Source organism: Cupressus sempervirens, chromosome 7 (genome assembly GCF_028749045.1).
Source record: "Cupressus sempervirens isolate cs-2001-9-10 chromosome 7, ASM2874904v1, whole genome shotgun sequence".
Taxonomy (NCBI): domain Eukaryota; kingdom Viridiplantae; phylum Streptophyta; class Pinopsida; order Cupressales; family Cupressaceae; genus Cupressus; species Cupressus sempervirens.
In genome coordinates this window covers 268,985,609-269,129,787 of record NC_143124.1, presented here as the reverse complement: position 1 = coordinate 269,129,787, position 144,179 = coordinate 268,985,609, and the positions used below count along the sequence as shown (strand labels likewise).

At 33.6% G+C, this 144,179-nt stretch overlaps 3 pseudogenes; 1 reads left to right on the top strand and 2 right to left on the bottom strand.

The window, feature by feature from the left end:
• Positions 1-25,218: 25,218 nt before the first annotated feature.
• On the bottom strand, positions 25,219-78,145 carry LOC149546470 (polyadenylate-binding protein 2-like; annotated as a pseudogene).
• Positions 78,146-78,515: 370 nt separating this feature from the next.
• Positions 78,516-134,820, bottom strand: LOC149546469 (F-box/LRR-repeat protein 10-like; annotated as a pseudogene).
• A 5,251-nt stretch (positions 134,821-140,071) lies between these two features.
• LOC149546468 (isoeugenol synthase 1-like) lies at positions 140,072-141,656 on the top strand (annotated as a pseudogene).
• The last annotated feature ends 2,523 nt before the right edge of the window (positions 141,657-144,179 follow it).

Sequence of the window (144,179 nt, the reverse complement as noted above, 5' to 3'; positions counted from 1 at the left end):
GAGTAATGCTTCGAGAGTTATGGCCTTGCGAAAATGGCCTACCAAAAAATTCAAAAATAAATGTCAAAGTTGTATTTGACTACCTCTATATTGTTAGGAATAAGGTGTCTCAAACGTGGATAACTCTTATTCTTATTATTTGTTTTGTAAATGTATTTTTTGCAAATAATGTATTTAAGTGTGAGTGTACATGTCTAGGTTGCATGTTGGTGTCTCACTCCACTTGCATGTCTCGACATCTTGAATAATGTGTAAGGAGATCATGACCAAAATAGTTATGATAGATTCCTATGATGTGTAAGAGCTATATTTGGTAGATATGATGATGGGTGAAGACATGAAGACATGATACAATAGATCATTGAGTAGTGTACACTAAAGTGGCCATCAATTGCATGGGGTAAAACCCTAAAATGGTTCTTCTTTGAAAGTTTCCCTAGAATAGAAAGCACATGATATAAGAAACTTTAGGTTTGTGGATAGGAAAGACTGAAAAGTGTATAGTTGAGTTGCTAGTGGATTTGTCTTTTGTGTCCTAAAAGAATTTGCATTGCAGGTGTGTTGTAACCTTTGCATTAGAGATAATACATTGTGCAGGTTTTGGAGGGGTGGGGTTGTTTTACCAAAAGGTTTTTCCCCATCGACATATCTTTATGTTTGTTTTTTTTTCTCTATATATTTTCTATATTAATGGTTTATTGCAATCTGAAATTGTAAGTATTTAAATAGAATTTAAACAATACTTTCCTAAAGGGATTAGTGTAGGAAGTTGTTTTTGCACCTAAGTTTTCTTATAAGTGGTATCAGAGCTTGATCAACTTTTGATACTAGTTTTTGGGTAGGGTTTTCTGAGCTAATCTCAAGTTGAGTGGGTATTTGTGTAGAGAATTCTAAATCTTATTTGTAAATTGAGATGGCCAGTTCATCATACGGAAAGATGGAGGTGGAGAAATTTAATAGCAATTATTTTGAGTTGTGGAATCTCAAGATTGAAGACTTTCTTAAAGATCATGATCTATGGGAGGTGGCTTCACTTGATGTGAGACCCACATCAATATCTCAAGAAGATTGGGATCTCAAGGACTGGAAAACTAAGAGTCTCATTAGACTCTATCTAGTTGATTCAGTTCTCATGAATGTTCTTGATGAGAAGACCACAAACAGTTTGTGGACACAACTTGGGTCTATGTATCAAGACAAATCTTTGGTGAACACATTTTTTCTAAGGAAGAAGTTGTATTCTCTAAGAATGGAGGAAGGAGGATCTATTATAGATCATCTAAATACTTTTAATTTACTGATTGCATAGTTGACATCATCTGGTGTCAAGATAGAGGAGGAGGATAAATGTATGATCCTGTTATGTTCCTTTCTGGATTCATGGGACCATCTTGTGATGGCTCTTGGAAATACTTTAGTAACTTTCAAAATGGATGATGTGATGTCTTCATTATTATCTGAGGAGATGTAGAGAAAGTCTTTAGATTTAGCTAAGGAATTTCTTTTTGTTCACAATAGATCCAATGATAGAGGGAAGAAAAATGACAAGTCTAGAAAGGGTAGATCCAAATCCCATGGAAAATCAAAGACTCCTAGAAAGTCCAAGGCAAAATGCTAGAATTGTGATAAGACTTGGCACCTTCATAAAGGTTGTAAAGAGACAAAGAAGAAGAAGAAAGCCTAAGATTCAAGTTTAGAAAAATCTCAAGAAGATGGTGATGTTTTCATTGTAGCCTTGGTAGCACATGCTTTTGATGATGTGTGGTTGATAGACTCGAGTTCTTCTTTCTACATAACCTCTCATTGAAGCTGGTTCTCAAAGTATGAAGTTTTTGATGGTGGAAAGGTGTACTTGGGTGATGACTCTCACCTAAAGATAGTTGGACGAGGATGGGTTAGTATTAGATTCCCTGTTGGATGAGTAAAGGGGAGCAATGGGGTAATGCACATGCCTAGTTTGGCATGAAACCTATTATCTATAAGTATGTTGAATGATGTAGGTGTACAAGTTTTTTTTTCTAAAGATGGATGTAAGATGATGAGAGGAGCTATGGTGCTTGCTAAGGGTAGTAAGAGAGGTACTCTATTTAAGCTTGATGCATGCATTTCTCAATGCAATAGTTCTTCTGTTTCAAAGAAGAGAGTAGCTATCACTTCATCCCCACCATCTAAATCTAGAGTAAAAGAGACTGTGGTTATTGGTTTCAATGGAAGTGCAACATGTATATCTAAGTGTGAAAACATATTGGAAGGAAAGCTTCCTATAGAAAAGAAAATGTTGTGGCATATGAGATTTGGCCACATTGGTGAGAAGGGTCTTAGAACCCTGAAAAGCAAGAACCTCATTGAGGGGTTAAATGATTGTAATCTTGAGTTTGACTTTTTGCAAATATTGTGTCTATGGTAAACAAAATTGTGTTCAATTTTACTCTAGTTCTCACAAATCTTTTGATGTTTTGGATCTTATTCATTCTAATGTATTTGGTCCTATAAAAGTTCCTTCATTCTCGAAGTCTATATTTTTTGTATATTTTAGAGATGAATATAGTAGATGGACATGGATTTATTTCCTAAAAAGTAAGACATAAGTCTTTAGTCAGTTCAATAAATTTAAAGCTCTTGTAGAGAATTAGACTAGTAAGAAGATTAAGTGTGTGAGAACTAACAATGGTGGTGACTTTTGCTCAATAGAGTTTGAATAGTTCTATAAAGAATGAGGTATCGAGAGGCATAAGAAAACTCCTTTTACCCTACCAAAAAATGGAGTTGTAGAAAGAATGAATAGAACACTGATGGAGAAGGCTAGGAGTATTCTTAGTGGAGCTGGCCTTGAACAAAGGTTTTGGGCTGAAGATGTGGCCACTGCTTGCTGTTTGGTTAGCAGATCTCCTACATCATCCCTTGTTTGTAAGACACCCATATAGGTGTGGTTTGGTAAGAAGCATTCAATTAGACATCTTCATGTTTTTGTTTATGAAGCTTGTGCACATGTTCCAAAGGAGAAAAGGCCTAAGTTGGAAAACAAAGCTGTCAAATGTATTTTCATCAAATCTAGTGTAGGTGTGAAGGGATACAAGCTTTGGGATGTTTTAGGAGCCAAAAAGGTTTAGTTATTCTATGTTGGATTCTAGTTGTGCCTTTTCTTTGATTACTAACACTAATGAGCCTAGATTTGTGAAAGATGCCTTGGAAATGGAAGATGCAGGTTCTTAGATTGAGGCCACGGACAATGAGATGGCTTCATTGGATAAAAACAAAACTTGTGACCTTGTACCTTTTCCGAAAGGATGGAAACATGTTGGTAGCAAATGAGTGTTCAAGAAGAAATTATGTGTAGATGGTAGTGTTGAAAGGTACAAAGCTAGGTTGGTTGTGAAGGGGTACTCACAGGTAGATGGAATAGATTATGGTGAAATATTCTCTCCTTTTGCAAAGTTGACATCCATTAGATTTTTTTTTAATCTCTTGTTGCATCATATGATTTAGAGATAGAATAGATGGGTGTGAACACAACTTTCCTTCATGGTGATTTGGAGGAAGAGATTTATATGTCATGGCCTGAGCACTAAATTGTTAAAGGTAAAGAATCTTTCATTTGCATATTAAAGAAGTCTCTGTATGGTTTAAAACAATCTCCTAGGATATGGTACCTAAAGTTTGATGCCTTTGTGTTGTCAATTTGATTTGTAAGATTGAAATTAGATCATTTTTTTTATTTCAGAGTTGAAAATGGTTGCCTTCTTATTGTTGCATTATATGTTGATGATATGTTTTAGTTTGGAAAGGGTAAGTGTATGATATCTTATTTTAAATCTCAGTTGTCAACACAGTTTGAGATGAAAGATCTTGGGGCAGCAAGGTACATCTTGGGTATGAAAATTAGTAGAGACAGGTCTAACAGAAAACTTTGGTTGAGTCAGGGTAAGTATGTGAAGTTTGTGTTCGATAGGTTCAACATGGTAGATTGTAGACCATTGTGTGTTCCTATTTTTATGGGAACAAATTTATCTATAGATAATTGTCCAAAATCTCCTAGTGAGGTGGAGGACATGAGTAGAGTACCTTATACTAGTGTAGTTGGCAGTCTTATGTATGCTATGGTCTATACTAGACTAGACATTGCCCAAGCAGTGGGAGTTCTAAGTCAATTTGTGGCTAATCCTAGATGAGTACATTGGGATGTAGTTAGGCAAGTATTCAAATGTTTAAGGGGTACATTAGATAAATCCATTTGTTATCATGGTAACTCTTCTAGATCTCTGCATTTAGTTTGTATTCATGGATTTTTGGATTCAAATTTGGTGGTAGGTGATATTAAAAGTAGGAGATCTACCAGTTCTTATGTGTTCACTATTTTTGGTGGTGCCATCAGTTGGATGAGTAAGCGACAACCTGTTCTTGCTTTGTCCATTATATAAGTTGAGTACATGGCTACTACTCATACTTTTAAGGAATCCATTTGGCTTAGGAGATTGTGTTCTAATATTGGTTTTGATGTAAGACATATTACTATTTGGTGTGATAGTCAAAGTGCTATTTTCCTTGCAAAAAATCTAACTTTCCATGCCAAAATGAAGCATGTTGATGTGCAGTTTCACTTTGTGAGAGATATGGTGGAAGATCAAAAGGTAAATTTGGAGAAGGTAGATACTATAAAGAATGTTACAGATGCATTGACAAAACTAGTCAGCCTAGAGAAGTTTAGATGGTGTTTGGAGTCTATGGGCCTTTTAGCCTATAGTAGTTAGTTCCTATTATGTTCCTATTGCTCTTACAAGGTGTTTGACAAGTTAGAGAATTTTAGGAATAAAGTGTCTCAACCCTGGATAATTCCTATTCTTATTATTTATTCTATAAATGTATTTTTTTTTAAATAATGTATTTAAGTGTGAGTGTACAAGTTTAGTTGGCATGTTGATTTGTCACTCCACTTTCATGTGTTAGCATCTTGAATAGTGCGCAAGGAGATCATGAAAAAAATGGTTATGAAATACTCTTATTATGTGTAAGAGATATCTTTGGAAGATATGATGATGGGTGAAGATATGAAGACATGTGGCAATTGATCATTGAGTACTATACACTTGATTTTCCATCTAGTGCACGGGGTAAAACCCTAATACAGTTCTTCTTTTGAAGTTTCCCTAAAATAGAAAGTGCATGATATAAGAAACTTTAAGGTTGTAGATAGGAGAGAGTGAAAAGTGTATTATTGAGTTGCTGTTGGATTTGAGTTCTGTGTCTTGAAAGAACTTGCATTGCAACTATGTTGTAACCTTTGTGTTGAAGATAATACATTGTGTAGGTTTTGGAAGGGTGGGGTTGTTTTACCGAAAGGTTTTTCCTCACTAACATATCTTTGTGTTTTTGTTTTCTTTCTCTATCTATTTTTTTTATTCATGTTTGATTACAATATTGTTTTTTACATAATATCACATCTAAAATTGTAAAGATTTGAATAGAATTTGCACAATACTTTCCTTAAGGAATTAGTCAAGGAAGTTGTTTCCACACCTAAGTTTCCTTACATATATGTATTATTAGGGTCTATTAGCCCTAAGTATTAAGTTTGAGTGTCTAGAACCTTCACAAGAAGCATAAAATTGTCTATTTAAGAAAGGCTTGAGCATTGTCTACGATAGCTAGGTATAGTTCGCAACATTGTTTTGCAAAGTACTATAATGAAAGCATTTGTGTATGTTAGCATATTTTACTTGTAAATTGTATAATTCTACATGTGTGGCAACAATAAGCAATCCATATTCTATTCTCACATTTGCTATTATTTCTTTGTTTCTATTATGTGTTTATGGTATTAAGGATAGCACCCTTCATCAATGTCTATTATAAAAAGCCATATATTTGAAGGTATATCCTCCTCAATTTTGGCAGAGTTCACAGAGAAGAAGATTAGAACAGTCTTGTTAGTTGGTCATTTTTTATTTGTTTATTAGATAACCTACTATGGTTTCTTTTGGCTAACTCATAGGTTTTCCTTTGTATATCAAGAGTTAGTTTAAATCTTATCAAATCATGAGCCAACACGACCTAATAAGTTAGTCTTTCCATTCCTATCCTAAAAAGAAAAACTTAAGGTATGATCTATTTACTTAGGTTCTCCCATTCCCCTTGTTTGAATTATTTGAACTCCTTTTATATAGTGGAATAACATATCCTTGAAATAGACACATGATTTGCTAGATCCAAGGCCTATTCTTGGATGTCAAGGTAGTCTTGGAGATTATTTCACTTGACTAGTAGGGATGTAGTGTGTCCCTTCTACATCACAAATGCAATGTGTCACTAGTGGACCAATTAGAGATGTAGTGCATCCCTACTTGGTTACCATTTTGGCCCTTGCATTAGAGTTTTATCTAAGGCTTTGTTTCTTGCCTGGTCAACTAATGGGAGAAATTTAATTTAGAATCCTTTATAATAACCCTTAATTTATTCATTTGTAATACATGTGATGGTATAATGATATGTGAGCACAACTTTAAAAATCAAGAGCGCAAATACTTCATGTGGAAAATGTTAGAAAGTAAAGTACACAGAGATAACTTAGTGGGGGGAGGGTAAATCAATTATCGTATCAATATAACTTTTATCAACCTTATTAAATCTTAAACATGGAGATGGTACCCAAAAGATGATGTACAAATATAAAATTTTGTTGTAAGAGGAAAACCTTTGTTAGAAGCCAATGAAGGACATTAAGTACATACCAGTCTCTATTAGGAGACTTAGTCAGAGATTCCAACCTTGTTAGGAGCTGTGCTCAGCTTGTTAGAAGTTGTAGAACGTAGATGGACCAACATTCCTAATAGATTTAGGAGAAAGACAACCAACATCACTTTCCAACTAGCCTTTCTATTATTCCTAATAGATTAATATAAATTAAATTGAGCTTCATAACTTGAACTTTTTCTTTTCCTTCTGACTAAGGTAGTACTACACCAAATACCTTCATAGATTTCAATATGAGATCTTCAAATTCAAGTCACACTGATCCCTTTAATTGCTTACTCGTATTTACAAACTTCATATATCACTTCCATAATTCATAATTACACCCATTACATACTCCATGAAAAGAAAAATATCCTTACTTTATATGATGGTGTCAAAATAATTCACTTATCCACCTTGAGTTTTTCCCAATTAATTATAATATAACCTCATTAAGATAATATAATTTATTAAATATTTTCCTAATTACAAATTGGTGTCATCTCACAATAATTAAAAAATTTCACACCTGCAACCTCAGACATGATACACTCTCTTACAACATCATCAAGATATCTACTAACATTTTCTAACTTCACTCATCAGGGTTCTATACTTGTTTAGAAATACAATCCAAACATTAGAAACCACTTCTCAAGTACTTTTTCTTCATCGAAGCTTCTTTAAATCATCAATAAATCTCACAAGCCTTCAAATTTTGACATGAGCACTTACCTACATCATCAAGAGATACTATATAACATATCCTCAAATGTGTTTGATGTTAGCATTAGTAAAAAGTCTTCATGTCCTTATTCTCTATCTACTACTCTATCAGTCTTTACAAAAATAATACTATGTTGACATCAATGAAAAATATGGTCATGAATACAACATGTCAATCATGCTAACAATCTCACCATCTTAAAAATTCTTAGGACACTCCCCTAGATGAATACCATCAACATTCATGGTAACACAAAAGCCATTATGGACATCCCAATTTGTCTTAGTACATTGTAAGGTGAAAGAAAGAAGGCTTGGAAACATCCTTTAAAATATGAGAGTTATTCATTTGTCTGTTTCATTCTATCATTCAAGTATTCAAGGTTCAATCATAGAGTAGAATATACATATTATGTGTATGGCTTAGAGTACTTTATTCTTGGGGGCTTTCTATGCTTTCTAGGTTATCCTAAAATTTATGCATTATTAGTTCATCATCCTTAGAGTTTGACCTTCATACTAGGGTTCTGATCTAAGGACTTAGATTTTGGCATTTCATTATCAAAGCATATACATGATCCCCACACACATTACTATTGATTTAAGAACTATCTATTGAGGTGGAACCACCTAAAATGCTAGGGGTTAAATAAGGAAAACCCCTACATATCAATCTAAAATTCCCCCATAGTTTGATATTAGAAAATCTCACAAAAAGGAATAAATTACAAACCTGGATACCATTTTTGTGAAACTTTAGAGGTGTAGAATCATAATCAAGTTTAGACATCACTTTTTAGGGTCACATTTCTTCCCTGCTGAGAAATTCCACCTCTTCTTCGACAAGTCAACATTTCTAGATGACCAAAAGATTTATGGGTTTATTATATTTGACATTTTTAGGCATAGGTCTAGCTTTATTTGTCCATGGTAGTAGCACAACAAGAAGAAATTCAAATTCAATCTTTTGACTTCTTCTTCAAGATAGGTACTTCATTTTCTTTTGTCAATTCATAAATGTGTACTTTAATTTGCATTATTATTCAAAGATTTAGAAGTGATTAGATTGATCTAACAAACACATTACATTCTTTTACCTATCTTCATAATTGTTAAATCGTGATTTATGTTAGTGCTCCACTATCATTTGGATTGCATTCAACAACTAGGATTTGAAATCCTTGAGTATTGATTTGAAAGAATAGTTCTCCCTGATCACATACTCTTGAGGTGTTAGCCTATGTAATAAAATTAAGGTCTATTCCCTTCGTTCATATTTCTTTGTACATAACCATTAAGGTTAAGGTCAACCAAACTACCAAATTCAAAAAATTCCCTAGGTCTTCATACTTACTTTGAAGTCTTCCTAAGCTCCATAACTATTTGAAGGGTATAAAGGAAAGCTAATTCTTCACCTAACATCCATTCATCCTACTTATTACAAGAAATAAAATTCAACAAGTACTTCTAAAGAATCTTCCTTTATCCTCTAGCATTGGGAGAATATATATTAATCATTTACTAGGCATATCCTAAGAGAACATTTTTGATGTAGGAGCATCCTCCGTGTAAGTGCAATATTGCATCACCGAAAAATATTTTATTTTTAGTCTTTTCTATTTTAATAATAACTAGTAGATAGGGGGGTTAATATTTCTAGGAACTAGCTAATTTTAGTAAGTTTGTCATACAAGCTCGAAATGTTCTCATTTTTTACATGAAGGTTCATTTTAGAGTTATAAGCCTACCATAAAAATATCACTGCTCTAGCTTAAGTATCAAAGAAGTTATTGAAAATTTTTGGTGGAAAAATTTGAAGAAAAGTATTCAGGCTCACTATTAGAGACCTTATAGTGCCCAGACAAGGCACAAAAACTTGACAAAAGGGTGCTTGCACCATTCCAAGCCTATAGATCAGGAGTTGGCATTTCTGAAAAAGGGGTTATAATAGCTAATCAGAGCAATAGTTCAAGAGTTATGGCCTTCCAAAGTTGCGCTACCCAAAATTTCTAAAATAATTGTCAAAGATGTATTTGGCTAACTCTATATGTATTGTTAGGGTCTGTCTACCCTAGGTAATAAGTTTCAATGTCTAGAACCTTCTTGGGTAGCATAAAATTGCCTATTTAAGAAAGGCCCAAACATTGTCTAGGAAAACTCTAGGCGGTAGTGTGCACCTTACTCTTGTAGATTACTATAATGAATCTGCCCATGTGGGTTAGCATATTATACTTGAAAATTTTACAATCCCACATTTGCGGTGACAATAAGAAGTCCATATATTGTTCTCACATTTTTTGTTGTTTCTTTTTTTCTATTACGAGTTTAAGGTATTAAGGGGAGAACCCTTCGTCAAGTGGTATAAGAGCTAGAGTTCTTGAGTGTGTGTATAGATCAATGACTATGCATTTCACACTAGGACTGTGCTTTGGGCTGAGCATGTAGACAAATTGTTGATTGTGAGGTAGTTTACACTAGGGTTTTAGTCGAAGTGCAAAAATGCCTCCAAGAAGAGAGTATGGCAGAAGAGTTGTAGGTGTTACACCTAAGGGTTTTAGAGCCCTCCAAAGAAAAATGAAAGCATTGAAAGAACAAATTTAAAAAGGAATAAATCTTCACATAAAAGATGAATGCGAGAATGAGGATGAAGTAGAAGAACATGTTGAAGCATAGGTAGTTCTAAACACAAAGGAAGAGAGGTTTTCTAAGGCCATCTCCAAGATTGGAAAAAGACCTAAGTTTGAAGTTCTCACATTTTTAGAAAATCTTAATCTAGTAGAGCTAATTGATTGGATCAATGAACTAGAGGAGTACTTTGAGTATGAAGATATTGAGGATCCCAATAGGGCCAAGATTGTGAAGGTGAAACTAGAGGGACATGCAAAGATCTAGTGGTAGGAGGTTCAATTGGAGAGAAATAGAAAGGGAAAGGACAAAATCATGAGATGGGATTGTATGATAGATAAACTAAAGTGAGAATTCACTCTCATCCATAATGAGCTTGATATGTTGAAGAAAATGTAAGGGTTGAAGAATGTAGAAAAATCTATTCAAGAGTATACTGAAGAGTTCTACCAAGTTCTCATTAGAACTGACCATGCAAAAGCTGGTAAGGAGAAAGTCGACCATTATATTAATGGATTAAGGCCAAGTATTCAGGATGAGTTGAGCCAAGTTTGAATAAATACTATTGAGAAGGCATACCAGTTTTCCCTAATAGTTGAGGAGAAACTGACCAAGAAGTTTGACAAAAAGAATAGCGGAAGAGGTTATGGTCAAAGATCTAGTGGACAATCTTATGATTGTCATAATGATGATCAGAAGAATGAGGATGAGGTGGGAAGTAGTAGTCATAACCAAAGGGGAAAAAATTCAAATCATTTCCATAATCAAAACAATAGAGATCAGAGAGGAAGAGGAAAAGAAGAAGGATCTAAAAAAGGAGGCTTCTATGGGAAAAGTTTTCACTATGGAGAAGAAGGGCATAGAGCATTTGAATATCCCTAGCACTAAGGAGGGACAGATCAAAAATAGAAGGCCAGGCTAGAGTTTTGCATGTTGATGAAGATGCTAGATCATCACATTCTAAAGATGATGAAAGAGGAGATGTCCTAGTTAACAAAAGAGTCATGCTGAGTGGTGAGAATGAACTTGATCAAAGGAGGGTCTTGTTTTGCACAAGATGTAGGTGTGAAGATAAGTGTTGTGATGTGATCATTGATGGTGGAAGTAGTGACAATCTGGTGTCAGAAGTGATGGTCAAAAATTTGAAGTTGAAGAGACAAAAACACCCATGTTCATACCATATTGCTTGAGTGCAAGATGACCTCAAGGTTATGGTCAATGAGAAACTCTTAGTGAAGTTTAAGATTGGAAGCTACCAGGATGAGGTGCTTTGTGCTATCATACCTGTGGACATATGTCATATGTTACTAGGTAGGCTATGGAAATTTGATAGACATGTTGTACATGATGGACAAGAAAATACCTACACTCTGACCAAGGATGGAGTGAAGCATAAGTTGAAGTCATTAAAGAACAAATAAGGAAAGGTATGTATTGTTGCTAGAATATGTTTTGTTGATGGAAATGAGTTTCTCAAAGGTATTAAGCATAAGAATATATTTTTTTCTATAATTCCAAAAGATATTAAAGAAGTAGAGGAGGTGCCTATATAAGTTCCAGATATGTTGGGAGTTTTTTAGATATTGTATTAGATAATGTACCTGATGGATTGTCCCCAATGAGGAAGATTAGTCCCCATATGGATTTGGTTCTAGGAGTTAGTTTTCCAAACAATTGGATGCATAGAATGACGCTAGTAGAAAGTGAAGAGTTGAAAAAACAAGTTAATGAGTCATTGGAAAGGGGTTGATTAGAGAGAGTCTAAGTCCATGTGTTGTACCAATAGTATTAGCACCAAAGAAGAATGGAGAATGAACGATGTGCATAGATTCTCATGCTATCAACAAGATCACAATAATGTATAGATTTCCATTGGCAAGGATGGATGATATTATGGAGTTTTTGAGTGGGGATGAGTATTTCACAAAGATAAAATCTAAAGAGTTGGTTCGATCAAATTTGTATTAGAGAAAATGATGAGTGGAAGACTACTTTCAAGACAAAGGAATGACTCTACGAGTGGTTAGTCATGCCTTTTGGGCTAACCAATGAACCAAGAACTTTCATGTAGCTCATGAATAAGGTAATGAAGGAGTTTCTAGGTAAGTTTTTCAATGTTTACTTAGATGATGTTTTGATCTTTATAAAGATGTTGGAGGAGCATTCGATTCATATTCAAAAGGTGTTTGTTAAGTTGACAGAAGAAAAGTTGCTAATAAACATGAAGAAGTGCAATTTTTTAAAGAAGGCATTGGTGTGCCTAGGATTTTTAGTCTTAGGAGAAAGTCTAAAATGGGACCAAAGAAAGTGAAGGTTCCTTGAATGACCTACTCCAAAGAGTGTGATAGAGGTAAGATCTTTTCATGGATTGGCTAGTTTTTACAAAAAATTCATAAGAGGTTTTAGCATTATTTGTGGACTCTTGACTGAAACAAAAAGAGGGGATAGGAAAGAATTTAAGTGGACTACAGGAGTAGATAAAAGTTATAATCTGTCAAAATAGAAGGTTATTGAGTGGCCTATTTTAGGACTTGTTTATTTTAACAAGGTATTTCAAGTATACTATGATGCTAGTAGTACTACAATAGGAGCTGTTTTGAGCCAAAAAAGGTAGACCTGTTACTTATTTTAGTGAGAAATTGAATGATGCAAAAAGAAAATATTTGTTTTATGATCAGAAATTTTATGCTATTGTTCAATCATTGAAGAAGTGGAGACGCTATCTTCTTCCTGAGGAGTTTGTTTTGTATAGTGATCATCAAGCTTTGCAATATTTGAATAGTCAAGTATATGAATAGAGTTGTAGATGCACTTAGTAGAAGATCACTTTTGCTAATAGAAATGCAAATAGAGGTGGTTGGGTTCAAGGAACTTAGTACTTTTTATCCAGATGATCTCAATTTTGGTGAAGCATGGAAGGCTGATAGAGATACCAAAAGTTCAATGAGAGAGAATCTCATCAAGGAGAAAAGTAGTGGAGGATTGGCTAAAAATTTTGGTAGAGACAAAACCATAGCTTTGGTTACTGGGAATTATTACTAGCCATAGTTGCAACAAGATGCAAAGGAGTTTGTAAAGAGTTACAAAGTATGTTAGATGGTGAAAGGAGTGAAGCAAAATATAGGGTCGTATCAGCCATTACCTATACCAGAGAAGCTGTGGGAGGATGTATGCATGGATTTTGTTCTTGGATTACTGAGGACTCAATGAGGGCAAGCTTCTATTTTTGTAGTGATTGACAAGTTTTCAAATATGGAACATTTCATTACTTGCAAGAAGACTAGTGATGTTGTTCATGTGGCAGAGTTGTTTTTCTAAGAAGTGGTAAGACTACATGGTCTACCAAAAAGTATAGTTTTAGATCAAGATACCAATTTTTTTGGGTATTTCTGACATACATTGTAAAAGAAGTTGAAGACATATTTGAAGTTTAGTTCATCACATCATTTGTAGACTAATGGACAAAAAAAAGTTATGAATCGTAGTTTTAGAAATTTGCTAAGATATTTGTTTGGAGACAAGCCTAAAGGATGGGATATAATTTTACCATAGACAAAATTTGCATATAATAATTATGTCTATAAAAATACTGGTAAATCAACATTCTATATTGTATATGGTAGTAGTTCCATAAATGCTTCTAAATTGTGACAGTTGGATAAAGGAGAGATAAGTAGTGCTGAAGCAGAAGAATTTATTGAACGTTTGAGGAACATCCATGTGGAGGTGAGGAAGCACATCGTAAAGATGAATACATAGTACAAGGGAAAGGTAGATGTAAAAAGGAGCTTTCAAGAATTTCAAATTGGATTTAAGAAGTCATGGTTCATTTGAGAAAGGAGCATTTTCTAGTGGGTAGATATAATAAGCTGAAGATGAAGAAGTTTGTACTATGCAAGATAGTGAAAAGGTACTGATTCTAGAAATACCTATGAAGTAGAGTTGCCTACTGAGTTGAATATTTCTCTAGTATTTAATATTTTATATTTGACAGAGTATTATGAAGAGGTGATGGAGATGAAGTTACAAAAGCACATGGAGTATTCCGATAGCTACTTCGGCTACAAAGGAGATTACAAAAATATTGGACAATCGTATTTGAAAAAGTACAAGTTAAAAAACTTATGAGGAATACCTGGTCAAATGAAAAGGGAGGAAAGTAGAGGATTCATCATGGTTAGCAAGGGAGGACATTAACCATCTTAGTTTTCCTTTGAACACTTAAGACGTGACAGGGTCACTTCTTAAATTTCCCTAGGTGTCTAATGCATGAGCATCCTAGGTGTAAGAGTAATCTTGCATCACCCAAAAATATTTTATTTTCTATCATTTCTATTTTAATAAGGCATATGAATGCATCAAAAAATCAAAGACCCCCCAGAGAGTAGTAACATAGATATCAAGAGCAATCTTCTTAAATCCTTGAGTATTATATTTTGTTTCATGTATCATAACACATTTAAAATTTGAATTTCCTTAACATGTGACTTGAGAAAATGCTTGTTAGTATGGTTCTTAAGACCTCTCAAATTCCATTAATTCATTTCCTTCAATAAAAAGGGTAAGTAAAATTTAAGTCTAAATACAGATATGTCCTAAAGTGAAGACTTTACACCAACCAACCTAGAGGTCCATATTTTATATTTTTTTCTATTATTTGTAAATCTTTTGAATGTTGAATTTTTTGTATAATATACTTATAAATAATCCCCCATATCATTTTGGTCTTTACCATAAAACTAATCCTTTTTATTACCATTCAAAACATCTAGTTCTTTATAGCCTTTTTTCCCATCAATAATGCTCCCATAAAGCTCACTATAAGAATGGGTAGACAAATTATCCATAGTAGGAGAAGATATTTACACTTAGAGGTGATTTTTTAGGTCTTCAGGTCTTTCCAAGAGACAAGGGAGGTGGGAGACAAAGGGGCCAATAGTATTATTTTTCTAAAATAGAGTCCACCTTAGGGGGTGGTCCATGTGCCATGGGAGAAAAAGATAGGAAACCTTCCCAAAGAGAAAAATTATGCTTGTTAATATAAATATGGACAATATCCATATCCAATTCATCTTTGTGCATGAAGGAGACAACAACTTTAATAGGGGGCTCTCTTAAAATGGAACACCACCACTAAAAGGTTGAACCCCGTGAATAGAAGAGAGGGTAGCATTTTCTATAACGTCAGAGATAGTAGAGACAACCAAAGGGTACATAAACCAAACAAAAATTTTAAGGATAACATTTCATTCCTAAGAATCAAATCAAACAAATTGTTACTTTCATAATATAGGGCTTTGAGACATGCCCTATTTGGTGATTCTAATGTATTATAGGTTGGGAGTATAGTGTTGACCACAACACTAATACAAATCCAAGTAAAAAGGAGTTAAAAAATGAGCTTGATGATCCTATCCACCAAAATAAGGAAGACTAAAGAGTCTGTTGCACCTCTAAGAACATTGATATTCTAAATTCTAGTAATAGGCCTAGAAGGTATATCCATGTATGTTTCAAGATTTCTAGGTCAAAAAGAGGCCTAAAACCAAGGTTTTGCTTGCATAGAGAAATAATATTCATGTTTTTAGTGTCATCCATCTAGGGACCATTAGTAAGCACAAAAGGGGGTCCTCTATATATAGGAAAGAAAATAAGAACATTTCATATTATCAAAACATTAATTTTAACAGTACCCTTTATGGCCCCAGTTGTTTAAGTTAATTTAATTTTTATTCAATAATGGTATATAGGAAAATAAATTTTCCACCTAGGATAGCTCTTGAGAGACATCTATGTCAACCAAAATTTTATTGGGATCTACACCTTATAACACTTTGAACAAGTTGCACTAAAGCTTCACTTCTGCATAAGTGAAGTAGAGAAACCAAGCATGTTATCTAGAAATGAATGATTCAAAGAAGAGAGATTAATAGATATATTATCACCTTGAAGTAGAGTCAAGAAGAAGGCATCCCTAGAAGATTTTACAACCAATTAAGAGCCAAAAGGCTCAAATCCAAGGGATAGTGGAACATTATAAAGAGATAAAAACACAAGAGAAACTTGGGGGTTAGGAGCAACCACTGGCATAGGGTAATGCAAAAAAATAAATAGAAGAGAGACACAAGAGACATGTCTTTGCTTCCTAAGTCAAGGATCCATGAAGAAGTAGGAAAAGCAATGTAGGGAGTAGGAGGAGAATCAATTTTCTTTCTCACTAAAGGTATGTGTTACTTATGGCTTCTCCTATAGGGAAAAAATACTAACCCAAAAAAAAATATGATTTTGAATTTTTATGCTTTTGTTTACATTTTATGTTTTCGAGATTAGGAAATAACTTAAAATATTATTTTTAATTGTAAATTTTCTTAGAAGGTTTGGAAATATAGGGGAAAAAATTGTGTTTGTAATCACCATTTAGTAATTGTCTCATGAATGTTATTATGGAGTGGCCCCTCTTAGTTAGTGATTTATCAATTTTCTCATTTTTACCTACAACTCCAACTCTTTTTCTATAGAATCTATGGTGAGAGGGGAATAGGGAAAAAATTAGAAAGTAATTAATAAATTGAAACACTTCCTTATTGATGTTAGAGACATTGATTTGATAAATTATCACAATGGATCTTCCTTAGACGAGATAATCATCACAATATTATATTATATTTAAATTTATCCAAACACAACCCAAATTATCCATGAATGTTAGTAGTTGATCTAATTTATTTAAAATTATATTTCTTCACTTATTCAAAATAAATATATAATGACTTGTGTGGGAAGAATGATTCTTTAAATAATCCTTCTTTAGAATCCTCCTCAAATTTAGTAAGTCATATACGATTGTCAGAGAGGTCTAATAAAAAAGATAAATTTAAATGATGAAGTATGTAGGATAATGAGCTCAATCATTCTATTATATATTTTTTTCATATGTATTATGACAATAAGCTAAACATTGTACAAGATATATATTATCTCATTTATACACTCACCACATTTTATTAAATTAATATCTTTAAATATTTTTAAATTATCATATTGTGTACTTCAAGATTGAATGGTATAGTTTCCATGAATAAATTCTTTGGAAAAGTGACAAATGTGATTCTCAAAAAACTAACAATATAACATTAACTCTAATAAATAAATTTCTAAATATAATAAATGAATTTTTTCAACAGTGTGTATCCTATTATTTATAAGACTCCTAATATTAAGAGTTAGACACAAAGAAGTCTACCATCTTATATTTTGTTAAACACAATTTTGTAAAAGTTATGTTTTCTACTTTAAATATACCTTATAAAAATTTAAAAAAAAGATGTTTTGTCTATCTTCTATCTTCACATTGTATGGCTTTGTAAAAGTTATGTTTTCTACTTTAATATACTTTGCTTATAAAAAAAATAAAGAGATCTTTTGTCTATCTTTCATCTTCATCTTAGAAACTCATGGAGACAATGATTCCATGTGTACTTTCCATGAATAACTTCTTTGGACAAGCAACAAACATGGTTTTCACTATTATGTATTCTTGGACAACCAAAAAGAAAAAGATAGTTGGTGTAGGAGATCTTTTTCTTTCTCCTTACAAAGGAATTTACATGATCTTTCACTGAAATAGGAAGTCGACATCACGAAACAAATCCCTATACAATCACCTTACCAAAATACATACATCATGTTTAACAGTGTAGAGGGTTTTTTCACTCTGCTAGGGTTTCTTGTTTCATGCGAACTTCTTGTTTTTTGTGTATAACTTTTCATCTGAACTTTCCTTTTGTAAGCACCACTTGTCACACCGCATTTACTATGGGAGTTTTTTAGGCTAGGATATAATGGCTCTAGCTAGTGGTGAACCACTTGTTTCTAGTGTTCACACTATTGCTTCAGTCTGCCATGGTGCCACCTCAAAACAAATGCCTGGGCAAGTTTGTCCCAAATGTTTTTCATGAGGTAATCTTGATATTATCCTTCCTTTGTAAGAATTTGATGCTACATGTGACTAGATAGAAAAACACACCTTGATATGTTATTTTGTGGGTAGGACTCCTCCTAAAGCTATGCTTAGAGAATGCGTTAACAAGAGCTCGACTCCTCATGGAGTCTACTTTGACACTGTACAAAACCTTACCAAAAGTTTTTTTATTTTTCTTTCCTAACCTGTCGCAAGCAGACGCGATCTTTAGCAGTGGACCTTGGTCTGTGCATTCCTCTTTTCTTGTTTTTCAAAAATGGTCATGAGACTTTATAGTCTCAGATGATAAAAAGCTTAGGGTTCTTGTGTGGGTCAAGTTCCCAGGTCTACCCTTGCCATCCTAGCCTTTCATTGAGTCCATTGCCAAAGCCCTTGGCAAAGTTGTTACCAAGGAGCCTAAGAAATTTTTTAATGCTCCCCCACAATGATGTGTTTGTGTCAAGGTAGAAATTTCAAAGGATCTTAAGGATTCTGTGGAAATTCAAATTGTGACTCAGACCTTCTCCTAGAAGGTGCTCTACTTGAATCTCCTTAATACCTATTATAGGTGCCAGTCTGTGAAACACAAGATCAAGGACTTCCATCTAGCTATGCCTAGGGTCAAGATCATGCCTAAAGAAGTGTCTGCCGAACAAGCCAAAGGGAAAAAAGAAGAATGGGTTGTTGTTAGGTGTAAGGTCAAGGCTCTCTCAAATCCCTTACCCCCTAAGTAGTCCTATGCTATGGTCACTATAGTTCCTCCTATCCCTACAGGAGCGCCAATTCCTGCTAGCATTTCATAAGAGGTAGACAAAGGAACTACTCCCAGAGTTTTGTAGGTTTCACACCCTGCTGGCATGTAGGGGATTAAAGTATCCGCCAGTGCTTCTACCTTGGCTAGGTTGCATACTCCTCTTGCTACTTCTTCCATAGCACCACTAGCAACACAACATTCTCATAGTCCTCTTGGATGTGCAGAGATACCAGAGGTGAATCGTCAGGTTGTAAGTCCATAGGATTTTCCTTCTCACATCAACCATGTTTCTACCTTCTTGTAGAATAGCTACTCCTCTTTTGAGGATGAAGATGATATGGAAGAGTTCTCATGAACTTACTATCATGGAATGTTCGAGGTCTCACAGACCTCCCTAGAAAGTACTATGTTCGAGATGTCCATCATAGACTTGGTAATTTAGATTTTCTTTGTTTGCAAGAAGTTAAATTTTTTGGTTTCATTTTCTTCGGCATGCTGCTTAATTTGGCAAGATGGCATGATGTTTTCTTCCTAGCACAAAGCTGGCCAAGGTGGTGTAGTTACTCTCCTATCACCTTGCCTTCATTCTGCTATTATTTCACATGATTTTGACCCCACGCATAGAATTATTTGGCTTTTTCTTTCCATTAACAATAATTCTTTTGGAGTCATTAATTTGTATGCTTCCAATGATGCTGTGGAAAGATCCTCGATGTGGGCCTGGCTAGCTGACAACTTGCCTCCAGCTACTTGGGTTATGTGTGAGACTTTAATATGGTTGAAGTGGCCTTTGACAAAGATGACATTCTACCTTTTCACTAGATAGTTGGGGAAAGACAAGCCTGGTATTACATGTGTAATAAATTGAGCCTTTTTTATCCCAATACCAACCACCAATAGGATAGTGGGGTTTGGCACACTTGGTCCAACTTTTGAGCTGGATTTGACCACATATTAAAATGCCTTGATCATGCTATGATCACTACGCAATCTTTTTTCTCTTTTTCTGAGGATCAAGATTTTCCTATCATTCCCCTACTAGATGTGATGTTATCTAACCACTACCCCATTTATTTTGTCATTTCTTGGCAAACAGCTATCCCAAAGGTGGCCAAGTCTTAGTTCTTCCTCAACATGTCTATGTTGATGCATGCTTCCACCATTTTTCACATCCTACATGTCTAGAACTTAGAGCCATGTCTGCATGCTCAAAGGGGATGGATTCAATGGTGGAATGATGCCATTACCAGAACTGCTTTGTTCCTATGCATCTATGGGCAGCAATTGGCTATGTTCCATAAATGGTCATATGAAGCTAGTACACTTGCCATCAAAAAAGCCTCTGAGGCCCTCACCCTTAATACCTTTGATGTGGACTTACAAATTTAGCTTGCCAAGCTTCACCATGAAAAAAAAATTGCTGATAATTATGCTGCTTGGGGAGCCCAAATGAAAACCCATCTTCACTAGTTGAAGGTTGGTGACAAAGCCTCAAAGGATTTTTTTCAAGCTCTTCATGCATGTCATACCAATGTTGGGATTAAAAAATTAAAAAAAGGAAATTCTGGTCTATATAGTCTCCCCACCATCCTGAAAGCATTTGTTCATCACTATGAGAATGTATTTGGTTCGCAAGAAAATTTGATAGCTCAGGAGGAAGCTCTCAGAAAGTGTATTTATGTTACTCCAAACTATCTAGCAATTGAGCAACATGCTTTCTATGAGCAACTTATTTCCCTCTAAGACCTTAAAGAGGTGGTCTACTCCATTGTGGATGACAAGTCCCCTGGGTGTGATGGGTGTCCTTGTGAATTCTACAAACACCTTTGGGAGCATATAGGTCTTGATCTGCACAAAGTTTATCTTGAAGCCTACCACTCTAAAAGCTTAGGAGCCACTATAAACAAAGGAAATATTAAATTCATACCTAAATCTGGTGATCCAAAGGACATGTGTAATTGGAGACCCATTACCCTTCTGAATGTGTCATATAAGATCATTGCCAAGGCACTCTCTCTCAAAATTAGGCACATGTTGCCCTTAATTGTGTGACTAGAACAAACTGGATTCATCAAGTCCAGATATATTCTTGACAACATCATTACTATCTAGGAGGGAATGTAATGGGCTCACAAGTCCAATCAGAAGGCCATCTTTTTAAAGATAGATTTTGCTAAACCCCATGATCACATTGAATGGCCCTTCATCTTGGCTATGCTCCAAGCTCTAGGTTTTGGCCCCAACTTCCTCTTGTCCATGGAGATGCTCTTTGGGGATTCTAATGCTTGCATTACCATCAACAATTTGTAGTTTGAGGCTTTTGGACTTTTTCATTCCATTGGACAAGGTTGTCCGCTAGATCCTGCACTTTATGTCCTTGCTATGGAAGGTTTTGGATATTTACTTGTGCATTATGTGTCCTTAGGATTGGTTTGTGGCATTTCCTTCCCTGATTTATCCTCCCAATTAGTCAATGGACACTTTGTTGATGATTCTTTCCTCACTTTTTTAGAGGATGAAGAAAGCATCAATAATGCTTTAAGTTGCCTAGACACCTTTTGTCAAGCATCTGGTTCTACCATTCAATGGCATAAAATGCTCTACTTTTGCTAGTCAGTTTTGCCAGCTCCATGTTGGCTCAGCCAATTTGAGTGGAAATGGGTTGCTCATGGAGAAATCTTCCACTTTCTTGGCATTCCTTTTGCATTCCAGGTGTCGCTTGTGGAACTTTGGAATGCTGTCCTGGCCAAGATTAGAAAAAAGCTTGACTCCTAGATCACAAAGTCACTTTCATTCATTGGAAAATTTCAAATTTGTTCTAAGATTCTGGTAGCCACTCATGTGTATTACTCCTTCTACTGGGCTCCATCCAAAGCTTCTTACATGAAGCAAGAAAGATTGCTCAGGGATTTTCTCTAGGCCTCTGGTTCTAATCACCATGGCTTTCACAGAGTGGCCTAGGATTTCTACTGTCTCCCAAAAAAGTCTAGTGGTCTTGGCTTGCTTTCCACTTGGAAACAAGGCCTTACTCTTTGTGCAAAATTTATTATTAGGGCTATCTCAGGAGATGAAGCTTGGAAGATTCTTGTTCAGCACTGCATTTCTTCAGGCTTTCCCATCAACAGGCCTAATTGGAAGGGGATTGGTTTCCAAACCCTTCTCATTATGCGTGAGTCCATGGTCACTTAGGGCTCATTCATCATCAAGAGCATCTAGAAATCTTGGGAAACTATTAAGCCCTGGCTTTGATGGGTTGGAGATGAATTCTACAATAGCCTCTCCTTGAATCAACAGAACATTTGGTGGTCTCCCCTTTTTTCCATTCAGGGTACTCCCCTTGCCAAGACTCAAGGGGCTAGTGCTCTACATTTTTTTAAACATGGCATTAGGAATCCTAAGGACCTCTTTTTATGGGTCACCATGAGTTTTAGGACCTGGGAAGATATGCAAGTACAGTACTGCCTTGTCCATTCAGACTGGTAGACTTTTGACCTTTTGCTTTCTTCCTTCCCTATTCACTTAGTTTATAAAGTGGGGATTTAGTCTATTCACCCTTGGTGGCTTGATTGGAAGTGGTATCTTGTGACTCCTTTTTCCTATTACAAGCCAAGTTTGGGTTATCGACAAATTTTGCCTCATCTTCCCATGGTGGATACACTAAACCACAGATGACATTTGCAATCTTCTCTTTCTCAATGGAGAGAATGCTTTGATACCATATGGAATGCTATAACTAAACCCAAGATTTCATATTTCTCTTAGTGCCTTGCCTTCCAAGGTCTTCTCTTGGGGCCTCAGCTCAGACACATTGGGGCTTCTAATCCTTAATGCTCCTTTTGTGGACAACCAGAGTCTTTCTTGGATATTTTTTGGTTTTGCAAGCATGCTCAAAATTATTGGCACTAGATACATGATTTTTTCAAGCCATTCATACCTAAGCCTTTCTATTGGCACATGATTTTATTGGGTGACCCGTGACTCTCGCAGATTTCCTTGGAAGTTCACCTAGATCTGGCATACCTTCAAGCCGAAGATCCTATTTTCTCTATGGAAAGATAGGAATTTTGTTCTATTTACACATAGTTTTTTGGATATTAATATTTCTATGTATACTAAGGCATCCATTTTTAATAATGTAATTATGTTGATTCAAGTGCAAGCTAACAAGGTTGTGGTCAAAGTTGCTCACCTACAGGAGCTACTCAATCATTGGGGCAATGCTCCTTGTACTGTTGCCAAAGTTCCTCCTGATGCCTCAGTGAAGACCTTGACACCCCATGGTAGCCATCCTCGGCACCACTCCTCCAGCCACCACTCAAAGCTTCCCGTTGCTGCTCTCCCAATGGTGGTGATGGTGGATGGAGGTGCCACTCAACTTCCCCACCCTGTAGTGGTATTGGTTGGTCCTCAGTTCCTCCTCCTGGTTCTCATCATGTGCACTCAAGGAAGAGACCTCGCCGAGACTTGGTGATTACTCCTCTATGGTCAAAGGTTAAAGATGTGGAGGCTTCCACTATTGCTATTGTTTTTGATGATGGCTAGACTATTCCCAGCCTGTCCCCCAATCCTAAAGATGATTGGGGTTTTCAAGACAAACGTGATCCACCACCCTCAGTTGGCATTGCTTTGGCAGCCTGATTTTGCCTTATATATTTTTTTTAATGAATAGTTCATGTTTTTGGCTATGGCCGTACTTTTAGTCTAGCTTCAGTTGTGTGAACTTTTTCATGAACTGATACTGTATCCCTCAACCCCTTTTTTGTGAATTGTGAACTAAGTATATCTTATTAATATAAAAGGACATTATTCATCAAAAAAAAATTTAACAATGTACTGTGCTGAAATTCGACAAAATTCTCATATTGTTTATGTAGTGAATGTACATTAATCATTGGAGAGCTGTAAAATTGACACTAACCCGAAACTTGGATATTCTGAGATTACGAAGGTAAAGAAACGTTATCCATACACATCAAGATGTGATATAAGAAGTGGCAAGCAATATCCCTTAAACAAATTGTTCTAAATTATATGATATATCTTATTCCTTGCTGGAAAAATGAGTTTTGATATGGCATGCAATTTTAATGATTTCATTGTGGAGATTGTTTCCAAGGTTGAAACGCCCGAGGAAGCGAGGGATAGGAAAGAAGCATGCATTCTCACTATGATGATAGCCATTCTAGACCAAAGCACCAAGTTCTACCATCCCACCATGGTATCTTTGGGCACTTACCATAATTACTCTCCCTAGTATTATGGCAAGAAGGTAGACCAGTCACTCAGAGAAAAAGAAAAGGAGCGGCGCAAGGAGCTTGATGGAATGGAATTGGACAAGTTGTTAGCTGCAAGGAAATTCTGGAAGCTTTTTGATTATCCAAAGCACAGGGGAAAGCTTCAGGCTCTAATAGAGGTATGTGGATGGAAGAAAGTGATTGATAAATATGACAGATTTATCTCATATCCCTCTAAAGAAATTTGCTCAGATGTGCTTTGTAGATGTGGCTTTTTTGCTTGAATTTCTCAACATTTTCGTTATGGGTTTCAATAGACATGAAAATGGTATTGACATCAGTAGCACCCTTTTGCTAGTTTACAATGGATGGGATGATACCTCTGCTATGGTAAGTTCTAGCCATCCTATTTTCTATGAACGCAGTAAGAATCCTGTGCTCTTCGCCTTTTTAATGGATGTGATGAAACTTGAGAAGCAACTACCAATGGTGGTTCTTGAGAAAGCAATGGAAGTAACACAAAAGAAGACCATATTGGAGGACTTTCTCTACCATTGATGTTTTCATATTTCCCCTATGAAGTCCCAAACTCCATGGCCTAGTAATAGCACTCTCAATTTGGTTGGATGCAAACACCTCTTGGATTGCTTAAGGATTACGCTTGTCTCTAGAGATTCATGGTTTTCTTATAACAAGAACTTAGTAAGGCTGGCTTCATCCATTTCTGACTCATCTGGTTCCAAACTAAAGGACGACGTTTAAGGAGGGTGTCTGTGTTTAGTTTTCTATGTTTCTATAGCAAGAGGCTATTGTTAAGAAATGTTTTTCTTTTTATTTGGATTTTTCACATTAGAGAAAGGTTTACTATTTTTATTGCATATTTTCTATACAAAATAGAATTCTAATAGACTTGCATGTCAATTTTTTTGATGAATAGTCCTTTTCAATTAATAAAATTTACTAAGATTACAATTCACAAAAAGGGGCCGGGGTATACAAGATCACCCTGTGAATGAGTTCAAACGACCAAAGCTGGAATAAACAACATGGCCTCAACTAGAAACTATAAACTATTTAGAAAAAGAAAAACATTTTTAAGCTGCCAATGCAGTACCAACAGAGGGAGGAGGATCATCTTTATCAAGAAATCCCCACGCATCGGTGGGATTGTGAGGTGGACTGGGAACATTCTAGCTGTCAGTAGCATCAGCAGGGTCTGGGGTAGTCATAGTCTCTGCATCCTTCTTGTCTGGCCGCTGAGGAGAAATTTCCAAGGCCAGCCGAGGAAACTTGCCAGAGTGCACCCATCCAAGGGGAGGAGCCAGAGACTGGCCAGAAGCCTACCTAGGGGGGGAGCCGAGGACCAACCAGAACCACCATGTGGTGGGGAAGTGGAGTGGTACCTCCAACTATCATGACTACCACTAGGAGAGTCGTGGTGGGGACCCTGGAAGCACGGCGTGTGTGAATGGCGGCCAGAGGACTGGCGTCGAGAATGACAACTGCGAGACAAGGAGGCATCGACCGAGGCATCCGGAGGCACTCTGGCAATGGTGCAAGGAGCATTGCCCCAATAATTTAACAATTCCTATAAGTGTGCAACCTCTAGGGAAACTTTATTAGCTTGCACCTATATCTTCATAATGACATTGTTACAAATTCATGCCTTAGTGTACATAGCAATGTTAACATCCAAAAAACTGTGAGTGAATAAAACTGCATTCCTATCTTTCCATAGAGAAAACAAAATTTCCATCCTGAAAGTATGCCAAATCTGGGAGAACTTCTAAGGAAATCTGGGGGAATCACCTAGCAGGATCATGTGCCATGAAAAAGGTTTGGGCCTAAAAGGCTTGAAAAAATCATGAATCTAGTGCCAATAATTCTGAGCACTGTTGCAAAAACAAAAAATATGCAAAAAGGACTCAGGTTGGCCATAGAAGGGGCATCTAGGATCAAGAACCCCAATGTGCTTGAGCCGAGGCCCCAGGGGAAGACCTTGGAAGGCAAGGCACCAAGAAAAGTGTGCAATCTTAGGTTCTATAATGGCACTCCAAATGGTGTCGAACTGTTTTCTCCATTGAGAAAGCGAAGAGTGCAAATGCCACCATTGATTAAGTGTGTCCACCATCGAAAGGTGGGGCAAAAGCCATATGTATCCCATATTGGGCTTATAATTGGTAAATGGAGTGGTAGGAAACCACTTCTAATCATACCACCAAGGATGAATAGACTGAATCCCCACTTTATCAAGTAAGTGCACAGGGATGGAAGACAACAGAAGGTCATAAGTCTGGCGATCGACATGAACAAGGCACTATTGAACTTGCATATCCTCCCATGACCTGAAATTCATGGTGACTCTTGAAAAAATGTCCTTGGTAGTGCAGATGCCACGTTTAAAGAAACGCAGAGCACTGGCACCTTGAGTCTTGGCAAGAGGAGTACCCTAGAAGGCAAACAGGGGAGACCACCAAATGTTATGTTGATTTAAGGATAGCCCATTGCAAAACTCATCACTAGCCCAATGAAGCCAAGGTTTGATAGCTTCCCAGGCTTTCCAGATGCTCTTAATAACAAAAGAGCCCTGTATGACCACTGGTTCACGCATAGTGAGAAGGGTCTGAAAACCAATCCGCTTCCACGTCAGTCTATTAGTAGGGAAGCCTAAAGAGATGCATTGCCTATCAAGAATTTTCTAGGCTTCATCACCAAAAATAGCTCTGATAATCCATTTAGCATAGAGGGGCAAGGCCCTGCTTCTAAGTTGAAAGCAGGCCGAGACCCCCAGATTCCCTTGGGAGACAACAAAAATTCCAAGCAACTCTGTGAAAACCATGATGGTTAGAACCAGAGGCCCAAAGAAAATCTCTAAGAAAACATTCTAATTTGAGATAGGAAGATTTAGAGAGATCCCAACAAGAAGAATAATATACATGGGTGGTAGCCAAAATCTTAGAACAAATCTAGAATTTACCAGCAAGAGAAAGCGGCTTAGTGATCCAATAATCAAGCTTTTTGTTAATCTTTGTAAGCATAGCATTCCAAAGTTCCAAAAGGGAAGCCTGGAAAGCAAAGGGAATGCCAAGAAAGTGAAAGATTTCTCAATGAGTAACCCATTTCCATTGGAATTTTCTGAACCAAGGTGGAGCTGGCAAAAAAGACTATCGGTAGCAGAGCATTTTATGCCATTGAATGGCAGAGCCAGATGCTTGACAAAAAGTGTCCAGACACATTAAAGCATTTTTGATGTTTTCTTCATCTTCAAGAAGAGTAAGAAAAGAATCATCAGAAAAATTCCCATTGATTAACTGGGAGGAAGAATCAAGCAAGGAAATGCCATGGACCAGTATTGAAGACACAGAGTGAGCAAGTAAATAACCAAAACCTTCAACAACAAGGACATAAAGTGTTGGAGCTAGTGGACAACCTTGTCTGATGGAAAGAAAAAAGTCCAAAAGCTTTAGATTGTGAATTATTGATGGTGATGCAAGCATTAGCATCACCAAAGAGCATCTCAAGGGACTGAAGAAAATTGGGACCAAAACCCAGAGCCTGAAGCATAGCCAAAATGAAAGGCCATTCAATGCGATCATAGGCTTTAGCAAAATCTATCTTGAAAAAGATAGCCTACTGCTTGGACTTACGAGCCCATTCCTTACCTTCCCAGACAGTAATGATGTTGTCAAGAATATACCTAGATTTGATCACTAGCTTTAGGTATGAATTTAATATTGCCTTTATTTATGATTGCTCCTAAGCTTTTAGAATGGTATGCTTCAAGATAGACTTTGTGCAGATCAGGACCAATTTTCTCCCAAAGATGTTTGTAAAATTCATAGGGAAATCCATCACACCCAGGGGATTTGTCATCTGCCATGGAGTAAACTGCCTCTTTAAGGTCTTAGAAGGAAAGAAGTTGCTCACAGAAAGTGCATTTCTCAATTGTGAGGCGGTTTGGAGTAATAGTAATACGCTTTCTGAGAGCCTCCTCCTGAGCAATCGAATGGCCTTGCGAAGCAAATATGTTCTCATAGTGAAGAATAAAAGCTTGCAAGATGTTAGGTAGACTAGAAAGAACACCAGTTCCCTATTATATCTTTTTAATCCCAACATTGGTATGACAGGCTCGGAGAGCCTGGAAGAACTCCTTCGAGGCTTTGTCGCCAACCTCCAACCAGTGGAGACGGGCTTTGATTTGAGCTCCTCAGGCAACATAGTTATCAGCAATTTGCTTTTCATGGTGAAGCTTGGCAAGCTGAATTTGAAGATCCACATCAAAGGGGTTGAAGGTGAGAGCTTCAGAGGCTTTTTTGAGGGCAAGGGTGTTGGCTTCATAAGACCATTTTCTAAAAATTGCCAGCTAACACCCCTAGATGCACAAAACTTGAGCCATTCTGGTAATGGCATCATTCCACCATTGAATCCAACCTCGATGGGAATGTGGACGTGGTTCTAAGTTTCAGACATGTTGTATGTGGGAAATGGTGGAAGCATGCAACAACACAGACATGTTGAGGTAGAATTGAGACTTGGCCACTTTGGGGACAGTTGTTTGCCAAAAAATTCCAAAATAGATGGGATAGTGGTCTGAAAACATCACATCTATCAAGGGAATGACAGGTAGATCACAATCTTTAGAAAAGGAAAAAAAATATTGTGCCAAGATCATAGCACGATCAAGACATTTCAATATGCAGTCATGACCGGCTCAAAAATTGGACCAAGTGATCTAGGCCCCACTATCATGACGGCAGCTAGTATTGGGATCAAAAAGGCCCAATTTATGACGCATGTAAAACCAGGCTTCTCTTTCCCTAGCTTTCCAATGGAAAAGCAGAATGCCATCTTTGTCAGAGGCCACTTCAACCATATTGAAGTCCCCACATAGGACCCAAGTAGTTGGCGGCAAGTTGTCAGCAAGCAAAACCCACATTTGTGCCCTTTCCATAGCATCATTGGAAGCATAAACATTAATGACTCCAAAAGAATGATTGTTAATGGAAAGAAAAAGCCAAATAATATGGTGGGTGGGGTCAGAACCGTGCGAGATAATAGAAGAATGAAGGCGAGGTGACAGAAGAGTAACTACACCACCTCGTCTAGCTCCATGCTGAGAAGAAAACATGACGCTATCCTGCCAAATGACATGGCATGCAATAGAAAGCATGAAACCAGAAATATTAACTTCTTGCAAGCAAAGAAAATCTAAATTTCTAAGTCTATGATGGGTATCCCGGACATAGTAGTTTCTGGGGAGGTCTGTAAGACCTCAAACATTCCAAGAGAGGAAGTTCATGAGAACTCTTCCATACCATCCTCATCCTCCAGAGAGGAGTAACTATTCTGCAAAAAGGTAGAAACTAGGTGGATTGCATGTCAATTTTACTTATCACGTCTTCTTTTTATATTGGGTTGTGGATGATTCTCCTTTTATTATTCTTTAGAGTCGGCCAAATTAGGGATATAACTATTGAAAATTAAATTGTATGCAATAATTTAATAACATTGATTATCTTAAATAATGTGTTTTAAGTGTAATCTATTATTAAATTATTTAAGTGTTTCTTCTCAATGTAATATTTGTTTATATTCAACATCTTGATTTAGAATTTTTTTAAAGATTTGTGTTAAGTTAAAAGAGAGTAATAAATTTGGTATAAATAATTCAAATTGAATACAAAATTGTTCATTAATATATCTATATTTTCTTCTCTATAGAGATACTATTAAATAACAATTATAGAAAAAAACATTAATTTATATTTTATAATAAATTAAAAATAATCAAAATCAAAATAGTTGCGTAAATATTAGATGCATTATTGGAATATATTTTATCTTTATGATTAATTATTTTTCTAAGATAATTTGTTTTTCGCAATAAATTCAAAAATACAAAGACCTCCCAAAGAGCATTCCCCAAGATATCAAGAGCAGTCTTCATAAACTGTTAAGTATTATATTATGTTTCATGTATCGTAACACATTTAAAAATTTTATTTCCTTAATAGAAGCCATGAGAAAATTCTCTTTAGTATGGTTTTTAAGACCTCTCAAATTACATTAAGTCATTTCCTACAATAAAAAGACTAAGTAAAATTTAAGTCTAAATACAACTATGTCCTAAAGTGAAGACCTTACACCAACCAACCTAGAGGTCCGTATTTTGTCTTTTTTACTATTATTTGTAAATCTTTCGAATGTTGTATTGTTACTATAATCTAATTATAAATCATCTCCCATCTCGTTTTCATCTTTACCATAAAACTAATCCTTTTTATTACAATTCACAAGATCTAGTTTTTTCTAGACTTTTCTTTCATCAATAATGCTCCTATAAAGCTCACTATAAGAAGGGATAGACAAATTATGCATAGTAGGAGAAGATCGTGAAACTTAGAGGAGAGTTTTTAGGTCTTCAGGTCTTTCCAAGAGATAAGGGAGGGGGAAGACAAAGGGGCAAATAATATATTTTTCTTCTAAAATAGAGCCAAACTTAGGGGCTGATCTATGTGCCATGGAAAACAAAGATAGGAAACCTTCCCAAAGAGCCAAAATATGCTTTTAAAGATAAATATGGACAATAGCCATGTTTGATTCATCTTTGTGCATAAAGGAGACAATAACTTTAATAGGGAGCCTCTCTAAAAATGGAACACCACCACTGAGAAGTTGAACCTTAGGAATGGAAGCGAGGGTAGCATTTTCTATAAAGTCAGAGATAGTAGAGACAAACAAAGAGTTCATAAACCAAACACAAGTGTTGAGGAGAAGGCTTCGTTCCTAGGAATTAGATAGAACAAATTCTCACTTTTATAATACATGGCTTCAAGACATGCCTTATTTGTTGATTCTAATGTATTATAGGTTGGGAATATAGTGTTGACCACAACACTAATACAAATCCAAGTAAAAAGGAGTCAAAAAATGTTCTAGACAATCCTATCCACCAAAATAGGAGAGACTAAATAGTTTGATATGCCTCTAAAAACCTTGATATTCCAAATTCTAATAGAAGGCCTAGAAGGTAGATCCATGTAGGTTTCAAGACTTCTAAATCAAAAAGACACTTGAAACCAAGGTTTCACTTGTATATAGAAATAATATTCATGTTTCTAGTGTCATCCAACTAGGGACCATTAGTAAGCACAAAAGGTGGTCCTCTCTATTTAGGAAAAAAATTTAGAACATTTCATATTATCAAAACATTAATTTTAACACTATGCTTTATGACCCTAGTAGTTTAAGTCAATACATTTTTTTATTTAGTAAATTTTATATAGGAAAATATTTTTTCCACCATGGATAGTTCTAGAGCAACACCTATGTTGACCAAAAGTTCACTTGGGATCCACACCTTATAAAAATTTAAACAAGTTGTACGGAAGCTTCACTTATGAATAAGTGAAGTAGAGTAACAAAGTATGTTATGCACAAATTGATGATTCAAATAAGAGAGATTAATAGAACTATCATCATCTCCATGTAGAGTCAAGAAGGGGTTATCCCTAGAAGAGTTCACAACCAATTGAGAGCCATAATCCTCAAATACAAGGGAGAGTGAAACAACATCAAGAGGAAAAAGCACAAGAGAAACTTGGGGGTCAAGAGCAACCATCATAGGGTGATCTAGAAAATAATTTAGAAGAGAGACCCATGACACATGTTCTGGGTTCTTGAGGTGAGGATCCATGAAGAAGCATGAAATACAACATAAGGAGTAGGAGGAGAATCAATTTTCCTTCTCACTAAAGGCATGCGTTATTTATGGCTCCTCCTATAGGAAAAAAATATTAACCAAAAAAATAAATATGATTTTGAATATTAATGCCTTTGTTTACATTTTATTTTCTTTAGAATAGGAAATAACTTAAAATGTTCTTTTTAATAGTAAATTTCTAAGAAGGTTTGGAAATATCTAGGAAAAAAAAACTGTATTTGTAATCACCATTTAGTAATTGTCTCATGAATTTTGTTATGGAGTGGCCCCTCTTAGTTAGTGATTTATCATTTTTATCATTTTTACCTACAACTCCTACTATTTTTCTCCAGAATCAATGGTGAGAGGGGAATAAGCCAAAAATTAGAAAATAATTTACAAATTTTAACACTTCCTTACTGATGTTAGAGAGATTGATATGATAAATTACCAAAATGGATCTTCCTTAGACGAGATAATCATCACAATATTAGATTATATTTAAAACTTATCCAAACATGACCCAAATTATCCATGAATGTTAGTAGTCAATCTAATTTATTTAAAATTATATTTCTTTATTTATTCAAAATAAATATATATTGACATGTGTGGGAAAAATGATTCTTTAAATAATCCTTCTTTAGAATCCTCCTCAAATTTAGTGGAGTGATACATGATTTTGATAGAGGTAATAGACACAATAGATATGTGTAATTGAGGTGAGTATAAAGATACAAAGTCTATTCTCAAATATGAAAGACAAAATATAAGGAAATGAAAAGGTTGAAATAAGTTTATGAACTTGGCACTAGTGGAGTTCTAAGAGTAATAAAAAATATCCTCTTAGATATCTTAGGGTCCAAGTAGTTCCCAACAATATATGTCTACCTTATTAATGAGTGCACTCAAGTAAACTTGGATAATGAGTAAATATGTAAATTACCATTTATTCCAATGCAACCCTTCAGTGTAACATAGTTATATGAATGTTGAGGTAGAAAATTACATGGATCTCAAAATAAATTTTATGTTAGGTGTCCATTTACAAGTACATTATAATGTCTCATTATATGCAATAAGACAAAATGAGAAAACCTACTACGAGAGAGGTCCTCTGCAAAAGATAGAACATGAAGGTTTAAGAAGGCTTCAAACATACATCTTTAAATCATCAACATTTGCATCACTAGATCATATTGATATTTAGAGTAATGTGGATGACTAATATGATATTATACCTAAAATTTTTGATTTGTAATGATGATGTTCTATATGTGCATCAATCTTAATGTGATGTATCAACTTCTGGCAGACATAAGTTTTGACTCGGATATGGGTTTTACATGAAATTTTATAGGCAATCACATGAAGAGTTATTTGGATTTCTGATAGAGCTCAACTTGATAGGTGGCTGTTTTGAGATTTTTCTGGGAGCCTAAAATTTCATCTTGACCTCCAAAATTAAGGTTTTGTGTTTTTTTCTAGTTTTTTAGAAAGTTATTTATTTTAATAAATCTAAAATCATACTCTTGATTTCGTAGATTAGTTGGAAATTCATCTTTCCTTACTTGGGGGTTTTTCTTTAGAAAAATTGGGATTCATAGGATGGATTTTGAAAATTACTAGAAATAAAAAAATTCTATTTTCTCTAAAAAAATTCCAAATATGGTAATTTTCAGAATTGTAATAAGTAGGCATTTTCTTTCATTGTAAGGTAGAATTGAGTTGGAGAAGTTAAATGAAGAATCTAGTGTTTTGAAATTTTTTTTTGTGTTATTAATTTCTAAGTATTATTTTGAAAGGGGTTTGGGCTACATCATTTGGTATTAGAGTGGGAAGATGGCTTGGAGAGGAAGAGGAAGAGGAAGAGGAGGTTTCACTCTAATGCAAAAATATATGTTGGATATGCAGAGGCACATTGAATGGTTGAATGAGAGAATGGATAATCAAGGAATACTAGTAGCACAAGGAGAGGACAAATTAAATGAAGAGGGAAATTGAAGAGGTGTTAATCAAAATGAAGAAAATGGAGAAGAACCGTTGGAAGAGTTGAGCTATGAAGATAGAGTGCTTTGGGCTTTAGAAGTGAAAAATGAAGGGATCAAGATCGAAGTCTCAGACTATGCTAGTAGTCTTAAGCCGGAAGAATTGATAGACTGGCTAAATAAGATGGTAAATTTTTTTAATGGAAGCCTATGGTAGAGGGAAAGTAGATGAAGTTTAGCTACACAAAATTAAAGGTACATGCAATGATATGGTGGGAACACCTCCAGAAGGAATGAACTAGAAAACAAAAGGAAAAGATCAAAACATGGAGGAAGATGGAGAAGAACCTTCATGAAAAGCTCTTACCATTAGACTACTCACAAACCATGTTTTATAAGTTCCAAAATTTTATGCAAAATTTCTCTTCTATACAAGAGTACAAAAATGAATTTTATAATTTATCCATGACAAGAGCATTAAGAAGATGATGAGTAGATGTCTTCTAGATATATGAATGGCCTTAAATTCTCTATCCAAGATGAACTAAGCATGCATTGTATTAACAATATGGAGGAAGCATACCAATTATCTCTAAAGGCTAAAGAAAAGCATAATCGATAGTACAATCAAAGGAATAGAGGAGGAAGAAGGGATTCCTCAACACCGTTTTGTGGAGGTTCTAACTACCACCAAGGAGAATCCTCCCAAGGCATTGAAAGCAATATAGACTCTAGACAAGATCCCACAAAACAAGAAATAGGAAGGGGATTTCAGTGAGTACAAGGTTATGGTAGCAAAAGAGGATGGGAAACCCAATGGAGGCCCTTTACCCATTTCAAATGTGGAGAAGAAGGACATAGAGCCTTTGAATTCTCAAATTATAACTTATTAGAAACAAATAAATGAAGATAGCTTAGAGTGAACCTGGCTCAACAAGAAGAGGAGGAGCAAGAAGTCTCACACATGTGGGAGAAACCCTCATGATGAGGAGGTCAATGATTATCCTAGAAAAGGATGAAGTTCTTGCAAAGAACTCCAATGATTTTTGGCTCTAGACCAACATTTTCAGAACTAGATGCACTTTTGGTGGAAAGGTATGTCAAGTTATTATTGATGGTGGTAGTTGTGAGAATATTGTATCTAGAGAAATGGTATAGAAATTAAATTTATAATCTCAAAAGCACCTTGACCCTTATCATATTGCATTGTTCAAGAAAGGAAATGAAGTAACAATTGATAAAAGATGCTTAGTCAGATTTACCATAGGAAATTTTTACAAGGATGAGATATGGCATGATGTTATCCCTATGGATGCTTGTCATATGTTGTTGGGAAGACCATGGCAGCATGATAGAAAGCTCATTCATGATGGAGAGAAAAATACTTACACATTTTGGAAGGATAGCTCTAAAGTGGTTTTGTTGCCTATTAAGGATGAAAAGAAGAATGAAACCATGTTATTTGCAATAGAAGTTGCCAAAGAAATGAAAGTAATAGGTTGTTTTTATGCACTAGTACTAAAAAGAGGAGAAGAATAAGAAAAACTTGTGCGACCCAAGGAAATGAAGGTGCTAGAGGAGTTTGTTGATGTTGCTTCTGAGGAACTACCTGATGGTCTCCCACCCAAAAGAGATATTTAGCATCATCTTGATCTTGTTCTAGGATTAACTTTTTCGAATCAAGAATCCTATCGATTGAATCCAACAAAACATGTAGAGTTGAATAAACAAGTGATAGAAATGATGCAAAAGGGTCTAGTTAGGGAAAGCATGAGTCCATGTGTGGTACCCACATTGTTGACTCCAAAGAAGGATGGTACATGGAAGATGTTCACTAATAGCAGAGCAATCAATAAGATTACCATTAAGTACTAGTTTCCTATTCCTTGGATAGAGGACGTGATAGATGAATTAGTGGGGGCTAAGTACTTCAAGAATCCTAGAATGGCCTAGTCCTTTGAGTATAATAGCAGTATAAAGTTTTCATGGATTGGCATCTTTCGACATAAAGTTTATCTATATTTTAGTAGTATTGTACCACCCAACAAACTGTACTAGAGGAAGGGAGTTCACATCGACACCAGATGCTAAAGAGAGTTTTAAATTCTTGAAAAAAAAGGTAATTGAAGCTCCTATATTGACACTTCCAAGTTTTGACAAAGTTTTCAATGTAGAGTGTGATGCTTCACATGTTGGGATAGGTTTTGTTCTTAGCCAAGTAGGTAAGCTCATGGCCTTCTTTGGCAAGAAATTGAATGAAGCAAGAAAAAATTATTCTACCTATGATCTAGATTTTTATGCAATTATTGAAGCATTAAGATATTGGAGGCACTATCTAGTCCCGCATGAGTTTGTGTTGTTTACTTATCATATTGCTCTAAAATATCTAAAAACACAAAATAAGTTGAAATAGTCAACATGTCAAGTGGGTATCTTTCTTACAGGGATACACTTTTTCCTTGAAGCATAAATCTGGAAAAAAACAAATGGTTGCTAATGACTTGAGGAGGTATGCTACACTATTGATCACAATGGAAACTGAGGTCACTGGTTTTGATGCTATTAAGAACATGTATCAAATTGATAATGATTTTTATTAAATTGTAGAACAACTAAAGGGTTCTTCTTCTAGTAAGTTGGATCATGTGAAAGGTGACTAGTTTATGCAGGATGGTTACCTCTTTAGGGGTAAACAACTATGTATACCAGGTGGATCCATGCAGGAAAACATTATTAGGGAATTTCACAGTGGTGGACTAGCTAGACACTTTGTAAAGGAAAAAAAATAACACTTTGTTCAAGATAAGTATTATTGGCCCAAGATAAAGAGGGACATCACTAAATATGTGGCAAGGTGCAAAATCTATCAATTGGCTAAAGGACATTCACAGAATATAGTGTTATACATGCCTTTACCAGTACCCACCAAACCATGGACTAATGTTAGTATGGATTTTGTATTGGGTCTCCCACACACTCAGTAGGTAATCATTCTAATTTTGTGGTTTTTGATTGATTTTAGAAAATTGTCCACTTTATCGCTTGTAAAAAAACCAACAATGCAACTAGTGTACCAAAACATTTCTTCTTAGAAGTTGTTCATTTACATGGCCTTCTAAAGACCATTACCTCTAATAGAGAAACTAAGTTTTTGAGCCATTTTTGGAGGACTCTCTAGAGGAAATTAGGAACACAGTTATAGTTTAGTAGTGCTTATCATCTTTAAATGGATGGACAAATAGAGATAGTCAATCAAAGTTTGGGAAATCCGTTACGCTGCATTATGGGGGAGAAGCCTAAGTAGTAGGACTTAGCATTACCCAAGGTAGAATTTTCCTATAATAGTTTTGTTAATAGATCCACTAGAAAATCTCCATTTCAAATTGTCTATGGTTGAAACCCTCAAGGTGTTCTAGATCTTGTGTCACTTCTCTTGGGAGACAAAATTAGCGGTGGTGGAGTTGCTTTTGTTGAACACATTCACCTGCTCCAACAAGATGTCAGACAAAAGTTGAAGGATAGTAATTTTAAGTACAATATTTTTACAGATGCTACTTGAAAACAATAAATATTTGATTTTGGTGACTTGGTGATGGTTTACTTCAGGTTTTGATGGTTTCCTATAGGAACCTATCATAAATTGAAGTATAGAAAGATTGGGCCTTGCAAAATAATAAAAAAGATTAATGATAATGCTTATGAGGTTAGCTTACCAGAAAATCTTGACATTTCCCCTATTTTAATGTTTTTGATTTATGTACATTCCATTAAGATTTTCCCAATATTTATGAGGGCCAAGGAGTAGATTGGTAACACCAGCTACCCAATAAGAAGAAGGAAAAGATTGACAAAATTCCTAACAAGAAGACTACCTCCAAAAGGCATGGTCATCATAACAGATATCTCATATAGTGGGATAGGTTACATGAAACAAAGAGTACATGGTTATCTAAGTGGGTATTAATGTAGTTGGATCCAATAAAATTGTAGCAATTCGTAGATAGTCACTTTCAAGAAGGGGAGAATGATGTATCAACTTTTGGGAGTCATAACTTTTGACTCGGATATCAGTTTTGGCTGAAATTTTATAGGAAGTCACATGAGGAGGAGTTATTTGGATTTCCAATTGAGCTTGGCTTGATAGGTTGCCATTTTTGACATTTTTCTATGAGCCTAAAATTTCATCTTGACCTCTAAAATTAAGTTTTTGTGTTTTTTTTCCAATTTTTTGGAAAGTTGTTTTTTTAATAAATCTGAAATCATACTCTTAATTTCCTAGATTAGTTAGCAATTCATCTTGCTTTAGTTGGGTGATTTTCTTGGGAAAAAACAAGATTTATAGGATGGATTTTGGAAATTATGAAAAATGGAAAATTCTATGTTTATCCAAAAATCTACCAAATATGGTAATTTTCAGAATTGTAGTAAGTAGGCATTTTATTTCATTGTAAGGTAGAATAGAGTTGGAGAAGTTTAATGAAGAATCTAGTGTTTTGAAATTTTTTGTAGTGGTATTATTTTTTGAGTATTATTTTGAAAGGGGTTTAGGCTACATCATAATGAGTGCTCCAAATAGTACTGCTTAAATTACGATTAGAGTGAAAAAATCACAATAGTATTGTTAACTATATGTAGTAAAGGTTAAGTACTGGGGTGTGGGGGAGGGTGAATTAGTACTTAAGAAATATTTTTATTTTTATCTATGTTTTAATTGATAGTTAATTCCAACATTAATCCGATAACTAATAGATATAACCATATCCATAATCGTTAACCATAAAATATTTTAATGCATAAAAAAAAATAAAAAAACATGAAATAAGGAAATACAAACATAACACAAGGATTTGGTATCATAGAAAAATCATGGTTATAGGGAAAAACTAGGGTGGAGATGGCACCCACAACTTTTTTACTGTAGGCAAAAAGGCTTTTTTTATCTGGCATAAAATAGTGATTCCTCCTTGGAAACTCACCTTGTGAGTAGTGATTTATACAATATTAATTGTATCAGTACCCTATTAAGACCACTTGGCTAAGATATTTTATCTTTCCCGTCTAGGCATTCAAGTTGTTAGAGTATATGATAAAAGTTGACACACGAACTTAACTAGTCCTATAAAAGACTTTACAAATGTTGTGGAATGTTGATTAAGTATTTGTACAAGATAACCAGACCTATTTAATGTTTCTCCCTCAATCTTATTAAATCCCTTTGCTACTTTGTCTTCTATCTATAATAAACTCTTTTTTTCTCTCTATCTCTCTCCACTTTTTTGTGTGTGTGTTGAGGTGAATCAAATATTATATTAAAACAACTCTTAATATCATTATTAAATCAAAAATGTGTAAATAGTAGATGCAACAACTATAGAAATATTAGAATACACAATAGTACACAATTTGTTAACTAGGGAAACTCTTGATCAGAGGGGAAACCTTGGTAAGGATGATACCCACAAAATTATGTACAAATATATAGGTTCCTTGTAAGAGGCTGAACCCTTATAGGAATCAATTAAATACATTTTGTACATATCAATCCCTATTAGGAGACTATGAATATTTTTTAGGAGATTTTAACATAATTAGGAGTTGTTCTAACCCTATTAGAATTTGTGAAGGAGAAAATGACCCATAATCCAAACAAATTCAAGAAAAGACCATCAAACCATTGTTCAACTTGCCTTAGTCCTATCCTTCTCAGAATAATATAGGTAAATAGCTATCCATAACAACTTATTTGTCAAATACAGTCTCTTTCTTAGATCATTGTGTCTCAACTCCACCAAATACTTCTATGATCAAAATATATTCAATATTTAGTTCACTAGATCCCACATACACTTCACATACTTGCCTTACACATTCTCATTACTTAATCCCTATTCCATGCTCTGCCAATGGGAAAAAATATATTTTTTATTCCAAGTTTTAGAATTTAAGTTATTGACTCAGCCTTTGGGATTTCTAAATTTACAATAATAATATATGTCTATCTTAATCTATTACATTACACCTTAAATTGCAATATTAATTCATTTCACAATTACAAACAAATTGTCAACTCATAATCTTCATAATGCTTCACACAAGTAACCTTTAACTTTTCTCACTTAACCACATCATCTTTAGTTTTTCTTCTACCTTTGGACAACCTTCCCTTGATATATTTTATCTCTATTAGTTGATATAATCTCAACATCAACAACCGCTACACATGAAATCTGCCTTAATGTTGTCTTAAATAAATATTAACTAACTATCTACTGTCTTCACAATTATATATGTTTTCTTAGCCATGATATGTAGACACTCTATAGAACATTTTGTTAGCTACAAATCACCTCAACTTAAATCCTCAAACCGCATGACCTCAATCATTGTCTTTTTCTCTGCCATTCTCACAGAATAACATGTGTGTTGACATCAATAGATAAAAACTATCATGAAGGCAACATACAACCACTATATTATTCATCCAACAATGTTAGGATACTCCCCCATGAGAATATCCATGTTTGGCATTGATGGAAATGTATATGAAAGACATCTAAGTTCAATGAATACCAAATATATATGTTGCATCCTCTCCCATATTCTTGTTGACTATGAATGCCCATTGTGTTGTTAATATATTTTAGGATGGTGTTAGTATCCATCTAGAGGGTTCTAATATCCCCCATCCATTAGCATCTTTTCAAATCCTTTTAAGCCTTTTCAAATCCTTTAAGTATCTCTCTCATGGGAACATTAATCTCCCTCATAGATATTCTTCCCCATCGACATCAATCAATCATGTTTTACACTCTTGCATTGATATTATACAAGAATTATTTTCATGTATTACTCCCCCAATGGACATAAATGAAAAAGACATCATTATGTCAATCCAAATACATAAGATATATAATCAGCTCAAGTGTCCAAAGACACTATTAAATACAAGTTACCAAGAGTCATTCGTGACTCAACGAAAACACAAATACTCCTACATAAAGTAAGCATCAAACATGCAATCTAGTTATAGAATAATACACTCTATTACCATGGGACTAATGCAATCTCTACATCAACTACTCAAAATTAGGCTAGGGCATGACCCTAAGCATACCTCTCAAGTACTCAAATATATCCTTTAGAAAGGGCTTCCTAAATATGTCTATTAGTTTCTCCTTTATACTTATATACTCCAATTTAAAAAAAAATTCTCTACAAATTTCTCTCTTAAAAAGTAATAATTAATAGATATATTATTTTTATTTCAATGTAAAATAGGATTCTTAGACATACTCACTATACTTGTGTAATCATAATGTATGATAATAGGTTGTGTAAACTCAATTCCAATGTCCTCCAACATTTGTGTCGTGTAAATGATATGATTGCAATTATTTTTTGGTACTACATAATTTGCTTCTTGTACTCTTTGTAAAATATAGTCATGTATTTATTGCTTTGTCAAGAAACCAACCTTCCTCCCAAAAAATAATGCCCCACCACTTGTATTTATTTTTTACAATCACACGGCCTTCTCAAACAATATTAGTGTATGAACATAGGGTAAAATAATTTTAACTATCATACAATAATACCAATTGCATTATCTATATTTGGTCTAGTATCTGTTAGATATTACAATCCTTTAATCATATACCTATACTTTTCTTATTCAATGGTAGGTGTTTTATCTTTGCTAGATAGCCTATGACTAGTTACCATAGGTGTTCCAATAGGTTTGCAACTTCCTAAACAAAATATTTTCAACAAATATTTAAAATAATTAGTTTGTGATATGAAAATACAATCATAGTTTCGAATAATCTATAATCCCAAGATATACTTCCTCTCATGAATCATACCCAACTCAAATTATTTCTTCATTTCTACTGCAAATACTTCACTTGCTTCATCATCACCTCTAAAGATTATATCGTCCACAAAACTTTAGCAATTAGTAAGCCATATTTAATTTCCTTCAAATACAAAGTACTATCCAGAATACCTTTAGAGAATCCCAAATTTGTGAAATATTTTTCCAATCTTACATACCATTCTCTAAGTGCTTGTTTCAATCTATACAATGCTTTCTTGAACTTAAAAACCATTTCTCCTTCTTGAGTCAAAGGAAAACCTTTAGAAGCTCAAGATCGAATTCTTCTTTGAGTTCTTGATTAAGAAATGCTAATTGGAAATCCATCTACTGTGCTCTAAATTTATTTTTGGCTACATATGCCAAAATTATTCTAACTACTTCTATTTTAGCAATAGCTGTAACTGTACCCTCATAATTAATGATACCTTCTTTCTATGAATAACTTTTACATACACATGTTTCTTTATTTTTTATAGTGTCACCTTTGTCATTCATCTTATTTCTACAAGTTCTTTTATTTTTTTCAAATTTGTTTAATTTTAGTTGTATGTTTGCTTTAAAAGTTGTGTCAGTCCAAGGGTTAGGTGCAAGCAAGAGTCTTTCTTGGCACATCCCATAGATCACTCCTCTTGGTTCTAACTTTTGGGAAGAGGTATTTCTTTGTAAAAGCATTTCGATGATTTTGTTTCTTGTACCAAGCAAAAATGAATGTTACTTGTAGCTATAAAGGACTTTAAGTCTTGAAATTAGAATTGTAGATTGATATCTCTCAACACTTTACAAATTTCGAGATCGACTATCTTGGTATTTTTCAAATAAGGGTTGTCAGTAGCAATGGTTAATCCAAACTTGTTGGTTCAAGCAAAAAGGTCTTCTCAAAGAACTACTAAGATCATTGTTAGGCATGAGAGTTCCCCAAAAAGTTTAATAAAAGAGGAACACAAGGGTTATCATAGTAAAGAAAGAAACTAGAAAAACAACACCAATGCCTTGGCACGCAGTCTAAGCATGGTCAAGATAAAGAAGAAATAGAATTATGGATGGTGTTAAATTCAAAGATTCTAGAAGATCCTAAAAATTAATCAGATAAATAGGGATATGCATTCCAAAATGGCTATCTATAAAAATTTCTTCAAGGAAGAATAACATGAAAACAAGAAAGCTTTGTGAAGAAAATCAAAAGAGATTACTAAGGAATTAAAATGTAAAATTGATAACTCGTCAAGAGATCTTAGAATAGATTCTCTCATTTGGTTGAATAGTGGTTGGTAAACTAGTTTTGCAAGGATTCTTGATGAATGGACGAATGGAGAAAAAGTTTGTCTCTAAATTGTTGAAAGGCCATGATAGACTACACTTAGAAATATCAAAGGAAATAAATACAGTCTGCACACATTAAGATTGAAGATTTTAGATTCTAACTTGTTGACTATCAAGGAACTTGAAATCTACTTGAAGTATGTAGAATTCAATTGTTGTTTGACATATATCAGAAGAGTGCTTGCTAATGAAGAAATGAATTTTTCATTTCTTCCCTTTTTCTTGGGGCTATTCAATTTGGTCTCACAATTGACAATCCATTTCTCCTACAAATGGGTACCTTCTAGTAAATTTTTTCTACTAGACTCCTAGTTTAGAGTCTAGGTCATTGTAGACTCCCCCAGGATTCTAGGTCAATCCCTAGTCTCTAACTCTAGAAGTTTGGAGAGCCAAAATATTGAAAATAAATATTTTTTCTTGAGTCTCATGTGCTTAAGTGTGCACTAGAACACTAGCATAGATACACATAGTGCACAAGTCACACACACACCTCTGCAGAGTGCGCACCTTTGAAGATGTGCACCCTCGAAGGTGTACATCAGGGGCCTAGGATCTATATAAGATCTTGGACCTCCCTTCTTCAATTCATTTTTCTCTCCACTTCCTTGTTCAACCACACCCCCACACATCCCAAGTTGCACTATCTCTGCCATATCTAAATAGGGACCCAATTATTGTACTAGTGCATCTTCAAAGGTGAAATAGGTGTGCTAAGGTGCATCTTAGGGCATTGGGGGTGGGGGGGGGCTAGTGGTTTGGATTGTATTTTTCTTGATTCTAAATAATGTCAAAGTAAATTAGGGATTGTTTTAGGTTAAAGTTTATCTTTCTAAATTAATTTTTCTTTTCTTGTGTAGATAAAATGGCATCATCATCATCTTCAATGGCTAAAGAGATAGGTCTAAAACCCATTGTATTTGACTACCAAGGTTCACCAAGGAAATCATGATTTCAAGATAGGCATGCTAAGATAAAAGACATAAAACTTGGTTATATAGACTGGAGCACTTTTCTCATGATTTATAATAAACTAAAAGAAAAATTTGCAATGATATTACTACTTATCTGGTCTAGCTTGGTTAACACAACATTACATCCAACACCCATCCAATCTTCAGAACCCATAATGAATCTTGCCAAAAACTATGTGACCAAAGGGAAGGTCATCAAGAGTGTTATAGGAGAGATACTCCTAGAGCTCCCACCAAGGAACATTGACAATGTATTCCATATCCATAGGGCAGATCATTTTTTATAGGTTTTCTATCATGGATTAGAAATATAGTATTGGGAGAATGGAAAAGAGACTAGAGAAATAATCAATCCTCCATGATTGATAGAACACCAGTGGGTCATAGGGTTGGAAAAATAGACATAACTAGGATGTATATGAATAATGCCATTGGATACACAACTATACTTCTGAAAAGAGTCATGCAACTTCCTGTAATAGAGAACCTTCAAACATGGATGGTCCACATTACAGAAACCATCGGGATATCAAAGATGCCAAATTGATTGGGATACCATCCTATGTGACAACTTGGATAAGAAACTTTTAGCTATGAAATATGATCCATTATTCTATATGACATCATATATATGGTGTATCTATTAGTAGCTAGAACCACATATTATTGTGGCCTCTACAAAAGAGGAAACATGCAAGAAACAAATACTTGGCCATGTGTGGTATATCCACAATTGGTGAAGAAGAAGGCTTCATCTTCACAATTGGTAGAGTGTGGAATACAAGGTGGTGAATTATGGCTTCATCTTCACAATTATCAAGTTCACAGAAGGGGATTATGACAAATGAATGTTAGTAGAAGAAACTACTAGGATTGTAGAGATTGAAACTTACTACATTTAGTTTAAAATAGTCAGATATTTTAGGGTAGCTAGCACTCTCAAAAATCTGATGAAGCTCCCAAGATATCCATCTAATAAGCTAATGTTGCTAGAGATTACATTTCAACTCACTTCTTTGTATGATACAATGAGAAGAAAATACAAGAAGACATGGGTCTGGCCCATCACAATTGGTGTTTTTTAGGTCAAGAAAAAGCAAGACATTGTTACTTCTAATTTTGAATGTGATCAATATCCCTTGGAAGAGTACAACTCCCCTTAGCCCTACTTTGATAACACCGACATGGTACAACATATGGTAGGGGAGTAGTTAGTACATGAGAACATATTAGAACAAAAATGTGTAATGAAATAACTTGCACAATAGAAGAAATAGTATGAAATATTTTATAAATACTTGATAATAATTGAGAGTAATAGGCTAGCTAGAGGGGGCAACCTACAAATATCTCCAATGAGAAAACACTTCACAATCTAATGTTGAAATAAGACTCACAACCTCCTATATATACCTAATTATGGTTAGGTTGAATAGAGACAACCCTACATAACACCTAGGCTGACCTGCCTACCTAAATAATAATATTATAATAATAACATAACTTAATTAAGGATTATGATAGCCACACATTGACTATTCATAACCCTATATACACCAATATTAAGGGTGTAGCATGCCACCATTGTTGAAAAAAACATTTTTCTCAATTCTAACTAACTGTGGATTCTTTTGAATGAAGTCATCCTCCCATGTGGCCTCTTCAACTTGTAAGTTCTTCCATTGGATGAGATACTAAGTCAGGGTTTTATTCCTCAACTTCTTCATCTATTTTTTGAAGAATGCACTCTAGTTCCAAAATTAATTTTCCTTCTTCATCAAGTTCAAGTAGTATTGTTTGAATAGGAATATTTTGGCAAATTACCTTCTTCAATCAAGAAACATCAAAAAATGGATGTATCTTTGTTATTGGTGATAACTCAAGCTTGTAGGAAACACTACCAATCTTTTACATGATTTGGTATGGTCCATAATATCTTGGAGACAACTTATTATTATTTTTTTGTTGCTTCATTGAGATTTGTATATAAGGCCGCAATCTCAAGAAGACCTAGTCCCCAACTTCAAAATTTCTTTCACTACGATGTTGGTATGCTTGTTGTTTCATTCAATTTTGTGCCATAGCTAAATTCTCCTTAAGTCCTAAAAGTACCTATTGTTGATGAAGCAAGTGGTCCTCTATTGCTTGAACTCTTGGTGACACCTTAAATGATGATGTGATGGAAGGAGGATGTGTTGGAAGATTGGCAAGATTGGAGAGATTGGTTTGATGATATGTTACATTCATGAATGAGTTTGTCATTGATGTCAACATTGTATGTTTGATGTCTTATGTGGTATCTGACAGAAGAACACTAGAAAGATCAAGTTGGTATGGATGGCTAGTTGTGTATGATAACCACCTACGGTTATAAGAGATACCCTGTAGTATCTGGTATATATGTAATTAATGTTAGAAGTAGAAAGGATAAGTCTAGAAGAAGCTATGTAAGTTTTGGTGATGTTGGCACTAAGATAGAGTTTATAGAGGCCATGTTCTAGTAAACTTGTTATATCTCTTAGCAGAGTTGATATCTTGAGCATTGAGGTTGAGGACATGAAGAAGACATGTTGAGGATGACATGGCTAAGCTTGCTCGTCATAATATTTCATGTACAGAAAGTTATTCATGTTGTAAGGTAGAAGATTAAGGTTATCGCTTAGTGTAACATGTTCCTACTAAGGTCCTATAATAATTAATTTACAAGGACTGATAGCCAACTTAGGGAATTTTTTTATGAAATTATTATAAAGGAAGGATATTTTCCTTTATAATAATATGGAATGATATGGATGAATGCAAATTGTGAATTTTTGGAAAGCAATAGAGAGTGTGGAATGCAAAGTTGAGCAGAGCAATGCAAAGGAAATTTCATTGCTGAGGTTTTATTGAGTGATATGAGGTTCTTGACTTGGTCTACATGGTTTAATAGTGATTGGTTTGGTTGACAAGATAGAGGGAAGGATAGAGGAAAGAAGAAGATACTAGTAAATTAATTATTTGAGTAGTAAGCTCTTCTTGTAGTTGAAATTGCATGTTTGGGTAGTGGGATCTTCTTACATACATTATACCACAACTCCTGATAGGGTTAGAATCTCCTAATAGGGATTGAAAGTCTCCTAACAGGGACTCATTGTACTAAATGTTGTAATAGATTACTAATAGGGTCTATCCTCTAACAAAGAATATTTATATTAGTACATCATCTTGTGGGAATCATTCCCATCAGGGTTTTCCCTCTAATCAAAGGTTTTCCTAGTCAACATATCTCTTTGATGGGGTCACAACCCAAGAACCAAAATGGACACAAAAGAAAAAGGGAAAATTATATTAACTAAAAAAATAAGCTAGTACAAACAGTACAAGAAAATAAACTTCGAAACATGCCCTAAGGGCTTACAATAGCATAAATTTGGAGATAATTTCTCCTTTCAGTACCTCCTCTCAAACTCCACTCCGAACTGCCTTTTACAATGCCATAAATCTCCTTAAATAGACCCCAGATGGTTATGGACTAGGAGTACATTCTAGAAAGTGCTAGTAGGCATCCACTGACCAAATAGAAGGTTCTAGAAGCTGCATTAGAAGTCGGTGCAAATCTAGAAGAATCCATAAATGGTAACCAAAATTTTAGGAGGCATAACTTTTGAACTATAGCTCCAATTGATGAACTGTTTACATTTTTGAAAAGCTCTCGAAGCGCTCTATAGCCCTGTGGACCAGCTTTGCTTGTCCCCCATTTTTGGCCCTTTTTGAGGTCATTTAATGCCCCTAACCTAACTTTGAAGCATTCTTAGGACGTCTCCAAAACCTGAAAAACTGCAATAACTTTTAAACTGTGGGGCCTTTTGACCTGATTCTTTTTCTGGAATGCTCTAAATCAAAATTACATTCATCTGGCCAATTCACACCTTCTAGGTCACCAAAATGATGGCCAAATTGCATGCTCCTATTTTTTCAAGATTTTCTAGCTCACTGATAGTGGAACTGTGAGAGTTGGAACTTTTATTTGGCCCAAATGGGTATCCAAAAATGAAAACACATGAAACAGAAACTAAGTCTAAGTACTTTTTTTTTGGGTGACACAGGATTGCCCTTATACCTCTGGATGCTCCTACATCAGACACCCAGGGTAGATTGAAAAGTGACCCTGTCACTTTTTGAATGGTAGAGGAAATCCCAAATGGGAAACCTTAGCTGCTGAAATCCAAGTTGAGTCCTCAATCAGTCATCCTTTCCATTCGACCAAATACTCTTCATACTGCCTATTTCTGGTACTCCTACCCACACGATGATCTATAATGTCTTCTATCTCCTCCTTCTTAGAAGCAGGAATTGGACATGGCTCTAACATTGGCTCGTCATCTACACCATCATCATGATACTCTATTAAATCTGCAATGTTGAAAATAGGAGAAATGTGAATATCATCTGGTAGCTCCACCTTATATGCATTTCCTGAGTCATGTTTCTTCAAAATTTTGCAGGGGCCAAATTTCTTCATTTTCAGCTTGTTGTAAGTACCGACTGGAAATCTTTCTTTTCATAAGTGCACCATGACTAGATCCACTACTTGGAATTCCTTATGTCTTCTCCTTTGATCAGCCCTAGCTTTATACTCTTGATTCATCTTGGTAATGTGTGCTTGAAACTCCTCATGTAGACACTTGATATGTTCAAAAAATTCCTCAGCTTCAGCACTTGTCCTCTCCCCTTGTTCTATCTTCCTCAATTCTGGTGCAGTCCTTGGGATACTCCCATATACAATTTGGAATGGTGATTTTCTAGTACTCCTATTTATAGAGTTATTATAAGCAAAATCTGCCTATGGTAGAATCAAATCCCATCCCTTGGGCTTATCCCCAACTAAACATCTCAACAAATTGCCTAGACTTCTATTTACCACTTCTGTTTGGCCGTCAATTTGTGGGTGATGCGTGGAACTGAATCTCAAGTCTGTTCTCAACTTTTTCCACAATGTCCTCCAAAAATACCCCAAAAATTTAGTACCTCTGTCAAAAACTATACTCCTTGGAAGACCATGTAGTCTTACCACCTCTTTGAAAAATAAGTCTGCAATATGAACACCATCATGAGTTTTGTGGCATGGAATGAAATGTGCCATTTTGGAGAACCTATCAACCACCATGAATATTGAGTCATTACCCCTTTGTGTCCTTGGCAATCCAAGAACAAAATCCATACTTATGTCCTCCCATGGCCTTGATGGAATAGGCAATTTCTGATATAGGCCAGTATTGTGACTAACCCCTTAGCAACTTGACAAACTTGGAAACTCTGTACAAACTTCTTCACATCTTGTGAAATTTGAGGCCAAAAATAATGTTCTCTAAGAATGGCAATGGTCTTATCTTGACCAAAATGTCCTACCATCCCTCCATTGTGTTTCTCTGTAATCAAAATTTCCCTCATGGAACTCCTTGGAATGCACAATTGACTATGCTTGAACAACATGCCATCTCAAATCAAATAGTCTAACCAATTGGTTCTATCCACAGCAACAAGTTCTTTACAAGCTTTCCATGCTTCAACAAAATTAGGATCCTCGGGGTACAAATTCTTGAGTTCATCAAACCCAACTACTTCAACCTACATTGTTGTAAGCAACAACTGTCTCCTACTTAGTGCATCTGCAACCCTGTTGGATTTTTCACTTCTATGCTTCAACACAAATGTATAGCTCTGCAAGAACTCTACCCACTTCATATGCCTCTGATTCAATTTACCTTGGCTATTGAGGTACTGTAATTCCTGATGATCAGTATACAAAACAAATTCCTTTAGCAATAAATAATGCCTCCATTTCTTCAAGGCCTAAACTATTGCATAGAACTCTTGATCATAAACATAATACTTTTTTGCATCATTCAAATTTTCACTAAAAAATGCAATAGGCTTACCTTCTTGGCTTAATACAGCCCCAATAGTACTGCCACTAGCATCACAATCCACCTGGAACACTTTTCTAAAATTTGGAAGTGCCAACACAGGTTGTTCTGTTACCTTCTTCTTTGGCAATTCAAAACTTCTCGCAGCTGCTGCAATCCATTTGAACTCTTTTTTATCCCCTCTTATTGTATTAGTTAGGGGTGCACATATGCCACTGAAAATCCTAATAAACTTCTTGTAAAAACTAACCAGACCATGAAATAATCTTACCTCAGTAGCAGACCTTGGAGTAGGCCATTCCAAGATGGCTTCTACCTTCTCCGGATCCATTTTGAGACCTTCAGGTGATATAAAAAACCCCAAATAGACTAACTCCCATTTTGCAAAGTTACACTTCTTCAGATTAATTAACAGTTTCTCTTCCCTTAGCCTTTCAAGGACACTACGAATATGAAATAAATGTTCTTCCAAAGTCTTGCTGAAAATTAAAATATCATCCAAATAAACAATAACAAATTTTCCCAAGAACTTCTTAAGTACCTCATTCATGAGCCGCATGAAGGTGCTTGGGGCGTTCGTCAATCCAAAGGGCATGCCTAACCACTCATAAAGACCCTCCTTGGTCTTGAAGGCTATTTTCCACTCATCTCCTTCTTGAATCCATATCTAGTGATAACCACTCTTCAGATATATCTTTGTGAAGTACTTAGCTCCACTCAAGCAGTCAATAATATCATCCATCCTTGGCGAAGGAAATCAGTACTTGATGGTGATCCTATTTATAGCTTGAGAATCTGTACACATCCTCCACTCTCCATCCTTCTTTGGTGCGAGTACTGTAGGTATTGCACATGGACTCAAGCTCTCTCGAATCAAGCCCTTCCTCAACAACTCCTAAACCTATCTATTTAGCTCCTCTGTTTCAATAGGAGTCATCTTGTGAGCAGCCTTGTTAGGCAAACTAGCTCTAGGAATCAGATCTATCTAATGACTGATTTTCCTTATTGGTGGCAATCCATCAGGAACATTATCAGAGATAATATCTCCAAACTCCCCTCGTAAATCTGAAACTTCAAGTGGTATTTCACTACTACCTTCTTTATCTTTCCTAGGAATCAAAGCATAGTACATATGCTGATGTTTCATGCCATCTAAAAACTTCCTTTCATTAACCAGACAAATCCTAGCACTGCTACATACCTTTTCACCTTCCTTTTTCATGGGCTTCAATTTGTGGCAAACTTCATCCTTTGTCAGAGAGTATGTGTTTTCATGTCCATCATGTACTGCATGTCTATCAAACTGCCATGGTCTACCCAACAATAGATGGCAAACATCCATCGAAATAACATCACAAAGAACTTCATCATGGTAACTTAAAATTTTGAATTTCACTAAACATTGTTCACTTACCAGGACCTTATGATCATCTTTTACCCAAGCAATCCGATAGGGCTAGGGATATTTCTCCCTCTTGAGTTTTAGATTCGAGACCATCTCTTCTGATACCAAGTTATCAGTGCTACCACCATCAATGATCACATCACAACATTTATCCTCACACTTGCATCTGGTACAAAAGAAACTCCTCTATTGTCTTGGTTCAATCTCACCACTTAGTAGGACTCTTTCATTTACCAAGGTCTCTCCTCTTTCTGCATCCTTTGAATGTGATAATTGTGCATCCTCATCCACATGAGCAACCCTAGCTTGGCCCTCAGCTCTCCTATTTGTCCTTTGTTGTTGTTGAGGAAATTCAAAGGCACGATGACCTTCTTCATTGCAATGGAAACAGGTACCACGAAAGCCACTTCTTCCTTGTCCACATCCTCTACCTCTTCCTCTCTAATTTCCAAAGTCTTGATCATGGGAACGGTTGAAACCCTCATTCCTCTGGTTCCTGCTAGTACCCACATCTTAATTTTTCTTTTGGGTTTCATTGCGGCCTAAAGATGATCTACCACTTCCCCTTCCTCCTTGACCGTGCCCTCTTTATCTTCCTTCAAACCTTTTATTTAGCTTCTCTTCAACTCGTAGGGAAAACTGGCATGCCTCTTCAATGTTGGTCATTCTTACCAAACTTAATTCCTCCTAGATGCTAGGTCGCAACACACTGATATAACGAGCAACCTTCTCCTTATTTGCTTCTGCATGCCCTGCTCTAATCAAGAGTCGCTAAAATTCCTCTGTATATTCTTGGACTGATCTTCTTGCTTGCTTTAACCCATGCATCTTCTTAAACAAATCAAGTTCGTAGTCCACAGGAATGAACTGCTTCTTCAATTTGTCAACCATGTGATCCCATCTTGTGATCTTCTCCTTTCCTCTTCTGTTTCTTTCCAATTGAACCTCTTGCCACCAGATTTTGGCATGGCCTGTCAGTTTGGCCTTTGTAAACTTAACCCTATCTGGGTCCCTTATATCCTCATACTCAAAGTATTCTTCCAGTTCATTGATCCAATCAATCAACTCATCTGGTTTTAGATTTCCTGAAAATACACCCACTTTAATTGTGGGTCTTTTCCAAAACTTAGTAATGGCCCTAAAAAGCCTTTCCTCTGCATGATTTAGAACTTCCCCATCAAATTCCCCTTCTGGTTCCATTACTTCTTCTTCATTTTCATCCTCACTGTCATCACTTGCAGCAACATTTGCTCCTCTACGAAGCTCCTCTTGTAATGCTTGCACCTGCCTTTGGAGGGCTCTAACCTCCTTAGGATTAATAGCTCTGGCCCTTCCACTATGCTCTCTTCATTAATGCATCTTCTAACTTGATCCCACAACCACACAGTCCTGGTGCAAACTACCTCACAATCGGCGCTCTGTTTACACACTCAGGAAAACCTGCTCTAATACCACTTGATGGGGACAGAACTCAAGAACCAAAATGGACACAACAAAAAAAGGGAAAATTATATTAACTGAGAAAATAAGCTAGTACAAATAGTACAAGAAAATAAACTTTGAAACATGCCCTAACAGCTTACAATAGCATAAATCTGGAGATAATTTCTCTTTTCAGTACCTCCTCTCAATCTCCACTCCAAACTGCCTTTTACAATGCCATAAATCTCCTTAAATAGACCTTGAAGGGTTAAGGACTAGGAGTACATTCTAGAAAGTGCTAGTAGGCATCCACTGACCAAATAGAAGGTTCCAGAAGCTGCATTAGAAGTCGGTGCAAATCTAGAAGAATCCAGAAATGGTAACCAAACTTTTGGGAGGCATAACTTTTGAATCGTAGCTCTGATTGATGAACCGTTTACATTTTTGGAAAGCTCTCATAGTGCTCTAGAGCCCTATGGACCAGCTTCACATGTCCTCCATTTTTTGGCCCTTTTCATGGTCATTTAATACCCCTAACCTGACTTTGAAGCATTCTTAGAAAGTCTCCAAAACTTGAAAAACTGCAATAACTTTCAAACCGTGGGGCGTTTTGACTTGATTCTTTTTCTAGAATGCTCTAAATCAAAATTACATTCATCTGGCCAATTCACACCTTCTAGGTCACCAAAATGATGGCCAAATTGCATGCTCCTATTTTTTCAAGATTTTTTATCTCACTGATAGTGGAACTGTGAGAGTTGGAAAATTTATTTGGCCCAAATGGGTATCCAAAAATGAAAACACATGAAATAGAAACTACATCTAAGTACATTTTTTTTGGGTGACACAGGATTGCCCTTATACCTCTAGATGCTCCTGCATCACTCTTGTAATTGTCTATGTGCATCTTTTTATGGTTGCTATTTACTTTGGTTGAATGGTTAATTTTGTTTAAGGAAGATAAATGTTTTAATTGTTGAATAACTAATTCACCCCTCCCCCCCTTCCACCCTCTCAGTTATCTTGGTGGACTAATGTTTCTAACGATTGGTATCATAGCATCAAGTCGTTGAAGAAAATTTTTAATAGCTTTGTGAGATCCATGGCGAATATATTCAGAGAAGATAGTCCTACATCTAATAGAAGAAATTTCAACATAGAAGTTATGCAAATTCTTAGTGAATTATTATATTTTTGTAAAGAGCAAAGTGTTGAGTTTATATATCTATAATGTTGTTGTTGTATTCAAGGGAACAATAGTGCAAGCGAAGATAGATCCAGACTAGAAGATGACATAAAGATAAAGGATGTTTTTGATCTACTTACAAAAGTAGGACCTGAAGGTATGAAAAAAAAAAAAATTTGGACATGTAAAGAGTTTGGTCATTATGCATCTACATGCCCTAAGAGAATAAGGAAAACTAGAAAGAGTTTGATTTCTACTAAAGATGAACAATTTAAAGCAACTATGGAAAGATTCCTGAATGATTGTGATAAGGATAATTTGGTTAAGAAAGAGGAAGTATTAGAACATATAGCTTTGGTAACTATTGTTGATCAAGAGGATAACCATAAAAATGAGGAAGTTACCATTAACAATGATTTGCAGAATGAGAATCAAATTGAAGAACATAGATCTGATCCTAGAGTAGAAGAAAGAGTTGAGTTGAAAAATCCTAAACAAAATGGAATTGTAGAAAGAAGGAAATAATTTGTTATAGAAGCTGCAAGAGATATGTTAGAAAAGAATGATGTATCCAAAAAATTTTGGAGAGAAGCTATGAATAAATAATTCTTCACTATGAATAGAGTTCAAGTTAAGGAGGACACAAACAAGACACGTTTTGAACTGTGGTTTAGTCACTCACCTACAATTAAGTATTTCAGATTATTTAGAGGTAAGTGTTACATAAAGAGAGATGATGATATTGGTATGTTTGATGGTAAAAGTGATGAAGTTTTGTTTCTCGGTTATTCATTGAAAAGTAAGGCTTACAGATGTTATATTAAGAGAACTAAGACTATTATAGAAAATGCAAATGCAGGAATTGATGAGAAATTTAGAGTACATGAGAGAATAGTTTATTACAATTCAAATGATGATGTTGTTACTATACCAAGGAATGATGAGGTATTTCTTGAGACTAACAATGATTTGCAGAATGAAGAAGAGAAAAGGCAAGAAAAAATTTCAGAACCTTTAGTAGAGCAAAAGTTGAGATAACAACTCTTACTTGAGGAAAGAACATGATAAAAAATCACCCATCCGAATAGATCATCAGAAGCAAAGACAAAGGTGTAATGAAGTGAAGTAGAGAAAATGAAAAACTATTCTTGATATCTCAAGTTGAGGAAGAGAATACAAATGAAGCATGTAAAGATGATTATTGGAAGCAAATTGTGAAACATGAATTGGATCAGATAGAAAAGAATGAGACATGGGAATTGGTCCCTAGACCAATAGACAAGAATGTGATAGGGACTAAATGGATATTCAAGAACAAGATGAATGAGCAAGGAGAAGTTGTAAGAAACAAAGCAAGATTGGAATGTAAAGGTTACTCACAATAGGAAAGAATAAACTATGATGAGACTTAAGCTCTAGTGGCTATAATAGAATATGTAAGATTATTCTTAGCCTATACAACACATAAGAAATTCATAGTATATTAGATGGATGTCAAGTCAACATTTATGAATGGAGAACTTGAAGAAGTGGTATACATTGAGTAGCCTAAAGGTTGTCCTTTGATAGATGACAATGACATAGTATGTAGACTAAGGAGAGCATTGTATGGATTGAAGCAAAAACCTAGAATCTAGTATGTGAGGTTGGACAAGAATTTGACAAAGCTCAGATATAGCAAAAGTATGACATATAGTAATCTGTATTGGAAAGAAACTAATGATGGATTGATGATTTTGTTAATATTTATTAATGACATCATATTTGGAGGTAATGATGAAGAAATTAAGAAGTTTGCAAAAGAAATGAAGAAAGAATTTGAAATGAGTATGATAGGAAAAATGAAATATTTCCTAGGATTGCAGATAGTACAGAATAAAGAAAGAATCTATATTTCTCAAACTAAGCATTTAAAGGATTTACTAAAAAGGTTTGGTTTGGAAACATGTAAACCTATTGGAACACTTATAGTAACTAGACACAAGTTATTTACTAAGGATGAAACACTTTCTATTGAGTAGAAGAAGTATAGACCTATGATTGGAGAATTGCAATATCTGACTCACACAAGGGTGGATATAGCATTTATGCAGTTCAAATTATTGCAAGATTCTAGGCTGATAGCAAAGAAGCACATTATAGAGTAGTGAAAATGATATGTAGATATCTGAAGGGAACATCTGAGTTTGGATTATGGTATGACAAATCTAATTATTTTACTCTATGTGCTTATACTGATGCAAATTGGGTAGGTAGTATGGATGATAGAAAGAGCACCAGTGGAAGAAATTTCTTTCATGGAGGAAAATTTGTTTCTTGATTAAGCAAGAAGAAGGATTGTACATCTCAAAGTATAGTAGAGGTAGAGCATGTTGCTATAGAAAATAATTGCAATCATGTAATTTGGATGAAGCAAATGCTAAAGGATATAATGATAGAAATTAGTGAACCTATTGTTATTCATTGTGACAACACAAGCATGGTAGATATGTTTAAGAATCTAGTATTGGATTAAAGAACTAAGAACATTTCTATTAAGTATCATATGGTCAGAGAAAAAGTTCCAGAAAAGGAAATCAGATTGGAGTATGTAAGCACAAAAGAGTAGATTGTAGATATATTCACTAAGCCTATTGTCAAGAATAGTTTTTCCTATTGGGATTGTTCACATTAGACAAAGGGTTTACTCTTTTTATTGCATATTTTCTTTACAAGATAGAATTCTAATAGAGTCGCATGTCACTTTTACTGATCATGTCTTCTGTTTATATGATGTAGGAGATGATTCTCCTTTTATTATTATTCTAACTCTTTATAGTAGAGTTGACCAAATTATCAATGTAATTCATTAAAGTTCTATTGATGTAATTCATTAAGTACTATTGAAAATTAAATTGTATGGAATAATTTAATAACATAATATTGTGATATTGTATTGAACATAAAAAGAATTTCAAAATATTATGATTATCTTAAATAATGTGTTTTATGGGCAATTTATTGTTAAATAATTTAAGTGTTTCTTCTCAATGTAATATTTGTTTATATTCAACAACTTGATTTAGAAAATTTTTAAAGATTTTTGTTAAGTTAAAAGAGAGTAATAAATTTGGCACAAATAATTCAAATTGATTACATAATTTTTAATTAATTATATATCTATATTTTCTTCTCTATAGAGATGCTATTAAATAACAATTATAGAAAAATATTAATTTATATTTTATAATAGATAACAAAATAATCAAAATAAAAAATAGTTTTGCAAATATTAGATGCATTATTGGAACATACTTTATCTTTATGATTAATTATTTTTATATGATAATTTGTTTTTGGTAATAAATTAGAAAACAAAAATTCTCAAAAAACTTAAGAGAGATATTTATTCTATTTATCAAACAAATTTCATCAATATATCTTTTTATTAAATTTTTAATATTTATTACTATTGTTGGTTGTCAATCTAGTTGTTTTGTGTTGTTCTTTTCTATTTTCTATGGTTTCCCTTTGGCCCTCTCACTTGATGTATTTTTTACTTATGTATTTTGATAATTACTTCCGAAGGCTTCATTAATGGATCTCACTTTCTAGATTCCTTAGTCAAGATTATTAGTAGGCACTTTATTTGTGTATAGTTTTTCAGTCTTATAGAAGAGAAGAAAAATACCATGAATTCCCTCTAGTTTTTAATAACCTGTCAAGATATTGAAACATGCATTGAATAGCCAAATATCCATTGTTACTAACAATCAACCATTTATTCTACATCGCTTTGTTATGATAGATCATCATATACCCATAAATTAGTCTCCAGATGTCTAGTAGAAGAAAGAGGAATTAGATATAATAAATGTATGTAATTGAGGAGAGCATAAAGATGCACAGTCTCTTCTTAAATATGAAAGAAAAAATACGAGGAAATGAAAAATTTGCAATAAATGTTTTAACTTGGAGCTAGTAGATTTGTAAGAGTACTTAGCAATATCCTCTAAGATATCTTAGACACAAAATAGTTCCCAACAATATTTATGTACCTCATTAATGAATGCACTCTAGTCAACATTGATAATCAGTATATATGTAAATTACCATTTATTCCAATATACCACTTAAGTGCAACATAGTTTTATTAATGTTGAGGAAGAAAATTGCATCAATTTGGAAACTAGAGTTATTTTAGGTGTCCATTTACAACTGTAAAGTAATCTCTCATAATGAGAGAAAATGAGAAGACCTACTACGAGAGAGGTCTTCTCCAAAAGAGAGCACATGAAGGTTTAAGAAGGCTTTGAACATATGTCTTTAAATCATCAACATTAGTATCACTAGATCAAAATGATATTTAGATTAATGTCAATGAATGGAATGATAATATACCTAAAATTCCCTATTTGAAATGATGATGTTCTAGATTGTTCTTCTTTCATTTTGCCAAGGTCTTCCTAGGATCAGATGTGCACTCCAAATAGTTCTTCTTAAATTATGATTAGATAGAAAAAATCACAATAGTATTGTTAAGTATATGTACAAAATGTTTCATACTGGTGGGAGAGGGGGGTGTGAATCAGTACTTCTAAAACTCTTTTCTTTTTATTATCAATGCTATAACTAATGCTCAAATTCCAACATTAATATGATAACTAATAGATATAACTAATAGCATAATCATTAACCATTAACTATTTTCATGCATAAAAGTAAATATCAACATATTAACGAAATCAACAAACATAACACATGGATTTGTTAATATAGAAAAACCTTGGTCATAGCCTGGAAAAAGTGTGGCAGAGATCGCATGCACAACTTTTTTACTACAGTCAACAAGTTTTTTTTGATTTGGTATAAAATAATGATTCCTTCTTAGAAACTCACCTTATGAGGAGTGACTTATATAATGTTAATTGTATGAGTACCTTGTTAAGACTACTTGGCTAAGATATTTTATCTTTCATGTCTAGGTATTTACCTTGTTAGAGGACTTGATAAAATTCAATTCATGAACTTATCTAGTCCTATAAATGACTTTACAAATCTTGTAAACAATTGATTAAGTATTTGAACAAGATAACTTGACCTATTAAATTCTTCTCCATTAAGCTTCTTAGATCACTTTGTTCCTTTATTTTCATTCTATGATAACCTCTTTTAGTGATATCTCTCTCTCTCTCTCTCTCTCTCTCTCTCTCTCTCTCTCTCTCTCTCTCTCTCTCTCTTCCTCTTCTGTGTGTGTATGGGGGAGGGGGGTAATAAATATTAGATTTAAATAACTCTCAATATCCTTATTAATTCCAATACATGTAAATGGTATATGCAACAACCATAGAAAGATTAGCATACACAATAACACAATATTTGTTAGCTAGGGAAACCCTTTATTGGAGGGAAAATATCGGTGTGGATGGTACACAAAAAATGATGTAGTAATATATAGAGTACTTGTAAGATGATGAACCTTATTAGGACTCAATTAAATACATTTAGTACATCTCAGTCTGTATTAGGATACTTTGAATATTTTTAGGAGATGCCAACCTGATTAGTAGTTGTTATAACCCTATTAGGAGTTATGGATGACAAAATGACCCACTATCCAAATAGCTTTAGGGAAAGACCAACAAATTGGTTGTCCAACTTGCCTTAGAACTGTCCTTCTTAGAATAATATAGGTAAGTAATAATCCACAATAACTTCCTTTTGAAATAAAGTCTCTTTGTCATCTCACCCTATCTCAACTACAAAAAATTCTTCTTTGATCAAAATATATTCAATATTCGGTTCACTAGATCTCACATGCACTTTGCATACTCGTGTTACAACATTTCATTAGTTAATCACTATTTCATGTTCTACCACAAGGAAATAATCTTTTCTCTATACCAAGCTCTAGAATTAGTTATTGAGTCAACCTTGGGGGTTTCTCAATTCAGAATTATAATATAGGACTATCTTAAGATATTACATTACACATTAGATTGTAATATTAAATATTTCCACAATTACAACCAAACCCTAAGGTCATAGTCTTCATAATGCTTTTCATGCATAATATTTCACCTTTCTCACTTAACCACATTATCTTTATTTTGTCTTGTACCTATGTAAAACTTATCCTTACCATATTTTATCTATGTTAGGTGATATAATCTATACATTAACAACTGCTACACTTGAACTCTTCCTAAAAATTATCATGAATAAATATTACATAGCCATCTATTGTCTTCATATTTCTACATGTGCATTTAGGCATGTTATGTAGATACTCTATAGAATATCTTGTTAAGTGTACATCACCAAATCTTTAATAATTAAACCACGTGACGTCAATCTTTGTCTATTTCTCTACTAGTCACATAGAATAACATTAATTTTGACATTAATGACAAAAACTATCATGAATGTGACATATGACCACTATAAATTATGCATCAAGAAATGCAAGGATACTCTCCCATAACAATATCATTAATTTTCATCCTATAAATATCTCCATTTGGCATTGATGGCAACATAGATGAAAAACATTGAAGTTTCGTGAATATTAAATGTCTATTTTGCATCTTCTCCTCCATTCTCCCTAGCCATGAATATCTACTATATTGTGACCAATATGAATTATAAGGAAGGTGTTAATCTACCCCACACATTAGCATATTTTCAAATCCTTTTAATGATTTTGTATTTCTTTAAATATCTCTTTCACATGAACATAATTATTCCTCAAAGATATTCTTCCTCATTGACATCAATCAATCATGTGTTACTCTCCCCCATTGATATTATACACAATTTTTTTCATGTATTACCCTCCCCCATTAACATCAAATGAAATATGTATTATTATGTCAAGTAAAATACATAAGATATACAATAAGATCAAGTGTCCAAAGATACTATTAAATACCACTTGCCAAGACTCCTTTGTGACTCAGGTCAAACATTGATAGCCCCCCATAAAGGAAGCATAAAGCATCCAATCTAGATAAAGAATATTGCTCTATTATTGATGGACTAATGCAATCTCTACATCAACTACTCAAAATTAGGCTAGGGAATTACTCTAAGCATACCTCTCAAGTACTCAAATGTATCATTCAACAAAATATTCATAAATATGTCTATAATTTGCTCCTTAATAGTTATATACTCCAATCTAATCATTTTCTCTACAAATTTCTCCCTTGAAAAGTAATCCTTAATAGATAAATTCTTTTTCTTTGAATTTAAAATTGGATATTCATTGTACTTTTGCAATTATAATGTATGATAACTAGTTATGTAAACTCAATTTCAATGTCCTTTGACATTTTTTCATCCAAATGATCTTATGACAATTATTTTCTATGAAGTTACATACTCTTCTTCTTGTTTTCTATTTGAAATATAGTCATGTTTATTTCTTTGCCAAGAAACAAATATTCCTCCCAAGAAAAATGCTACTGTAATTTGTTTTTATCATCCACATAGCATGCCCAACCCACATTAGTATATGCATATAAGGTAAAATCATTCAAACTATTTCCATTGTCATAATTTAAGTCTAGCCTTCAAATATCTGAAAAAATCATTTCACTATCGTATAACGATACTCTTTAGAATTGTCTTGAAATATCTCCACAATACCAATGGCATTAACTATAGTTGGTCTAGTATGTGTTAAAGATTACAATCCTCCAATCATTGACCTGTACTTTTCATGTTCAATGGTAGGTTTTTCATCTTTGCTAGATAACTTGTGACCAGTTACAATAGGTATTCCTATAAGGAAAATTTCAACAAAACTATTACTATTTCCACATAACCCATAATAGATCTGAGATAAATATGCAATTGAAATCCACATGCAAGAGAATAGACAACATACCCACAAATATGTGACATGAGATATACCATGGGAAACCCTCATTGAGGAAAACAACTCAACCTCCAAAAACATGTATCACCTTGTAGTATTCACTAAAACCACCATTGCAATACAACCATGGATGCGTTCAAAACACTAGCCACAATAAAGAAATCCATGTAAGTAAACATGAATCCACACATCTCATGCCATGCTTCCCACCTTGAAAAATGCTCCCTTGGCTAACTTGTCAAGCCTTGCCTTGATCGAATTTCCCTTTTTTCCTTTTGTCTTTCTCACACCAAAAACTACTATTGTATTCTTATATAGTAGAAAGTCCTACAAAACCACTAAGTGGTATTACATAAACCATGTGCTAAAACCTAGTATTACCTAACCCATTGAACTCACATTTAATATTGGATATTTAGTTATTTTCCCCATTATTAAATAATTACATCAAATATTATCTTAATGTTACAATACAAATCATCAAGTATATCCCATGCAAATATTTACATGTTGCACATCCATCTAGGTGGTCCTTGGTGTAACATTACATAATAAAATAAATTAATATGATATAACACTATTATGCAATGCATGAAATACCAATTATCTCAACAATCTCCCTCTTTTTTTATGCATTAGATAGGGTCAAACTAAAGCGACATAAATAAACAAGGGATCAATCCCTCTTAACACATCCACCATCATGGATCTCAAAGTACACCATGTGCTCCAGCCTAGTACCCACAACAAAATCAAAGTATCAAGCATCTAAAAATGAATAATTTCACCTCTTATTATGCCACTTTCATCATACATAAATATAAGCCATCTAAAGAGAGATCCACTCAACCTATCACATTAGAATACTATGATATTTAGGGTCAAATTAAAATGACAATTTGCAAAGAGAGTGCAATTTGTGTGTAATTTTTATGTTATTTTTGTAAATATCCCTGGCATCATTGTAATAGTGATGGTTTCATTGTTAGTGCATTGCCTATGGGATTAAAAATAAATAAATAAATAAATAAATGGATAAGTTGTCATTTGATGAGCTAGGGCAAAGTCATGGAGTTGGTGTCAAGCTAGGTAAGGAGTATACCTCCATATATTTCTATACTTTTGATATTGGCCAATTAAAGATTCTACATTTTCATGTTTGCATTAAAGCCTGCGAATCTTCAAGGAGTCATTGGATCAAGTATTGTTTCTTTATGAAAAATAGAGGTTCCTAGTAGCTAAACATTGAGTAAACATGATAGTGGGGATTATCATCGTGTTGGAAATATAGATGGAGTAATTGAGAGGGGGGGTGAATTAATTACCACAAAAAAAATTCTTAGATCCCTTAGATGTCTTATAAAACCAGTTACTGCTATCACTCAATAAACATACAGAAGAATGTTGTAACTTGGTAGATGTAGTGTTTGTTATCTTTAACAAAACTTTAAAAATTCACAATTATTAACATGCATAAAAGAAATAACATGAACACATGAGACACTAGATTTAATGTGGAAACCCAATATGGGAAAAACCAATAAGTAACTAGCTACTACTTTTCACTCTTCTAAAGTGAGCCCTATTAGGAGCCAACCCTATTAAATATTACAAAACAAACTGTTAGGTGTGACCGTGTTAGAGGATTTAATCACCCTACTAGGAGTGGCCTTGCTAGAGGACTTTAGAAAAAATCAATATATATGTTTACCTCAGCTGGCTACAATTATTAGATAAAATAATTAAACTTTATTTCTCAAAACAATGAAATCATTCATTGGCCAACCCTACTTGGTAAAAACTACTCCAGAAATTATTTTTGGTGTTAACCAACTGAAGCTCAGTTAACACTATGAACTCTAAAAAATCTTTTGGACATTGAGTGAACTCAGTAAACACTAACTTTCCTTTGCTAACCTTGTGAGCTTAGTTACCACTGAATTCTACCACAAAATCCTTCAACACCTGATTGAGCTTAGTAGAAATTGTTTCCATAGAGTAATTTCTAGTAACACTCGGTAGACTTTGGAATTTTCTTTGCTGACCAACAGAGCTCGGTAGACTCTATCTACCAACTAATATGACGTTTGTGTAACATCAAAGACAACACACAATTGAACAATTTTATCCAACAATCTCCCTCTTTGGCATTGATGGTAACACAACATGTCATTGCAAAATGAAATTTGGGAACAAGTCTTTTTTTGACAAAACATTTCTCCCTCTTAGACTTTATGTCACAAACTTCTGTAATGTAGTATTCTCCCTCTATGAAGGAATTACATAGCTTGTTTTCAAATAGAAAACTCTCCATAATAAAATTCAAATTTTAGAAAGATATGATAGTACACTCTCCCTCTTTGACAACACATGCCAAAGACAACACATACCAAATGAGTAGCAATGTACCTTAAGTACTAATTCATATGCAATGCTTCCATAGCTATGCTACATCAATTGATAGATCTTCAACTTGGTTCCTAGTGATGCATCACTAAAACTTTATTTTAGTGAGCTTCAAAAATGGGAATGACCCCTAACTTACCTCTTAGATATAAGAATGCATCCTTAGGTAATGGCTTGGTGAATATGTCAGAAATTTGTTCTTTTGTATGGACATATTCATATATGATATCCTTACCCTACACCAATTCTTTGCCAAAGTGATACTTTATTGCAATGTGCTCAATGTTTGGCATTAATCAATTCTTTGATATGTTGATTGCGCTTGTATTATCACAAACATAACAACTAGTTCTTTGATCTCAACCTTCATGCTTTCAAAAAATTGTTTGAACCAAACAATATTGGAATAGTTTACTTCTATTGCAACATACTCTACTTTAGCTATAGATTGTGACGTACAAATTTTCTTTTTTCTTGTGCAAGAAACCAACCTCATTCCAAGAAAAAATGCTTCACCACTTTTACTCTTTCTATCATTAATGTTTCCTACCAATCAGCATTAGTAAACACTTTAAATCCCAAATTTCCTCCAAATTTGTACCATAATCCATAATCTTCAGTGCCTTTTAAGTATCTCAAGATTCTCTTGATTGCCATCATGTGATTTTCTCTAGGTTTTTCTAAAAAATCTTACCACTATACCAATTGCAAGAGCAATATCAGGCCTTTTATGAACTACATACTGCAACTTTCCAATCATTGATCTATATAAAGTCTAATCTACCTCTTTTGATTTGTCATCCTTACTGAGCTTTAGTCTAGTACACATGGGAGTTCCAATTGGTTTACAATCTTCCATACCAAAATTTTTGAGTATCTGCTTGATGTATTTAGATTGAGTAATATAGATACCATTCTTGCTCTACTAAATTTGAAGACCAACAAAGAATTTAATCTCACCAAACATTGACATCTCAAATTCCTTGTTCATTTTCTCTAAAAATTATTTTCATAGATCATCATTCCCTGTAAATAAATTATCATCCACAAATATTTTTGCCAAAACAATCTTCTTATCCAGTCCATCCTTGATATACAAGCTACTATTATCATTTGTTCTCTGAAAGCCAATCTGAATAAGATAGTTATGCAATCTCTCATACCATCCTCTAGGGGCTTATTTCATATCGTACAATGCTTTGTGCAATTTGCAGACCATGTCCTTCTTTTATATATCAATAAATCCTTTAGGTTGCTCAATGTAGACTTCTTCATCCAGAATACCATTAAGAAATGTGAATTTGACATCCATCTGATAAACCTTAAATCATTTAGATGTAGCATATGCAAGTAAGGTCCTGACACCTTCAAGTCTTGTAATAGGAGAAAAAGTCTCTCCATAGTCTATTCCTTTTTCTTGAGAGTAGCCTTTACATACTAGTCTTGCTTTGTTCCTTGATACCTTACCATCATCACTCAACTTATTTCTGAATACCCACTTAGTTCCAATCAAATTTGTATCTTTAGACCTGGGTACAAGAGTCCATTTTTTTTCTTCTCTATTTTCTCTATCTATTTGTCCATAGCATCAATCCAACTTTCATTTTCTTATGCATCTTTGAATTTTCTAGGTTCAAAATCAGCAAGTAAACAAGTATGTTTTAGCACACTTCTTGTAATAGTACCTTTAGATTTGTCTCCAATAATTTGATCTAGTGCATGATGTCTCTTGACATACTTGGCCAATATAGGTTCCTTGCCTTTTGAATGAATTGCATTGTCATTCTCTTAAACTTCAACTTCAAGTTCTGGTTGCTCTGGCTCAGTAGGCATTGGCTTGGTAGAATCTGAACGTGACTCAAGTTCTTGCAACTCAGTGACTGAAGACTCGAGAGTAGAAGTTTCCTGATTGATAGATGTATCTAGCAATATATCAAGTTCAATGAAAACAAATCTCTTGTAAACTTCTGGTTCCTTATTGCTTTCTTTCTCAATCCTTTTTGCAAACTCATCAACTTTCAAATGTGCACTTTCTATGACTTTGTGAGTAGACCAATTCAAATATCTATATACTTTACTCTTTCAAGAATATACCAAAAATATTCCTTCATCACCTTTCACATCAAATTTGTCTTTTCTAGATTCTTTCAAAATATAGCATTTACTTCCAAATACTTTCAGGTAACTTACATTGGATTTATAGCCATACCATAACTCATAGGGGGTTTTTAATGAGTCCTTCTCCAACTGTACTCAATTCAAGGTATGAATTTTAGTGTTGATAGCTTCCTTCTAGTATGTTATAGCAATGTTCTTTTCAATCATTAGAGTTCTTGCACAATCCATGATAGATTTATTCCTCCATTTAGCTTTTCCATTCTGCTTAGGAGTTCTAGGGGCTGACACTTGTCTTTTGATTCCTCTTTCAATGCAAAAGTTATTGAATTCATGGGAGATGAATTCACCACCTCTATTTGAAATCAAAAATTTCAATCTTTTCCCTGTTTCCTTCTCTACTCCAGCCAAATACCATTTGAACTTTTCAAATGGTTCTGACTTCTCTCTTAGATACATGACAGTCATCATTCTAGAGTATTCATCAACAAAAAGAATGAAGAACTTTTTTCTAGTATAACTCTCATTTCCAATAGGTCCACACAAATCAATGTGCACAATTGTCAAAATTTCTTCAGATTGATAGTTTTTACTTCTAATGCTAGTATTTCCCATCTTACCAATTTGACAATTCTTCCATAGACTAACATCAGGTTTCTTTATAATAGTAATGCTTCTTATTTTCCTAAACTTTCTTATTTTCACCAGTTATCAAAATTCACATGACATAACCTTTTGTGCCATAACCAACTTTCCTCAACTTGAGCAATGAAACATGAGCATTCACCAAGTTCAAGATAGAACAAGTTACCTTTTGTCTATATGTCTGATCCAATCAGCTTTCCTTTTTCATCCAGTAATCTTGCTTTTCCATGCATGAATTCCACCTTGAATCCAATATTGATTAGCTATGCCACACTCAATAGATTGTGTTTTAGTCCTTAAACCCAATAGGCATTATCACATACAAGCTCTTTTGTTAGTGAGATTCTTCCTCTTCCTTTTATGCAACAAGGTTCATTATTACCAAACCTCAAACTACCACCACCATAGTGTTCAAAATGTTTAAACTTTGTTTTGTCACCAGTCATATGATAAGAACAGCCACTATCTATAATCCATGTATCATTTTTTCTTACATGAGAAATAAGTGCCATCTTATCTTCCTCATCATTATCAGATTCATCTTTCACAACAATGTAAACAATTTTATCTTCACTATTGTTAGAATCCTTAGAATCTTTAGCCATGAAACATGTTTCCTTACCTTTGTCCTTGAATGATTTGAAATATTTCTTTCCATTGCACTAGTGAACTTTCTTCTCATCCTTTTTTTTCTTGTTTGGACACCTAGCAACAATATGACCAATTTCCTCACATGAAAAACAAATTAGAGGAACCTTACCTTTTAATTTTCCTTTGCTTTTAGAATATTTCCTTACAAGTAGAGCTTCAACCACCTCAAGATCACTATCAAAACTCTATTCTAATTCTTCTTCACTCTTTGACTAAGAACCCTTTATCTTCCTACCCTTTTCTTTGAGTGAAAGCTTGGCTTCAAATTTTGATTCAATGTTCTTGGAAGTTGGAACATAGTTGTCATAGTTATCTAGCTCAAATGTAGTCAATCTTCCTACTGTGGACTCTAAATTTATCTTGTTATTTGCTTCACATCTTATTTCCTAAATTGAAAAAAATCTAATTGCATAAATGGGAAGTAATGTTCTAAGAAATTTACTTACAACTATTTCCTCCTTGATATCTCCCCTAGAAGCCTTGATTGCGCTAACACTTTCTTTGACTCTTTCAACATATTTAGAATTGTTCTCATCTTCATTTGATTAAACTATCCTCTTAGACTATCTACTTTGGCTCTTCTCACATTGTCATCACCTCCATAGGTATCTTTCAACTTGTTCCACATAGAAAAGCTAATCTTGCAGTCCTTGATATCATCAAATTCTTCCTAGCTTAGGGCTGATGCAATGTCTATCATCATGGTGTTATGACTCTTCTTGTCAAAAATTTCATTAACATATAATGTACCAAAAGGAGTTACATATTCTTTATCAAGATATTTCAATCCTATATCTCCAATGGAAGCCAGATGGACTCTTATGAGACCTTTCCATGCTGAAAAGTTATCCCTATTTAGCCTTTGAATTTCCCTCTTGTAAGACATCCTAATATTTAGCTTAGATCCTTAAAATCCTTCCTACAAACACCAAAAGATCTTATACCAACTATTGGAAATATAGATGAAGTAATTGAGAGGGTGGGGGTGAATCAATTACCCCAAAAACAAATCCACAGATCCCTTAGATGTCATATAAAACTAGTTATTGTTGTCACTTGGTAAACATATAGAAGAATTTTGTAACTCGGTAGATGTAGTGTATGTTATCTTTAATAGAAATTTAAACATTCACATTAATTAACATGCATGCATAAAAGAAATAACATGAACACATGAGACACTAGATTTAACATGGAAACCCAATATGGTAAAAACCACCAAGTAACTAGCTACTAATTTTTACTCTTATAAAGTGAGCCCTAGTAGGAGCCAAGCCTATTAAAGGTTACAAAACACACTATTAGGTGTGACCTTGTTAGATGATTTAATCACCCTGCTAGGAGTGGGTTTGCTAGAGGACCTTAGAAAAATTCAATAGAACTATCACCTTGTTAGAGGATTTACAAAATGGTTGTTAAACCAACTCTGTTAAGAGATTTAGGAATCACTGCTACAATGGTGAGAAAGTAACAATGACTTGACCTGAATGAGATGCAACTGAATTGCTGATACAGATCTTTGTTCTTCTTCATTAGATCCTCTCTAATCAAATACAACTTTGCTACTCCTCAAGAATATATGATCCTTCTTCAAAATTCACTACCACTTTCCTCTTTAACATACTTGCATGCTCGACTATTACAATTTAGAATTCACAACTTGACCTTTTTATTCATACCTTAAAAATTGTCAAGTCTTCTCATTTACAAGTTACAATTATCAATAATCATTACCTCAGTTGGCTATAATCATTAAATGAAATAATTAAACCTTATTTCTCAAAACAATGAAATCCTTCATTGGTCAACCGTGCTCGGTAAACACTACTCCAGAAATGATTTCTAGTGTTAACCAACTGAAGCTTGATTAACACTGTGAACTCTAAAAAATCTTTTGTAGACCAAGTGAACTTGGTAAAAACTAACTTCCCTTTGCTAATGTTGTGAGCTTGATTACCACTGACTTCTAGCACAAAATCCTTCAATGCCTAAGTGGGCTCAGTAAGAAACTATTTCCACAGAGTAATTTCTAGGAATGCTTGGTAGACTCTAGAATTTTCTTTGCTAACCAACTAAGCTCATAAGACTCTATCTGCCAACTAATATGACATTTGTGTAACATCAAAGACAACACACAATTGAACAATTGTATCCAACACATTTATCATTGGCTGCACCTAAAGCTATTTTTCTATTTGACCTAGATGCTGGTTCCTCTTTCACTCTTTCTCTTAGGAACTAACTCCCTTCTTTTCCATTATTCCTCACATTTGACCAATAGCTACTAGTAATAATAGCTCTAATATGCTATACACTTTAGACTCTAATTGATCAACAAACAAGATACTCATCATAATAGTAGCTCCAACAAAAGGTTAACTTCCCATTGTTAGAAAGAGCTATAGTGTCAGTGCCCTACTCTCGTAATAGGGATTCATGGGATATCATTACAATAAACATATAAATATTTTCTTAGGACCCCTTTGTGTGTCATGGAATACTCTTTTTGTACACTATCTTTATTGTCATTCAAGTTTGTAAGGAAGTTTGTCTGAATTGGAGAGGGGAATGACCTAAAACTATTGATGACTATGTGGATCTCACTAATGAACCCAAGTGTACATCTTAAACATTTAAGAAGTATAACAAGATCCTAGTAGGCAATGACTGGTTGTGTATAATGGCAGTGAGAGGGACACTATGTTTGTTGAAGCTGGAAATCCAATAATAAACTACATACTTACTTATTAATCGTCAATCTATATTAAATATGTAGAAGCACTAAATATTTATGAAGCCTTCTAGAAAAAACTCCCATACACTAGTGCAAAAACAACAATATGTGACTAAAAAAACCACTAAAATTTGTATATATGTGACTAAAATTATTCACATGACTAATAGTAGTTAATATATAGTCATTTATAATGCTACTAAATTTGCTACTAAATGACTTTAGTCACTTATTTGATCACTAATTTTGATCATCCATTTTGTCACATATTTAGTGGTATATTGAGAAGTATATTTAATGACATATTTAGTCATATATTTTACAGTTGATGTAGTCCTATATTTAGAGGTATATTTAGTCGAATATTTAATCATGTATTTAGTATATTTACTTACATATTTGGTTGTGTATTTAGTAGAATATTTAATAGTATATATGGTCACATATTTAGTAGCATGTTCAAAAGCATATTTGGTCACATATTTGGCACATATTTGGTAGTGTATTTAGTAGCAATTTAATAGTTTATTTGGTCATATATTTAGTAGTATATTTGACAGCATATTTAGTCACATATTTTCTAGTGTATTTGGTCATAATAGGGCATGATGGAATCAAACCACCATCCTCCTTATTGTAAAGTAGGTGCTCTTCCATTGACCTAGCACCCTTCAAAGAATACATAAAAAAATATTTTTTGTTTTATTTCATTCTCAATATAGCACCCAAAAAGTTTATGGACCTATTTTTTTGAAATGGGCACAACAAGGAAACATCCAATCAAGCTGATAGTTTAAAGGCTCCTTTTATTTCAAAAAAAATTCCATTTTGTCAAACTTAAATCAGCCAGAGGAAAAGGGAACTGGGGTAATGGATTTTAAATTTTAAAATGGTATCCAACTAGTTACTAGCAATGCAGAAGTGCATGTAGTGACTATAAGATTTCTTCAAGCGTGTCATCCAAAAATAGACACTATGTACTAGATATAGTGTCATTTTCTTAATGATACTCTGCACTAGCCATTTATATGACACTCCACTAATAGATGAAAAGTGACTAGTCATAAATAGATGAGCCAGAAAAGGCACACATTTAACTCTTCATAATCCATACCATCTATGTACCTATCAATACAAGAATGTTTTCTTGTGCCTCATTTTTGTAGTGAGCCACCTCTAATAATTTCTAAAAACTTAGACGTTAACACTAATAATACAATGAGAATATTTACGCTATAGTATATAATGCAATTGAATAATATTCTCAGTGCACAAAAATAACAATTTCTAAAAACTTAAATTTAACACTAAAATACAGTAAGACTATTTATACAACACTAAATAATGCAAAATAGTGATGTTCTCAGTACACTAGCTTCTTCAAGATTAGCTGATATCATACACAAAACAAAGTACTTGGATCTATAAAGTCTACAACAACAATTATTCTAGAGTTGGACAAGGATAAAAATCTCAAACTATGTCATTTAATCCCAAAAGCAAAGTTCTTGTGAAACATTATCCAAAAAATTTAGTCCATAAGTGTTTACTAAAACATATGCAAATATATGCCCAAAAAAAAATCACATAATAATAGAAATCACCAATCTAGCTAGGCAATGATCTAGTAGTGTAGCAGATTAATTTCTATTTTGATAATGGGCTCAAGATGTATCTACCTTGCTTCGAAAGATGGTGAATCTATAATAGTGGAGGCTACATGAGTAATGGTTGGATGGTAGTGAGTTCTAACAAAGTTTGGTTTCTCAAGTAAAGCTTCTATGTCTTGAGAGTATTACAAGTTGTCCATGTTAGATTCCCAACATGATTAGAAAACATGGTAGAATGAGTTATTAATAGTTTATCAAGTCTAGGAAACAGAAATGTACCAATTACATGTTGTTGCTATTGTTGTTGAATTTTTTGTGCACCACCCCTCCTTCCACCCATTATTTTTCCTTATTGGATCTGCCTTTGTAATTGAAGTACTTGCATTAAATTTTGCATCTATGCCATTCTAGGGTGAATTCTAGGTAGTAACTATTGTTGATAACCAAAACCTATAGGGTAAAAGGAATTACAAGAATGAGGGAATTTCTAGCCAAAGTAACTCCATGTGAAAAAAAATTAAAGTACTACCCTTCTTGTTTACTAACATATGGGGGAATCATGCCATGAGGACCTTGAGCATAGAACTATTGCTATGGGGTGAGCCTTGGAGAACTAGGATGATATGGTGATAAACTAGTTGGTATTGCAAGAGTAACTCCAATGGAGATCTCATCTGAAAAAATTGAGCCTAGAATGACAAAAAATCAAGCATTTATATTGTTTGCATGCACTTGAATCTTTTGTGCATCTAGAAAATCAATATGGGCATATTGAATTTTCTACATCCACAATAACTCTACATACCTACAATCTTACCCTTTACTCTAATTTTCTTTGAGCCAATGCAACATAAAAAGGTTTTCTTCTAGCCATCTTTCCATTCATCTCAACAATGTACAATTTATGACAAATACATCACATTCAAAACCATGCCATGCTCTAGTGGATATCAAATAGGGAAATCTTGTTAGATACTATGAATTCAAATAAAACATCTAACATGATAATAAATAACATCTTACAACATGCATCGTTTCTTTAGCAGAAGAAAAAGACACAAACCTGGATCCCCTCCTCCGACCTTGGGGGTCCCTCATAACCTGAAAATAGTGGCATGATGTTAAGAAATTTAATACACAAATAAGTAGAATATTTTTCCATGATAAGCTATAGGAGTTGAGTTTAAGCACAATGTAATCCATAAGAAATAATAAAATGAGTAGAACCTTAACAACATCATAGTCATGAGAAGACATACCTTGCAAGATGTTATGGTGGAAACTTTTAAAAATAGCTCTTTTAGCTTTTCATCATCAATGGAGTCATCCAAATTTTTTAGATACAAATTAGCACCCTAAAAAATAATTATTTTTTCATTCCTCTCATGTTCCAACTTGGTTTTCAATTATTCCTCCCTTTCAGCCTTTTCTTATGCCCTTCCAACATACCATTCCGTATCATCATTAAAAAAATTTCCATTGAAACTATAAAAAACATGAGGTATATCATCTACATTTTCAAAATTAACAAATCCAAACCCTTTGGATTTTCTATCCACATCCCTCATAACAACTGCTCTAGTGATTGGGAAAATTTTAATAAAAACATTTTGCAAGTCTTCATATGTAGTTCTATCAGACAATTTTTTCACAAAAAATATTGCTAAACTTGGAAGTACCCATTGATCAATCTCTTTCTTACTATCTCAAAAAAAGGCCAACATAGACCTACTTGTTGTTAAGCAACAAGGAATTAAATTTCTCAATGGCACTTTATGCTACCTCTTCTTGCTCATACTGGACAAAACCATAACCTTTAGAATGACCATTATTATTTGTAGCCACCTTACAAGAAGAAATGGTCCCAAAAGTAGAGAATGTATTATAAAATCCTCTATTATCTATACTTTTGTCAAGATTCTACAAACAAATAACTTTAAGATTAAAAAACAACTATTCAACTATTATGTAATAGCAATAAAAATAAATAGAAATTTGCAGTCTAGGTTAAAATTTTGATGTAACATATTTAGCTTGATGAAGATGTTTAAAGAGCTACTCTTCTGAATGCTTGGATCATGATGGGAAAATATTATTCTCATTGGCTTACCATTAACACACTAGTATAATTTAGATTCTCCAGAGCATAGGTAGCTACAAATGCAAAAAACACTTGATTTTATTCAACATATCATAAATTAATAATTGAACTACAAATATCAATCCATTTAAGTGTTCTCAAGGAAAGGAACTTGGTTACCAATTTTTGGAAATCAATAACATGCAAAAACAAGTGATTAAACATACTATGAAAAATGTGTTGTCAATTACAATAATAAACATTTAGTAATAAATACATAAATAAGATTTGGTTAAGGATTTATAAAATAGTCTTTGGGCACTTCATAGCAAAAATGCCAATTTAAACCTTAAGAGACATGTGATATATTCAAATCAGGTAAATTACTACATTCATTTCTATGATGCAAAACACCTTGATGGAGGAAATCAAGATGCAACTCTTGGGAAATTTAATACATGAGATACCTTTGGGCTTGGTATTATGCCTCAAAGTAACTCCTGAAAGGTACCAAATCCTTTAGATATTTTATGACTGTTGAATACAAACTCAGAGTTTCAACGATGGGCACATGCCAACAAAACCCTTTGTTGGAGTTTCAAGCAATTTGCCTTTCAAAATGATGGAAAGGTTTTTAAAAAGTAGTAAAAATTCCCTTGGTTAAAGCATGCACAAAGTGATTGACTATTCTAACTATCCAAATCATATTTAGTCATCAAACTATGTTTTTTGTCCACAAACAAGTAGATCTTTAACCAAATATGAAGGGCCCTAAATATCATATTTTTTAAAGGGGAAATCTGAAGCTGCACAATGTTATAATTATATACATAAACTATCCAATAGAATGTAGGGTCATGACAGCTAGAAAAAGCAAGTGACCAACACTTTGTTTATGATTAAAGTTTGGGTGTAACTAGCATATGAAGTAAGGTGGGTTTGAGAGTTGATAAATTAATAGATGAGCCTTTGGAAGGTCTTGTGTGAGGATAAAGTCAATTCACTAGTACAAAAACAAAATTATATGACTAAATAAACTACTAATAATTGTAGATATATGACCAATTTTGATCATGTGACCATTGGTAGTTTATTTCTGATCATTAATATGGCAGCCAAATTTATGACTAAAATTTTTAATGATTAATTTGGATGTTGATTTGATCACTGATTTGGTCATTTATTATTATTATTTGGTAGTTTATTTGGTAGATTATGTGGTATATTTGGTAGTATATTTGGTATTTGATTTGGTAATTGATTTAATAGTTTATTTAGTAGTATATTTGGTACTTTATTTGGTGGTATATTTGATTTTTTTGGTAGTTGATTTGGTAATTTATTTAGTAGTATATTTGGGTATATTTGGTAGTATATTTGGTAGTTTATTTAATCACTAGTTTAATCATATTAGGGTATGATGGAATCGAACCATCATCCTCCTTGTAAAGTAGGTGCTCTTCCATTGAGCTAGTACCCTTTAAAGAATAATGGAAAAGATTGTCAAAGTTGCAATAACTATCCTTTTGTTAATAAATACTATACATATATAAACAAGAGACATTCCTAGAACCAAACTCTTGAATTTGGTTCTTATAGAAAAATTTAAAATAGCTCAAAAATATAAATGCACATGCTTGAAACTATATTAGTCATATATTAGTTCTATTGATAAGATAAGTTTATTACTCAACTATTAACAAATATCATTTTTATGAGATCTCAACCTCATAGCTATTATGAAATCATTGATGTTTTTTGTTTGTAACCTCTCTATTGTGGCCCTCTCTATGTAACTTCTAAGAAAAAAGATTGAAATGAATAGTTGCAATGTGATCAGACCTTAGCAATGAAGGAGTACCAATACAGAAGCAAAATAGATAAATATGCAATAAATTAGTATTTGATAGAAATAAGATCTTTCAAGACTATGATAGCACATAATTGTATATGGTAACTTTGCTTACATAGCTTCTATACCATCCCAAGTCATTTTTTCCAAATCCAAAATATTCAAATCATTCAAAAGGCTCCTCTTCAAGTCCTCCCCTCCAAACATGAATAAATTGGACCCAACAAGAGTCACAGTTTAACCTCCATGTGCAATCTGACAGTAAACATGGATAATTATCACTAGAATTGCAAAATTATTCTCTATTATATAAAGAAAAAATACTTGCAATAGAATTAAAACTAATAAAAAGAAAATCATGTGATGGAATAGATACTTCTAAACATGTCTTTCAAAAGTAAATAAGCATAGAAGATTTATTTTAAGAACTTAAGAAAAACAACAATAAATGCAAAATCAAATTGAATCAAAGTAGACATTGACAAGAAAAAGTATCGAAGCCTTTCCATATGACTTTAATAGAGACCATGTAGAGGTCTCTGTGTCAAAGCATTCAACTACACTTATAAAATAGCCATTTAAAAAAATGTGAATATGCATATTATTTAAAATATAGACAGTAAAACAAACAACTGATATACATGAAATCATTGCAAGGCAAGAAGACAATGAAATAAAAATCTGCTATCCAACCATCATGGTCCTTTAATCAGAATATAGCTTCAGAGAAGGAACATTCCACCTATTACTGTATAAGATGGATCTTTGGTATGTCCAGCTACAACTAGAAGATTATTTCCCCATTAGACCTTTAAAAAAAAAAAAGATAAAATTTAGTTAGGACCTCAAAACCAAGTTTTGTAATAAAATCAAAGCTAATACAGTCGTATGTGCACAACTATTTTAGATGTTGCAAAGATATTTATATGGAAATGAGGATGACCTAAGGCATGACACTTGGATAAAACAATTTGATGACATTCAGCAATGTAACAACTTTTTATTATTTTTGTTATCATACTACACACACATTCAAAATGCATTTGACTTTAAGTAAAGAAAACCTGATAAACATGAATATCAAAATTACCATTATTTTGTAGGTTGTTGAATAAAAATAGTATCCTCAGAAAAATTATGAGGAGAGGGTTGCTATCATATGCAAATAAATGTCCTGAACTCCTAAAATTTATATCAAGCTCCTAGCCCTATATCTAGGCATCTGCCACATCAGCTCTACATTCAAGAGTTCAAAGATTATCTGAACCTCTACAACTTCTACACTCATACATCTTGTTTTCTATCATATGAAGCTTTGAAGAATCTTACTTGGCTTCACTGATATGTTGCTTCATTTCACTTGCTATTTCTAAATAAGAAATTATATTTGTAAAAGGATTACTTTTGTAGAAACTATTCCATGCACATATCTAGTAGGGTCTGTTGATGAGGATATAACAGCAATAACAAAAATGGTGAATTAAAAGGTTATAAACAACTTTCAAAGCAATAATCAAAGTTGTAAATACAATATATTATATAAAAGATAACAACATGATATGTAGTTACAAAGAGAGAAATATAACCAACCCATTTTCTATAGGAGCCATGGATAGAAATCAATAGAAAGACTCTAAAAGAAAGCAAGAAAACTATATATGATAAAAAAATGCCTAATCTATCTTAACGCTGAAAATAATCTAACTTGGTGACTTACTCAATAAGGAGGGTGATTCCAAACTATGTTTTAACTATATTTTCAAAACCATGTTACACTTAGAATTTAAAGAGTTGTATTTCAATGGAGACCATAATAGAAAACATTTCCCAAATAATACTAAACAAAAGTAGAGGATGGTTGATTTATTGATACATTCATCCAAAACTTATAAAATGGTAAGGGCAGGTGAATCTTAAGTCAAAACCGTCCAACAATTGAAACCAATCTAAATAAGGACTACAAGAAAACAAAACCCCTAAGATTTTTCATTACATGCATACCTCATAGTCCTCATAAATTTGTTTGAAATTAGTCTTAGCATTTGTCATTTTATCTGGATTGTTATAAAGGTGACATTTCTTCAGTTGCTCCTCTGATGCATTTCTTTTCACAATATTAATTACAGTGTTAATCAACTAAGGAAAAACATAATGCCAATATGAATTATGAAATACTTAGAGAGAAAATCCAATAAAAATAGAAAGGATAAAGGTGAGATCAAGTCCAAATTTTTCTAAATGGACATTTGTAAATGTCTTCAAGAGGAAGAGTTCATGGCTATTTCAAATTGATAACTAGACTTAAGATTTTTTCTTAACCTTTTTAGTTAACATTTGCCTGTCCAACAACTTTCTTGCTGCATTGGCACTCTCAGGTGTTCCATAGCTCACTCAACAACCTTCATTTTCAAACTGATCTATGAAAAGTGATTTTACCATTCCACCTAAGGCTCCACTAGTCTCTATGGCAACGACTAACTAAGGAGGTAGAAAAAATGCCAAGTCATATACATTGCAGAAATCCCCTCAAATAAACTTGTAATTAATACATCTACTTTCAAAAATTGATGAGGGATTACTTCAACTTAGAATAAGTCCAAGTACTGCTCTATGATGAAGCCTAACTCTAGTTGGTGGAGTTAAGTTTGGCACTACTGCATCTTGGACCTTGATTGGTGTAGTTAGTTTCTTCCCACTCAAGGTTGAGTCTGCACCACCATCTCTATCAGGAGATTGATCTACTATTCCATTACTCTACCAAGCCTTAGTAGCAGCTAGTGCTACACTTATAGCTTCAGCCTCAATAGCCAAAGCCTCCACTAGAGACTCTACACCTTTTCCTAACCTCCTGTAAAGTGGAAAATTAGTCATTGAATGCCTAAGAAAGAATATAGTCATGAAAGAAAAAGATTTGTTTGAAAGATGCAATTAGAAAAACATATCTACAACCTCTTGGGATGTTAAGAGTGTATACATAATTTTTTTCTTTAATAAATAATTGCATAGACATGTTTACCTCTGTCCTAGAATTATTGCATTTTATGTACTGATATCCCTAAACATGTCCCCATTAATTGGAGGTGAAATAGGGCTTCCCATCACAACAACACCATTAGAGACAGATTTCATAGGTAGGTGCCTTGCTCATCCATCACCATAATAATAATTCCATACATTTGCTCCTTGTTGCACATTACAAATTATTGTAGCAGCAACTGTTACTACATGGGATATAGCTGATGTTGTCTCAACTACTAGCAAGTCATCAAACAATACACCTATACAAAATAATGGTGCAAACATAATAAATTAGGACATTTGACAAATAAAAATCATGTCTATTTAAATAACAAAAGTCTATCACATAAAAAAATGATCAAATGATAGTGGCTCTTAAGGTTAAAATAACACCAAGGTCAAGGACACCGAATAACCTAAATAAGATAACCTATACAATAGATAATAAATTAATGGTGGTTGTGATCTGTAAACTTTGTTTATTCCAAACAAGAAAAATCATTGCCAAACCCAATGAAAATACCACAACCCCATATAATCGTGCACAATTAAAAAAATATGACCCAAAGATGACTATGACCTAAATACGACTAACAATTTATTGACCAATAGCAGTACTAGGCTATAATGAAGGTAGTGAGGCAGAGAGATTGAGTAAGTTTCCTGATGGAAGGAAAGAGATGGGAGTAGGTGTGGATCAGAGAGTAGTGTGGAATCTGGTCCCTCTACTATTTACCCCAGAATAACTTGTTTAAGAAATTGGATATCTGAAGAACAATTTGTATCAGCATGGTGGTCAACATGTACAAATCTAGTACTATTTTTCCCTTTGAATGATGTTGGATGCGTTTGAAAATTAGCCACACTATGGTCCAATCTTATGCCCAAATTCTGCAAAGTTGAACCACCTCCAAAATAAGTACCACGAATAGAAATGAATATAGAAAATAGGCTTTCTAAGCTTGGCCAAGCCACTAACCTTCAAATTTGTTGGAAAAATTTACATTTGACTAAAATTATTTCAAAACACAGCCAATGATGTGTAGACAACTTACAATTTCCTTCAAACTAAATCCCATTGGTTGATCTAGATCAAAATCCCTACTTTCAGTGGCACAATACCCTTTCGTTCTAATTGTCCATAGATTTAACCACTAGTATTTTTTTTGTTTTTTTGTAGGGGCTAGGCTAATACCTTGAAACCCTGATATGCCCTTCAATCTCTATGATTTATAATTCAATTCCTTATTATTGTAATATTTATCACAAATCTAAAGTAGATATTATAGGTCACCATCCAAATATATAATTAATTTTAAAATTTATTATAATAGTTTTTAAACTATATTTCTATTTGAGTTTTTAATACCTTAAAAATTGAAAGTAACTATATGGTATTTTTATCAATATTATGTTAATAATATCTATATTTCAGTTAGAACTTCATAAAAATTACAAATTTCTATTCAAGCACATAAGTTTCTTTAAAAAAATAACTTTTTTTATGGATGTATTTAATAGAAACTGAAAAGTCTATGAAAAAGATAGATGTTTCTATTTATAAAATATGGCTTTATAAATAAATGAAATCATAGATAGATACGATTTTGAATTTTTTAAAAAGGAATTATATACATCAACTTTTGATTCAACTAGTTTATTTAATTAAAAATAATAATAAAATATTTTTATTTACAAATTCCTTCATAAAAAATGTCTCATTTCTTAATTTAGAGTGCCAATATAAAATAAATATTTTAATTTTTAATTTTTCAAAATAAAAAATTGAAATTTTATATTTAAAAATTATATTTAAAAATCATATTATTTATTTGTAATTGGAAAACATATCATTGTAATATAACTTACATTAATTAGCTTTTATAGGTATATCATTGTATACAATGGACATAATAATGTAGATATTAATGTCACATTTATTTACATTCAAAATCAAGAAGGAAATATAATTCTAATTTTATTTAGAAAAAACAAAATAGTCTTGTGAACACAATATTATGGATAGATATTGATGTTTAAGTATATGATATTAAAAATTCAAAAAGAAAATAATGTAAATAATACCATTAAAATGTAATGTGCATACTTTTCCTTATGAATAATTTCAATTAAATACAATTGGAACTAAGTAATACTAGACAATTATGGGATATTGGATTGCTAAATTCTATTTCAATCTATGTATTCATACTAAAATGAAAATTTAGTAAGACTAGAAAACTAGTCATTTTTTAAAGGGTTGACCTAAGAGAAATTTTCTATTAGCTAGATTGTCTATATGTGAAACTTATCTAGAGCCACAAGCCTGTATAGATAAAGGTAAAGGTCTTATACTAAATTCTAGAGCAAAAAACACACCAGATCACTAAAATTCAAAGAGTAAAGAGAACTAAATGTTGTTAAATTTCTCTCATAATTAGTCATCACATAAGTAACCCTTTTTATCATTTGATATTCATAATTAACATCCAATATATTGATTATGTTATATTCATGCTTACAATCTATTTATCAAAATTAATATATTACTTCATTTCTTACATAGATTAATTATCTATATGCTATTTTTTAAGAAAAGTATACATTTTTAGGAATATATCACCTAAAAAAAAATTAAAATGAACCCTAAAAATATAATTTAGATAATATATTTGAGGCAAATATTGTTGTACTATAATGATTTTGAGGTGTTTGAGTGTCAATTGGGGTGATTTTGACTTTGTTTTTAGTTCAATGTCAGTTGAGAGGACATTCAAGGAAGTTAAATGATAATGATGTATTGATAGGGAAAAAACCACCATTGAGTAATAAAGTTATTAAAAAACTAAAGAGTGCATTGAATGTATTAATATGATGAAAAATTCATTGATCATCATTTAGTCCTTTTTTTGGGTGACTACTTATTAGTGACCAACTATTTAGTCACTTATCTTTGTCTAACCTTGTGATTTTATTTTACGACCAAATTAGTCATTTATTTAGTCACTTATACCTATAAATTATAAAACATTAATAGAATTTGATCACTTTTAGTCATACGACTAAAATTTTAGTCTTGTGACTAAATATTTTAGTCACATAGTCATTTATTTGCCAAAATTCTACTAGTGATTGGTTGATAGAACCTTGAGTAGTTTCTAATTAGTAATATCTAGTTAGTATCTTAGAAAAACACTTTTGATCTGAAGTTTTTCCTAATTAGTAATATCTTGATTCAGGCATCGATTTATAAGGATTGAGGCATGGTCAATCATTCTATAGTTATCCCTACTTAGAATTATTTATAAAGCACAACAATTTATGTGAATAGATGAATAAAAGGAATTGGTTAGTAGATACATAAGGAAACAATTAATTTTGAAGAGGCAACATTAAGAGCTATCATGACCATTCTTAAAGATCATCGTCTTCCAAAATTTGTCTCTTTTTATAGATACATAAGGCTATAAAAGGAGAATTTCTTTTAAAGGAAGGTAACAAGGAATATCAAACAAGAATGATCAATGTATCAGAAGCTAGTGTAGTGCCTCTCAGGTTTGTAGTTTGTACCTTGTCTATTTTTTATTCAAGCGATGATACTCTTATTATAAGTACCTTGAGATGACCTAAGGGTCGGATGTTATACTTTGATGTCAATAAGATGCTTTACTACTATTTTGTTCAGTTTATCATATTTTCATGTTGATGCCATTTTGAGATGATAGTAGGTCTTTAATGATATCTGATTATCTAGTATTTGGACATATTTTCTTATTATGTTATGTGACTAATTTTATGCTATGGTTATTTACTTCATTCTTTCCTTTTTGTGCTTTATGCAAACATGAGTGATGTAAATGAATTATTTAGGTATAATTGAATAAATGGTTAAATTAGTTATTTAATGCATTTATTGCTTCAGCTATGTTATTATATGCAATTGCCCTTGATTGTGTGTTTTAGTGTGCAGGATTTGTATCCTTAGCAATGGCAATTGGAGTTAGTGATTCATCTATTCGTATTTTACCAATGTCCTCCCTGTATGGTTGATGTATCCTTATTTAATTTTTTAGATAATTAAACCTTCTAGTGATTATTAAATCTGAACTCATCTACATTATGTGATTAGACCAATGAGCGTGCCTATGCATTTAGAAGTTTATATTGTCATGACATTTGCTAAGGGTTTTTCTATGATTTTGGGTTTTTGGGCTTTAAATCTTATTGAATTTAATTTCTGGCAACTTTTCCTTAGGTGAATTGTTGTTTCAAGGAATAACCTATTTTTGTTTGAGTCAATTTAGAGTCTAGCTAGTCTAACTACCTATTTTCCCTAATTAATTATTCACTCAAAAAGTGAATAAGTATTAAAAAAGGGATTTATTTTTCTCACTTTTCAATTTTGCAATTTGGAAATTGGAGAGCTTTTCTGAAATCCTCTTTTTGAAGGATTTTGATTTTTCTATTTGTTGTGAGAGCAATGAGCATGGGATCTTCACGAGGTCAGTCTCATTAGATTTGGTGTGGGGAGACTTTACCTTGTCTTCACTTTCAGTAGTATTGACAAGTTATTTATTTTATCAGGCTGATTTTAGTTTTGGCCCCTTTTGCTATCAGGGAGGGCTTTCTTTTTTTCTTTTTTCTACTTTGTTTTAGCTTTTGTTCCTTGTAGAAGTTTTTTAGGAGGCTCAAAACTAGTGTTCCCCTCTATTTCTATTTGTTGGTTCTGCCCTGTTGGTCTAGTATGAACAATTTCCCTATTTTTGGGATGGGGGTTTGGGATTTTGCATTGTTGTGCTGGTTATTTTTTCATATAGCATCCAAAACCAAGTTATATTGGATTTTGAAAGGTTTTGTGCCCAAAGACCAAATGGGTTTTAATTTTGAAGTTTTCCAAATTTTGGAGGTTTTACCTCATTTTGCATGCCACCCTATTTTCTCAGGCTTTGTTGGCATGAGTTTGGTCATTGACCTGGATCATCGATTTGGATGTTAGTTGGACCTTTGTCACACTTTTATGTTACATTGGGATGCATGATGCATCCATCCTCCTAAGTCTATTTTCAGTTGAGTGACTTTCTACATTATGTTCTCATCTAGTCCTTATGTTATGATTTTTGTGATGGTGGTGCACCACACATGAGTACGTGTGGGCATAATTATCGGGTGCTTATGAGGCTTAATCTTCCATGGTACTTCCAAAAGTTATGATCATTTGGGTTGGGTTGGGAATTTGCAATCCTATAGGCACTCATCATTGAATGAGCATGGATAGGGTAGGGTAGCATATGGAGTGGGCTTCTATCTCATAGCATAGTGTTCATGGCATGATAGGTTTGGTAGAGGAAGTTTTAAGCAAGTGATAGCTAAATAAAATACTAGGCGGTAGTAAAATTTAAGATAATAAAACAATGCTTAAGTGTGAGAGCCTTCTATTAGGAAGTTGAGTCCACATAAATCTAAGTTTTTCCTTTCAAATGCTAAGCAACTCTCCTTGATGTCAACCCCTACTTAGTAGCCCATTGAGTCTCTAATGAGGACCTATAGTTTATGCATTGTCTATGTTCTTGGTTTCAGTCATCATATTGTCTAGCATGAGTGTAAGCCATAGACATTTTCTTTATGTGTGCTTGTGGTTGGATCATTATCTCCATCAACATGGTAGGAGTGGGCCTATGGGTTCCACATGGTTGGGAGGTGTAGCTACCTATACAACTATTGGGGACTGGTGTACAAAGATGGTCTATTGTCCTAGAGTGACCACTGTTGGATGTTTTCAATTGATACTTTTGGTTCCAGAGTATGCTTTCTTGTGATTTATTCTTTTATGGACACATTTCCTCTTTATGATGATTAGCATATGAGAGATGATGTTATCTATTTTGTAGGATTATCTTGTTCTTTACTTCTATCATGGTAGATTTCCTTATTCTTATGTTGTAGCACATTTTAGTAGTGACATCCTCATCAGATAGTACTAATGATATGATCGGTTGTTTGGGACCTTATGCGTGGGTGATGCCTAGGTCCCATGATAGTCTTATGATGTTATTATGTTTGTGAGGAATTGTGTACTTAGTTTAGTTTTTATGTTGATTGTGATGTTGATTCTATTTATTGTGATGTTGTTTTTAGTACACTTTGATGTTTCCCTCAAAAAATTCCCTTCATTTCTTGATTAGATGGTTAGATGCAATTTCTATCTTTAAGTATTGTGTACAAGTGTTTATGCGTCAAATTATGGATATGGTACTCCTGGTGTGGATGTTCTAAACTCTGTTTTACCCTTTTATTTGTCCTTGGAGAATTTTATGCATTTCCTAGGTGACCATATGTCAGCATGGGGCAATACTTTAAAGTTTCACATGCCCAAAGAATTTATGTTGTGCGATACTAGAAAGTATCACACCTCTTAGGAGGTGAAGTCATGGGATACTAAAAAGTATCGCACCCCATTTGTTTAAGTTTTGCATGACACATGTAAAGTATCACACACCCTTTAGAGAAGTTTCACCCAAACCCTGAAAGTGTCACTCCCATTTTTTTAGAAAGGTCACATGATACTAGAAAGTATCACACAAGATTGATTTAAAGTTCATATGATTTCTATAAAAACCTATCTAGGTAGATAGTGGGCACATTTTGGTTTGACCTAAACTTTTTGGGAAGTGCTTTGGCTACCCTCTTAGGTGCTCTTCAATCCTTTGGCATTGCATTTTGAAGTCAAAATGTTTTGATTTGAATTTAGTTGTGCATCTTCTGTAGTCATTCATTTTAGTTAGTAGTGGTGTTTGGAGATCTTTTGGTGTTAGGATGTTTGGTTTGTCTTCCATTACAATCTTTGTGATCCTTGTATGTTGTATGTTTTGTGCATCCATACTTGTTTAAAAAATAATAATCATCTTTGCTTATGATTATCCTTGTTTCCAAGGATGTCTGAGTAGGGAACTACATCTGGTATCAGAGCCCATGTTACAACATTGGGATCTTTGTGTTATGCTTTCACTATGGTTTTCTTTTCTCTTGTGTATTATCATATTATGGTTGCTATTTTGATATCATGTTAGTTCATGGTTTTGACTCTTATGCTCATGATCTAGTTTTCCTAACATTGTCCTGTACTTCCCATAGTGATGCCTCATGCATGTAGACCCAATGGTTAGGGTGGTACCCATAGCAATAACCATGGAGAAGAACACCAGGAAGAGGGATGTTAGGAAGGAGAGGGAGAACAGGGTAATCATGAACAAAATGGCATGGGGGCATTGATGCTAGTGCTTCAGGAGTTTCTTTCTTGATTGGGCGCTCATGTAGAGGAATGCCAATAGGATCATAATCAGGAAGAGGGATCTCATCATGGGGATTCCCATCATTCAAAGTATAGAGAGGAGAAACATGAGCATGAATGTTCCTGTACTCCACTAGGTGGCCAAGGGTACTGTCGAGGTGGTATAGACAACAACAGTGAATATTCCATTAAGGTAGATATCATGAAGCCTCTTCACCAATCCATACTACCATTGTATGATGGTAAGGGAGGTGGCCTCAAGGAAAAAACTTGGTTATTGGACATGGAGCATTGCTTCAGCGTCTACCCATCTACAACCAATTCAAAGGCACATTGTGCAATTATGCAATTAAGGGACCGTGCATCCCTATGGTGGAATATTGAAGGGTAGGAGCTCTAGATTAGTGTTGTAGATCTCACCTAGGAGATCTTTGAGGAGAGGTTCTAAGAGATATTCTTATCCCCTCAATTAAGAGAGGCCTATGTTGATGAGTTCCATGTAATCTAGCAAGGAGATATGATAGTGGATCAATATAAAATTTGATTCTTTGAGCTTATGCAGTAATTATGCTACAAAAATGACAATGTACTCATGGTTCATCATTTCATTTGAGGCCTTAAGGATGCCCTTATTGGAGAATTCCATATGCATCAGCCTAGGACTCTTTCTCTCCTTGTTTGGAAGGCATGTATTGTAGAGGAAAATTTGGCTAAAGGTTTTAGTAGTAGATCTGGTTCTCAGAACCAAAGTTCTTAGAATTCAAAGTAGGATGCATAGTTTAAACAGTCCATTGGGAAGGGCCTAGCTCAATCATAACCTTCTTAGATTGGTGAACATCATGGTCATCAGTGGAGATATTGGCCCAAGAGTGGATAGTCTTCTGGTACCTAAGGAAAGAATGGATATAACCAAAGTTGAGGACAAAAATTTGATCAAGATTGTCCCCCTCAAAGTGTTCAAGAGAATTCTAGTATGGGTAGTGCACCATATCCTAGTGCTACTTAGGGTGGCCATGGGATAGGTTCTAGCTTTTTAGGGAACTATTATTCTTGTGGTCAGCCTAGCCATAGGTCTTTTGAGTTTTCTATCAAACCATCTACATGACTTGGTAAGGGCACAACGAGATCTGAGCCTATTGTAGGAGATGTTGGAAGGAATCACCAAGTCTTAATAGTGGTTGAAAACCATCAAGAATATCATCAAGGTATAGTATTCAAGGCTACAAGTACATTGCATGGTATTTTATCTTCAGTTTTATTTGACTCTGGTGCTTTTGATTCTTTCATATCACCATCTCTTGTTCAAAAATGTGGGATGGTGGTAGTATGTTAGGTCAATAGGTGGTAGGTTGAGGTAGCCATGGGTTCCAAGGTGGTTTTCCACTTGTTAGTCAGAGGTTGTTTTCTAAATTTAATAAGCTTGACCACCATAGTGGATATATGCATTCTACCTCTTAGATTGTATGATATTGTGTTGGGCATGGATTGGTTAGCTACCCATCAGGAAAATATTGATTCTTTTCATAAGATGGTACAATGTGTTGATGACATATGTGGGCAAGTGGAACTTTTTGGAGTCTCGATACCAGTCTCACTCTGGATGATATTAGCTAATAAACTTAAGTGGAGTGTGCAAAATGGTTGTCAATTGTTTCTTATTTCTATCAGTGATCTAGAGAAAGTTGAGTGCTATATGGTGACACTTGATGATAACCCACTCCTTCATGAGTATGCAAATGTGTTTCATGATGAGATTCTAGGTAAGCTACTATAGCATGACATTGATTTTTAGATTGATCTTGTACTATAAGCAGAGTCGATTTCATGAGCTCCTTATCACATGATTAGTTAGGAGTTGAGTGAGTTTAGATTGTAGTTGGAGGAATTGTTGTCCAAAAGTCATAGTCATCCTAGTGTATCCTCATCGAGTGCACCATTCATATTTGTGAAGAAGGATGGTTATTTGCATTTGTCCATCAACTATCAACAGTTGAGTAAGGTGACAATGAAGAACTGGTATCCTCTTCTAAGAATAAATGAATTTTTCAATCAGATGAAGGGAGCATGAGTGTTCTCAAAGATTGCACTAAAGTCAAGATACCATCAGCTTCATATTCAGGAGGCTAATATTCATTGAACAACTTTTCATATGTGGTATGAGCATTATGAGTTTACGGTTGTACCATTTGGGTTAACCAATGTGCCATCATTGTTTATGAGTTTGATGAGTGTTGTATTTAAAACTTACTTTGATCAGTGCATCATTATATTCTTGGATAACATGTTGATCTATTCAAAGACAATGGAGGAAGATGAAGTCAATTTATGTCATTTATTGCAGTGCTTGAGAGACCATCAATTATATGGAAACTTGAGTAAATATGGGTTCTTCTAGTTAGAGGTGAAGTATTTGGGACACATAATCACTGATGATGGAATTGTAGTGGATCTAGAAAAGTTTTGTGCTATCATAGATTGGCTAGTACCCACTAATGTCTTTGAAGTTCATAGTTTCATGGGATTGGTGGGTTACTATCGTCACTTCATAAAGGATTTCTTAGGAGTAGCTCATCCCATCACTATTCTTCAGTGGAAAGGAAAGAAGTATGTTTGGTCAGAGTAGTGTGAGGCAGTGTTTAATGCTCTTAATGAGTGTTTAACCAGTGTGTCAGTCCTTGTACAGCCTAATCCTATAGGTGATTTCATGGTTTGCATAGATGCTTCATTGGAAGCCATGGGTGCAGTGTTGATGCAAGATGGTCGAGTGATTGCATATGAGTCTAGAAAACTCAAAGACCATGAGCTTAACTACCCACTCATGATTCCAAAATCGTAGCCATGGTGCATGCCTTTTTTCATTGGAGGCATTTTTATTTTGGACATAGGTTCAAGTTGCATAGCAATCATAGCAGCTTGCAATATATCTTTACTTAGCGAAACCTAAATACACGATAGTATTGTTGGATGGAGTTCTTGTATGAGTATGAATTTGGTATTCATTACATTAATGAGGAGGGGACTATCATTTTGGATGCCTTGAGTAGGAGGAGACATAAGGTATTGGTATTGTCATTGGTAGTGGATTTGTGAGGTTATATCTTGGAGGCCTTTCCTAGTGACACTTGGTATCAAGAGGTGAGGGTGGAGATCGATTCTAGGTGTACCCATGAGGGGAGATTTTTTAGGATATTTTCTTGAGTTCAATGGACTATTGTGACACTTGGGGTGTATCTATGTACCCATATTAGGTGATCTTTGTACCTCAATTTTGTTAGAAGCACATTGTGCACTGTATTTTGCACATTTTGGTGTCGAGAAGATACATGTTGATCTTAAATAGCTATACTTTAGGGTAGGAATGGGACATGATGTGGTTAATTTTTTTGCTAGATATCTTGAGTACTACAGAGTGAAGGTAGAGAATCAACATTCGATAAGTCTATTGCAGCAACATACCATTCTAGAGTGGAAATGGGATATGATATCAATTGATTTTATCATATGGTTGCCTATGTCATCACAAAGACATGATTTCATTATGGTGATAGTGGATAATTTTTCCAAGGTAGAACATTTCTCACCAATGAGAGCATCCCACACAACTTCTTCTATAGTGCATGTTTTCTTTGAGGATATTGTTTGTTTGCATGGGATTCCTTGTTGGACTATTTTGGATAGAGATCTATTGATTACCTCTGCATTATGGACATCTATCCAGCATGCTTCAGGAATGCAACTCAATTTTAGTTTGGCTTATCACCTAGAGACCAATGGTTAGATAGAGAGAGTGAATCAAGTTCTAGGAGATATGCTTCACATGTATGTGATGGACATGTAGGTGAAGTGGGAGGACTATTTATACCTTGTAGAGTTTGCATACAATAACAAGTATCATAGTTCTCTTTGCATGTCACCTTTTTAGGATTTGTATGGTAGACCATGTCGTACCCCTTTAAGTTGGGATCATTTAGAGGACTGAGTTCTTTTGGGTCCATAGATGCTTTAGGATATGGAATAGTAGGTTTTTTAGATTAGGGAGTATTTTATTAGTGCTTAGGATTGGCAAAAGAAGTATCCAGATGCCCATAAGTTGGAATGTCATTTTTTCTATCAGTGACAAGGTATTTTTGCAAGTACATCCAAGGAAGAGCCTCTAGGGGATTGGTCTTGTTGGTTATCGACTAGCATTGAAACCTAACCTATAACACATCCATGATGTATTACATGTTTCTATTTTGAGGTAACCCATTTTCTTGATTGGAATGCTTTGCAGGTTGTGGAAAAGAAGCTTATTTTGGAGCCCATTCATATCCTACAACACTAGAGGCTAACTTTGTGAGGTCAATACATTAAGCAGGTAAGGGTCCAATGGGACCTGAGCAATGAGACTTTAGCAACTTGGGAAGATGCTACATGACTAAGGGGATTATACCCCTATCTATTTTATGACTTCCAGGAGTAAGCCTATGCTAGTGGCAAAGGATGTAGTGCCTCTCATGTTTGTAGTCAATACCTTATCTATTTTATATTTAAGAGATACTTTATACTATTATTATATGTACCTTGAGATGACTTGAGGGTCAGATGTTATACTTCAGTGTCAGTACCATAGATGCTTTACTGCTATGTTCTTAAGTTTATCATATTTAAATGTTGATGCCATTTTGAGATGCTAGTAGGTCTATGATGATATCTAATTATCTAGTATTTGTGTTGGAAATCTGATTAAAAAGATCATTGCTGAAGATCAAAGAGGCAGATTGTTGCAAAGAATGAAGTTGGTTGATAAAGAATGTTTTTAATCATTATTTTTTCATCGATGTCAAACTTTCTATTTGTTAGAATGAAAATTTCTTATAAGATCCAAGTACTATCACTTAGTTGATTGATGAAGAGGATTTAATCAACAAGATGTAACAAGATCACCTGAGGGAAAAGTTGAGTTATAGTTTTGTAATGAAGTACAAGGATTAGTTAAGACAATGGTAAAATTATGTATTGATAGTATACTGGAAGATACAAATGTTCACCACACTTAGAAAATTAAGAAGAATAAGTTGTAATAACATTGACTACAAAGCTTAACTAAGTTCATTAGTAAGAGCCAAGCAAGCTAGTCCAAGCTGAGCAAATTTTCAGTTGCAGTCAAGCAAATCCAAAATCTAGTGTATGTTGAGTGAAATTCAAGTGCTGAGTGATAAAGAAGGAGCCAAGCAAACAGAAAAATTAGTGGATGCCAAGTGAATCCATAGTAAGTGTGGAGCATCAATAAAATGTAGTTGATGCTAAGTAACACAATGTGTGCAGAGCACCAGAATTTCAATACTGTTGAGCTGCTACATTATTTTAAAAGTAAAGATTTTCCAAATTTCAGCTAACAAATTTGATACCTAGAATTTTGTGAACCAAATGGGGGATAAGGATGATGAGCTGGTGGCACATCATTTTATGTAAATCATTTTTGAGTGAATTCAAGAGGATTCCTCAAGATGTTTCTAGAAGGAACAAAATATGGTTTAGATTGAATGAACCCCACCTAGTCCATTCAAACCAAAATCAAAGTATGGAAGAATCAAGCAGGAAAAGCAATTCCAGACATCTATTTAAGGAGTCATAGAGAAAGAAGAAAGAGTTGTTGGTGTGTGAAATTGTGAAGTGGAGATTGTTAGTCTTAGAATGGTTTTTGACACTTGAGTGCCAACACACTTAACCATTTTCTACATTGGAGCTGAGCACACTACTTGTGCCTAGACACAACATGAGCCGAGTCATCTTCAGGTGCTGAGTAGCCTTTAAGTGCCAAGTGAAGATCAGATGCCGAGTGAAGATCAAAGTGTCAAATGAATTTAGGTTCCCAGCATGATACAAGTACCAAGTGATATTTGAGTGCCAAGTCATAGACAATGTTGAGAAAAATAGGAATGAAATAGGAGCCGAGTAAGCCAGATTGTTATAAGTGCTCAGCATCAAGAATCAGTAAGTGTCAAGCAACACAAAATGTACATATGAGTCTCTAACTTTACAAATTCAAATGTGAACCATTTTCTTTCCCAACATATGACAAATCTTGAAGGATTAAATTGATAAGATCAAATCTTTTGTATTTCCTATACAATCTACATGCAACCAATAAGAAAAGTGCAAGGAATGAGCGGGAAATAGAGATTCAATATGGATCATAGATCCATACCTAACCCTAAGTCTTCGATTGTCTTTATAAGGAAGACAAAATCTCATTGAAAGTAGGAAGTGAATGGACACAGGTGTGTAAGGGAAACTATTTCAAAGTGAAGAGTATCAGATCTCAGAGGATCAAGATCAGAGAAAGTAGATCAAGTACCTGTATTCAACAATCAAGGATTGTAATCTATCAAGTTTATTATACCTAATAGTCTCTTGAAATTGTATTAGAAAGGAAACCCTATGCTGATAGGTTAGCTTAACAACTATTTTGTAAATCCTTAAATAGGTGATTAAATCCTTTAATAGGGTAACACTTCATGTAAAGTGTTTGAAAATCCTTTAACCAGGTCACTATTGATATAGTGTAAAGCCTTTAACAAGGAAGACCATCAGAAGTGGTTAAACATTATTATTACAGTGATTTTGTGGGTATCATCCCGACCCCAGTTTTAGATTCTTATTTTTGGAGGGTTTCTGGGTTACCAAATCTCAAGTGTTATGTGGTGATGCATATGTGTTTCTCATAATTGTTTGATATGTTTATATGCATGCAATCTACTTTTAGTTAAAACGTTTTAATGGTAAAAGTAAAGTACTTCTGATTCAACCCCCCTCTCAGAAGCATTATTCTTATTTGAATATTCCAACAATTTGTATCAGAGCATAGTTCTCTCAAGGAGAAGCCTAATAGCTTGGAGGAAAAGATCTAAAGATGGAAGTTTTCAAACTTGGAAAGATCATTGAGAAACAGATGATAGATGTGCATCATTCCCTACACAAGGTAGAGGAAGCTAGAGAGGAAATGAAAAAATCCTTGAAAACAAGGAAGGAGATAGCCATAGCTAAAAATGATATTCACTACAAGGAGATTGATACCACCCAAGTGTTCACCAATGGAGAAACTAAAGAGTTTGATGCAGCAATAGCAGAACTGATGGAGAAAAAAAAAATTCAAACAGAAGAGATAAGATCTCTCAAGATGGAACATGAATCACAGGCCACAATGTTATGTGAAATCACTGAACAAAAGAAGAGAGTAGTTGAGGATAGAGTCATGATAGAAGATGACAAAAGGAATCTTGCAAACAGACTAGAAGACAAATGTACTGAATTAACAAGGATCTCAAACATGCAGATGGATACACTTGCCCAAATGATGAACCTGCATCATGAACTCAATATGAAAGATATTGAGATCTCTATTATGAGTATGATGAATGAACAATTGCAAAATGAATTGAACAGAGAAAAAGAGATAGCAGAGAATCTCAACAAGTCAAGTGAAGCCATCAAGTACTTTGAATAGTTGATGAGATTTCCACAATCATCCCATGATATATCAGGACTTGGATACAAAAGCATTGAATTTGGGGAACCATCAAAAAGTGTTGAGCAAATAAGTGACAAAGGTAAGGATTCTAAACCCACTTGTCATTACTTTAATAAAAAGGGGCATACTGCTAATGTTTGCAGGAGTAGAAGAATCAATCAACCTAACACATCCAAAAGAAAGAGTTACTATAACAAGTGTAACATGCAAGGACATATGACACAAGATTATAGATCCAAAGTCACAAGGACACAAAGATTTGATGGAAATTGTCACAATTGTAAGAAGCATGGACATAGAGCCTTTGAATGCAGATCAAAGCCTATGTGGACATCAAATCAACCAGCAAAAACAAAAGGAAATTAAAATCATTACAATTGGGACTACAATACAAGATATAGTTTTCATTATTGTCAAGAATATGGTCATATAGCCCAGAACTGCATAAGAACACATTTCAAGGGGAACTATAAAAGATGGTTGAACCAAACTACTTGCTTCAGTTGCTTGAAAACTGGACATGTCAGCAGGAATTGTCCAACAAAGGTAAAAGCACCAAAAAATGAATCCAACAAAGAAAAAGAAAAGATTGATGTTGAGAAAATAAGAGGAAAAATGAATAGGACTTGGAAGAAGAAAGAAGAGTGTAGCACATCAAGTGAAGGGACCACTTCACCCAATGGGTCAAGTGATCACACTTCATCAAACTAAGCATGAGAAAGGTGTATGGGACTAATATAAAAATTTATATCATACATCAGTCCTAAGAAAAAGAAGTACTAAAAAGGAGAAATAAGCATAAACAAAGATGGCAAGTCATTATATGAAGATTCTCACAAAATTGCCGAGTTGTCCTCACAGGCTGAGTAAAACTCTAGTGGATGTCGAGTTCCTAACAACGATCGAGTTGATTACTGATGCTGAGTTGAGTAACTCCTATGGAAGCTAAGTAAAGTGGAAATGTAGTGCAAGTCGAGTAATGTTCAAATCCTTTAGAAGCTGAGTGGGTAGTTAAGCATTTAATGTCATGGAAATAGGGTATATTATCAAAATTTTAATCATTTTTCCTCATCGTGATCAAGAAGCAAAGAAAAGAAAAAGAATAGAGTGATTTCATAGTAGAGAATCTAGCATCCCAAGCAGATTGCAACCTCTTACAACATGTTTTCATCGATCTTGGGGTATTTTCATTTGTTCCAAGCTACACAGTTTCATATTTCTGTGTAAAGGAAACCCTTGTTTGCATAAATGGCTTCAGGTTCTAAGAAAACCCAGGACAAAGAGTCGTTTGAAGTTCAGCTAGTATCTAATGAGGTTAGGTAGCTTGATTTTCTCCCTATTCCTAAAGTTGCATACAAGAACAACCTAGCTAGAGCCCTTTCTTGCATACCTCCAAACCTGGTTATGGTTCAGGATGTAAGGAGATGCTATAATTGCAAGATAGGAGCCCTAGGAGACATGGAAATAAGAGAAGCCTTTGCAAAGCTGTGTGTCGATGGAGTCTTGAAAGATGAATTCAAAATTGTTGAAGGGAAGGGTTTGACATGAGTTTTGAGTTTTCCCACCATATTTAAAATAGAGCCGATCGGACTTGTATTAAGCAAAATTCATGATGGTAGTTTGTGGTTAGAAGATGTCCCTATCAAGATCACAAAAAGAATAATTCATAGGGTAACTGGATATCCTACCCTAGATTGGAGTAAGACCTTGAGAAGTGAATCCAAGGAGGTGATTGAAAAGAACACAGATGCTCAGTGGAACAAAAGAGGAATGACAATTCACACCATTCAGGATCCTCTAGTTGAGTTTGTTGTTAGAGTTATTGCCCACAAATTCTATCAATCTAGTAGACTCAACAATGTGCCATGTATTGCAGTAGATGTAGGTTACAAATTGGTGAAAAAGGATCATACTTATGATCTTGTATAAGTGCAATTACAATAGATTAATGAAAACCTAGATGCCATAAAAAGGACAAAAGGTGCCCAATGCAAATTTGGTGCAATTTTGGTTTGTATATTCTTTTATGTTCAGAATGAATTTACCTCTTTTGGAAAAATTACATGGAGAAATGATAGAACTATCATCTCTCAAATTAATGAATATATAGGACAAATGGGAGAAAATTTTGATACCCTAATGACAAGCTATTTTGAGGATTTCAATAAATCCATGAAGCAAAGGGTGAGAATACTAGTTTCCTTAGTGGAAAAACATATTAATAATATATGCTTCTTAGTTGATATTGACTTTACCTATATCCAAGTAGCTATTCCTAGGGTGAGATGGCTAAGGCCATTTGGATATGAGATCAACATAGATGAAGCTTCTGCAACAATAACTGCATTATTGGCAGAAGAGACAGACAAGAGTGCACCACACTATGGCACTTATGATGTGGTAAAGTCAAAAGTGAATATGGAATTAAAGATTTTCTCTATAATGAAAAAGAAAGATAAATTGGTGAAGAAAATTAAGAAGAAATTTGGTGAAGGAATTGAGGCAAAAGCAGAAGAAGAAGAAGAAGAAGATGATGATGATGATAATGAGGATGAACAAGAACAAGGCCCAATGGAATTAACTCAAGGCCTAGGTGAAGATACAGAGGAAGGTGCTGAGGAAGAAGAAGCCAAGGAAGCACAAACTAAAGCCAAGCCAAAGAAAAGAAAGGAAACAGAACAGCCTCCAGCTCAGCCTAAACCAAAGAAATCTGCCATGCCATCACCTCAAAAGCCAACAACCAGAGGTGCAACAAGGGCCTCCACACAAAAAGCTAAAGAGGAAAATTCAAAGAAGAAAATAATCAAGAATGCATAGGAAGAGCTAAGGAAAAGAAGAAAATATGTGGCTCAACCTGACACTGATGAGGAAGATCAGTCTGAAAAGGTAAGCCATTTTTCAGTTGATGCATTATGTAAAAGATTGGAAATGGTGACTTAAGCAACATAAATAAAGTTGATTTCAATAAGTTCACTAAAGAAGAATAGAATAGAATAGAAGAATAAGTTTATGGAATGATGACACGGTTCAAATATACTCCTCTTGAACTAGATGGATGATTTCCAAATGAACTATCTAAAATTGTAGAAGACAGATGGCATTTTTGTTTGAAAATGGAGAAGGAGATGAGAGAATCAACCCTAGCAAGCTTACTGCCTGATTTGACTAAGGAGAAAATAGAGAAAGTAGTCAAAAGGCACAATACTAGGTTTACACCTAAGTACAGGGTATTCTTCATTCTCCAAAACAAAATGGAAGAAATTGTACAAAGAACAAAAAAATCATGGAAGAATTTGTACAAAAAGATTGAAGATTTTCTTGAAGAAGAATACAAGGAAGAAGCTACTACTCCACCAGAAGAGAGAAGAAAAAGGAGAGAAGAGAAGACAAAAGTAGAGAAGAAGGGAGAAGAAAAGAAAGAAACAGAGGATGAGGAAACACAAAAGCAAACTAAAATGGCAACAGCTCTAAACTTCTACTCAGAACATCAATCCATTAATTGGAGATGATCTCAAAAGAATCCTTGACCAATCCACACAACAAGCAAAATTATGTACATATACAACATTGGTCAATGTGGATGAATTACAAAAACTAGTAGAAAACATAGTTAGAGATAAGGTGAATCCACAAGAACCACCTTCCAACATCTCTACAGCTAGTAGTGGTCAATTTTGAATGCCAACAGTTGTTTCATCAGGCATAGTTGACACCATAGTAAAGAAGCCAAGTGCAACAGGAGTAAAAGAAATAGAACAAACATGACAGACTATTACATCTGATCCTACAGCACAAACACAAGGTGCACTTCCTAAAATTACTATAATTGATCAAGGTAGTAGACAACAGGAGGAGAAAATAGAGGAAACCCCTAAAGAGTAAGAGTCAATACAAACATTGATAAATTTTCCTACCTTGAGAACTCCTTCACAACAACCACTGCAAATATCAGCACCAGGATCAAGTGCTACAAAAGTTGCAAGGGTAATTCACTATGGAGACCCAGAATTAGATGAGGAGATAGTCATACAAAGTTATAACTCAAAAATAATAAACATTGATCAAATCAATGAGGTGTAGGAAGCATTAAATAGAAGAAAGAGGCAAGAGATACTCAAGAAGGAGTATAAACATAAGAAAACTTTACATGAAATTAAATGAAAAAATGCCTAGTCAAATTGCACTTTCCCAAGTTGAATTGACAAAGGTCATAGACAGAGTGAAAGAGGTACTTGAGAATATATTCTCATTGTACAAAAAGTTGTGTGACTTTTCATACTTCACACAAGAGACCAGCAAGAGGACAATGAGCTTGGAGAGGAATCTGAATATTTCAAGCATGCAACTACCTAAGGATCCAGCTCAAAGTGAGAAGCATTTTGCTCAAACACTTCACACTCAGAAAGAAATAGTTGTATTAATATCAGAAGAGGCCACCATCAAGGCAAAACTGATACAGCTCCAATCCTCCATTACCCCACATTTGGAAGTACTCCATAAAGAACAACTCTATGTAGAAACTATTCTCAAGAATGATCCTCATATTTCTACTCTAGATGGGCTTATTCACCTTGCTACAGAGACTGCTATCCAGCATAAGTTATTAGAAATTTCTTTGAACAATTGGGATGCATCTCTCAGGATGATTATGGAGGTAAACAACACATTTTTGGTGAAATATGGTCTTAACCCTTAGTGCCCTTTGACATAAGTGTCAAAAAGGGGGAGATATTATAAGATGAATGGGGGAGATAAGAGAATGGGGGAGACAAGATAAAAGGGACAGCATGATAGACAGCACAAAATTTTGGTTACCAAGATAGCACAGATAATGGCACAATCAACTCAAGGGGAGTTACAAAATTTTTGAGGTATATATATTGTAAGTTACACAATTTTGATCAAGTTTTCTTTAATCTTTGTATGTATACTGAGTAGAATAGTGAATGTACTCATAAGGTCAGTTAATTTTTTTTGTCACTCATGTCAAAGGGGGAGATTCTTGGTCTTAGAATGGTTTTTGACACTTGAGTGTCAACAAACTTAACCATTTTCTACATTGGAGCCGAGCACACTACGTATGTCCAGCCACAACATGAGTCGAGTCATCTTTTGGTGCCGAGCAGCCTTTAGGTGCCAAGTGAAGATCAAAGTATCAAATGACTTTAGGTGTCGAGCATGATACAAGTATCGAGTGATATTTGAGTGCCGAGTCATAGACGATGCCAAGAAAAATAGGAATGCAACAGGAGCTGAGTAAGCTAGATTGTTATAAGTGTCGAGCATCAGGAATTAGTAAGTGTTGAACAACATAGAATGCACATATGAGTTTGTAACTTTACAAATTTTGATGTAAACCATTTTCATGGCTGACCTATGATGAATCTGGAAGGATTAAATTGATAAGATCAAATCTTTTGCATTTCCTATACAATCTACATCCAACCAATAAGAAAAATTGAGAAGGCATGCAACCAACAACAAAAGTGCAAGGAATGAGAAGGAAATAGAGATTCAATATGGATCTTAGACCCATACCTAACCCTAAGTCTTCAATTGTCTTTATAAGGAAGACAAAATCTCATTGAAAGTAGGAAGTGAATGGACAAGGGTGTGTAAGGGAAACTATTTCAGAGTGAAGAGTATCAGATCTCAGAGGATCAAGATCAGAGAAAGTAGACCAAGTTCCTGTATCAAGTTTATTATACATAATAATCTCTTGCAATTGTATTAGAAGGGAAACCCTATGGTGATAGGTTAGCTTAACAACTATTTTTTAAATCCTTTAATAGGTTAACACTTCATGTAAAGTGTTTGAAAATCCTTTAACTAGGTTACTATTGATATAGTGTAAAGCCTTTAATAGGGTTGACCATCAAAAGTGGTTAAACATTAATACTGTAGTGATTTTGTGGGTATCATCCCCACCCCAGTTTTACCTTCTTATTTATGGAGGGTTTTTGGGTTACCAAATCTCAAGTGTTATGTGGTGATGCATATGTGTTTCTCATAATTTTTTGATATGTTTCTATGCATGCAATCTACTTTCAGTTAAAAAGTTTTAATGGTAAAAGTATAGTACTTCTAATTCACCCCCCCTCTTAGAAGCATTATTCCTATTTGAATATTCCAACAGTTGAAGGGTATCAAGGAGAAGACATCAAGGAGATGGAAGAATAGAGCACAGAGACTCTTCTTTGATAAGTGGTCAGAGAGAGATGATTGCACTAGTGCATTGAGCATCAAGACTCAAGGAGACAAAGCTTGAAAGGAGGACAAGTTTTCAAAGCTATAGAGATTGAATGCTAGGAAATGTGAAGAGCTAAAGAGTGATCTAAAATTTGCAAGATAAGTTGTGAATTGTAATCAAGTCAAAACCCCTTATTGTTACTCTCTAGCAATTCTATCAGTTAGGATTAAATCCTATGGACTTAAGTTGGTTTAATAGCCATTTGTAAATCCTTTAACAGGGTGGCATTCTAAGTGAATGTTCTAATCTCCTTAAACCAGGCCCACTTTTAATACAGTGGATAAATCCTTTAACCAGGTCACATTTAACTGTGTGTTGTAGCCTTTAACATGGCTGACCTTTCACAGGGCATCACTTCAAAAGAGTGAGAATTGAGTAGCATGCTACTGGTGGTTTTTTTAAAAATTGGGTTTCCACATAAATCACTGTGTTATGTGTTGATTTTTCATGTGTTGTTCTTGCATGTTGATTTACAGTAACTTGCTAAGTATGAAATTTTAAGCTTGGTTGAGTGAATAGTTTGATGGGCACACTTTACTTGATAAAAAATTTAAATTCATTTAGACCTTGAATAACTAATTCATCCCCCCCCCCCGTTTCAATTATTTTAAAGAATTTCTAAGAATTGGTATTAGAGCCATCTACTGATTTAGTATAAAGGTACTAGAAGCAGGAAGATCAAGATGTCTAAGAGAGAAGTTTCCAAGTTCAATAGAGACAACTTTGCTACATGGAAAAGTCTAATGAAGTTGCACCTTGGATCAATAGGTGACTATGCAAAAACCTCAATTGGAGTGGAACATGTAGATCCAACTAGACCCCTTTCTGTAGATCATTTGAACAAAAGGAAGGAGAACAATTAGGTAATGTTGTAGATTGCCTCTGCAATCAGCTATGTTAAACTTGATGACATCAAAGGATGTGACACTACATTCAAAATATGGAGAGCCTTAATAGATATCTATGGAGGAGATCAAAATTTTCAAAGAGCAAAAAGAGAAAGCATTAGAGGAAAGTTTGATGAAATGAATATGGAGGAAGGAGAAAATGCTGCTCAATATGTTGCTAGAATGAAAGAGGTAGTATGTGCAATAAGAAGTTTAGGCAGTCAATTGGAAGATGATACTATCAACAAAAAATACTTAAGAACACTACTCCCTATCTATCCTATAAGAATTTTAGCCATCCAAGAGTTAAGATGTACACTAGATAATGCACTGACTTTTGAAGGAATAGTAGGAAGACTCACTGCATTTGAATTGTCCAATTTTGATAACTATAGACTTGAGAATCTTGAATCTTCTTTCAAGGCCAAGCTAACATTGAAAGACACTAAGGAGGTGAAATCCAAGAAGAGTAGAAAAGTAAAACATGCATCCAGTGACAACAACACAAATGAGGAAGATGTGGAACAATTGGAAGCATTACTAGCCAGAAAATTTTATAGAGGCAAAGGTAAATTCCAAGGTAAGCTACCTATCATTTGCTTTAATTGTAATGAAGTAGGACATATTGCTGCAAGGGGTACATAGAAGAAGAAATACAAAGAAGGAATCAAGTACAACAAAAAAAGAGAAGATGATAACAAAGATTACAAGGACAAATGCAAAAGATGCTACGTTATTGAAGAAGATTCTGATGAGAATGATGATGAAGTAGTCTATGTAGCCATGAAGGATGAATCAAATGGAGATGAAGCAACAACACTGGTAACCTATGTGAACAAAAATGACAAGTGGATCATAGATAGTAGATGCTCAGATCACATGAAAGGAGACAAAAATAAATTTATTACCTTTACTCAATATGATGGAAATAGTGTTAGATTTGTGAATGATGCTCCATGTCAAATCAAAGGAAAAGGTTCTATTAAAATTATAGAGAAAATCTCATGTGATAATTCATACTATGTTGAAGGATTGAATTACAATTTGCTAAGTGTATCATAGTTAGGCAATGTAGGCTGCAAAATAGAATTTGGAAACAAAACTGCCAAAATCTATGACATTGATGAAAATTTAATAGGTAAAGGTAAACAAACAAGGAGTAACTTATTTTATCTAGATATGGAAGATGCAACATGTCTTCTTATTAGACTTGATGATGTTTGGTTATGGTATAAAAGATTGTGTCATGTTAACTTTGACAATCTGATTAGCATCAGCAAAAAAAAGAAAGTTAGAGGTTTGCCAAAATTGAAGTAGCCTAAAGATACAATGTGTAAACAATGTCAACTAGGAAAGATGACTAAATCTAGTTTCAAAAGTGAAACATACACTTCGAAAGAAGTATTAGAGCTAGTCCATATAGACTTATGTAGTCTAATAGAAGTATAAAGCTACCAAGGAGACATATGCATAATGTTATTTGTGGATGACTACTCTAGGATGATGACTGCTATGTTTTTAAAGTAAAAATATGATGCATTTCAAATATTCAAGTGCTATTTGGCCAGAGTTGAGAAGGAAATATGAAAGAGTCTGAAGTGCCTAAGATCAGATAGAGGAGATGAGTTTACATCAAATGAATTTAAAAGATTTTGCAATGAAAAATTTATGAAGAGACAAACATCAGCACCAAGAACTCCACCTCAGAATGGTATTGCTGAAAGAAGGAATAGATTAGTGATAGACTATGCCAGAACATTGTTGATGGAGAAAAATGTTACTCTTAAGTACTGGAGAGAAGGTGTAAGCACTACTGTTTACACTTTGAATCAAGTCCAAGTCAAGAAAGGTACAAATATAACACCTTTTGAATTATGTTATGGTCACTCATCTAATGTAAAACATTTCAAAGTATTTGGTTGTAAATTCTATATTCTTAAAGATACTAGAAATGACAAGTTTGATGTAAAGAGTGATGAAGGCAGATTCCTTGGATACTCCACTAGAAGCAAAACATATAACTGTTTGAATACTAACACTAACAAGATTGTGGAGAGTGCAAATGCAAATTTTGATAAGCATGCAGAAGTCAAATCTAAGGAACTAGAAGAATACAAATCCTTTGTATACTTCTATATAGGAATGTCTACTGAAGATGATGCTACCAATCAAGTTGGGAATCAACAACAAATTTTAGTATCAGCCGAGTCACAACTAGTGAATGTTGAGTTGCATTTAGAAACTGAGTTGCAAAATGAAGATAATGCACATTCTAACTTAGAAGCCAGTACTCATGAAAGAGATGATAATATACAAGAAAGAGATGTGCATAGTGACTTTGAAGCTAAAGAATCAAACATGGAAAGACGGATAGAACCAAGACTAGCCGAGTATGTGAGAAGACATCACCCTACAAAACAAATCATTGGTGACAAGGATGCCAGACCAATGAAAAGAAAAAAACTAAGGAATGAAACATGTCTAGTGAACATGATTGAACCTAAAATAGTGAAAGATGCACTACAAGTTGATGACTAGTATAAAGCTATGAAAGATGAGATAGATCAGATTGAGAAGAATAAAACCTAGACCCTAGTTCCTAGACTGGCTGATAAGAATGTAATTGGTACCAAATGGGTGTTTAGGAAAAAACTTGATGAGAATGGTGAGATAACAAGAAATAAGGCTAGACTGGTCTGCAAAGGTTAGGCACAAGGACTAGATTACGGGGAAACATTTGCCCCTATTGCAAGAATGGAAGGAGTTAGAACACTACTTGCATATGCTACCTAAAAAGGTTTCAAAGTCTACCAAATGGATGTAAAGTCTACTTTTCTAAATGGTATATTGGAAGAGGAAGTCTACATAGAACAACCAAAGGGATTTGTTGATTACAACAACAAGGATGTGGTTTGCAAATTGTACAAGGCACTCTATGGTTTGAAGAAAGCACCTACAGCATGGTATGAGAGACTACACAAATATCTTATGAAGATAGGATTTGAGAGAATAGATGAAAACAACAATTTGTATATCAAGGAAGAAAAAGGTAAAGATATTTTGATATCTGAAATCTTTGTTGATGATATAATATTTGGAGGAAAAGATGTTCTATGAAAAGATTTTTCTGATCAAATGAAACATGAGTTTGAGATGTCAATGTTTGGAGAAATCAAATTCTTTGTTGGATTGCAAGTACATCAAATGATGCATGGCATATTTGTAACCTAATCCAAGTATATCAAGGAGATACTCAAGACATTTGGATTAGAAGATTCAAAACTAGTCAGTACACCAATGGTAACTGGAAATAATTTATCCAAGAATGGTGAATCAATTGAAGCAAATCAAATAATGTATAGGTCAATGATTGGTAAATTGTAGTATGTTGTACATAGTAGACCAATCATTGCATTACCAGTTGGAGTAGTGGCAAGATTTTTTGTTAACCCCAGAGAAAATCATCTGATGGTAGTAAAGAGAATACTGAGGTACCTAAAAGGAACTCATGACTTTGGTTTCTACTACAAGAGAAATAAAAATTTTGAGTTGAGAGCCTACACTGATGCCGATTGGGGAGGTAACATTAATGATAGAAAAAGCACTAGTGGAGGAGCACTTTTCTTAGGGAAAAGATTGGTTACCTAGACCGGCAAAAAGCAAAGTTGTACATCACAGTCAACAATAGAAGCTGAATATGTTGTAGCTACTATCAATTGCACTAATATTGTATGGATCAAACATTTGTTGCAAGGTATGAAGGAAGAGGTAATTGAACCTATGATACTCTATTGTGATAACACAAGCACCATCAACATATCAAAAAATCCTGTGATGCATGCCAAAACTAAGCATATTGCAATTAAGTATCACTATGTAAGAGAATTGGTGGAAGACAAGCAAGGATGGAATATGTTAGTTCAAAGGAAAAAATTTTTGACATCTTTACAAAAGCTTTATCTAAAGATGCATTTGAATACCTTAAAGGTAAGTTAGGGGCGATACCCCTAGCCAAGGCTACTTAAGCAATAGCAAAGATTGGCCTACATCAAATGAGTTGATCATTGAAATATTACCTTGATGCAGAGGATACTTACTTTAGGATTCATGCCTGAAGTAATCAAAGCGCAAAAGTTACAAATTAGTCACAAGCATGGTGAGAGAGAGAGAAATTGAAAGTTCCAGAAAATGCTATACTTGCATGATAAGATGCTAAAGTAATGTGTCTTTGGCATTATTGTCAAAGAGGGAGATAATGCAGAAACTTATCAACAAAAAAAAAGGGAGAAAGAATTTATCTACAACTATCAATTGGATAAGGGGAGAAATAGCAGTAAACAAACTGATTTCAAATCCAAAAATAGATGGAGAGATATGCAGAAGTAGAAGTAAAGTAATTAGGATAGTAGATTAGAGAAGGGAGAAGTGAAAACTAATGGTAATACATATTTCCTTTTGGCATTTGACTTATTGTTTTAACCTACTTAGGATTTTGAGAACTTGGTTGAATAGTTTGGTCTGATGGTGGATAAGTTTGGTTTTCCATCAATGCCAAAGAGGGAGATTGTTGGAAATCTGATTGAAAAGATCATTGTTGAAGATCAAAGAGGGAGATTGTTGCAAAGAAAGAAGTTGGTTGGTAAAGAATGTTTTCAATCATTGTTTTGTCATTGATGTCAAACTTACTATTTTATGGAATGACAATTTCTTATAAGATCCAAGTACTATCACTTAGTTGATTGATGAAGACAATTTAATCAACAAGATTTAACAAGAGCACCTAAGAGAAAGGTTGAGTTATGGTTTTGTAATGAAGTACAAGGATCAGTTAAGACAATGGTGTAATGATGTATTGATAGTATACTGGAAGATACAAATGTTGGCCACACTTAGAAACCTAAGAAGAATAAGTTGTAACAAGGTTGATTGCAAAGCTTAACTAAGTTCATTAGTAAGTGAAGAGCAAGCTAGTTCAAGCCAAGAAAATTTTTAGTTGGACCTGAGCAAATGCAAAATCTAGTGTGTGCCGAGTGAACTTCAAGTTATGAGTGATATAGAAGAATCAAAGGATGGAAGAATCAAGTTGGAAAAGAAATTCCAAACTTCTATTTAAGAATCATAGACCAAGAAGCAAGAGATTCTAGTGTACCAAATTGTGAAGTGGTGTAAGGGTGTGAAGGAGAAGACATCAAGAACATAGCATAGAGACCTTGCTTCGATAGGCAGTCAAAGAGAGATGATTGCACTAGTATATTGAGCATGAAGACTCAAGGAGACAAAGTTGTAAAGGAGGACAAGTTGTCAGAGCTGCAGAGACTAAAAGCCAACCAATGTGAAGAGCTGAAGAGTGATCTTGGATTTACAAGATAAGTTGTGAATTGCAATTAGGTCAGAACCCCTTATTGTTACTCTCTAGCAGTTGTATCAATTAGGGTTAAATCCTATAGACTTAGTTTGGTTTAATAGCCATTTGTAAATCCTTTAATAGGGTGGCATTCCAAGTGAATGTTCTAAAGTCCTCTAACTAGGCCCACTTCTAACAAGGTATATAAATCCATTAATGAGGTCACATTTAATAGTGGGTTGTAGCCTTTAACAGGGTAGGCCTTTCACAGGGCATCACATCAAAAGAGTGAGAATTGAGTAGCATGTTACTAGTGGTTTTTCCCAAATTGGGTTTCCACATAAATCACTATGTTATGTGTTGATTTTTTATGTGTTATGCTTGCATGTTGATTTACAATAACTTGCAAAGTATGAAATTTTAAGCTTGGATGAATGAAGAGTTTGATGGGCACAATTTACTTGATAAAAGGTTTGAATTGGACATTTGGACATTGAATAACTAATTCAACCCCGCTTTCAGTTATTCTAAAGCATTTCTAACAATTTGGACATATTTTATGATTATGTTATGTGATGGATTTTATGCTATTGTTATTTACTTCATATTGTCTCTTTATGCTTTATGTGAATGTGAGTGATGTAAATGGATTACTTAGATGTAAATGAATAAATAGTTAAATTAGCTATTTAATGCATTTTTTGCTTTAACTATGTTATTAAATGAATTGCAATTGATCATGTTTTTTAGTGTTCAAGATTTATATCCCTGGTAGTGGTACATGGAGTTAGTGATTTAGTTATTCATATTTTACCAATGTCATCCTTGTATGGTTGATGTATCGTTATTTAATTGTTTAAATTAAACCTTTCAATTATTATTAAACATGAAGTCATCTTCATTATGTGATTAGACTAGTGAGTATGTCTATGCATTTAGAGGTTCACATTATTATGAAATTTGTTAAGGATTTTTCTATGATTTTGGGTTTTTGGGTTTTAAATCTTATTAAATTTAATTTTTGGTAGCTTTGCCTTAGGAAAATTCTTGTTGCAAGGAATAACTTGTTTTCATTTGAGTCAATTCGGAGTCTAGCTACTCTAACTTGCTATTTGGCCTAATCAATTATTCACTTAAAAAATGAATAAGTATTAAAAAAAGGGATTTGTTTTCTCATTTTTCAATTTTGCAATTTAGAAATTGGAGAGTTTTTTTGAAATCCTCTTTCTCAAGGATTGGTTTTCTATTCATTGTGAGAGCTAAAGGTGTGAGATCTTCACGAGGTCTGTCTTGTTGGATCCATCTTAGGGAGACCTTGGTTTTCCATCATTTTTAGCAGTATTGGTAGGTTATTTATTTTATCAGGCTAATTTCAGTTTTGGCCCCTTTTACTATCAGTTAGGGCTTTCCCATTTTCTTGTTTATTCTTTTTTTTAGCTTCTATTTTTGTAGTAGTTTGTTAGGAGGCTAAGAACTAGTGTTCCCCTCCATTTCTATTTGTTGGTTCTACCTGGTTGGTGAGGTATGAACAATTTCCCTATTTTTGGGATGGGGGTTTATAGTTTTGTGTCATTATGCTATCCATTTCTACATACAATGTTCGAACTCAAATTTTATTAGATTTTCGAAGGTTTTGTGCCCAAAGACCAAATGGGTTTTAATTTTAAATTTTTCTAGTTTTTGGGGATTTTACCTCATTTTATGTGTCACCCTATTTTCTCAAATTTTCTTGGCATGAGTTTGGTAATGGACATAGATCATTCATTTTGATGTTAGTCAAACCTATGTTTCACTTTTATGTTGCATTGGGATGCATGTCACATCTATCCTCCCAAGTCTATTTTCAATTGAGTGACTTTTTGCATTGTGTTCGCATTTAGTCCTTGTGTTATGATCTTCGTGATGGTGTTGTGCCACAAATTAGTATGTACATGTATAATTATTAGGTGACTTGTGAGGCCCAATCTTACATGGTAATTCTAGAAGTTACGGTCATTGGGGTTGGGTTTGGAATTTGCATGCCTAGAGGCACTCATTGTTGAATGAGCATGGGTAGGGTAGGGTAGCATATGGAATGGACTTCTATCTCATAGCCTGGTGTTCATGGCATCATAGGGTTGGAAGAGGAAGTTTTAAGTAAGTGATAACTAGATAAAACACTAGGTGGTAATAAAATTTAACATAATAAAATAATGCTTAAGTGTGAGAGCCTTCCATTGGGAAGTTAAGTCCATACAAAATTGAGCTTGGGCTTTTGCATGCCAAGTGATTCTCCATGATGTTAGCCCCTTCTTAGTAGCCCATTGAGTGTCTGACCAAGACCTCTAGTTTATGCATTGTCTATGTTCACTATTTTAGTCATCATACTATCTGGTGTGAGTGTTAGCCATGGACATTTTCTTTATAAGTGTTTGTGATTGGATCATTATCTCCATCAGCATGACAGTAGTGGGCATAAAGGTTCCACATGGTTGGGAAGTGTAGCTACCTATACCATTGCTAGGGACTGATATATAGAGATGGTCTATTGTCCTAGTGCAACTATTGATGGATGTTTGTACTTGTTACTTTGGGTTTTGGAGTATTCTTTCTTGTGATTTATGCTTTAATTAGAATGCTTGTATAGCATGTTCAGATGATGTTAGTTTATTGATGCATTTGCTCTTTATGTTGATTACCATATGATAGATGATGTTATCTATTTTGGAGGATTATCTTATCCTTTACTTCTAGCATGTTAGATTTCCTTATTCTTATGTTGTAGCATGTTCTAGTAGTGATGTCCTCATAAGATCGTACCAAAAATCTAATTGGTAGTTTGGAATTTACATGTAGGTGATGGCTACAGCCCACGATGGTCTTATTATGCTATTACGGTTGGGAGGAACTGCATACTTAGTTTGGTTATTATGTTCATTATGTTGTTGCTTCTATTTATAGTGATGTTGTGTTTAGTACACTATGATGTTTCCTTTTGTACTTTCCCTTCACTACTTGATTAGATGGTTATATGCAGTTTCCATCTTTTAGTATTGTGTTTGATGTTTACACCTCAAGTTGTAGATCTAGTACTCCCTGATCTAGAGGTTCTAAACTCTTTTTAACTCTTTAGCTTCTCCTTGGAGCATTTTATGCATTTCCTAGGAAACAATGTGTCAACAGGGGGTGATATTATAAAGTGTTGCATGCCTAAAAGAGTTATGTCATGCGATACCGAAAAGTATCACATCTCTTAGCAATTAATTTTTCATGCAATACTAGAAGATATCACACCCCCTTTGAAGAAGTTTCATACGATACTTGTAAAGTATCACACACCCTTTAGAGAAGTGTTTCTTAAACCCTAAAAGTGTTACACCCCTTCTTGAGAAAGGTTGTATGACACTGGAAAGTATTGCATAGGGCTGATATAAAATATTGCCTAGTTTCTATAAAAAATTGTCTTGCCAGATAGAGGGCACTTTTCATGAAGTTTTTTGGCTACCCTCTTAGGTTCTTTTCAATCCTTTGGTATTGAATTTTGAATTTAGAATATTTTTATTTGAATTCAGTTGTGTATCTTCTGTAGTTAGTAGTCGAGTTTGGAGATATGTTGGTGTCAGGATGTTTGGTTAGTCTTCTATTACAATCTTTTTTATCCTTGTATTCTGTATGTCATGTGCATCCATTCTTGTTTAAAATATAATTATTATCTTGACTTATATTTATCCTTGTATCCAAGGATCTCTAGTTAGGGAATTATAGCTACTAGCAACCAACAATGAATTTTAACTCTCTTGGCTTATATTTATCCTTATATCCAAGCATCTCTAGTTGGGGCATTACAGCTACTAGCAACCAACAATGAATTTTAACTCAAAGGAGAATGCCAAATAAACAAAAAAACATATTGAGTTAATAAGTCATGTCTATAGATAGTTAACTTTCTCATTAGGAATGCATCTATCACTATTCTTGAGTGGTACAATATTATTTGACATTATTTGGTTGGCTTGTAGAGCTTCTCCTGTTTTTGTGCTTCTCTGGTTCGTATTCCTTTTTCATTGTTCTCTAATCCCATTTACCTAAAGCTTCTCCTTTTCTTTTGATTCTCTGGTTCGTATTCCTTTTTCATTGTTCTCTAATCCCATTTACCTATTCAGCTTATTTGTAACATCAACATAGATACTAACTTCATTTTAATTCCTTTTTATATAGTCAATATGAATTCCTTGATAGTGTAGGCTTTGTGCCAACTATAAATGTTATTTTAATTTAGTGGCTTTTATCTTACTATAGCCTCTGATCTGACCTTCTAATGGATTCTTTTTGTAGTATATCTATTATCTACAATATGATATAATTTATTAGGTAGTAAATTAGTAATAGTTGATCCATGGGGACATGTCCCCATCAAAAAACTCTATGCCCCTAGTAGAGGGACATTTTTGAGATTTGGGGACTTGGGGAAAATATTCCCCCATAGCACACAACCTTTGCCACCTCTGTTGTGTCACTTTTTATATGCCACATGTAATTACATACTAATTGTGACTTTCAATTTTGTTAAAAATAGTTTGTCTTTCATGGAGCGCTTACAGAGATGTTATATTAAAGATTTTACCTTGAAGATTTTGAATCATGTAGTAGACTTTTGCCTTTCATGGAGAACTCACAATAGTATTTTGAGGAGAAGAAGATCCAGCAGCCAGTTTTGCAGTGGTAGATGCTTAAGATTCATGGCTATTAAAGTTCCAAACTCACTAGTATTGGAGCTTTAATGTGTCTTCAACAGGGAGCTCTAGTGTGGCTAGAGTGTTTTAAAAAAATAGCTTGATATTTTGTTTATTTTTAAACATAAGTTGACTATCAGGGCTAACCTTCTACTATCTTCATGTTGAAATATTTTTTGTGTCTTAAAGATGCTCATTTGGTGAAAGCTACCAACTATAACCATTTCTAGATCTATATGGCCTTTTTGTGAAATATATCTCAAGTTTGAACATTTTGCAAATTCTAGTCTTTGATCAAGAACTAGAATGAGATGATTTGTTAGTTTTCTTTCCTTTTGAGATTTAATTTCTAGGGAGGGGCAGCAAAAACATTTCCATCTCCCCATTGGTAATTATCTCAAGCATGTAGAATGATCTAGATGTATCAAGATCTACTAGAAACCAACAATGAATTTTAACTCAAAGGATAATGTCAAATAAATAAATAAACATATTGAGTTAATAAGTCATGTCTGTACAAAGTTAACTTTGTCATTAGCAATGCATCTTTTACTATTCTTGAGTGGTCTAGTATTATTTGACATTATATGTTTGGCTTTTTGAACTTCTCCTTTTTCATGCTTCTCTGGTCTGTGTTCCAATTTCCTTGTTCTCTAATCCCATTGGCCTATTCAATTTATTTTTAAGTGGGCTTACCGAACTCCTATAGTTTTAAAAATGACAAGGTGGGCTTACCTGACTCTTGTAGTTTTAAAAATGACATAAATTGTAATGAATCATGATTGATAACTTCCTTTATCTTAATTTAACACAGATTTTGACTATTCCATATTTTTTGTTTGGTGTATAACCTTTAGATCTATCTAAAGTATCTATGTTTGATCATTTTTATAAATCTCATGTTCTAATAAATTTTGATACCAAATTTGTGGGCTCTATCGAAGTTCCTGTATGCAACATGTCCTCCCATATAACTTAAAGGAATAAAAGAGATTGCATTTGAAAGACTTGAGTTACAAGATATGAGGGTCTTAAATTAATAATTATATAACTTTTGTGCCATTTATGAAAGTAATAAATTTATCTTGACAATATAATATTTATCTTTGGCTCTTGATGGAGGTTAAAGGTATGCCAAAGACAATGGGGATGACTTCACAACCAGAGTTGATTGGGTGGGAGAAGCATTATTTGGAGTTTGATGAAAAGGTCATTGACATTCTATTGGAAGCCCACAGTGGGAGAGGAAGAGTTAGTAAATGGACCAAAGTCAAAGACAAGGAAGGGCTTGATGACATTGAGGTTGATGCTTCTTGATTTCCATTCTCTTCACAGGACTTCTTTATTCATACTTTCTAATGCTTGTGTAGAAAAGCTCTAAAAGAATTTCATCTTTCTCTTTTTGAGAGGTTATTTGGCCAAAAACCAAATATAACTCATTTATTTGTTGTTTGGCTTCTAAATACTAACATATTTAAGGAAAACTCTTGAGATCTTCAAGAAGAACCCTAGTTTCTTGGTAAGGCCTTCTAAGAAGATGATCTATTGGCTTGATGTTACCAAGATTAAATTGGCTTCTATCTAGGTTCATCTCCTAAATCTCTTGTTAGAAATTTGGAATGAAGGTAATATTAATGAAATTGTTGATGCTATTGGTTGATGAGCACCATTTATGACCCATTTTATGCCATATTTTAATCCATTTCATGTACTTTCATACTCACTACTCTATTCTATTTCCATTCCATTCCATCTCATTATTACCATTTTTACGTTGAATATGGTTTAATATAAATAAGTAGTATTTAATATTCTTTTGGGATTAAAATATGGAAAATTCATTATTGGTTTTTTTTTACTAATCTTTATTTTCACGCTATCCTACTGTCTGGAACAAATGCTCCTATTTCTTCCTTGATGGGAACATCTTGTCACATTTCCAACAAGAACTAATGAGGAAACCCGCAAGCCTTAGCTAGCAATAAAAGACACACCTGCTAGATGGAGAAGAATATCCACCATTCTTATTTCCATTTCTACTCAAACTACTTTTGAATATGTGAATCCTCCCCATAGTCAAGTTGGCATAACAAATAAGGAATATACATATTACAACCATGTAATTTGGTAGCCTATGGTGAAGAACAAACAAGAATTACTAGCAAATAGAAAAGTCTCAACTAATAGCACATTTCTTAGTTGTTGTGAGTGGTGCACAATTAAACCAAACAAAGATCTTAAAACTGAAATATTTCTAAGCCTCACATGGAAATCAAAATCAATACATTCTAAATTGTTTAAATACTATTTTCAAACCATGTTGGCTGAAGATAATACCATTGTTGCAAACAACAAAATGTTGGCTATTCTTGGCATAAAACTGTAAGATTGGATTCAATTTCTAGTGTATTGTTATACCAGAAAACTATTCTTCGTATGGTACATACCATCACAATAGTTGTATAATTGTTACAACTATGTATATATATAAGCAACCTAATGTAGATGAAATGTATTATTGTCTGTTTCTCATCTAAGGAATAAAATATTTGTTCTGCTGATCAGACCCACATAAATAGACATCTTTCTCTTCACTCACCTTGCAAACCAAAGGAAGGGCCCACTCTTGGAATGTTTGGTGACAAATTTTTATATTTTGCATTAGTTAGAAGTCTGTATTTTGTGTGTTATGTCTAACGTATTATCTAGTCGATTATCCTACAATACATATGATTGAATCGGCTTTTGAATTCTAAGCATTATGAAATGGTTATTTTGTTTGATTACAACTATAGTTAAATTAATGAGATTCAATACTAAATATTCATGCAAATTATCTACCAGACAGTGTCTTAAAATCCATTTTATTTTCATATGTTGGTTAGTTTTAAATAATAATGCTTTTAAATATCATATCTTAGCATATTATTTATTTATTGTAAGTTTAGAATAGATTACTTTAAGAGAGTGTTTTAGTTTCTACTAATAGAAGTGCTAGTTCCTATCACAGAATTATTTTGATTTGTTGCACATTTGTTTTTAAGTGTTGTAGTTGCATTCATAATCCCTCACTTCACAACTATCATCCCTTGAATGCATACCGCTTGGACACCTTGTGCAAGATTATACTCTCAGATTGACACATATAGACTAGTTGAATTCATCATGAAATTGTTAATTCTTTTGTTATTATTTTCCCTAGTGTTTGCCTATTATTGGTTAGTTTGTTTTCATAGCTATCACAAACATTAGAATAATTTTTCTATGTGCTATATTTTGTGGTTTTATTAAAGCTGGTTTGGAGTTAGCCAACAATATTAAACTAATCTCTAAGCTTTGTCTATACGATTAGATACTTTTTTATTTGGCCTCTTGGCTACATCACTTCCACTGGGCATAACACTTATCTATGTTGTGTTGAGCTTTTTATTAGAAGGTTCATTTAAACAATATCATGAAGTATGAGATGGAGCTAGTTAGTTTAGGAAATTTGGAGAAGGGCTTTAGGTTCGTTATGCAACCAACATGTGTCAAAAGACCCTATGTTAAAAAACTTTCTTTTACAATGTTACATTTTACTTTTAATGGGAAGGAGATAGAATCTAATTGTGGAGTCTACTTTGTTAAGGTTGATGTGAGAAAAGAATCCCCTTGTAAGGTCAAAGAGAAAACTTGCAGATGTCCTTGAGGGTGCTTTGGTTGAGTTTATAAGGACATTGAATCCCCACCCGCCACCTATCTACATTCCTTGGATGTTAATGAGTTTCAAATCCTCTTAAGAGTCTATTATTGGCCCTGTTGTTCCTTAGAATATGTGGGCTTCTTTGGGTTCCATGCTCCAACCAAAAGAATTTTTAATTTGATTAAATTCTTCAAAGTTCAAATAGTATTATAATATAATAATGAAAGATTTGATATGAACCATGGCATCTTCCACCTATTCTGTAGCAGCAAGATAGTAAGAGCATGTATCCAAAAACACAAAGAGAAACCAACCTCCTCATCCTCTACAAGAGCCTTCCTTATAACATCAATCTGACAACTAAATATTTTACTATAAATGAATGGGAACCTAAAAATGAACCAAAAAAATAGTACTTAAATAAAGATGATATATATTAAAATCAATATATTTTCTATTAAGTAAGTAAAGGGCACTAAGTATACTTCATGGTAGGAGAAAAAGAAAAAACAATAGAAGATATTACAATTCACTTAAATCTTTGTCAACTGTTTGCTTCTTCTAGTGGCTCTTCTACAACATAGCACAACATTTGTTGCACCTATCCTCTACCCCAAAGACTACAACAATATCACAAGTGAGGCTATACAATATATATTATCTAGAGATTTGAAAAAATATTAATGTAAACTAATTGTTAAAAAAATATTATAATAAATATCTCTGTAATTAAAGACTAAGTTTAAAAGACACTGGTATTGAACATGACATTGTAAAATGATCTGATTAAATTTTGTGAGAAACTCCATGACATTAGTGTTCATAAGTATTTATAGATAGAACCAAAGCCACAACACTTCTTTCATGTTTTATACCATTTTACAATTATGACAACAATGCAATTGTCCACCATGACTACAATTTCCTCGAATCACTCTCAATTGTGGATTGGTTTAATCATATTCATATCACTCACCATATATTTAATTTGTTTCAATAAACTTATGAAATTCCTCAAGTCTAGCTACACATCTCAGATGTAAATGTTGGAGATTTTTCCTTGGTCTCAAAATATAACTATCCATCAAAATTGATTACCATCAATAGATTTCATTAGCTAATGAAGTTGGTTGCCACCAATTTCCTCTAGAAAATTAATACTTATTTGAATTGTACATCAATGCAAAGCTTTTGGGTATCCTTTCTAGTGACACATACTCATTTTTGGGGTGATTCAAGTCAACCAAAACTAATCCATTGGCATTTTCCTTCATCTCAATAACCACTTCCAATAGTATTTTGCCTCCATGTTTCGTTCATGATAGATGTGTGAAATTTTGAAATCATTCAATTTGGTTAGCACTAGCCAAATGTGAGGTAGTAGATTATTGAACTTCTAATTTAGCATTTAATTGCACCAAATTGTGTTTATCCCATCATGGAGTCTCATTCCAAATACAATTTTGGGAATCCCAAACCAAACCACCAATAACTCTTCTTTATTAATTGTTAAAATTGGAAAACTTCCTAGATTTGAACAATAAAATATTGTCATCATGATCTCTAAGTATGCATTTGGCCCTACATGGCCTAGGTTGTCCCTAGGGGCACCATCAAAGTCAAATTATCCCTAACCATTTTCAAGGTTAATGCCATGGAATGGGCAAGTTATTTAGAGTGTTCAGGGGGTTGCATTTATGCTGTAATTTAGTGCTAACAAAAAGTCATCCCAAAAATAGTGGTGCCACAAATTGTGCCACTCAATCGCGACAAGGGTTATAGTGTTCTTATGGTGTAATTGATGATGTTTTTGCATGTGTTTTTCTGGTTTCAAGGGGTATGCATACTATTTATACACAAATTTTCTTGAATATTGACAACCAAAATAAACTGGATCAACAATTGAAAATTGAAAAGAAATAGCTAGAATGTTTTGATCAAATCTTTGTGTTACACCCAATAGTATATTGACCCAAAACTATGATAGAAATGTAGAAGACCATATATGATATAATTAGTTAGACAATCGCAATGTGGAGATTAATTCACTAAACTATTTTCTTGAGTTTACAAATATAAAATTTTGGAATAATTCATGCAAATCTGATTTATATTAACCAAATAATATAATAAGGCAATGATCTTTGACTGGTATAGCTTTCTGAATGCTTTGACAATCTTGCATGGATTTTTGCATAGACCCAACACCTTCAAAGAATGTTTAAATAGACTAATACAAGGTTTACTAGATATTTAATTTATTAAGTCAATCCAAGAAAAGCCCAATTCAGAATATTCATATTAGCTCTTCAATCTTCATAATTGATAGTCTCAATGATAAATTTATGCCTTAACCACACGGTTCCATATTTTGATTTAGACTAGTTTATTTCCTTTCCTATAAACCAATATGATTTATTATCCATCCAATTAGTGATATTACCTGCAAGCTTGTCTTACCCTTCCTCAAAATGATTTGTAGAAATAGCCACACCTTGTACACTATGTCTATGGACATTTAATTTTTGTAACTTGAATAAAAGGATGACGATTTTGATCCTTAATGGACATTTGATTTTTGAAATGTGGCATTTTATAATTAGATGATTATGCATGGGTGGTGGTTACCAATTCAAGGCAATCAATCTAGCTCACATCATTCCAAGACAAGGAAAGATTGATGGAATAAAATGATTTGTTAGTAAATTCAATTGAACAAGCACACATCTTACTATCTTAAGGTTTCCTCTAGTAAATGGAAGTCAAGTGTTTGAAAATCTATAGAAAATGGAATGTTTGTAACAAAGGATGAAAATGAAATTATGGAGTCAATACCCACCCAAATATATAGTAATGTATTTATAGGAATAAAGTGTTTCTTTTTCCTTTCATGTTTTAACTAGTGCAACTATTATTGTGATTAGATGTGTTCCCTTGAACTTAATTATATTTTCATGTTGATGAATAGATTGATTCATACTTACATTCAATTTGGATAAGAAGGACACGAACTGATGTTCCATTTAAACTTAATTTTATAGCTTTTTTTTTAATAGGAATAAACTTTATATATCAATCCAAATAGAATTTTTTAAATTTTGGTTTTAATAAAACAAAGGGCACATGAGACTAGATGCACCTCCTTAAAGTATCTTAAATAAAATTTCATATACATATTGATAAAATCAAGGAAGAATAGTATCACCTACCACTTGTAAGGGTATGTGCAGGATCATGGCCAAGCAAACTATGCCCTTCAATGAAAAATTAGCAAATCAAGATTATGTCAACTTGATTTGCAATTTTAAAGTTTTTTTGAACTTTCAATAAAAAATTTGTCAAAAAAGAATTTGTAGGAAATTTAATTTAGTTTTTGAACTACTAGGTCTTATCTGAAGAAAGATAGAATTGATTTATCAAAATTTTGAAGTTTAATGCAATAGTACAAAAATTTTAGGACAAAAATATGAAGTAGGTGCATGTCTAACCACCTTAATCAAAATAAAATGATAATATTTTTTAATAATATTTTAGATATAAGAAGTGGACTCATGCCTAGATGTGACACATATTTTTGGGTATTTTTATACCAAATAATTAATTAATTTTGAATTTTGTACTATAGTATTTTTAGAATTAGAAAAAACTCCCATGTTTGACCACCTTAACTAATTCAAAAATTTACATAATATATATTTATTTTATTTTTATTATAGTAGAAGAAGTATATAATGTGATGCATCTTTTACATTTCAAAAATATTATACTGTTTGAAAGTTATATTTGTTTTTCAAGCAGTGTGTTAATCAACACTTTATGCATAACTCCATTAGAAAATGAATAATAATTACTTACTAAACTCATAATTTGATAGAAAATACATTCATGGAAACATAAGAAAATTCTTAAGAAACTCTTTTCATTTCATCAAATTTGGGTGAAAAAAGTCATCAGCCACATGTTTGGAGTAAAAGAAACACAAGAACAGACCAAAAACATGTTTTCATGACATTTTTTAAGTTGACCATGTAGCGTTGGTATGAAAAGAAATAATAGGCCTTATAAAGGTATTAATATTTTATTTTGGTATTAGGATGGGTGGGAAAAAAGTCAGATAGATTTTGAAATGCTTTTAGGCATTTTAGAACTAGATATTTTTTAGATCGCCACTTTTTTGCACATTGTGATCCTACACATACCCATAACCATTGTTTAATTTCATCATCTTCCTCATTTTGATATTTTTTATTCCTTAGTGACTCATCAAGTTCAACTTCTTTCTCAATATCATGCTTGAAAAATTAATCTAATTGATCTTGATGGCCTTGGTCTGACTCATGACCCTCAGATATTTGCAACAATGTTCAATTCTTTCCTAGTGTATCTATCATATCTCCATTCAAGTTTAGTCCTACACCAAACCATCTTAATCTTGAAATATAAGGCTTTTTAAACTTTAAAAATGAAATTTACGTAATACTTAAACTATTATATATATAGATATATATATCCAATAATCTTAGTGTCCATTCATATCCTTGGCCTATAATCTACATCAATGTCAGTACTATCATAGATGTATCACTAATACATTGACATTTCCTTAGTTGAAGTTCCACAATCTGCACCCTACTCTTGACAGAGGATAGAATAGAATTATCAGTTAAATTTGGAATATTTGACAAGTCAAGGTCTTATAGGATTTGAATAAGGGAATTGAAAATTAGAGAACATATTCCCTTATGGGTTACTCTTTGACATCTTCTCAAAAAGAGTGATAACAAAGGTGCCTTGCCTCTTCCTAAATAGGTTAAGGAAAGATCGTTGATATCAAAACTACTCAAATGCAATATTTTCAATTTTGTAAGAACTCAGACAACTTTGAGGGAATCGTCCATTACACCCTTGCAACCCTTTAAATCAAGAACTTGTCAAATTTTACTGAATATGCCAAATTTATAATAGAAAATTTAGTAATTAAATTGTAGAACCTCAAACTCACTTGATCTAGATAAAGGGGAGTTGCTAAAATATCATGAAATACTAGATCTATCAGCTGGGTTGTGTGCAACAATTCAAGGTTTTGCAAGTTCAGACATGTATGTAGAATTGATCAGAAACTAACATCTATAATATGACAAAAACAAAAAATCCTTAAACGTTCCAAATTTGAGAAGTTTTTTTTTCATTATAAGAATCTCAATATCATTAACCCTTTTGAAGGACGTAGGACAAAAATCTTGTCTTCAAGCTAATGACAAATATCACAATCTTGAACACCCACTAGTTTGTTGAGTTCCTTAGTTTGTCATGTACAAGGTTGCATAAAGTTCTTTAAAAGGCACATCTTGAAGATCCAAATGAGTGAGAAAGGATAGATTTTTTGAGATGATACTCATGAGAGAATATGATATTAAGGCTAGATATAGTTTATGTAAGTTTAGAAAAGCTTTGGTCTTGTCTTCTTTCATTTCAATGATAGAGTGGCAAAGTAGAGGTTCACTAAGATTGGAATTTTAAAAATTAAATATTTCTTTCACATCTCTCTCTAATACATAACCTAGATCAAGTAATTTAAGCATTGGTGTCACCAACCACCAAATTGTAACAAACATATGATTATGAAGTGGAGATCCATCAAAGACCAAGTAAGGGGATTCTAATTAGAGTAACCTTTGAGAAACTATTCAAGGCCAACTATGTAACTCCAAATCTTTGGTTTTTCATCTATCTAACCCAAATTAATGGATAATGATTATAGTATTTTTCAATTTTCACCAATCTTAAAAAGAATTTTAGAACTAAAGCTCTCATCTCTCTAAAGAGAGAGTTTTTTGAGTTGTATGATGAAAAGATACTTGATGGATGAATTGACAAGTTGGGAAAATATAATTTTAGAGTTTTGAGATCTATATTAGAAGGAATTAAATGCTACAACATTTCAACGGTAGTAGAGAGTTAAGTAGAAATGAGTGAAGGAAGGCGAATGTATCAACTGCATAGATGTCATGAATGTGTGAGTTGTTTATTAATTAGTAATTCAATTTAAACCAATTTTTGATGTTTATTAATTAGTAATTCATTTTAAATCAATTTTTGACTTTTTTAATTGGAAGTATAATTTTCTAAACAAAAGAATGAAGTGCTTGATGCAATACTCGTTCTGATAACTATTAGTCATCTAATTCTTAGCTACCCCATATCTTAGAGAGAGCACATCAAGGTAATTAGTCTGGTACATTAATATTAATTTGAGCTCTAAGTAGCACATATTCATTCCAATAGTAAGATTAAATCCAACATTAAGACAAGCCTGACCTTTGGTATAGATAAGGAAACTAATACACCTAGAAACCCCAAAACCTAGTGTTATAGCATCAAAAGTAAGAGGAACTCTTGTGCAATCTATTACCAACTTGATGGCATACCATACTTTGAACATGGATATCAAAAATAGGAATGAAATTGACCTTTTCATTGATATCAAGAAATAGACTAATTACCTTAAATTGATATATTTGAATTCCATAACACTTTATCCATGTTCCTTGTTTGTAATATGTTTCGCTCCCCAGTTAGGACAAGTGCACAGTCAGTATGGATGTGCCAAAATTGTAGTGTTCATAGTTCCTATTTATCTACCATTAGATAGATCACTGATTGGAATTTGAAATATTGATTTGAAAATTATAATACAAATTAAAATAGAAACAACATTATCAACCTATCCATATGGGGGAAATGTTCTTTTCTTACCATTAAAAATAGAATAACAATACGTGGTATTGCTTGTTGCACATGAATATTGAAACACTTGGTCCAAAGAAGAACCAACACTCGAGAATATGCATGCACAAAATATGATGACCCATATAGGTTCACATTTTTTATTCTATGAAACAATGAAAATAGTGTAAGGAAACTTGGCAACAAAGAATGTAACCGTTTCCACATAACCCATAATAGATCTAAAATAAACACGAAATTAAAATCCACATGCAAGAGAATAGAAAACATACCCATAAAATGTGACACAAGATATACCCTGGGAAACCCTCATTGAGGGAAAAACCCAGTCTCCAAAAGAATCCATCATCATGTATTATTCAGCAAAAATACCATTGCCATACAACCATGGAAGCCTTCATGGCCATAGCCACAACTGAGCAAACTATGTGAACAAGCATGAATCCACACATCCCATGCCATGCTTTCAACCTTCACAAATGCTCCCTTGGCTAACCTGTCAAGCCTTGTCCCGCTCGACTCTTGCCTTTTATCTTCTCCTTGTCACTCTTACTCTCCTACAACAACTACCCTTGTGGCTGCTTATATAGTAGCAAGTCCCACAAAACCACTAAGTGGTATTACATAAACCATGTGCTAAAACCATGTGCTATCTAACCCACTGACTCCACATTTAATATTGGGCATTTAATTCTTTTCCCCAATATTAGATAATTACATAAAATATTATCACAATGTTACAATACAACTCATCAAGAATATTCCATAGGAATCTTTACATGTTGCATGTCCATCTAGGCACAACATTACATAATAAAATAAAATAATAAAATAACAATATTATGCAATGTGTGCAACACCCATTATCTCAACAATCTCCCACTTGTTGTATACATTGCATAGGGTTAATCTGTAGCCACATAAATGAACAAGGGAACAATCCCTCCCACCACATCCACCATCATGGATCAAAATACACCAAGTGCTCCATCCTGGTACTCGCAACAAAATCAAATTATTCAGCATCTCGAACATGAATGATCTCACCTCCTATTATGCCACTCCCACTGGACATACATAGAAGCCATCCAAAGAGAAAGCCACCCAACCTGTGGCATTAGAAGATCATAAAATCTTGTACCAACTAAAAATTCCAAGCACAAAAACCTGATCCAAAGGTAATCACATGTATCCGTAGTTGTCAAAATATCCATAGCTGAAATAGCACCCACAGCAAGTGCCAAACCCATCCAACTATCCATACCTCAAAGGTATAACAAGTGAATCTTATATCACCAACATATCCAATCTGGAACCTGCAATCACAAGCCTCAAGAGCAATACTTGCCACATATATACCAAGAAGCTCCCACTGCAAAAGATAATGTCAAATCTATAACCAATCCACTCAACACATCTCAAAGAAGTGAATCCATGTAGTATCAAGGACATCCACAATACATAAACTGATATCCTGCAAGAACAACTCTCATAACAAGTCTCCAATAGTCTCCCAAATTCTCCACAACCAACAAAGGAAAGAGATAAAGAAATAACCATGTCATCTCTCACATGACAAACATGAGCACAAACCAGTGATCACAATCTCGAACCAATCTCAAATCCAATGTAGGAAAAATTGAACATCCAGGAAGATAACCAAGACAAGAGAAACCATGCAAATCATAACCTGTATCATGTCCTTCTACACACACCTCTAGATGTAAACTGTGCAAGAATGATCTTCTCCATAAAACCCCAACAAGAAGCCTCAACAACACCCAAACCATACCATATAACTCATCATGGATGTAAGCCTCTCACAAGAAGATCAAACTCAATAAACCATTCCTAAACCAAGGAATGACCATTCCTAATCCAAGGAATATGCCCAATATAGAACCATCTCCCAAACTCAACCAGCATAACAACATATGCACATGGAGATAACCAATGCTAAACCATCTCTCAAATAAACCCTCTAGAACTAACTCATGTACCATAACTCAAGATCCATATCCATGAAAGACAAGCATAAATATAATGCAACTGAGATAAACAATGGGCTATACCTCTCAAGTAGAAAACCGCCGAGTAGACCAAGAGTGGGGAATGAGAATGCTCATCAAGATACCCAAGTCTCCAACCAAGACTCATCTAAGAACAATCTCCTCTCAAGTCCATATCAGGTGACTGCCCCTCGGACTTCCTGCTGAAACCATCAACCATCTCAACAAATAATTCTCTAATCCAAGAGAAATCAGTGTCACCACTGTCTCTAAGTATCCATGAGCACCTGTAACCAATCAATTCATGCCAACTTCAAATGCAACATAGCAATATCATGAAGTATCCAGCTTATGATCAGTGTACTCAATACAAAGAAACTAAACCAAGATCAATGTCAAAGTTCCAACCATGGCCTCAGGAACATAAACATGACAACATGATCTTACCATCTCAACCAAAGAGATAACATGCTCCATATGAACATACTATAACATGTCACAACTCTAAATGCGTATCAAGAGTATACCATGACATAATAATGAAACCATCTTCACACCAAGGATAACATGACAAATAGAAGCATAAACCACACCTTTTCCAAGAACTCTATGAGTCCTCAAGATGCAACCATCTCCACACACCATGAAGAAAAACCATCTCCACATACTAGGAAGAACCATCTCCACACACCATGAAGATAACCAAGAACTCCATGAGTCCTCAAGATCTAACCATCTTCAAACACTATGAAGATAACAAGTGCACCATGCAAATGTCAAAGACGCTTCTGCAGCAACAGGATCTAAGACAAACCTCCAACATCTGCAAACACTCAATAAATAAATCAATGCCAACAACTCCCACTCAACCGTGGTACCAAGTCACCTATGGCATCATAAAATCCATCTCCTACTTGAAGATCCAAACCAAACCAGGAACTAATCCTGCACTGTCGCCCCATGACTGTCACAAGCTCCCACTAAACCGTGTATCCAAGCTATCCATGACATCATGATGAAAAACCATCCTCTAACCATGAGAATAACCCAAGGCATTAAACCATCAAAGAACTCAAAGTGCACATCATGAGCTCCTCAAAAGAAACCAAATAACCATGATCCTCAACCAAGAAGATATACCACCATAACTATATCAGAAATCCAAGCTAATGAACATCAAGGATGTACCTGTATATCCAATCATGTCATGCCAAAATCCATGGCACCATGATCACATCCATGAACTGAGCATCTGGTTCTCAAAGTGTCCAACCTGTCAGCATAAAATAGTCAACCACAATCCTCCACCATGACTATACCTGGTAAGAACATCTCATCCCTTCTACATGAAGATAAAATCATGTGACTTAGGGCATAGACAACCCAAATCCAAGCCACCAATCTGAATATGCATCAATAATGAAAGATCAATGGGCAAAGACAACCCATAACCAAGCTATAAATGCAACCTGTAAGTATAGACCGCTTACAACACTGCACAACCTATAGACCCAACAAGTCATCATGCATATCCAAACAAAATACTAATAACCATATCATCATGAGACCAAACTTGAGTATATGAACTGAGTATACAATGACATCAAATCTTAAATCTCCCAATGCCATAAACTCACAATGTTACCATAGTCAAAATATACCTATAAACTGTTCATATCAATATATCAACAAATAAATTATGCCAAACCTGCACCAAATCTAAACCAATATGTAGAACTCTCCAAGAGCTTTCCGTTGACTACTCGAAGTCCAAAGTCCGACTCCGTATGCCCAAGTTATGCCCTAATCCGTGGTCAAAATAAATAACATCTGACTTTAGGGCTCTTAAAACCTGAAAAAATTTCAAAACCATGGAACCAAGCCTACACCATCTTGTAGTGCTCTGAATTAGCTTTCCAACGCCTATAAGAACTCTGAAATCTGATATTCTGAGAGAAAGTTATGGCCGTTTTACTAAGACAGTCTTTTTACCATTTTCAGTACGATTTTTTATTTTTTATTTTTTCAGTGACAAAAATTCCGACAGGATTAAATTTGACGGCCATCATGGGCTGAAATTAAAAAACTCTTTCATTTCCTCTGAACATGGCCAAACTAGGGCATATTATATATCAAATTTTATGAAAATGTCGACTCGGATCCAATGGTGAGGTCTGTTTTTACCTAGGAGGTCATTTCTACAAGCTAACCCCCAAAACCCTCATTTAAATGAAACATCCGAAAAAATCTTTTTGTCCAACAATTTCACACACCCAAATCTTTTTAACATCCCATCATAACAGCAAATCCAAAACCCTCAGATCTGCAATAAATCATTCATATATCTTGCCCCTTTTTTTTTTTTTATCCTCTCATGCATTCCCATGGATTCAATCTAGGGTTACAATAATAAAACCATAGCTCTGATACCACTTGTAAGGAAACTTGGCAACAAAGAATGTAACCATTTCCACATAACCCATAATAGATCTAAAATAAACATGAAATTAAAATCCACATGCAAGAGAATAGAAAACATACCCATAAAATGTGACACAAGATATACCCTCGAAAACCCTCATTGAGGGAAAAACCCAGCCTCCAAAAGCATCCATCATCATGTATTATTTAGCAAAAATACCATTGCCATACAACCATGGAAGCCTTCATGGCCATAGCCACAACCGAGCAAACTATGTGAACAAGCATGAATCCACACATCCCATGCCATGCTTTCAACCTTCACAAATGCTCCCTTGGCTAACCTGTCAAGCCTTGTGCCGCTCGCCTCTTGCCTTTTATCTCCTCCTTGTCACTCTTACTCTCCTACAACAACTACCCTTGTGGCTGCTTATATAGTAGCAAGTCCCACAAAACCACTAAGTGGTATTACATAAACCATGTGCTAAAACCATGTGCTATCTAACCCACTGACCCCACATTTAATATTGGGCATTTAATTCTTTTCCCCAATATTAGATAATTACATAAAATATTATCACAATGTTACAATACAACTCATCAAGAATATTCCATAGGAATCTTTACATGTTGCACGTCCATCTAGGCACAACATTACATAATAAAATAAAATAATAAAATAACAATATTATGCAATGTGTGCAACACCCATTATCTCAACAAATAGTAACTTGAGTTTATATAAAATAGAAGGGGACTATTATTCATATGTGCAAGGAGCATTTTTCCAGAGTGAATCATTAGATCACTCTTATGAACAACAAACAGAGATGTCATAGAGGAGTACATGAAAAGGATTTTGAGGGATTACTATCAAGAGAAAAAAGAAAAAGTGATGATTTATATTGATGTAGGAGTGCTTGCATCCTAAAAATGCAGGTATGTTTTGTGACTACGGACTCCACAAGCATTTCTGGTTAGAGATCATGTAACGAAATGTAGTGGGAAGATTCTATGACTTTTGGCCTCTCCTATGGAGTGCAAGCATGTTATTGTTCACAAAAAAATTTCAATAGTAGTATAGTGGTTTCATATAATGGACCACTTGAGTTTGAATAATAGCCTTTGGAAAATGCATTAACTTTATGTCAATAATTTAGTGATACCTTGTTTACCCACTACTACTAGAAGTGAAGTAAAGAGGAAAATCTATTTGCCAAAGGGGTATTCCAGCCTCCTTTTTCAATATTGATGACTAGTTATGTGGATTCATAGACTAGGTTAGACAATATTTTGTTCAATCACCTCCCACCTCGACTTGTATTTTTGGGATTCTTATTGACAAAGCTCCTTGGCTAATCAACTCCAAGGCAGTAGTCTAATAAACTCCTCACTTATCTTATGATAATTACTTTTACTATTGGATAGTGAGGTTGTAGTCTTTTTAGGTTGGATATCTATTATCCTTTGGGGGTGAGAAAGCTCAGCTTTCAAGACATATAAAAACAAATTGGCATCATGTTTTTTCTTGTAGCCTTTTGATGTATTGGATTTATAGTGTAGCTTTATGGTACCCTCTTGAATCTTTGCTATTATTATGGCTTCTATTTATTTCATCACAAGGAGGTTTCATAGTTGAGTTTGTGAAAGTCAATATAGATGATTTTCCATTTTATTGGTTATTATGGGCAATGATACATAATTCTTATGATGTTTAAAACTAATGATCCTTTCCTCAAGGACCAAATTTCTAACCAACCCCCCATTTGTCCATTTTTCATTGCCCCATATCCATGTTTCTAAATAAAAAATGAGAGTTTCATCTTCTAAGATAGGTTGTTGGGTGTTCCATATCCTTATTTCAACACATCATGATTATACTATCTTTGGGGAAAAGGGAAGGCGGGGACACAAGAGGTAACCTATGGATTGAACAAACTAACAATAGTGGTTGGTGTACAAATATGGTCACTAAGAACATACTAGGAATAAAGAAATAATTATATGGGCTTTCAATCTAATTTCAAGTATAGTGGTAAATTTTCTAGTTGTTATGGATGCCCTTCATTTTTTCCTTATTGGTTGACAATAAATTAAAATAAACATCTATATAGGAGTCAAACATCTATTATGTGAAATTCAAGTGCTAGAATACTATAGTGGTGGTTGTTCAAGAAGAATGTGATAACTTGGGTCAAGGCCAAGAATCTAGGGTAACATGCTAAAGGGACAATAGTTGGAACTATAAGTTGGGTGACTCAAATCTTTAGTGGTGTCTTTATTCTAGTTGTAGTTGTTCCTTTTTCTAGGATGCATTTTTGGGCTCTTAGGTAGTTAGCAAGTTGTGCCTTTTGGAATTGTATAGTAACATAAAATAAAGAGTATGCCCATTTAAGTTGTATTTGTTTCTTTCTATTTAAATGTTTGACCAAGGGCCCCTATCTATCCCTCACTATATTATCTATAAAGACATTGAGTGCACCACAATGGCTAATTTAGTTGTACTTTGACATGCTACTATTATCATGGCAATAATCTTAATATAACATGGATATGATAGTATCAACAAAGATTTAGTGCATATATACAATATTTTGATTGATAAGTTTGTTAATGTGAATAAAAAATATTATTATTACTTTTTATGAAGATCACCATGTTAGTTGGAAATAAAAATTCAAAGCCTTAAAATGAGTCTGTAAGTGATGTTGATGGAACAAATCACCTACCATGAACAATAGCGCTCAAATTCATTCCTTGCTAAGCTATTTGATTTTTGTTGAACCTAGTATATAAGTTCTTGTTCATTGAGAACTAGTCAGAATGGACTAAATATTAAATTAAAATCCACCAGGTCACATGTCTAAAGCCATAGGAAATCATGTACCTAGACCATGTCAAGAAAAGGCTGATAAATGTTTGCAACACTTCCTATCAAATGAAACTAGCTATGTTCTGACTATAGAGTCAAAAAAAAGTTTCAACCATAGGTAAAAACAAAAGTTAAATTTCAATTCTCAAAGTAAAGATGCAAACTACTAATAAAATATTCAATATGAATCATAATTGACCTCTACCCCTAATGGTTAGATATCATATATTAACCTACCATACAAAACATGTTCTTCCACATCTAGACTCCCTTCTTCATGACACATGTCTTCTATGTTATAAAACAACAATGTCAACTAAAATGGCTAGATTTGGTAGCAATGCAAAATAAATGAAAAGGAATTCACAAGCACTATCCTACAGGTACCACTAAGTAAACATCATAAATTATGGACTTTATTAAATGTGGAAATCATAAATTAGTAAGAGGTTAAAGTCATAGCCTTGTTCTATAGGCATCACTCTTCCATTACAATACCCTTCACATCTATATATTTGTTAACTTCATGGCAATATTTATAAAATCTAAAAAAATATCATAGGAAGATCAATGCTCTCAATGAAGGAATTTTTTTCCTTGAAAGAACATAACTCATGAATAATTGTCAAAGATGTATTTGGCTGACTCTATATGTATTGTTACAGTCTTTCGGCCCTAGCTATTAAGTTTGAGCATCTGGAACGTTCTCGAGCACCATAAAATTGCCTATTTAAGAAAGGACCAAACATTTTTTAGAACAACTCTGGGTGATAATTCATAGCTTGTCTTGCAAATTATTGTAATGAAGGTGCCCATGTGGCTGAGCATATTGTACTTGTGAATTTTGTAATTCTGCATTTACAACACAAATAAGAAGTCCATATTGTGTTCTCGTATTTGCTGTTATTTCTATGTTTTCTATTATGGTTTATGGTATTAAGGGAGTACCCTTCATCATAAATCCTTAGAAGTAAATCTTCTTAAAGATCTCTAACTGGTCTAGCATTATCTACTTGCTTTATATTATTATCATATGAATTGTGAAAGGACAGGTGTGTGTTTCTTGAAATACCAAAAACATAGTTTTTCAATTTCTAAAAGCCACATAAGAAGGTTCCAAGGAAGGAAAAAGAAGAATAATCGTCATTTATTGATGATGTTAAATATATCCTACATTTTCAAAGATGAGCTACACAACCAGACATTTTTAAGCATATCGAAACAATCATGTGTCAGTTCTATTGATTTCAAACTACAACATAGTTTCCCCAACCTCCACTCATTGTGTTCTTGCCACTAGACACCACCAGACATGCTTGCAGTGAGTTGTCCATAATAGGAGATCTTCCTTATAAGCTACTTATCTTATGAGAGCAGGGAGAAACTAAATATCTAATGGTAGCCTCTTTCATAGACAGAATAACCAAAAATATTTCATATTCACAACAACAGCTCAAAACAAAATGTAAAACACATGCAATTGTACAAGTATAGTATTTTAAATATATTCATTAACTTATGATCCACATATGCTACAAATTCCAATAGATAAAGATTTTATCAACTATTCCCATACTATAACACATCAAAAGTTTATAATAGTGACAAAACATACCTCAAAAATTGTTGTAATGTTTACCTAATAGTTTCTAATAAATTAAAATAACTTACAGGACCAAGACTTCAACAACTTATGCTAAAGATGATAGAATCATAATTAAATCTATTTTATTCTCTCTTTGATGGAATAATTTTGACTTCATCAAAATTTCCATAGTGACCAAAAGCTTTGACTAGATCAATTGTACTAGGTTTCCTTGGTAAGAACATTACTAGAAGACACTTCATATTTGTAGGTTCTGACAACACTAGCATATCTAGTCCAATATTTTTATGAGGATTCATGATTTGAAGTCCTCTATCAGGATTGGTGTAATCAAATGTTGCATATTCTGAATTATCTTCCCCTTCATCATCACTATCTGATCAAGCAATGCATCTATGGAAGGAAAAATTTTGCCCCATTGATTTTGCCTAATTTTCTTTGTTTGCTACCATATCCTAGTCTACCTGTTAGTATTTATTCCAATAAACTGAAATTTTTAGATAAATCACTTCCCCATCCCTTTTTTTTTGCTGTCTATATTAGGGGAGAGAGTGACACCTTGAGCATTTCGAGCTATATCCTACTTCTATGGAATTTTTAGACAATCTTTTTTAGAGTGTTTGAACCACATAAATTTCTTCTATCCAATATAATGGTAAAGGATTTGTTATTTATTTATTCTCTTGTGTTGTTTCCAATTTTTTTATCATCCATGTTTGTACAATTTAAAATATTAAGTCCTAACTTGTCCAGATCCAGATTCTTTAATGTTAAGTTAGAGCAATTTTCTTTTTTATTTGAATTGTTTTCAACTACTACTTCACATACATGTATAGATTCTACAACATGAATGCCTTCTCTCAATTTTTCCACTATGAGATTATTTTATTTTATGTTGGTAGAAGGTAACCCCTCAGAATGAAAAAAAGGAATATTCTTCATTATGTTTATAATTTTCAATCTTTTCTAATGGCATTTTAGGTTCACATTTACTGTTTAAAGGCTAGATTGAAGTTTTTCCTTGATTGCCAAGAAGATTTGTCCTTAATGACCCCTAAGGGGATCATGGAGCAATATAACTATTTTTTTCATATTTATATTTTTAAAATATTTTCTCCAAATAAATTTTTCGAAAATGTTGGAAGAAAGTTTTGGTCTAAAATCAATTCATATTTTCTTGATGACAGGGACAAATTTTTTTTTTAATCTTCAAGTATCTCATTTCCTGAAACATTGCTGAAAGTTAAAGGAGACTTTCATTTCAAATTTTCAATTTCCAAGACAAAAACATCATTTAATTTTGTCACTATTGCAAATTTTCAGCTATTGTAGATTTTGTTGCCTCCTATGCATCATCATTGACATCTGAATACAAATGCACAATTGGTTCCCTTTTCTCTATAGACTGGGATCAAGTTCTATTTTGACTTTCACATACATCATTTCCTATAATATTGTCAAAATTCAAGGAATTCTTTTGTTTCAAACTATCAATTTCAAAGGCAATAACATCATTTGATTGTGTATCTATTGACAAATTTTTAGGTGCTTTAGATTTTGTTGCCTCCTATGCTCCATCATTAATATCTATACATTATTTTTCCATAATTAGTTCTCCTTTCTCTATAGGATATGAAAAGGATTCAATTTGATTTTCAATTACATCATTGCCCGATATATTGTCAAAACTCAAGGAGGCCTTTTGTTGTAAACTCTCAATTTTTAAGTCAGTAGCATCTTTTGATTATATATGAGTTGACAATTTTTAGGTGCTTCATATTTTGTGCCCTCCTTTTCTCCATTAACATCTACTTGATAAAGTGTTACAAGATAAAGTAATACTCCTACTTGATCTCCCTAAAATATCCTAACTCTATCTAGTTTAGACAAAATATTTTAAAACTACATGTGGTTTCTATGGTTTGAATGGTCTCGAGAATTTTCCCCTTTATCACAACTTAAATTAAGATTCTTCGCCTGATGATTTTAGGATTATGTCAACCATATGGGAACTTGAATACAAACCCATTTATTATGTGCTTATTATTTCCTTGAGTTCAAATTTTCATTCTACATACTTCTAGAAGGTTTCTAGTAGGCCTACTATAGGTTGGGTTTACATGGTTACAAATTCACAATTTCCTATTCCAAATTTTGAGCTAGAGCCATACTCTCAAGCCAATGACCTATCACTAGTTGGTGTCCACTAGTTAATGCATCATTGGAAAACAAGCTTTTAGTCATTAGGGGAACACATTATTATTTTTTTCATGCAAGCCACTTTGATGTTTCATTGCCTATCAATGATTTTGATAACATTGTTGTTTCTTTTGGCAATCTAAATCTTGATTGTCAAGTTTCAAGACTATTGGGTAAATTATGATTGCAAAAATATTTTCCTTTTAAACAACTCAAGCCAAACCTTAAAGTTCAATTTTTTTTCTTATTTAAGCCTTTTGAGCCTTACCCTAAACTCTATGTCCTAAGTAAAATAGATAGCAGCTAGAAAAATCCTTTAGAAGTAAATTTTTAGGTTGTTTTGGAGGGAGATCCTAGTGTTTCAAACCCCACTAATGTCTCTAATGACTAAATGGAATTTTGAGTTCATTCTTGTTCATCTTGGAATTCCATCAATCATAATTATAGAAGCAAATAGTTTTCTCCAAGTTACATGTGTATTTGTGAAATCAATTAGATATGGGCTTTCTCTAACCTTTCTCATATGGAAATAATTATGTTCTTGATATTGCAAACAAAATGTGAATCCACTATCCTAGATAATGACAAGTGACTAAAATATCAAACAAGGGTAACATGTTTGAAATATTTCCTAAATGTTTCTCTAGTTAAGATTAGGACATTAACTTTATAAATATATGTAGTATGTTATTAATTATTTTACAAGTGAAGGTACATAATTGAGTTGGTTGCATTACATAGTATGTAGTATTGAAGTATTTTCATGTTGACGATGTCACAAGGGTTCCTTGCTTAGTTTATTTATATTATGATTCAAATTAGAGTCTATTTAAAAAGATAAAGCATGGGATCTTCTTATTGAAACCAATAATAATGCTTCTCTCTTGACTGAAATGTGGAGTGTATAAAAATGTGCAATAAATAGTTAGATTTATTTTAAATTTCTTGAAAATGTTGCATTAAATAGTAATAGGGATCTAGACATGGGAATAGGATTAATGTACTGAATAATTAACCTATTCAAAGTGAATATGAGGCACTACGAGAAAGTAAAAGTATGAAGATATATAATTGTTCCTAAGATTTCTACTTAGCTTGTTAACCTTTGGAAAACCTATGAGTGTGAAATTAAATATTACTTAGCATTTCATTTTTTTTTACAAATAGTTAAACTTCTGATGGTGCAAAATCTTGATGAATTGAAGTATCATCTAATTTACACAACCTTGGATTTGGAATCTACCCAATTAAATGAAAAGGATGAAATAAAACAAGAAGAAGAGATAACAAGGGAACTAACTAAAATTCTACAGAACTTGTAAAGAAAGAGATGAGGCAAGGGAGTAGTATCATAAGTTGCAAGAAAATTTGATTTAGAGAGTTTGATGATCTCCACTCTAGTCCTCAAAGTATGCCACTTGACAGTTGTCCTGGAAAATCACTCAAAAGTGACTCCATTATCTCATGATGTGATAGTATTTCTAGCACATACAAGCATTATTCTTTTGTGTCATCACCTAAGCAATTGATATTTGATGTAGTTTCATCAATACAAGAGCCTTCTAAACTAAATCTCACAGACTCTAGTAGCATGGATCTGTTGCAATAACTACTTTTGAACTCTTTGAAGAATACCCATAAACATCATTTGCTAGACAGATGTTTCAACAAGTACAATTTCCATTAGGGTGTAATATAGATATACCTATAAATTACAAGACTCAAACTAATTAGGACAGTGCTAAAAAAAAATGGAAAGATCCTCCAATATATCAGAAATTTTCCCCTCATCTTTTGTGCCAAATGATTTGCAGACTATGGATTCACAATCTCTAGTGAATGTTAGCTCATCAATTGCAGAGTGTGATATGCATCTTGAGAATCAATCTTTAATTCACTCTTTTCTAAGTATAAATACATCTAATAATGGTTGTGATGTGCAATCTTAGCAACAAATATTTTAAACTTTTAACAATATGTCAATGAAAAATATAGTACTAACCAAAAACAACAAGAAACTAACCACCATCCCCCTTCAAAAGGATAAATTCTAGGTTCAATGATACAAGTGAGATTCTCTAAAGATCTAAAACCATAGGAGCTAATGATTAATGACAAGGGCTTGTAGCCTAATGATGAAAAAATGTGTTCCAAATTCAATACAAAAAAGAGAAGGAAAAGAAAACCCTACCTTGTCATTAGCACTATCAAATTCTCCAAACTCGATGCATTCGTCATCATATTGCATGACATCATTTTTTACATCCTCAAGTGTAATTTGTAACTCTACTAGCATCAAATAGTTGGTCTCGTTGTGGGAAGTGTGAATCCCCAATATCATTTTATGAATGCAATAATCTTTGTCCACAAGTCACTGTACCATAAGTGAGGGTCATTCTAGGGCATGTGTGATCACTGACTCATATAAAATGACACATTTTTCTTCGAATTACATACTCGTTCACTAGGCATTTCTTCATTCCTCCTCAGATTCATTTTGTCTTTCACCATTATGAAGTAGATATGAGAAAATAGTGTGATTTTGTTCTACATGACAAACACCAAATGAAGATGAAGAGGTCTATGATTTTTTTTTAATGCATACAAATATATTTGTAATTTTTGGCATTTTGTTTCAAAAAATTTGGATAAGGCTTGTACTTGTCACTTCAAAGTCTTTTGGAGGTAAATATTAAAAAAATAGTTTTTCAAAATAAAGTTCCAAATATTAGGAAGAAAAAGAGGTCCGTATTTATAGGATATGTAATGATTTAAGTTGGAGCTTAAGAAAGTTTCATTATAGAGGTAAAATGTCATAGTTCTTAAGATAATGTAAACTAGAGATTTTCCTTAGGTTTTCAATGTGATATTAAATGGGTAGTGAAGGTTAATTTATATGACATTTAGTAAATCATGTTATTAAATATATTTTTAAAAAATTAACATTTATATTTATTAAATATAGTTTTAACTATTAGTATAAATTAATAATTATTTTAATTATGAATATTGAAATAAATAATTTAGAATTTAAATTATACATAATATAAATGGAAGAGAATTAAATTAAGATTTTTTTTTATCAATATATCACTTATTGATTTACCTCTTAGAGTAAAACTACATTAGTTTGCAAGATTGATCAAAGAATCCAAAATTGTGAATAAAATATCCCAAGTCATTTAACAAAGTGCCATACATCTAAGAAGATGAAATATAAAACCACAATCAGTATGAGAAAGAGAAAGTCTGAGGGTCATGAATGAGTTCAAGAAAATAAAATAAAAACAATACGTTAATAAATAAATCTTAGAAAAATTAAAGAGAGAAAGTACAAATGACTAATTATTAGTGACTAATTATCCAGTCACTTATTTAGTCATTCATTTTGTAGTGTATTTAATCACTTGTGTTTAAATAAATAATTATTAGTGAATAATTATCTAGTAACTTATTTAGTCACTTATTTGGTAGTTTATTTAGGTACAAGTTTCTATTTGGTTGATCATCTAATTTTACCTCATGATCAAATTAGTCAATTATTTAGTCACATATGCCTATAAAATATGAAGAAATAGTGGAATGTGATTAGTTTCAGTCTCATGACTAAAAAATTTAGTAGTGTGACTAAATTTTTTAGTCATATAGTCACATATTTTCCAAAATGCACTAGTGATGGGAATCCCAAAAAAATCCCCTCAAAGGGTGGAGCCAAGCCCCATTATGTTTATTAAAGATTATGCTTCAAACCTCACTATTGTATATCCTTTAGTACAAAGGTAAATCATTATGAATTTTAGGTTTCCTAAATCTATTTGACTTATGTTTAGTGTTTCTAATTTTGATTATGTGAATTTTTCTAAATCAATATTTGGATTTTTTTAAATTACAGTGTGATCTATCATCAAAGTTATACAAAAAGTTGACTCAAAAAATTCTACATAATCGAAACAGAATATACTAAACTCAAATAGTGAAATAGACTTAAAAAAAATAAATTCACTTGAAAATTACTTCTTGGACCATTTATAATGACACACTAAGTAGCTTCAGGTGCATGATATCTTAGTTGCTCAAAATAGAAATGACTAAAACCCCAACAAAGATACCATTAACTAACTAAAATATTGTTATATCATACTCACGCAATATACATGATCACATTTTTATATAATTCAACTAGTAATGCTACAAGTGTTGCGATAAGTTTCATTTTCTCAACAACATTTGACAAGAGTAATCCCAATAGATAGGTTGTTGCAAAGAAAAAGTCAACTACCTTCACCGAATGGAAACATGGGCTTAAATTTATATCCTCCATGATAGAACTATTTATGAGGATCTCTGCTAGTCTTAAGAGTTCTAGTATTATCCGAAACTTCTGCTCTCAAGCTTCAATGCTATAACACCAAGTATAATATGTACCCCCTTATCATATTTGACAATTTTATGGAAAATATAAAAGATATTTGGGCATTATTTAGGACATGTATGGAAATTGTATCCCATATTGTATATCTTTGTGTGTTATAAAATATGTCACCAACTATTTTTTCCATTCATTCATTCATTTAGGATTTAGGGGTGAATATTAATTTTGTCTCTTGTGGTGCCCTTGTGATCTATGTCTCTCTAGTGATCTTTTTTATTGGAGAAGGAAGAAAAGGGAAAAAAAGAAAAAAAGAAAAAAAAGGGCCTTGTATACACAGTATAGTATAACTAGATTACATACAACCACATTAATGGCTAGTAAGAGAAGAAAGAGGCTAAGTCGGTGAGTAGTATTGGTAGTAGTAGTAATAGTACTAACAATAGCATCCTATACTATTCAAAGAAAAACTATAGTATGATCATAAATAAATAATATACCTCAGCTTGTTCATGGCCATTATATGATCATGCAACAGGAAATCCAACTGATCCTCTATTGATCTTAGTTACAATCCCACAAACTCCTTTATGTTCCCATACGACCTAATTTTCCATTAACTTACTTTCTACCATTACACTTTATCAGAAGAATCTTCTATATTATTTTTTTTAGTGGAAACAAATTTCCAACCATAATTAATAATAACAAAAACTGGTGGTGTTCCTCCTTCTAGCAGACTATAAGTTATCATCATCTGTAACATAAACTGAATTCTAAGATATGTGTGCTAATCAAAGCCAATTGACTAGTATAATTTTATATCAATGATACTACTAACACATGAAGCACGAACATAGAAAAATAAAAGTTATCAATATGTAGACCAATTTATATAGCCAACAATAATTTTGAGTTCATTAAATTAACAATACATTTCACTTTGATTCCAAGGAAAATAGTAGGATTACAATAAAGAATAAAATAAATACTAAAAGATATTTTTATTCTATAGGAACATTAACATTATTGGTTTTACCTCTTTAGTCCCTCATATACGGGTCTAGATGACACATCAGTGTAACATTCCATCACAAGCACACCGTCCAAACCAATCAATGATTCCAGGCATCTGGAAATTTCACAAGACTAAAATTCAATCAATGGGACGTAATCTCACCCATGGTCTGAAATCAAAGATGAAAAGATAGGAATATTGAAATAAGAATAATCAGCATCACCTTCTTTTCATCTCTATCATAGGAATATTTAAATCAGAATAATCAACATTGCCTTCATTTCACTTTATATTCTCCCATTCAAACTATCAGTTTCCTATGAAGACAAGTGTACACAATCACAAGTTCTTCACCCAAAGATAGACCATGTAATAAAAGACAAATAAAATTGAGATATATAATTGGCATATTTTTTTGAATATAGATTTCAATACAATAACTCTTTCCCCACAAGAACAAGCGCATAAATGTATATATATTTTATTATAACTAATTATTATTTCTCTAATTTTTTAATTTGAAGATATTTTAAATTTTAAATGTCTATCTTATAAAAATATCAATGAGTATCTATTTTATTTCTATTTATAGATTAAGAGATGAATATTAGTATCTCATATAATATAGACTGGTTTCTTTGATTCTCATGCCTGGGATTTTGCAACCTTTGTCATTGCTAGTTTACCCTACTATTTATAAGATAATATATGAATGGAATCTATTCATCTACCTTTACATGTGAGCTACATCAAGGAACTAATCCATTTCCATAGTAAGAAATAACATCTTTTCCAGTTTTAAAGTCATCAATATACAATCCAAATCCATTAATCCACCACAAAAAATAACATAGATCTAATCAAACTTATCACTTAAACCTTGACCACACATATGAAATTAAGGACTTTCACTTGTAATAAAAATTAAAAAAAGAAATAACCATCAACATAGGTTCAATACATGCAAAAAGGATTAGGGACTCAATTTTCTCAATTTTCTTTTCAGTTTATAACATACATGTTTGGTCCATGAATAATATTTAATAGATTTTATACATTGTCCTCCTATGTCTCAAACTACAATAGTATAGCTTGTCTTGTAACTTGTTAAATAGGGCAGATTGGTTGAGAAGTGAGATACATGGAGAAACACCTAGGCTTAATGCTAGTTACCAAAAATGCTTAAAAGAGGATGGTTTTGATCTCATAATAGAGCAACTTAGGTCTCATAGGTCATTTAGATTAGGTTGTTTCAAAAAAAACCTCTTTACCTTTTGAAAAGTTTCATAAAAGAATAAAATACTCTTGATCAATGGATAATGATTTATCAAATCATGAAATGAATTAAGATGTGAGAAAGTTGAAGATAAATCTTATAAGGATCAAACATGCTTGCACATGTATTAACATGAAGATGAAAATTATTGTGGCACCACCTATTAATAAAAGGTAGATGAGATTGTGTGGGATGGAAATACATGAATGAGGAATAAAAACACATGACTATCTTCACTTTGTCTTCTGCCATTCAAACTGTGAGTGTCATGTCAAGACAAGTGCACACACTCACACTCTTCACCCAAAGATAAACCATGTAATAAAAGATAAATCAAACTTAGATCTATCATTGGGTTATATTTTTTGATAGAAAATGTTAACTACATCTAAATAGAAAATTTTGGACCGCCTTTAACCAATATTTTTTCCCAACCGTAAATCTCTTAAAAAATGTTGGGTATATAAGGTAAAAGAGGAAGATAGCAGAAGAAAGAGGTATTGTTCTTAGTTGGTTGTTAGAAGGTATGCTCAGAAAAAAGGACTAAAGCTTGCAAAGTTATTTTCACTAGTCATGCGAATGACTACAATTAAGGTAGTTTTGTGATTGGTAACCATTTGGGATCTTGAACTAGAATAGCTTGATGTCAAGATGGTTTTCCTCTATGGTGACATCAATGAAGAATTGTACATTGAATAACCTGAAGGTTTTCTTGAGAAAGGAAAATAACATCTCTTTTTTAGGTTGAAGCAAAGTTTTTCTTGGTTTAAGAAAGCTCAAAGAAAGTGGTATATCAAATTTGATCAGCTCATGGCTGAACAAAACTTCACGCAGTGCGAATCAAATCTGTTTGTCTACTATAAAACACTTCCTTGTGGTGAGTTTATTATTCTTCTACTCTATGTTGATGACATGTTAGTTGTTTGTTCTTCTCCTCGAATATTTGGCAAGTTCAAGCCAAAGTTAGTTGTCAGTTTGCCGTAAAATATTTAGGGGATGGCAAAGAGATTCTTGGAATGACTATATCACTAGAGATAGATAAAAGATGCTTACTTTGTCACAATAATCATACATTGACAAAGTTGTAGAACAGTTTGGTATGGCTGAAGCAAAACTTGTTCTTGTTCCTCTTGCTCCTCACTTCCATCTAACTTCAAATTTGTGTCCTAAAACACAAGAAGAGAAGGACTTTATGAATAAGATTCATTATAAATCAGCGTATGGTAGCATAATGTATGCTATGGTTTCTACATATCCCGAGATTGCTCATGCAATGGGAGCAGTAAGTAGATTCATGAGTAATCTCGGAAAGCCTCATTGGGAAGCGGTTAAGTGGATATTATGGTATCTCAAGGGCACTTCTCATTATGCATTATGTTTTGGTATAAATCATGCTTAGCTGCAAGGATTTAGTGATTTAGATCATGTCGAAGATCGAGAAAAATGCAAGTCTACTACTAGTTATGCTTTCAGTGTGGACGTAGCCATAATTTGTGATGAATCACGATAAAACATGTGTTTATGTGTCTTTTTGATCTGCACTTTTCATTTTTGTTCTTAATTAACCTTTCAATCCACAAGAGAGGGACAGGATGAGGGAAAAAATTGAATATTGATTATAGAAAGCACATGATATCTTTGTAAATACATGATAAAAGCCAGTGTTTCTCTTGGTTACTCTACCTATGTCCTTGAAAGGCCTGAATCTCTAGCTCCCAAATCCTATGAGGCCTACAAACTTCAAGAGCTGAGAGACATGGGTGTTTGTATTCTTCAAGTAAGATTGTATTGTAGCAACAAAAGTTTTATTCACACTGTGTCTGTTGAAACTTTTTATCTAACATTTTGGGGTTTTTTGTACAGGGGTCTCTAGATGATCAAGAAAGCCGAGTAAATGCATATAGACAAGTAGATATCGTCATATCCTCTTTTGCAATTCCTCAACATATAAATCAGCTCAAGATAGGGACATGAAGGAAGTTGCGATTATAAAGCTATGAAGCATTTTCTGAATGCTCGTATTTCCTGTATTTATTACAGATGCATAGAACAAATACCTTCTTCAATATTTCCCGTTGTGGAATTAGAGATTTCTTCCATCTGAGTCTGGCAACGATGTAGATAGGATGAAAGGCCTCCATCCCTTTCAGAGGATTTGCAACGATTAAAAGACAATCCGCAGGGCCATTGAACAAGCAGGGATTCCTTAATCCTTCATTTCTACCAATTCTTTTGCGGCATATCTTGTGGATTATTTTATCCATCCTCAGTGCAGTCCTCAATTGGATGAAGTTGTTATTTATGGCTATGTACTCACAATAGGTACATGATATCAATTGGTTTTCAATTAGTACAAAATATCAATATGTCCATGATTATAATATAAATAGCTTGTGTTTAATGTCGTGGGAAATAAAGTTGACAGGCGATATGAATGTTTTGCAGCAGTTTTTAATTTAGAGGATGACGTTGTATCTTTTACGATTGTGGTTGGAAACGACCCAAGAACGGTAAACATGGTTGTGATTTATAGGCCGCCAAGGAACATAATTAGCCAGAGTCAGCTTGTGTCGCAGTGGGAAAGAAAAATAGGGACTAGCTTTAAAAGAGTTTACTTGTCAGAATCTGAGATGATCTCTTGGAGACCCAAATTGGGCTCACAAATGTTAGGCTCATTTCATTAATTTATGATTAATTTGTACAATAATAGCAAGTTCTGGAAATAGATTGTAAATTCAAATACAGTATACCTGGAAAAAAGGAAAGTAATAGGTGGGACTGGGAGGATTCTACCATATTATTTGGGCCACCACTGATTGTTTTCTTGGACGCTTGGCTGGGAAGTGTAACATCTGTCAATCCAAACAGCAGTTTGTTTATAACAAAATATCTCTCATTAAATCAAAAATCTTTTGCCTCGATCTATAACTGTTAATAACTAGCACATGCTTTTGCGCATGCAACCCTGAGTCAATAAGAGATAGTAAGATGGTTAGAAAGTAAAGTGAATATAATTATTTATGATATTCTACATTCCCATAGAGTATAGAATGAAACTAAATTAAATAAAAGTATTAATTAATTAAATTGTAGATATCTAGGTTGATTTGTGTTTCTATTTCTACAAATTAATTTTATAACAAAAAGATAAAAAACATCAATAGTTTATAATAAATACAGTTCTAAAATTTTATTATATAGAAGAATTATTTCTTAATCGGATAAGCTGAAAAAAAATATAATACATATTTAATGTTACTCAAACAAGTTTATTTTTCTTAATAAATAAAACTCACAAGTTTATTTTCAAAGCTAGTTTATAGAAACAATTTTATTATTAAGTTTCTCTTTTATCAAATTTTGTAGAAACTCATATTGTAGAAAAATTTTCATTCAATAGTTAAAGAAAAAATAAATTAGCAAAATGTAGGTGAAAAGTCAATGATATTAATAAGAAATAATGCTCACAATCACATCTACCCAAATAAAGTCATGTAATATGATAAATCAAAAAAGTGTTTTAAATAATCTAAATGGGTCAAAAAATTTAAATAATTAATAGGTGATAAAAATCTAAAATATTTTCTATTGCTTGATAATAAAATTTATTTAAATAGAGAGCTGACAACTATTCTGAATGTTAATTTTTGTTAGCTTGGATAGCTGTTCGTCCATATGTGATTAATTGGAAAATAATTGTTAGAGGTATGAATAATATTTGTTAATTAATTGACTCCATCTAGAAGCCACTAGTAACCTATTGGTTAGGTTGTTTTAATTGAGAAGCATCAAGAAACTTCTTGGTTGAGTTGTCTTGATCAAGAAGCAAATAGAAATGTCTTGGTTAAGTAATATAAAAGGGGATCAAGGGAGGCATTTAGAGAAAAAAATAGAACAAAGGAACACAAGAAGTTGTAGAAGCATTTGCATTATTGGTAAATGATTTTGCAGTGATTGAAAATAGTCTTGTAGTGTTAGCAAGGGTGGAGTGATAACATTGGGAATAGTAGTGCAGAATATCAGAGGGAGAAATTAGGAGGTTGTCTGAATTCTGCCAGTGAGAGTCAAGGAATTTTATATCTCTTGATTTGCTGAAGTTAATATATTTTCCATTTTCAAAACTAGTTTTCCCTTAGGGTTTCTTCTAGGGAAAAATTGTCTAAAGATTCTTTGTGTTGTGAATTTATTTTTCGTATTTTATTGGTGAAGTTGTAGCTGTGTTATTTTTTGATATTAGCAAGGAATTGATTTTCAATAGTTTAATAATCATTTATGATAAGAGATTAATAATCACTGACTACAATAGTGTTAATTTTCACATGGTATTAGAACAATGCTGAGGGTAGAAGAGTTTTTCCCTATGAAACAAATTGTGATCTCTTCATAATTATTATTGCTTTAATTCCTTAAGATGGCTTTAGCTGGTTTGAGAGATCAGGACGGATTGGATAGTGCCTCGAATTTTGGTGTCTAGAATGCTAGAATTTCTTTATTGTTGGAAGAGAATGGTATCAAAGATTATGTTACCACTAGTATAGTTGTACCTATAGATGCTATACAACTTGTAACATATAAGATAGATGATGCCAAGGCGAGGAGGATTATTCTTGATGGTGTCAAGGATCATATTCTTCCACACATCATGGAGCTAGATACAATGGAGAAGATGTGGGATACAATTATGAATCTGTACTAGAATGTAGCACCAGCAATAGGAAGATGATTCTCAGAGAGAAGTTAAAGAATACCCTGATGACTAGGGAGAAGATGTTACAAGTTACATCACCAGGCTTAGACTTGTTAAGGATGAGTTAGTAGCTATTGGAGATAGTCCCAGTGATGAGAAGCTAGTGAGAATAGCTCTAAATGGGTTTACTAAATAATGGAGTATCTGTTGGTTTAAAGAATAATTTTGACAACTAAGTGTCAATACACTTAACCATTTTCAACTAAACAATGCCGAGCAAAGAGTAGGTGCCGAGTAATATGAAGTGTCGAGCTATATCAGGTGTTGAGTGTTAACAAGTGTCGAGTAATAGTAGGTGCCGAGTGTTAACAAGTGTCGAGTAATAGTAGGTGTCGAGTGATATAGTTTTGTTTAGGTGCCGAGCTATCAAAGAAACAACATGTGTCAGGCATCAGCAATGCTTCAGGAGCCAAGTAACTTAGGATATCAGCATAAGAGTTTTTGATTGCACAAACTATGA